The 126,807-nt window shown below is 44.6% G+C and overlaps 3 protein-coding genes across 5 annotated transcripts; 1 reads left to right on the top strand and 2 right to left on the bottom strand.

Annotated features, from left to right (window-relative positions):
- Positions 1-44,568: 44,568 nt before the first annotated feature.
- On the top strand, positions 44,569-64,240 carry LOC143787771 (uncharacterized). The gene is made up of 12 exons (XM_077276803.1): positions 44,569-44,902; positions 49,672-49,868; positions 50,627-50,805; positions 52,052-52,132; positions 53,983-54,161; positions 58,394-58,586; positions 59,329-59,420; positions 61,803-61,959; positions 62,067-62,189; positions 63,253-63,395; positions 63,854-63,935; positions 64,049-64,240. The coding sequence occupies exons 1-12, from the start codon at positions 44,706-44,708 to the stop codon at positions 64,130-64,132; spliced, it is 1,707 nt and encodes a 568-aa protein (XP_077132918.1). The 5' UTR covers positions 44,569-44,705; the 3' UTR covers positions 64,133-64,240.
- Positions 64,241-65,648: 1,408 nt separating this feature from the next.
- Positions 65,649-87,082, bottom strand: RPE65 (retinoid isomerohydrolase RPE65). The gene is made up of 14 exons (XM_077278365.1): positions 87,033-87,082; positions 86,043-86,125; positions 85,535-85,685; positions 83,365-83,472; positions 83,138-83,279; positions 82,303-82,450; positions 82,100-82,181; positions 81,549-81,681; positions 73,541-73,680; positions 72,650-72,779; positions 69,739-69,853; positions 67,041-67,135; positions 66,848-66,959; positions 65,649-66,016 (listed from the first exon to the last, which is right to left on the bottom strand). The coding sequence occupies exons 1-14, from the start codon at positions 87,041-87,043 to the stop codon at positions 65,865-65,867; spliced, it is 1,602 nt and encodes a 533-aa protein (XP_077134480.1). The 5' UTR covers positions 87,044-87,082; the 3' UTR covers positions 65,649-65,864.
- A 5,595-nt stretch (positions 87,083-92,677) lies between these two features.
- DEPDC1 (DEP domain containing 1) lies at positions 92,678-112,214 on the bottom strand. 3 transcript variants are annotated; one of them, XM_077277779.1, is made up of 12 exons: positions 112,057-112,214; positions 104,953-105,218; positions 104,606-104,762; positions 103,485-103,606; positions 102,728-102,858; positions 102,604-102,651; positions 102,303-102,443; positions 100,690-101,532; positions 98,682-98,854; positions 98,429-98,605; positions 97,790-97,957; positions 92,678-94,301 (listed from the first exon to the last, which is right to left on the bottom strand). In XM_077277779.1, the coding sequence occupies exons 1-12, from the start codon at positions 112,102-112,104 to the stop codon at positions 94,161-94,163; spliced, it is 2,415 nt and encodes an 804-aa protein (XP_077133894.1). In that variant the 5' UTR covers positions 112,105-112,214; the 3' UTR covers positions 92,678-94,160. The 3 variants fall into 3 exon arrangements, with proteins under 3 accessions (XP_077133894.1, XP_077133897.1, XP_077133896.1); XM_077277781.1 differs by having other exon boundaries at positions 94,017-94,301; positions 97,790-97,951; positions 112,057-112,208; XM_077277782.1 differs by lacking the exon at positions 100,690-101,532 and having other exon boundaries at positions 112,057-112,208.
- Between the last annotated feature and the right edge of the window lie 14,593 nt (positions 112,215-126,807).

The following is a 126,807-nucleotide window of genomic DNA, read 5'->3' as shown; positions in this document are numbered from 1 at the left end:
CTGCACCCACTCATCTGTGCTGCCCCTAATGCCCTGCACCCACTCATCTGTGTTGCCCCCTAATATCCTGCACCCACTCATCTGTGCTGCCCCTAATGCCCTGCACCCACTCATCTGTGCTGCCCCTAATGCCCTGCAGCCACTCATCTGTACTGCCCCTAATGCCCTGCACCCACTCATCTGTGCTGCCCCTAATGTCCTGCACCCACTCATCTGTACTGCCCCTAATGCCCTGCACCCACTCATCTGTGCTGCCCCTAATGTCCTGCAGCCACTCATCTGCGCTGCCCCTAATGCCCTGCACCCACTCATCTGTGCTGCCCCTAATGCCCTGCACCCACTCATCTGTGCTGCCCCTAATGTCCTGCAGCCACTCATCTGTGCTGCCCCAATGCCCTGCACCCACTCATCTGTGCTGCCCCTAATGTCCTGCAGCCACTCATCTGCGCTGCCCCTAATGCCCTGCACCCACTCATCTGTGCTGCCCCTAATGCCCTGCACCCACTCATCTGTGCTGCCCCTAATGCCCTGCACCCACTCATCTGTGCTGCCCCTAATGTCCTGCAGCCACTCATCTGTACTGCCCCTAATGCCCTGCACCCACTCATCTGTGCTGCCCCTAATGCCCTGCACCCACTCATCTGTGCTGCCCCTAATGCCCTGCACCCACTCATCTGTGCTGCCCCTAATGTCCTGCAGCCACTCATCTGTGCTGCCCCAATGCCCTGCACCCACTCATCTGTGCTGCCCCAATGCCCTGCACCCACTCATCTGTGCTGTCCCTAATGTCCTGCAGCCACTCATCTGTGCTGCCCCTAATGCCCTTCACTCACTCATCTGTGCTGCCCCCTAATATCCTGCACCCACTCATCTGTGCTGCCCCTAATGCCCTGAACCCAGTCATCTGTGCTGCCCTACATGTCCTGCTCCCTCTTATCTGTGCTGCCCCACTCATCTGTATTATACTCCAGAGCTGCACTCACTATTCTGCTGGTGCAGTCACTGTGTACATACATTACATTACTGATCCTGAGTTACATCATGTATTATACTCCAGAGCTGCACTCACTATTCTGCTGGTGCAGTCACTGTGTACATACATTACATTACAGATCCTGAGTTACATCTTGTATTATACCCCAGAGCTGCACTCACTATTCTGCTGGTGCAATCACTGTGTACATACAAAACATTAGATCTTGAGTTACATCCTGTATTATACTCCAGAGCTGCACTCACTATTCTGCTGGTGCAGTCACTGTGTACATACATTACATTACTGATCCTGAGTTACATCCCGTATTATACTCCAGAGCTGCACTCACTATTCTGCTGGTGCAGTCACTGTGTACATACATTACATTACAGATTCTGAGTAACATCCTGTATTATACCCCAGAGCTGCACTCACTATTCTGCTGGTGCAGTCACTGTGTACATACATTACATTACTGATCCTGAGTTACATCCTGTATTATACCCCAGAGCTGCACTCACTATTCTGCTGGTGCAGTCACTGTGTACCTACATTACATTACTGATCCTGAGTTACATCCTGTATTATACTCCAGAGCTGCACTCACTATTCTGCTGGTGCAATCACTGTGTATATACATTACATTACTGATCCTGAGTTACATCCTGTTTTATACCCCAGAGCTGCACTCACTATTCTGCTGGTGCAGTCACTGTGTACATACATTACTGATCCTGTGCTGGGCTATGTCCAATCCTTGCTGTGGAGTCCCCACTATAAATAATGTATAAATGATTCCTCTGCGATTGATCTACTCTTGTCGTGTTACTCGGGACATAGAAGGAAGTCTGAATAGTGACCAACACAAACTTTGTGGTTTTAATTAAGCACATCTTTATTAAATTAATAAATACAATGTATTTCATAGTATCATAGAATCTTTAGTTAGGGTTTATTTACCTTTTGGCAGTTTGTAAATAAACAATATTATATATTATATACCCTGCGTTGATTGTTCTGCCCAGTTGAGGTCTAGTACATTTTTCTTCTCCCTATCGTCTTAGATGTTTTTCATTTAAAATGATGGCATAAATCATGAAAGGAAGGGAGTGCTGGTATTTGTAGTACACGCTGACTGTCCAGGATGTCACCAGGGCACAAGTTATCCTGGAAGGTGTAGTGCACTGATAGATATATCTATATGATGGATACATACAGCTGATTTACACCGACTGCTGCAGGTTTTCATTCTTGCCATATAATGAGGCACGGCTCCAATTCCTGTGAGTTCAGAAAAGCTACTATCGCAATTATGACTTGAGATTCCCCAGATTCAATGAACTGATGAATGTTTCCTCACTACTGCAGTGACGTCATGTCTCGGATATGTAGCTCACTGTTGCACACTATAGGGATGAAATCTTGGTTGGACGCGCCTGCGAGATCTGCACAACAGTGAATCAAACACTAAGCCCCATTACACCACTGATAGAAAGCCGACATACAATGGCTCTGTAGAATTAGTAACATACAGGCTGAGATTACCTATTCATCTATCTGCCGGATTGGTGATAACTGTTGGGGGGTCCGAGCATTGGAGTCCCCCATTGACGTCACAAATAGGGCTCTATACTCTCCATGTAGCCCTATTACCCCGCATGCATGCCACCTTTCTATTCACTCTCTATGGGACTGCAGAAAATAGCTGAGCATTGCACTCGGCTATCTCCGTCCTATAGACAATAAGGAGGTGGAGGGAAAGCTCATCCAATGCTCAATTCTAATGAGACATTTCACAGAAATGAGACACTTCTTGGGATAATTTAAAAGGCTTAATCACTAAATTTCAAGTTATCCCCTATCTTGGTGACACCCGGAACCGACACTGATCCTGAGAACAGAATTCTGCAGAACCCAGTGATGAATGGGGCCGTGGTGCACAAGCTCAACCGCCGCTCTAGTCATTGACTATGGAACTGCCGGAGAAAGCAGAGTGCAGCGCTCCACTACTCCTCATAGCAAAAAATGGAGAATAGGATTAGCATGCGCATCTCGGCTTCATTCATGATGGTGCTCTGCAGAGATCTGTCCTCGAGTAATCGCGGTCGGACCCCTATCGATCAATAAATTATCCCCTATTTAGTGGATGTGGGTAACTTGCAATTTTGTGGAAAAAAACTTTAACCCGAGAGTTATCAGCTATCCTGCTGATGAAACAAAGCCTTTAATAGATGCTTGTATCAAATGTAATAAACAATTAGGGACTAAAAAAAAAGTTAAAGAGAACTTGTCAACAGCTGATTAGTGGGCACTTTTTATTCCCACTGCTCTCTTTATTAGTCATTTTTCTATTTTTTTAAATTCATCATACTGTTCCATAGATATCGGCCTTTTTATTTAGTGCTAATTTTTATGGTCTTACCAAGGGGGCTTGGCTCATAGGATTCTATGTGGGGGTGTCTTTAGGCTGCTCTGCATAATTATCCTATTAGTTTCGCCCCCTTGTAAAGACCATAAAAATGAAAAGGTCCATAGCTCTAGAATAAAAAAACCCCCAGTGAATACGATTAAATAAATTGTAATAAAAAGTTATTTTACTAAACGAATGATCGTTACAACTGGTACAATTAATATAAGGTGCAAGAATAATCTTTAATGACATGGTGCCACTTATTCCCCAGGTACTTTACAATCCAGAGAACACATGTACTGTACAAACCAAATCAGACGTTACTGAGTGATCAACAATCTAACAATTCACTGGTGAACACATACAGAAAAGGGCCCCTATGCAAGAACAATATATGGGCCCTTTACACCAAATTAATTTGGTGTAAAGTTCCAAATTAATATGCAAATTGGATTTAAGTGTCATAAAGATTTAATTGTTTTGTTTTTCAAATAAACTCGTGGATGGTATTGTGTCTCAGGTCTCAATGGATCACTGAAATCAATCTTAAACACATGTGATAATTAGTTTTCCAGGTGATTCTAATTAAAGGAAAACTACTTAAAAATGATGTTCCACATTATTAAGCAGGCCACAGGTTTCAAGTAATATGAGAAATAAAAAGGATCTCTCTGCTGCTGAAAAGCGTTAAATAGTGCAATGCCTTGGACAAGGTATGAAAACATTAGAAATTTCCCCAAAACTTAAGAGTGATCATCATACTGTGAAGAGATTTATGACTGAAACAGAGCATAGACAGAGTTTATGCAGATAAAGACAAATTAATTCATTAGATTAAGGGTATGTGCACACATTGCGGATTTCCTGCGGATCCGCAGCGTTTTTTTGCAGTGCAGAAATGCTGCAGATTCGCAATTGATTTACAGTACAATGTAAATCAATGAGAAAAAAAAATGCTGTGCAGATGGTGCGGAAAATTCCTTGCGGCAACGCTGCAGATTAAAAGAAGTAGCATGTCACTTCTTTTTTGCGGATCTGCAGCGTTTTTGTACCCATTCCATTATAGAAATCCGCAGGGCTAAAAAACGCTGAAAATCCGCAGCAAAACCGCACCAAAAACGGATCAACAAAAAACACGTCAAATCCGCAGCTGCGTTTTCTGCCAAGAGATGCAGAATCCGCACCAGAAATTCCTAAGGCTAATACGCAACGTGTCCACATAGCCTAAGAAAGCAGCTGCCAAAATACCATTACAAAGCAGCAAACAGTTATTTGAAGCTGCTGGTGCCTCTGGAGTCGCTCGAACCTCAAGGTGTAGGATCCTTCAAAGGCTTGCTGTGATGCATAAACCTACTATTCGGCCACCCCTAAACAGTGTTCACAAGCAGAAACGGTTGCAGTGGGCCCAGACATACAGTACAGACCAAAAGTTTGGACACACCTTCTCATTTAAAGATTTTTCTGTATTTTCATGACTATGAAAATTGTACATTCACACTGAAGGCATCAAAACTATGAATTAACACATGTGGAATTATATACTTAACAAAAAAGTGTGAAACAACTGAAATTATGTCTTATATTCTAGGTTCTTCAAAGTAGCCACCTTTTGCTTTGATGACTGCTTTTCACACTCTTGGCATTCTCTTGATGAGCTTCAAGAGGTAGTCACCGGGAATGGTCTTCCAACAGTCTTGAAGGAGTTCCCAGAGATGCTTAGCACTTGTTGGCCCTTTTGCCTTCACTCTGCGGTCCAGCTCACCCCAAACCATCTCGATTGGGTCCAGGTCTGGTGACTGTGGAGGCCAGGTCATGTGGTGTAGCACCCCATCACTCTCCTTCTTGGTCAAATAGCCCTTACACACAGGGCCGCATTTAAGAGGTGGTTAGCCCGGGGCCCATTTTGGAGGGAGGTCCATTTTTCAAGGTGTTGCAATATGTAATGCAAAAAACACAAAATGAAACGAACGCACGTTTATTTACAAAAATCAATTCCGCAGAGTAATTCAGGTAAAATCATTAATTTTTTACAATCCAGGCACTTTCCTTGATTTTCGTGCTGCAAAATCACTAATGATGTCACTAAAGTCCAATTCACGCAGTAGATCTGACTCGATGCTCATTATGGCCAAATTTACAAGTCGTTCCTGCTTCATGGATGTCCTTAATCGGTTTTCAACTAATTTGAGTTTTGGGAAGGAACGCTCACCACTGCAGTTTGATACCATCAAAATTAGATATATCCTTAGAGCTATCTCAATATTTGGGAAAGTGTCCTGCACACCCTTTTCCATGATCAGCTTGTACATGAAAAGTTCAGTGCTGATATCTTTTGGCTCCTCGTCTGTGAATAAATTGGCAAATGTTACAAACTGACACAGTTCATGGATTAATGTAATGTCCAAGTCATCTGAATAAAACCTGACGAGTTGCTCTGCTCTGGCCTTAAGTTCGTCTGAAGACAGTTCTTTCAGATGGCTAAAAAAACTAAATTAGCTTGATACATCTTTATATGCTTGAAGACGTTGGTCAAGAGAAGCGATAAACTGATCAATGATAGGCAAGAAAGTTTCTGTTCTGTATTTTTCAGAAGGGCTGAGTTGTACTTCTTCCGTATGGCCATAAACCAATGGATTGAGACACACGTTTCGGCGCCTGTGTCGAGTTATCATCTGAACATACTCAGATGAACCAGGCAGCTCTTCGCCTTGCTTCTCATAAATTTTGAAGGAGTCACGCTTTGATGCGACAGTTTTTTAAGCTGGTCAGTGACGCCACAGCATGACAATGCCCCATCTTATGCTGCAAAGAATACCTCTGAGTCATTGGCTGCTATGGGCATAAAAGGAGATAAACTCATGGTGTGGCCACCATCTTCCCCTGACCTCAACCCTATAGAGAACCTTTGGAGTATCATCAAGCAAAAGATCTATGAGGGTGGGAGGCAGTTTGCATCAAAACAGCAGCTCTGGGAGGGAAGAAATACAAGCAGAAACTCTACAAAAACTCACAAGTCCAATGGATGCAAGAATTGTGAAGGTGATATCAATGAAGGGCTCCTATGTTAACATGTAGCTTGGCCTGTTAGGAGGTTTTGGAGTTAAATAGCTTTTTTGTTCAGTGAATGTGACCTCCTAATGCTGCAAATTCCACAAATGAGCATTTTCAGTTCTTTAAAACATATCAAATGTTTAGAAATTCTACTGTGCCTAATAATTTGGAACAGTGCATTTTGAGTTTTTCTTCATTTTGGAGATTATACTGGTATCATTGGGAGGTTTCTTCCATTAAATTTGATGTATACTCTAACGGGTGATGACTTTTATTAGACTGACTGTCATTTGCACCGACCATTTAGGAAAATCCGAGAAAATATATAATTTGCATAATAATTTGGAACACGGTGTACAGCCCAACATCTCCTAAAAATTGCACCTGCCTTGGAGGTAGAAATGGGCCTCCTTACCTCTTGGGCCCCTGTGTGGCCGACACAGTTTGCACCAATGATATGTCTGCCCCTGTAACAATCTAGATATTTACAATGTATGAAAAATTACAGAATATTATCCAGAAAGCAGTCTAAAAAAATGGGTGAAATGGATTTTTTGTGTGCACTTGATTAAAAATAAATAAAGAAGTATTGTAGTGATTGGGACTTAGCTGCAATACCACACATAGCCAATAAACAGGTGTGGCACTGTTTTTTATTTATAGATTTTTTTCTAGAAAATCATGTTTTTCTAATCCTGGATAACTTTTTTTTACTGAACACAATAATGTATGTTTGCATGTTATACTAGATTGAGCAGCTTTGGAGAACCTGGCTTGTCCTCAGACATCACATATGGTATAAATGTCTGTAATTCTGTGGAAATAATGGAGCTATATAAATGAGTAAAATAAATACAAATAAATTGGATGAATTGATACTATGTAATGATAATAATAATCTTTATTTATATGCGCCAACATATTCCACAGCGCTTTACAATTCAACAGTTCATATACAAGTCATAAGTAACAACATTCAAACTAATACAATAATTAAAGCAAAATAATGATGTTCCTGCCTGTAAAGGCCCCGTCTCACATAGCGAGATCGCTAGCGAGATCGCTGCTGAGTCACAAGTTTTGTGACGCAACAGCGACCTCCATAGCGATCTCGCTATGTGTGACACGTACCAGCGATCAGGCCCCTGCTGCGAGATCGCTGGTCGTGTCGGAATGGCCTGGACCTTTTTTTGGTCGTTGAGGCCCCGCTGACATTGCTGAATCGGTGTGTGTGACACCGATCCAGCGATGTCTTCACTGGTAACCAGGGTAAACATCGGGTTACTAAGCGCAGGGCCGCGCTTAGTAACCCGATGTTTACCCTGGTTACCAGCGTAAATGTAAAAAAAAACAAACAGTACATACTCGCCTTTCAGTGTCCAGGTCCTTGCCGTCTGCTTCCTGCTCTCACTGACTGCCGGCCGTACAGTGAGAAGTGAGAGCACAGCAGTGACGTCACCGCTGCGCTCTGCTCTCACTGTACGGCGGCTCAGTCAGAGCAGGAAGCAGACGGCAAGGGACCTGGACACCGAAAGGCGAGTATGTACTGTTTGTTTTTTTTGGTAACCAGGGTAAACATCGGGTTACTAAGCGCGGCCCTGCGCTTAGTAACCCGATGTTTACCCTGGTTACCCGGGTGCTGCAGGGGGACTTTGGCATCGTTGAAGACAGTTTCAACGATGCCGAAGTCGTTCCCCTGATCGTTGGTCGCTGGGGAGAGCGGTCTGTGTGACAGCTCCCCAGCGACCACACAACGACTTACCAACGATCACGGCCAGGTCATATCGCTGGTCGTGATCGTTGGTAAATCGCTTAGTGAGACGGGGCCTTAAGAGCTTACAATCTACAATGAGGTGGGGGAGGACACAAGGTACAGGGGCTTATTTACATTGATGGTCCAGCCATCTTGAGGGAATGAGGATAGATGAAGGCTGCTTGAGGAAATGACCAGGTATTGTGGTGCTGTTGGGTGCGGTGGAGTTTGGTGGAGGGTTATTCTCCGATAGATAGTGAATGGGCGACACACACGGACTTTGATTAGGGAACATAATAGCGCTGCAATATGCGCTCGAGGACACCTACTCCCAGTTTATTGCTTACCCATAGCACCCAACCTGCATACAATTACTGCATGGGCCACACTGGATCTACAGCTAGCGTCGTTTGAAAAAGACCTATCAGAGGGTCGAAACGTCACGCACGCATGCTAATTGATTCTGTACCTTTTTGCACTTTTCAAATTATATGGTGTCAAGAAACTTTAAGCATAATATAATTCACTAGCATCACACATCGAGAGTGCAGCTGTTTGATTTTCCTTCTAGAGAACATGATAGGCCGCTCTGAATAGATGTGTTTTGAGGGAGCGCCTAAAACTGTGTAACTTGTGGATAGTCCTAATATCTTGGAGTAGGGCATTCCAGAGGATTGGTGCAGCGCGGGAGAAGTCTTGGAGCCGGAAGTGGGAGGTACGGATTATTGCAGAGGTTAGTCAAAAGTCGTTTGGAGAGCGTAACGAGCGGGTAGGCCGATAAACAGAAATTATGGAGAAGATGTAGGGGTGCCGCACTGTGGAGAGCTTTGTGGGTGAGAACAAGCAGTTTGAATTGGATCCTATAAAGAATGGGCAGCCAATGCAGTGACTGGCACAGAGCGGAGGCGTCCGAGTACCGATTAGCCAGATAGACAACCCTGGCTGCTGCATTAAGAACGGACTGAAGAAGGAAAAGTCGAGTAACGGGAAAGCCAATTAATAGAGTGTTGCACTAGTGCAAGTGAGAGAGGATCAGGGCAACAGTGAGGGTTTTTGTTGTTTCCATGGTGACAAGGGGCGGATTCTAGAGACGTTCTTAGGTGTAAGCGGCAAGAGTGGGCAAGATTCCTATTGATTCCTATTTACTGTAAAATAGATTACAGGTGATTAATGGGGGTCCCAGCAAGGTGATGGCAATACTTTAAAATAAGTTTATTTTAATGGGAACCTACCAACATGAAGGCTTTGTCCCCCTTTGTTCTATCCACACTCCTGACTGCAGTTAATTCTCCACTCTTGCTGTGACGCTCATATGTGGTTGAATGTGAGAATTGCATTGAAGTCATTATTGAGGGGAAAACTAAATGGTATAAAGGGCAAAGAAATCCACATTCTTAAACGTTTTTAATCAGTCCTTGATGTTTGTCTATGTCATATCACAGAGGAGGATGCACGGCCTGATGATACATTGTAGCACATACAAGTCCTTGGTGTTAGTCTATGTCACATCACAGAGCAGGATACACATCCCAATGATACATTGTAACACATAAGTCCTCGGTGTTAGTCTATGTCACATCACAGAGGAGGATGCACATCCCAATGATACATTGTAGCACATAAGTCCTTGGTGTTAGTCTATGTCACATCACAGAGCAGGATACACATCCCAATGATACATTGTAACACATAAGTCCTCGGTGTTAGTCTATGTCACATCACAGAGGAGGATGCACATCCCAATGATACATTGTAGCACATAAGTCCTTGGTGTTAGTCTATGTCACATCACAGAGCAGGATGCACATCCCAATGATACATTGTAGCACATAAGTCCTTGGTGTTAGTCTATGTCACATCACAGAGGAGGATGCACATCCCAATGATACATTGTAGCACATAAGTCCTTGGGGTTAGTCTATATCACATCTCAGGGGAGGATGCACGTGCCAATGATACGTTGTAGCACATAAGTCCTTGGTGTTAGTCTATGTCACATCACAGAGGAGGATGCACATCCCAATGATACATTGTAGCACATAAGTCCTTGGTGTTTGTCTATGTCACATCACAGAGGAGGATGCACATCCCAATGATACATTGTAGCACATAAGTCCTTGGTGTTTGTCTATGTCACATCACAGAGGAGGATGCACATCCCAATGATACATTGTAGCACATAAGTCCTTGGGGTTAGTCTATATCACATCACAGAGGAGGATGCATGTGCCAATGATACGTTGTAGCACATAAGTCCTTGGTGTTAGTCTATGTCACATCACAGAGGAGGATGCACATCCCAATGATACATTGTAGCACATAAGTCCTTGGGGTTAGTCTATATCACATCACAGAGGAGGATGCATGTGCCAATGATACGTTGTAGCACATAACTCCTTGGTGTTAGTCTATGTCACATCACAGGGGAGGATGCACATCCCAATGATACATTGTAGCACATAAGTCCTTGGTGTTAGTCTGTGTCACATCACAGGGGAGGATGCACGTGCCAATGATACGTTGTAGCACATACATGCACAGTGATGTTACATCAGGACTCACTGAGGCTGATGGTTGCTTTTTGCACTTTGCAGGGCTCCCTGTGACGGTGTTTTGCATGCTGCAGCCTCGCTAGTGACCTGTTTGCATTACACAACCCTCCAGTGTCTGTTAGCATTCCGGACCTGACTTTGCGGATGATGAGAGAATTCCACACAGTTGGACCCCGTCCAGTATTTCAGAGGACACTGTGTATATTCCTGCCAAACATTTGCCATCTAGCAAAATGACTCTTTTGTTAAATTAGGAGCTCCGGCGTTAACCCCCTGCTGGCCAGTAGATAATCATTTATGATCAAACAGGGCAGAGTTTTAATTTTTTTTTACATTTTTGGCTAATGAGCAGGAATTGGCAGCGCAGAGCTTGTTGTTGCAAACGCTACTGACAGCAACCAGACCAATTAGACGGGTATCTTTGTTATGCCTGGGTCCTGTCTCTACTCATTTTAATTAAGTCATGAATATTCCAAGTCAATAAGCTCGACGGGAATAATTACTGCTGAAAACACAGACTCACAAAGGGATTTATGGAAAAATATGTAGAAGCGATTACCCATCAAGTGGTCAATTTACAATTCTGATCACTTATGGGAAGACCGTTAATATTTATAGAGCATTTCCCCCTTAAAAAATGAAGCAATGCCGCTCAAATAATGCGTCTTTGTGTTGCTTTCTTCAGTTTGTACGAAAGTAAGGTGACATCCAATATGGCGGCCAATACGCCTCTCCATGGACCTTCTGGCAAAGTTTCTCATAAATTTTAGTGCAGTTTCAATAGGTTGTTATAGTAAATATTTTAGTCATAGTACAACCAAAATACCCCCAAAATTTCCTTTAGTTCTGCTAAACTGAATGTGTATCATCATAGGGTTATATTATGTAGTAAGTTCATACAGAACAAATGGAGGTCTATGTGCGATGCCTGTAATGTGACCCCTAAAATGTGGCCCACCCCTAAAATGTGGCCCCTGCCATAGGCTTGTCTTTATCCACATGTCACAGACTGGATGACGTTACTGTTAGGTGGGGATGTCAAATTTTTCCTTTTCTGATCAAGTTTTGGTTGCACTTCTGTAAAAAAAAGAAATTGTGGCCTTATCCTGGCAAGGTGATCCCGCTGCACATAACAGAATAGAGGTATTATAAGTTAGGTATGATAGTTGGGAGAAGCCCAATGTTTGTGCATCAAGGATCTAAAACACTGTATTCAAACATTTTTTACTTTTTAGTAAAAAAAAAACAGTTTACCTAAATATACACACTGTGCTCCCTGAAAATATAATATACACTGTGCCCCTGAATATATATATAATATACACTGTGCCCCCTGAATATATATATAATATACACTGTGCCCCCTGAATATATATATAATATACACTGTGCCCCCTGAATATATAAAATATACACACTGTGCCCCTGAATATATATATAATATAAACACTGTGCCCCCTGAATATATATAATATACACTGTGCCCCTTGTATATATATATAGTAGACACTGTGCCCCTGAATATACAGTATATAATATACACTGTGCCCCCTGAATATATATATAATATACACTGTGCCCCCTGAATATATAAAATATGCACACTGTGCCCCCTGAATATATATAATATACACTGTGCCCCCTGAATATATATATAATATACACTGTGCCCCTGAATATATATATAATATACACTGTGTCCCCTGAATATATATATAATACACACTGTGCCCCCTGAATATATATAATATACACTGTGCCCCCTGAATATATATAATATACACTGTGCCCCCTGAATATATAAAATATACACACTGTGCCCCTGAATATATATAATATAAACACTGGGCCCCTGAATATACAGTGGGGCAAAAAAGTATTTAGTCAGTCAGCAATAGTGCAAGTTCCACCACTTAAAAAGATGAGAGGCGTCTGTAATTTACATCATAGGTAGACCTCAACTATGGGAGACAAACTGCGAAAAAAAAAATCCAGAAAATCACATTGTCTGGTTTTTTTTATCATTTTATTTGCATATTATGGTGGAAAATAAGTATTTGGTCAGAAACAAAATTTCATCTCAATACTTTGTAATATATCCTTTGTTGGCAATGACAGAGGTCAAACGTTTTCTGTAAATCTTCACAAGGTTGCCACACACTGTTGTTGGTATGTTGGCCCATTCCTCCATGCAGATCTCCTCTAGAGCAGTGATGTTTTTGGCTTTTCGCTTGGCAACACGGACTTTCAACTCCCTCCAAAGGTTTTCTATAGGGTTGAGATCTGGAGACTGGCTAGGCCACTCCAGGACCTTGAAATGCTTCTTACGAAGCCACTCCTTCGTTGCCCTGGCGGTGTGCTTTGGATCATTGTCATATTGAAAGACCCAGCCACGTTTCATCTTCAATGCCCTTGCTGATGGAAGGAGGTTTGCACTCAAAATCTCACGATACATGGCCCCATTCATTCTTTCATGTACCCGGATCAGTCGTCCTGGCCCCTTTGCAGAGAAACAGCCCCAAAGCATGATGTTTCCACCACCATGCTTTACAGTAGGTATGGTGTTTGATGGATGCAACTCAGTATTCTTTTTCCTCCAAACACGACAAGTTGTGTTTCTACCAAACAGTTCCAGTTTGGTTTCACCAGACCATAGGACATTCTCCCAAAACTCCTCTGGATCATCAAAATGCTCTCTAGCGAACTCCAGACGGGCCCGGACATGTACTGGCTTAAGCAGTGGGACACGTCTGGCACTGCAGGATCTGAGTCCATGGTGGCGTAGTGTGTTACTTATGGTAGGCCTTGTTACATTGGTCCCAGCTCTCTGCAGTTCATTCACTAGGTCCCCCCGCGTGGTTCTGGGATTTTTGCTCACCGTTCTTGTGATCATTCTGACCCCACGGGGTGGGATTTTGCGTGGAGCCCCAGATCGAGGGAGATTATCAGTGGACTTGAATGTCTTCCATTTTCTAATTATTGCTCCCACTGTTGATTTCTTCACTCCAAGCTGGTTGGCTATTTCTGATTCAGTCTTCCCAGCCTGGTGCAGGGCTACAATTTTGTTTCTGGTGTCCTTTGACAGCTCTTTGGTCTTCACCATAGTGGAGTTTGGAGTCAGACTGTTTGAGGGTGTGCACAGGTGTCTTTTTATACTGATAACAAGTTTAAACAGGTGCCATTACTACAGGTAATGAGTGGAGGAAAGAGGAGACTCTAAAGAAGAAGTTACAGGTCTGTGAGAGCCAGAAATCTTGATTGTTTGTTTCTGACCAAATACTTATTTTCCACCATAATATGCAAATAAAATGATAAAAAAACAGACAATGTGATTTTCTGGATTTTTTTTTCTCAGTTTGTCTCCCATAGTTGAGGTCTACCTATGATGTAAATTACAGACGCCTCTCATCTTTTTAAGTGGTGGAACTTGCACTATTGCTGACTGACTAAATACTTTTTTGCCCCACTGTATATAATAGACACTGTGCCCCCTGAATATATAAAATAGACACTGTGTCCCCTGCTGAATATATAATATACACTGTGCCCCCTGAATATATATAATATACTCTGTGCCCCCTGAATATATATAATATACACTGTGCCCTCTGAATATATATAATATACACTATGCCCCCTGAATATATATAATATACACTGTGCCCCCTGAATATATATAATATACACTGTGCCCCCTGAATATATATAATATACACTGTGCCCTCTGAATATATATAATATACACTATGCCCCCTGAATATATATAATATACTCTGTGCCCCCTGAATATATATAATATACACTGTGCCCTCTGAATATATATAATATACACTATGCCCCCTGAATATATATAATATACACTGTGCCCCCTGAATATATATAATATACACTGTGCCCCTGAATATATATAATATACACTGTGCCCCTTGAATATATATAATATACACTGTGCCCCTGAATATATATAACAGACACTTTGCCCCTTGAATACATATAATATACACTGTGCCCCCTGAATATATATAATAGACACTGTGTCCCCTGAATATATCTAATAGACACCGTGCCCCCTGAATATATATAATAGACACTGTGCCCCCTGCAGATTATGGCTCTCTGCAGAACCTCTGCTTTATTAAATGGCATCCGTATTTTAAAGACACAGAGGCATCCGAATAAATCAGCGGAGCTGCAGGACCCATGGGAGGCTTCTGTGCTTTGGTCTAGGAGACAAAAATTTAACTTTTGTGGAGAAAACAGATGAGGCTGTGTATAGGTGGTGGGGGGTGGATGGAATAAAATGAAAAAGAAGCATTTTTTCTGTGTTACATCCCCAGCTGCTCTGGTGGTCCCGCTGTGTTTTTGTTGCAGCAGTGATGCCACATTGACACACATGGCCCATCACTGCTTTCTGGGGTCTCGCCCTCCTTACAAGCAGCATAGCTATAGATATAGAGAAGAAAGGTTGCAGCACTCACCCATAGATCTTCAATTCTTTATTGAATGAAACAATCCATAATAGGATGTGGCACAGAGTCGGCTTGGGCTTGTGAGGGGAGCAGGGATGTGCAGGAACGAGACAGACGACGGCCGTTTCCATGGACCCGTAGAAGCGCAAGTGCGCGAAACGGCCGTCGTCTGTCTCGTTCCTGCACATCCCTGCTCCCCTCACAAGCCCAAGCCAACTCTGTGCCACATCCTATTATCGATTGTTTCATTCAATAAAGAATTGAAGATCTATGGGTGAGTGCTGCAACCTTTCTTCTCTATGTATATTCGCTTGGATTGCTGCAAATTCATGCATAGCACCGCCTTGTTCTTCTACGAGTTGCTATATCCCCTTAGCTGAAGAAGGATCTCGCTGTTGAGACAATTTAAAAAGCCGTACGCCCCTTCAGTGCCAGTGTATCTTCTCTACTTTACACAGCTATAGATATTGCAGCGTGGGGCCCGATAGCCACTCTAGCACGTAAGAAAATATAAATACTGTAAATGGAACATTTAGGTGGAGTTGGACCCTGTTAGGCTATGTGCCCACGTTGTGGATTGGTGTGTGGATTTTTCCACACTGTTTTTGCAAAATCCGCAGGTAAACCGCACTACGGATTACCCCCGGATTTACCGCAGTTTTTGTGCAGATTCCACCTGCGGTTTTACACCTGCGGATTCCTATTATGGAGCAGGTGTAAACCGCTGCAGAATCCACACAAAGAATTGACATGCTGTGGAAAAAACACCGCTGCATTTCCGCGCGTTTTTTTCTGCAGCATGTGCACTGCGGATTTTGTTTTCCATACGCTTACATGGTACTGTAAACTCAGGGAAAACAGCTGCGCATCCGCAGCAAAATCCGCAACGTGTGCACATAGCCTTAAAGATTTTGCATTTGGCCTTCAAGTTACGTGAGTGGTTTCCATCTTGTATGGAGGAGACGGTTTTGAGGAATGTACCAGTTTTCGAATGTTTTGCAAGAAGCGTTCTTACATTTTGCACATTGAGTGGCGGCAGACTGACTCTTTGTCAGGAGTCGGGGGGCTCGGGGCATTTGTTCCCTGTGCTGAGGAGCAGTAAGAAGCGGCCGTGGACCATGCACGATTTCTATGGGACTGACAGGGACACTTTAACAAAACCTCTGAGGCTTGAAGTTCAACCCCAGCGAGTCGCCAACAGGTTTTTTCTTCTTCTTCTAAAACCTCATTGGTAAAACCATGGCGAGTTGGTGTCATAGTCAGGAGGGAGGTCTGTGCAGCGACGACCTTGTGTTCATCATTAAATGTGCAATCAATCCTGGCAGGTTTTATAAGGGCATTGTTGCAGCTGGCAGGATGCCGTCATCCCTCATTGATGTGATGTAAAGTTCCGCTGTCTGGCACACGGTTTTCGCTCTTCCTCAGCTATTACGGCTTCTCGCATCCTGGTGCGGTCATTTAAGGTAACACACTCCTGATTTCTAAGCCCAAGTTCATAGTAGGGGAAAAAAAGCAAGAAAAGAAGTTTAGAAAATTCCACTCACATGAAAATGGTAAATCCCACAGCATCAATATCAAGCATTGCTACTCAACCCATGAGTTGTGTAAAGTCTTAGGGTATGTGCACATGTTCAGGAATTTTCACTTTTTTTTTTGCGCGTTTTTTTTGCGATAAAAATGCTATAAAAACGCATACATATGCATCCTATCATTTAGAATGCATTCTGCATTTTTTGTGCACATGATGCGTTTTTTTCCGCAAAAAAAACGCATCGCTGGAAAAAAAGCCTCATGTTCATTAATTTTGCGGATTTTATGCGGATTTCCCATTATATTATGGCATTAGGAGTGTCTGGAAAAAAACGCTAAAAATCAGCAAAAAAAAAACGCGCAAAAAAAACGCCAAAAATATGCATGCAGAATTCCTGCGGGAAACCTCAGGTTTATCTCAGGAAAATTCTGCATGAATTCCAGACGTGTGCACATACCCTAAACATAATGCCCATAGAAGTGCACGGTGCTTTCCCCAAATGCCTCCTAGATACAGACAGGTCTGCAAAGTTTGTATTCGTTTTACCAAGTGCGTTGGTGCCCGCCTGCTTTACCACTTTCTACACATATGTATCACATTACATATATTTTTTTAGATAGGGTAATTTAGGGGTTACTGTTAGAATTCATGTAATTTCCCAGGGAATCTAGAGTGACTTAGCGGCTAATATTTAGTACTCCTGGTGGGCATGGGTGATGCTCAATGGTGGTTTGGTGGCTATGGGTTAGACTCTAAAATCCTGGAAGTCTAGAGTAGCTTAGTAGTTAATACTTAGTAGCCCTGATGGTCTTGTGTAATGAAGATGTTACAAATTATATCAATTCGCTATTATGGTCTAGACTCTAGAGTGATTGTGGGTTTAACTCTAAATCCGAAGGGAACTAGATTGACTTAGGCTACTTTCACACTTCCGTCTTATGACGTACGTCGCAATGCGTCGTTTTGGAGAAAAAACGCATCCAGCAAAGTTGCCCGCAGGATGCATTTTTTCTCCATAGACTTGCATTAGCGACGCATTGCGACGTATGGCCGTCGTGTTTTGGCGGCCGCGACGCACAAAAAAAGTTCAATGTAATGTTTTTTTTTGTGCGTCGGGTCCGCCATTTTCGACTGCGCATGCACGTCCGAAACCCCGCCCCCTCCTCCCCGGAACTCACAATGAGCAGCGGATGTGCAGCGCCCCAGGGTCCTGGTCGTTGCAGTACTGATGCTCGGCCGCTAAGGGGAGTGTTGGTACGTCTGATGGCACTGAAGGAGTTCACCTGACCAGGTATCACAGACACCAATACACTTCACAGTCTGGCCTCCAGGGGGAGCTAAGGGTACTATGTATTAGGCCACTTCTCACAATCTGGTAAAACTGGGGGTTAGAGAGGAAGTTAGGGAGAAGCTGACTGGGTTGGAACCAGGCAACATCCTGTGGCAGAGGGTGTTGCAGGGGAAGATTCAGGGGGGTCCCTGTCAGGGGTGGGATCCTGACAGAGGCCTAGCGAACAGAAGGAACGTTACGGGACCGCGCCTGCACTTCATTGCGGCGGTACCCCAAGAAAGGACAAGAAGCGAGGTTTATTGTGAAGAGTGAGAAACGAGATCAACGCAACAAGGAGATAACGCCAGTAGGAGTCGTGCTGTAAGACCGAGGCAACATCCTACTGAGGCGCGTAGCCGGTGGCCGGAACACCGAGGAAGTATTGAGCTCCAGGCATTACTTCAAACCAACGGCAGGACAGTCAGTTATAGGTGGGCTGTCTCACCTAAATCACCTAAGCAGACATAGGGGGCAACAGTGGGAGAGGGGCGACACTAGGGTCCCGGAAGAACTCCAGGCCTACCCGTCATACGGGTGCGTCCTAGCCATATCATCTGGGGGATGGAGAAGAACATCAGAATCAGTTGTGAGGGAACATCAGAAACATACACGACAGTTGTGAGGACTTTCCCGTGGTGCTCAGCAGGGAAGGACTACAACACACAAGCGCTAGAAGGAAGGCACAGATTTCCACCTGCAAAGGGAACTCTGGAGGTGCCATCGGACCGGCCGGTCTCAGACAGCCCTGTTAACAGTACTCTGGACTGAGGATCCTGAAGCCTTCAGTAAAGAGGTAAAGAGACTGCAACCCTGTGTCCTCGTTATTCATCGCACCCTGCACCACACCTCATCTCTCTCAACTTTTACTGGACGCCCCTTAGCAGGGTCACGGACCGGGTCTAGCCACCGTGACAATCCCAGAACCGAGACAGAGAGGCCCGGTACCGGGTACCCCTCGGCCCTGCGACTGTGGGGGCGCTCCAACTTGGCGTCACGAACAGGATCTACTTAAGCCTGAAGAATCAGGTCATGTGTGCCTTGGAACTGTGATTTATTGTGCTTGGACTGTGACTTATTGCAAAGACTGTGTATTGCCACTTCCCGCCAAAAACCGCTGCCATTGCTGCGCCGAAGAAGAAGGGCGTGCCATGGGCGGAGACTATCAAAACGGCGCCAAAAGTGGTGACCACTCCCTCCGACTTTTGCTGCGAGATGATGACCTGCCCTGAAACAGAGAGGAATCGCCCCCTGGCTTGCGACGGCAAGAGCCGAGACCAGAGTGGCCTCGGCCTCGAAGAAATGGCGGAGTCAGGTGCATGCACGGCTGCCGATCTCGAGACAGTGAAGGTGACCAGCGAGTACCTGAGCGGCGATGTAGCGATCCAGGATTGTCCCCACCAGCTGGAGGTGGGTCCGAACCCACAGCAGCTGAAGGACCCGAACTCCTTGGAGCCGCCGGTGGAGGAGCTGGGCCCACCCATCCCGACCACGGAGCCAGCCGATGCGAAGCAATGGGGAGCGGAGCCATGCCAGGAGGCCGCCTTGGAGGAGTCGCGGTCCGGGCTGCAGCCGATTCCAGTGTCCTTGTCAACGGAACAGATCGACATCGGTGGAATCACATCAGACGCAGGTATGAAAAGCGTCCCTGCTCCCCCGACCGATCCTGCTCTCCTGACCGATCCCTCTCCCGCGACCGCTCCTCACCCCGACAGTGACCGGCTCCTCTCAGCGGAGCTGGTGGTGCTAACCCCCGACACGATGGAGAAGTTGGTGCCTCCGCTACCGACCAAGATGGGGGAACCCTTAGATGTGAGATCAGAGGGGGTGATCTTCCAGTGGGACACTCCCCAGATTGGGCCAGATGGAGCCCAGGAGGAGGGCCTCACCCTTGCTGTGCTCACTTGGGAACAATACAAACAATGCTTAATTCTACATTGGAAAAACCGAAAAGAGTCAGAACAAATTAACCCACCAAAAGTGCAACACCCAAAGCCTGCGCACAGCAGGTAAGACGTGGTAAAGCGGGGAACTGTGCTGGCCTTTCACCCAAAGCGGGGTTGGGGCTCCATACAGGAACCGGGACTACCGACTGACGTCTTCGTTACCAGTTACAATGTGAAGACTCCCTTCCGCAACCGATATGGTGACCCATTATTGCAAAGGGGGGATCAGGTGACCTACACCCGCCACCGGAGTACACAAGGATGGTGCGCTCGGGACGTTCAACGTTGTGGGCCTGCAGAGGTGTCACCTGTTACCCCGAACATGACCGATCTGGACTTGACAGATCTTGCTACTATCACCACAGTGCGCCTTGTTGCTGCTACCGAGCTTGTAGCCAGGGTTAGCCTTCGAATCCAGACACCGGGTGACCTGACTGCACCCGAGAGACCAACCACTGACATTGACACCGCATCAGCCAGGGACTGAAGCCTCCACGGCTAGGAAACGTCCACTATCGGCTGATGTCTTGCAACTTACTATGAAGCCCTACAGCTTGACACAATGTATATAGTTAACTGTTTGTCTTTCCATGTGTTTTCTGCTGCTACAACCCGACTAGGGTTAACTCTTAAAGGGATCCCTTAGTTTACCCGGGATCCCTATTTTTGCCTTTTAGTCTTGTTTTTGTTTATCACTGTTGGAAAGAACTGCTGGATCATGAACACTGCATGATTACAAACTTATTGTAAATAGTTTGCACCTTCTTAAAGGTGCCCCCTACTGGTTTTACAACAAAGAGAACTCTTTGCGAAGAAACTGTTCCTGGAAACAGTACAGAAATTCCTGCTGCAAACGGACTTGCAGCCTGAGAGGTTGCGCTACCGCAGAGAGACTTGGTTCCCTCTTAAAGGGAACGTTCACCAATAGCACTTAAAGTATAATGATGCCTTAAAAGAAGTAATAATAATGCTTATATGTAAAAGTTATATGTAGTCAGTTAGTTGATTGTAGGAAATGTTTAATAATGTGTTAGAGAATGAGGACAGGAAGTGAACCCGTACGGGGTTAGTTGGTGAGTCCTCCTAGGAGCCATACAGAGATGGCTCAGTGATCTTGTGCTGAGGGAAGGTTGATAAGTCCTATACTGTGTATAGAAAGAGAAAGGCAGTAGGCCCAGACGAGGAATGAGGCGGTCCTGCAAAAGAGCGAGAGGCAGTAGGCCTGGGGCAGATAGACAGGCGGTCCTGCGAATGTAAAGTTGGAAAATGAAGAAAAGTTGATTAGCATTGTAGTGTTTTATAGTAAGCCTTTAGTGGATTCAGCTTATACGTCCTTAAAGGCAATGTTAAATTATTGTTCAGTGACCACACTAAGTAGAATACCCGGTTGGGTAATAGAAGTTATTTATAGAATGTTATTTAAAATATTTAACCATGTTTGTAACGTTCAAGCGTTCTCACCTCCCATAAAGGGAAGCTCTGTTGAAAGTTTACTTGTTTTTGCATTTCCAGAAATTGTATGTCTTTTTGCTGACATGTATTGTTGTTTTCTTCCTAGTCCGGGAGTACTGGATTTAACCGGGGGGGAGTGCAGCGCCCCAGAGTCCTGGTCATTGCAGTACTGATGTTCTGCCGCTAAGGGGAGTGTTGGTACGTCTGATGGCACTGAAGGAGTTCACCTGACCAGGTATCACAGACACCAGTACACTTCACAGTCTGGCCTCCAGGGGGAGCTAAGGGTGCTATGTATTAGGCCACTCCTCACAATCTGGTAAAACTGGGGGTTAGAGAGGAAGTTTGGGAGAAGCTGACTGGGTTGGAACCAGGCAACATCCTGTGGCAGAGGGTGTTGCAGGGGAAGATTCAGGGGGGTCCCTGTCAGGGGTGGGATCCTGACAGAGGCCTAGCGAATAGAAGGAACGTTACGGGACCGCGCCTGCATTTCATTGCGGCGGTACCGCAAGAAAGGACAAGAAGCGAGGTTTATTGTGAAGAGTGAGAAACGAGATCAACGCAACAAGGAGATAACGCCAGTAGGAGTCGTGCTGTAAGGCCGAGGCAACATCCTACTAAGGCGCGTAGCCGGTGGCCGGAACGCCGAGGAAGTACTGGCTCCAAGCCTTACTTCAAACCAACGGCAGGACAGTCAGTTATAGGCGGGCTGTCTCACCTAAATCACCTAAGCAGACATAGGGGGCAACAGTGGGAGAGGGGCGACTCTAGGGTCCCGGAAGAACTCCAGGCCTACCCGTCATACGGGTGCGTCCTAGCCATATCATCTGGGGGACGGAGAAGAACATCAGAATCAGTTGTGAGGGAACATCAGAAACATACACGACAGTTGTGAGGACTATCCCGTGGTGCTCAGCAGGGAAGGACTACAACACACAGGCGCTAGAAGGAAGGCACAGATTTCCACCTGCAAAGGGAACTCTGGAGGTGCCATCGGACCGGCCGGTCTCAGACAGCCCTGTTAACCATACTCTGGACTGAGGATCCTGAAGCCTTCAGTAAAGAGGTAAAGAGACTGCAACCCTGTGTCCTCGTTATTCATCGCACCCTGCACCACACCTCATCACTCTCAACTTTTACTGGACGCCCCTTAGCAGGGTCACGGACCGGGTCTAGCCACCGTGACAATCCCAGAACCAAGACAGAGAGGCCCGGTACCGGGTACCCCTCGGCCCTGCGACAGTGGGGGCGCTCCAGATGCATTGTAAAACTGCATCCGCTGCCCACGTTGTGCTAAAATTTAGCACAACGTCCGTCTGTACGTCGGGCCGACGGTTTGCGACGGCCCCGTACCGACGGAAGTGTGAAAGTAGCCTTACAGGTTAACACATAGTATCCCTTGTCGTCTTGGGCGATGAAGAGGTTAATATTGATATCTATTAGCCATGGTGGTCTAGAGTAGTTATGGGTTAAACTCTAAATGCCTGGGGGGATAGACTGTTGAGAAAGTTAATATTGATGCTAATTATTCAAATTATCCAAGGTGATCTAGGTTGATTATGGGTTAAAATCTAAATCCCTGGAGGTCTAGTGTAGTATAGCAGTTAACACTTACTATCACTGGTAATATGAGGTGATGAAGAGGTTTAGATGGATATTAATTATGCCTGGTGGGCTGGGGTGGTCATGGGTTAAAATCTAAATCTGAGGGTTTGGAGTGGCTTTACCTGTTACTGCATAGTATCCCTGGGGGTCTAGTAGGTGGAAAAGTTACATACCGATATTATTTAGCCATGGTGATCTATGTAGTGTGATAATGTGAGTATGGGTTATACGTTAAAAAAATAAAAAAAGAGTGAAGTAACACAGCACTGATGAAGAAAAATCAGTGTTATCCTTTTAAAGCATTTATTTGTGATTATATTAAACAGGGCTACATGTTTCGGCTTGAAACTATGCCTCCTTCCGTCATTTTTGTTTCCTTTTCTTGTCTAGTACTTTAAATCCTTCAGGGTCAAGAGTTTATACATGCCGCCGCTGGCAGTGGGGATGAAGAGGTTAACATTGAGATCAATAGTCCATGGTGGTCTAAGTTGGTTTTCTGTGGATAACTGAATACCTAGATGTCTACAGACATTTGGTGATTAATAGTTAATATTATCCACTCCTCAACACTGATTTTAACTCTAAGAAGGAAAAGCTGTAGAATAATGGAAATCACAATACGGTGACATGTTACTGATTTGTAAATTATTAAAAATTGGAAAGGAAAATGTTCAAAACATTTGGATTTATTCAGCACCAAGAATGACCACCACGTGCAGAAATCCTAACACTTCCAGCCACTGAGGTTATTAATGGTCGTCTGAGGAAGGTTCTGCCTCTGAAGGCATTTGGGAAAATCATCAAGATCCTCTGCTGGCAGCTCCTGTGTAATCACCGACCAGTCACTTCAGAGATGTGCTCGATGAGAGATGAGTCTAGAGATGCTGCAAGCCATGGTGGCACGTTTAGGTCATGCAGGCTGTTCACAGATGCTCCAGCAATATGCAGCCTCCTGGTGTTGTTGTGTTGCAAAACAACTCATGGGACAGTTTGGAGAAATGGCCTGTCATGATCCAGACCAGGTTTTGAGTCCTGTTTTCCCCTTTTTCTGGTCTGGTCATGCCAGGGGTTACCTTTCTCAGCCTCAGTCTGGTCTCAGGTTTGCTATTTATTTCCGCTGCGTCCCGCAGACCATGTCAGTTATAGTTTCTGCCTACGGCGTGTGTAGCTGTCCCTGTTTGCTCTGATTTATCCTGCTGCTTGTTTACTGAACCCATGTCTGTTTATCCCCGCTTCCTTTCCCGAATCAGTGTTCCCCTTTCGTGCATTGACTCTCTGGTTTTGACTTGGCTTGGACCCTGACGTGTTGTTTTGTCTCTTGTCTTTTTGGCATATCTGCTCTTGACCGGTAATGACCCATTTGGCTTGTTTTTGACTCTGTGTTTGCTTGCTCTTTTTGTACTGCGCTACAGTCTTATATTGACCCGGCTTGTTTGACTTTTCTGCTGCCACCTGGTGGTGGCCTCGCCGCTGCATTGCAGGTCTGGCCTTGCTGTGTGCAGTCCTTCCTCCACTCTATTGCCATCTAGTGGAGCTTGCATTTACCTGTGTTGCAGCGGCGTGACATGGCCATAACTTCATGGAGTCTAAGCGGTCTCCAAAGGGAGGCTAGAATGTAGGTCTGTTTTATTTAGCATTGAGTCATTTTCGTTTGACGCAACGATAGCCGGAAATTGGGCCAGAGACCATGTGGTCAACGCCATTTCCATAATTCCAAAACGTTTCCTTTGTGATGTTACAATTTCAATGTTGAGGAGTGTATATGTAACTCAATGTTTTCTCTGATGCTCATAGCCAGGTACTAGGAAATGCCCCTAAAGTTTGCCCCTGGGAAAAAAACACCTTTGCATGTGCAAGAACCACAGACTGATTATTCTTATCAGACTTTGAGCAGAGTTTGATCATAGTGTGGTCCGAGTGTCATCCATTTTTCTCATATGTGGAGAGAATAAAAGAAGAAAAAAAGAAAGCTTCTCCACCTTCTCATTGGTGACAGTCCGTGACAATCAGACCGAACGAGTATAACATCCGATTTTTTTCACCGACCCATAGAATTGCTTTGCCCATTTCCATCCAAACCTCGGGACATGCCTCCGATATATTCCGCTGACCATTTATGAAAACCACAGATCGCACTCGTATGAGAAAATGGGTAGTGTGCACAAGCAATTGGGGTGATTCTTTTCGACTTTAGGTTTGACATTAACCGAAACATTCCCCAGATTAGCATAGTGATAAATTCTGAGCTCAAAAAGCAGAACGTGAGGTTGGTGGGGAGAAGAAGGGTGATGTGTGTTTAGGAAGAGGGAGGAGGAGGGTAGAGAATAGTAAAGTGCAATTGACTCTGCAGGAATGCAGCAGTGCAAGTAATGATGGCAGATCTGAGGCGTCTGCTTTCATGTACTGTAGCTATATCCTCGCCACCCGCTGTGAAGCTGAACCAGAAGCTTTCTGTAAAATTCACAGCACTCACCCTGATTAATCCCCAGACTTCCTGCTGCGACTGAATACATTGAGCTAGGTATTCTGGGCTTTAATGTGACATATATTCTGATTTTCTTTCAAAACCCCTATCACAAAAACCCCTAAAGGAAACTGCTACAGACGGCGAGGTTCTGGCGCACAAACAGTTTTGAAGTGTTGGAATGAACTAGGGCACAGACGTCACTTTCTTAATCTGTCCCTGTTGCGGCATTTGTACCCCATTCATGGCAGTTTTACCTTCAGGCTGGCAAATCAAGGGCACGAAAAAGGTCCTCAATTAAAATTAGTTCTTAGGCTTCCTGGAGGAAAAGTAACATTAGATTTCCTTTTCTTTTTTTTTAGCATTTTCAATTCACTCTCCGTTACACTCTAAGGCCGGCGTCACACTGGCGAGTTTTATGGACGTAAGAGCGCAGAAATTACGTCCGTAAAACTCGCAAAATAAACGGCACAATTATTCTCAATGGGGCTGCTCCTATCAGCCGTATATTACGGTTCAGTATTATACGGCTTTCTACGGCCGTACAAAATCGCAGCATGCTGCGTATGTCAGCGTATTGCGCAAAAAAATTGCCAATGAAAGTCTATGGGGCGAGAAAAATACGGATTCCACACGGACCAGCAGTGTGACTTGCGAGAAATACGCAGCGGTGTTAGTGAAAAGTCGGTAATTCAATTGCCGGCTTTTCATTTCTCCTTCCCAAACCCGACATGATATGAGACATGGTTTACATACAGTAAACCATCTCATATCCCCTTTTTTTTTTGCATATTCCACACTACTAATGTTAGTACTGTGTATGTGCAAAATTTCAGCGCTGTAGCTGCTAAAATAAAGGGTTAAATGGCGGAAAAAATTGGCGTGGGCTCCCGCGCAATTTTCTCCGCCAGAATGGTAAAGCCAGTGACTGAGGGCAGATATTAATAGCCAGGAGAGGGTCCATGGTTATTGCCCCCCCCGTGGCTAAAAACATCTGCCCCCAGCCACCCCAGAAAAGGCACATCTGGAAGATGCGCCTATTCTGGCACTTGGCCACTCTCTTCCCACTCCCGTGTAGCGGTGGGATATGGGGTAATGAAGGGTTAATGCCACCTTGCTATTGTAAGGTGACATTAAGCCAGATTAATAATGGAGAGGCATCAATTATGACACCTATCCATTAATCCAATTGTCTGAAAGGGTTAAAACACACACACACACACACACACACACACGATTTAAAAGTATTTTAATGAAATAAACACAGCGGTTGTTGTAATAATTTATTGCTCTCTCAATCCATTTCCAGGCCCTCGCTTGGCAAAATAATAAACGCACAAGATACATACCCTCAGCTGAACCGTCACGTCCCACGAAGTAATCCATCTGAAGGGGTTAAAATAATTTACAAGCAAGAGCCCTGCTAATGCAGCTGTGCTCGTGCTTGTAATTCCCCGGAGAATGAATGAAATGTAGGTCATTGACCTACATTTCCTTCAGTCGCGGTGATGCGCCCCCTGGTGGATGTCCTCATATGACCTGGAGCGTGGGAAAAAGTTCCCAGGCTGCAGTTCATGAGAACATCCACCAGGGGCGCATCACCGCGACTCAATGTAAGTACAGATCCAGCTTTCCTTTCAGCACCCGGGGGATTACAGACACGAGCGAGTGGTTTATCGCAGCTCGTGCCTGTAATATTAGTTAACCCCTTTAGATGGATTACCTCGTTGGACGTGATCGGACATCAGAAGGTATGTATCTTGTGCGTTTATTATTTTGCCAAGCGAGGGCCTGGAAATGGATTGACAGAGCAATAAATTATTACAACAACCGCTGTGTTTATTTAATTAAAATACATTTAAATCATGTGTGTGTGTGTTTTTTAACCCTTTCAAACAATTGGATTAATAATGGATAGGTGTCATAATTGACGCCTCTCCATTATTAATCTGGCTTAATGTCACCTTACAATAGCAAGGTGGCATTAACCCTTCATTACCCCATATCCCACCACTACAGGGAGTGGGAAGAGAGTGGCCAAGTGCCAGAATAGGCGCATCTTCCAGATGTGCCTTTTCTGGGGTGGCCGGGGGCAGATGTTTGTAGCCACAGGGGTGCCAATAACCATGGACCCTCTCCTGGCTATTAATATCTGCCGTCAGTCACTGGCTTTACCATTCTGGCGGAGAAAATTGCGCGGGAGCCCACGCCAATTTTTTCCGCCATTTAACCCTTTATTTTAGCAGCTACAGCGCTGAAATTTTGCACATACACACTACTAACATTAATAATGTGGAATATGCAAAAAAAATGGGGATATGAGATGGTTTACTGTATGTAACCATGCCTCATAACCTGTCGGGTTTGTGCAGGAGAAATGAAAAGCCGGCAATTGAATTACCGGCTGTTCACAGATATCGCGCTGAATGAAATCTAAATACAGAATATATATATATATGTGTCTCAATGATATATATATATATATATATATATATATATATATATATATACTATATATATGTTTTCCCTAACATTTGAGCACATAAATCCATTAGATGTCGGTTTTGCAAGCCTGCGAGAAAATATCGCAGTACGGATGCCATACGGATTACATACGGAGGATGCCATGCGCAAAATACGCTGACACACCCTGACTACGGATCAATATTTTGGGAACATTTCTCCGTATTACGGCCGTAGTACGGACGTATAATACGTGGCGTATTGTCTTATGCTAAGTGTGACGCCGGCCTAAAGGGAACCTGATACCAGATGAAGTTTCCTTTAAATAATGGGATTGGGAAAAAATAATAATAATAGTGGGTTTTAGCAAAACTGGTGCACGCAGTTTGGGTGAAGTTGACCATAACATTATTTTAAAAAGTTACACATAGTTATATATTTTTTTACTTTTTATTTTATTTATTTATTTTTTAAATTTAACTGTTTTATTACTGTCTCGTCCTCCTGGAGTTAGGCGGTCACGTCAGGTAATGAATCGCAGGTCTTCTTTAGAGATGGGGTGATTTGTGTAACATATTAAATGGATTTAGTTTCTTCTGGTGCTGAAGAGATTAACAAATCTTTTCATGCTGGCCAGAAACATGCAGCTCCATTTCAGTTGCTTCTGTTCTGGTCATTACCTCTTCCTATATAAACTGGTCAGATCTTCTCATCCATGCTAGTGAAAGATTTGTCTTCCTGTGCTGAGTGCTAAAACTAAGTGGTTGGAATGCAGTTGTTGTAGAAGTGTTCTGTGATTTTCTGTAGTAGGTGTGTGTTTATCTCCTGGATCCTGTTCCCATTTAGTTTATTCCTCCCTGTCCCTATCCTCCTCCCTATTGTTGATTAGTGCTTTTGCATGATAGAGGTTTTCTGTTATCCCTGTTTTGCCTTTGTGTCTGGTTTACATTACATTTCTGTCCCATGTCTCATGGTGTGGGGGAGGGGACAGATCAGGGTTTAACAGGAGCATAGGAAGGTCAGATACTCAGGCCTCTCTACCTTTAAGAGTTCCCCCGCAGCAGGGATAGTTAGGGCTCCAGTTCCAGGGACAGTTTGAGGCTCCCCTTCCTTACCGAAGACCGTCACAGCGTGAAAATTACACTAGGCCTAACCCTAAACCTATCTCTAACACTAGCCCTAACCCAAAACTTAGTCCCAAGTCTAGTTAAGGTTGTAAAATGTGTTTAAAAATGTTACATTTTTCGTAATATTAGTGTCTAGTATACTATTATTTTTTTTTTTATGTTTGCTTTTTACAGAGGACAATTCTTTAAATGTAGGACCGCTGCTCCAGTCTCTGCCTCTCCTCTCACAATATTACGAGTGATCGCAGAGGCAGAGAGCTGAAACAGACTACAGTCAGGGTTGCCAACCTTACAGTCCATAAAATAAGGTTATTTTTTTGCCCTGTTAGTAAAAAAAAGTAAGACATCAGTGATTTTTTTGAAGCTGAAGAAAATTATTCAGATTATTTTGACTGTAATTATCATTTTACACTTCACAGCAAATACATCTGTCTTTATATCAGAATTATGGACTAAAAACATGTATCACTTAGACAACGTTCCCAGGATGAGCTTTTGGCGAGTTTTTGATGTTTCAGATTTTTGCCACTATTTCTGCACCTATTATGTTAATTAGGTTACTTACATTATTTCACTGCATTTTGAATGTGTTTTTTTACACTGCTTTTTTGTCGTAGAAAAATATTGAAAAATCCATAAAGACATTACCGGAGAGGTGACAAATCACCCTCAGATGGAACATATGGGTTTAATTATAATTGGGGAAGTGAAAAAGAGATGACACTTCAACCTCCACTGAAGTAGGACCTCTGTTGTGGACAGGTAATTGCCACAGGGATATTTGATGAGAACCAGCCAACAAGTCTAGGGGATTCTTGTACTCAGAGGCAGAGAAGTACAGGGGCTTCCTCTGTTCAAAGGAGTTCTCAGACGCTCTGGAGCTAGTGGTCAGTGATGAATATTGGGGTTTGCATTGATCCATTATTTATGGGAGATATATTTTTGGCATTGTAGCAAAGCAACAAACATAACACATTTGATCAGATCACCGTAAGGTCAGTCAAAAACCTCCAACTTAATTTGAGTCAGATGGATTATGCTATCCTTGCCATGTTTTATCCCTATAGACCAGTGGTCCCTAACCTTTCTGACCTTGAGAGCCGCATCCACCTCTGACAGAGGGTCGCGAGCCACATCCACCTCTGACAGAGGGTCACGAGCCACATCCAGCTCTGAGAGAGGGTCGCGAGCCATGTTCAGATTTGAGAGAGGGTCACGAGCCACATCCAGTTCTCACACTCTCTCACATTAGTGGCAACCAAAGCCAGTATTATGGGTATAATGACAGCCAAAGCTTTTCCACAGAAGCAGTACACCAAGATCCAAAGGTCCCCACAATCTCCCCTTCAGTATTGTCCCATCAAGCACTCCCACCACACTGTCGTATCCAGCTTTAAGCACCTCCTCTGACCAGTAGTATCATCCTGTCTCCAGCACATGTCCTTAAATTATCTCTAAACCCCTAAGACCAGTATATGTGCATCCAGATCTGATCTTCTGTGCCGGACTACTCACAAAATTCACCATTTTTTCATAGCTCTTTGCTAGAACTGGAGCTAATGCACCAAGCTAGCAGACAACCGCGAGCCACAATTCATGAGATCGCGAGCCACATGTGGCTCCTGAGCTACAGGTTGGGGATCCCTGCTATAGAAAGACAAAATCATGATAGGAAGCATGACAACAATATCTTCCACCTGGGACCTCCAGGGGTGAAGATATCCTGATATTTGGGGATCTCATGAACTTCTGAAAGACCTAGCACATCCCACGACCAGTCCCCGATATGAGCTCACCAACTCACCAAGGCATGTGGGCGAACCTTGATCCAATCATAGTTTGGGTTTTGGTCATTTGTCAGTCCTAGAAGGTGCAGCAGGCTGTAGTTCTGTCTGTTTTCTGAAGGAGTACCTCTCTTCGCTAATCTCTGAGCCATTTCTGTCACACAGGTTTAGTACTTCTTCTTTTGTTATCCCTTTTATTCTATGTGATTGTATATACCGTATTGTTTTGTTCCCATTTTGTATCATCTTGTATATTTTTATAAACACTGCCTACCTTTCTGGATTAAATATATAAAATTTAATAGCTCTGTTCTTATTGCTCTGTAAACCGCACTCGTGAAGCCATACGCTACCTGTAATGGGTGTCCAGTCAGCCAGTATAGACGATTGGTAGTGGCAGCAAGTTCCTTTTGCTATTGTTGAGTTGGCAGTGATCGTATTGGGGTATATATGTGTAGCGCCCCAGAGTCCTGGTCGTTGCAGTACTGTGGCTCCGCCACTAAGGGGAGCTATGGTACGTCTGATGGCACTGAAGGAGTTCATCTGAGCAGGTATCACAGACACCAATACATTTCACCGCCGGGCCTCCAGGGGGAGCTAAGGGTTCTATTTACTAGGCCACTCTCCACACACTGGTAAAACTGGGGGTCAGGCAGGAAGTTAGACAGAAAGCTGACTGGGTTGGAGCCAGGCAACACCTTGTGGCAGAGGGTGTTGCAGGGGAAGATTCGGTAGGGTCTCTGTCAGGGGTGGGATCCTGACAAAGGCTTGGCAAACTGAGAGAACGTAACGGGACCGTGCCTGCTCAGTATAGCGGCGGTGCCCAAGGAAGGACTAGAAGCGAGATAGATTGTGCTGAGTGAGAAACGAGATCAAAGCAACAAGGAGAATACCAGTAGGGGTCGTGCTGTAAGATCGAGGCAACATCCTACTGAGGCGCAAGCAACCGGTGGCCGGAACGCCGAAGGAAGTATTTCTATATACAGCTTCAGGCAATACTTCAAACCTACGGCAGGACAGTCAGTCTCAGGCGGGCTGTCTCACCTAAATCACCTATGCAGTCTTGGGGGGCAACTTGTGGAGAGGGGCGACTCTAGGGTCCCGGAAGAGCTCCGAGCCTACCCGTCAAACGGGTGCCGTCCTAACCGTAACATCAGGGAGGGACGGAGGATTAGCAGAACATCATCTAATCGAGTTGTGAGGGGACTTAAGAAACAGACACAACAGTTGTGGGGACTTTCCGTAAGCACAGCAGGGAAGGACCGCAACACATAGCGCAAGAAGGAAGGCACAGATTTCCACCTGTAGAGAGAGAGAACTCTGGAGGTGCCATCGGACCGGCCGGACTTGCGCAGCCTGGTGAACCGTATTCCGGACTGAGGACCCAGAGATCTTCAGTAAAGAGGTAAAGAGACTGCAACCTGGTGTCCTCGTTATTTATTGCACCGCACCACCACCACTACCATCACCCATCATATCTACCACTGACTGTGCGCCCCTCGGCAGGGTCACGGATCGGGCCTAGCCACCGTGACAACCCCAGAGCAGAGACTCAGAGGCCCGGTACCGGGTACCCCTCGGCCCTGCGGCAGTGGGGGCGCTACAAACTTGGCGTCACGAACAGGATCTACTTAAGCCTGAAGAATCAGGTCATGTGTGCCTAGGAACTGTGATTTACTGTGCTTGGACTGTGCTTTATTGAGAGACTGTGTATTGCCGTTTGCCGCCAGAAGTTCCCTCCAAAAATCGCCGCCATTGCTACACCAAAGAAGAAGGAGGGCGTGCCATGGGAGGAGACTACCAAAGTGGCGCCAGAAGCGGCGACCGTCCCCTGCGCCTCTTACTGCAAAGCGAGGACCTGCCTCAAAGCAGAGGACCACCCCTTGATTTGCAACGTCGGGAAGCGGGTGACGGAGAAGCTCGACCCCGGAGAAATGGCGGAGCTAGGTGCATGCACTGCCACCGACTATCAGACAGCGATGATGAACAGCAAGTGCCTGAACCAGGGAGGAGTGACCCCGGCTTGCCCTCATCCACCAGAGGCGGACCTACGTCCACCGCAGCGGAAGGATCTGAATTCCTCGGAACCGGCTGCGGAACTGAGTCTACCCATCCCGTCCTCAGAGCCAGCGGAGGAGGAACCATGGTGGGCGGAGCCGCATCCGGAGACCACATTGGAGGAGCCGCGGTCTGGGCTGCAGCCGACTCCAGCATCCTCGTTAATGGACCGGATCGACATCGGTGGAATCACATCAGGCGCAGGTATGGAAGACGCCCCTGCTCCCCCGCTCGGTTCCGCTCCCGCGACCGGCCCTCACTCCAGTAAAAGCCGTCTCCTCTCGGCAGAGCTAGTAGTGTTACCCCCCGATGCGATGGGGAAGCTGGTACCACCGCTGCCGACTAGGATGGGAGAACCCATCGACGTGGGCCCAGATGGGGTGATCCTCCAGTGGGACACCCCCCGGGCTGGGCCAGATGGAGTTCGGGAGGAAGGATTCACCCTTGCTGTGCTTACTTGGGAGCAATACAAACAATGCTTGATCCTACATTGGAAAAGGCAAAAAGAGGCAGAGCTGACCGACCCACCGAGGGTACAACCATCGCCTCTTGCATGTGATGACAGAGACATGGTAAAGCGGGGCACTGTGTTGGCCTTCCACCCGAAGAGGGGATGGGGCTCCATACAGGAACCGGGGCTACCAACTGACGTCTTCGTTGCCAGTTGCAACGTGAAGACTCCCTGCTGTGGCCGAAGTGGTGACCCATTGCAAAAGGGGGATCAGGTGACTTACACCTGTCATCAGAATGCATACGGGTGGTATGCCCGGAACGTGCGCCGCTGTGAGCTTGGGAGAGCGTCATCTGCTACGTCAACCATGATGGAACCAGACGTGACAGATCTTACCAATATTGCCGCCGTACGCCTCCTTGCAGCGACTGAGCTGGCGGCTAGAGTCCGCCTTCGGGTTCAGACATCAGGTGGTCTGACAGCACCAGGGAAATCTACCAGTGATACTGGTGCAGCATCAGCTGCTGACCTAGGATCAAAGCCTGCACAGTCGAAAGGTGCCCACTTTCGGCTGATGTCTTGTGATTTACTATGAAGATAAACCTCGATACCATGAGAATGTAAATAGTTCCTTGCTTAACTGTTTGTCTACTGTTTGCTGCTAAACCCGTCCTGGGTTAACTTTTAAAGGGATCCCTTTGTTGACCCGGGATCCCTATTGTTTTGTTTGTTTTTCTGAGTTTTGCACAAGTTTCCAGAACTGCCGCAATCATGAACAGTGCATGATACAAACTTTTTGTAAATAGTTTGCACCTTCTTAAAGGTGCTCCCTACTGGTTTTACTTAAAGAGAGACTCTTTGCGAAGATACCGCACCGGAGCCTTTGATGAGTATGGACTGGTAGCCTGAGAAGATATGCTACCTCATAAAGACTTGGTCCCCTCTTAAAGGGGATGTCCATCTGTGTACTTATGAGTAATACTGCCTTAAAACAGTAAAGTGATAATGATGCCTTGAAAGAAAATGATAATGTTTACATGTAAAAGTTATATGTATTGAACTAGTTAATTGTGAAAGAATGCTGATAATGTTTCCCGAAAGAAAGTGAAAGTTAGAAGAAAGATGCAGTGGGCCCGTAGGGGTAGACGTAGTGTCCTGCATAGTTGCTAGTAAGAAAGTAATGATGGAAGTTAATGCTTTAAGAAAATGTTGATAACGTTGATAGAAAATGAGGATAGAAGGTAAACCCTGAGTCCTCCTAGGAGCCATATAGAGATGGCTCAGTGCTCTTAAAATTGAAAGTAATGTTATGTCCTATACTGTGTATAGTAGTTGAAAAGACAGAAGGCTCGGGCTGAAAGGAGCGGTCCTGTAAGAAAGGAGAGGCAGTAGGTCTGGTGCCGTTAGGACAGGCGGTCCTGCAGATTTAAAGAAGGAGAATGAAAAAGTTAAATTGCCTTATAATGTGATTATAAGAGGGTCTTTAGCGGATATTGAGTGTACGTCCTTAAGGGCAATGTTAAATTATTGTTCAAGAATTTGTACTAAGTAGAATACCCGGTTGGGTAAGAAAAGTTACTTATAGCATGTTGCTATGATATTTAACCATGTTTGTAACGTTCAAGTGTCCTCACCTCCCATAAAGGGAAGCTCTGTTCAAGTATACGTATTGTTATTTGCACTCAACAAATTGTATGTCTTTTTGCTAATCTGTATTGTTGTTTTCTTCCCAGTCCCGGAGTACTGGATTTAACCGGGGGGGAGTGCAGCGCCCCAGAGTCCTCGTCGTTGCAGTACTGTGGCTCCGCCACTAAGGGGAGCTATGGTACGTCTGATGGCACTGAAGGAGTTCATCTGAGCAGGTATCACAGACACCAATACATTTCACCGCCGGGCCTCCAGGAGGAGCTATGGGTTCTATTTACTAGGCCACTCTCCACACACTGGTAAAACTGGGGGTCAGGCAGGAAGTTAGACAGAAAGCTGACTGGGTTGGAGCCAGGCAACACCTTGTGGCAGAGGGTGTTGCAGGGGAAGATTCGGTAGGGTCTGTCAGGGGTGGGATCCTGACAGAGGCTTGGCAAACTGAGAGAACGTAACGGGACCGTGCCTGCTCAGTATAGCGGCGGTGCCCAAGGAAGGACTAGAAGCGAGATAGATTGTGCTGAGTGAGAAACGAGATCAAAGCAACAAGGAGAATACCAGTAGGGGTCGTGCTGTAAGATCGAGGCAACATCCTACTGAGGCGCAAACAACCGGTGGCCGGAACGCCGAAGGAAGTATTTCTATATACAGCTTCAGGCAATACTTCGAACCTACGGCAGGACAGTCAGTCTCAGGCGGGCTGTCTCACCTAAATCACCTATGCAGTCTTGGGGGGCAACTTGTGGAGAGGGGCGACTCTAGGGTCCCGGAAGAGCTCCGAGCCTACCCGTCAAACGGGTGCCGTCCTAACCGTAACATCAGGGAGGGACGGAGGATTAGCAGAACATCATCTAATCGAGTTGTGAGGGAACTTAAGAAACAGACACAACAGTTGTGGGGACTTTCCGTAAGCACAGCAGAGAAGGACCGCAACACATAGCGCAAGAAGGAAGGCACAGATTTCCACCTGTAAAGAGAACTCTGGAGGTGCCATCGGACCGGCCGGACTTGCGCAGCCTGGTGAACCGTATTCCGGACTGAGGACCCAGAGATCTTCAGTAAAGAGGTAAAGAGACTGCAACCTGGTGTCCTCGTTATTTATTGCACCGCACCACCACCACTACCATCACCCATCATATCTACCACTGACTGTGCGCCCCTCGGCAGGGTCACGGATCGGGCCTAGCCACCGTGACAACCCCAGAGCAGAGACTCAGAGGCCCGGTACCGGGTACCCCTCGGCCCTGCAGCAGTGCGGGCACTACATATGTATATATATATATGGGCACGTTTCTTCTGCTGATTTAAGATACGGCATAAACCACTGCAGGTTCCACAAAACACGGCCTTTCTGGCATAACAGGAAAACCAAAGATAAAGTATAGCACAGTCCGTTTGTCTGTGGGGATCCTCCAGCTTTGGATACAACAACTAGGTCCAGTAAGGTCTACCACAAACCACTTCTATGGAGCTGCCGTCTCCAGACACACTGAACACCTAATAACTCGGAAGGCTGACAATTTACCTTCTAAACCCCACCCTGGGGAGGAGATATGGTGAACAGCCTCCCACAGTTCTTCAGCTATTCACTTAAAAGCCTAGCCCTTAAAATGGCCTATTAACCCCTCTCAGTACTTAGTGTAAACTTCCAGGTTTTAAATCACTGAAGCTAATGGCCTCAGTGAAACATATCTCCCTTCCAGTACTTTGCCAGTGACTTCGTCACAATATATAGTCCATGAGCTGGAACTGGAGGTGAACGTAGCATACACACGTTCAGTATTTGGTCAGTATTTTGCATCAGTATTTGGAAGCAAAAACCAGGAGAGGAACAATCAGAGGGGACGTATAATAGAAACATATGCACCACTTCTGCATTTATCACCCACTCCTGATTTTGGCTTATAAATACTGAGGCAAAAAACTCACAAAATACTCAACGTGTGCACGTGGCCTAATACCTCGTTATTTTTAATTCTGCCAACGGATTTACATATTTTTTTATAATAGTAGAGATGAGTGAATAAACACCTAACAAATGAATTCCTTGGGAATTTCTCACATTTTGATTTGCCAGAATGAGAGTTCAAGAAGATTATGGGACTGAATTCTTTAAAGGACTAGGAAGGGGTCACAATATAATAAAAGTTTACACTCCCTTGTCCTTGGCCTGTTACGCACTTGTCCTGCCGTTGTATCTCCCCCCGACCCTCCAGTCTCTGGGTCGATTCTCTGTCTTTTGCTGACCAGGCCTCACGTGGTCACAACATTGATGCCAATATCGCGCATGGGCCCAACATGACCTTGGGGAAGAGGTTGACATGCGATTGACGTGACCATGGGAGACCTGGTCGGCATCGGAAGATCCGGACTGATGACTGGTGCGTAGAGCAGGACACGGGTGGGGAGCTGCCCTGGCGCTACAGGTGAGGGCTGAATCTAAAATGGGTGTATAACTTTTTATTATTTTTAACCCCTTCCCGACCTTTGACGCATACGCTGCGTCATGAAAGTCTGTGCCTTCCCGACCTATGACGCAGCGTATGCGTCATGGAATGATCGCGTCCCTGCAGATCGGGTGAAGGGGTTAACTCCGATTTTACCCGATCTGCAGAGACAGGGGGAGTGGTGCTTCAGCCCAGGGGGGGTGGCTTCACCCCCCCGTGGCTACGATCGCTCTGATTGGCTGTTGAAAGTGAAACTGCCAATCAGAGCGATTTGTAATATTTCACCTAAAAAACTGGTGAAATATTACAATCCAGCCATGGCCGATGCTGCAATATCATCGGCCATGGCTGGAAATACTTAAGTGGACCCCCCCCACCCCACCGATCGCCCCCCCAGTCCTCCGTTAGTCCTCCGGTCCCCTCCGTCCGCCTGCCGGCTCCCCCATCCTCCTGTCCGCTCCCTCCTTGTGTGAATAAAGCCCCCCTGTGGTCCGATCACCCCCCCTGTGCTCCGACACCCCCCCCCACCACCCCTTCATACTTACCGATCCTCCCGGTGTCCGGCCGTCTCCTCGCTGGGCGCCGCCATCTTGGAAAATGGCCGGCGCATGCTCAGTGCGCCCGCCGAATCTGCCAGTCGGCAGATTCCTTACAGGTACATTTTGATCGCTGTGGTAGATTCTATCACAGCGATCAAAATAAAAAAAATAATAAATAACCCCCCCCTTTATCACCCCCATAGGGACAATAATAAAATAAAGAATTTTTTTTTTTTCTTTTTCCACTAGGGTTAGGGTTAGAACTAGGGTTAGAACTAGCGGTAGGGTTAGGGGTAGGGTTAGGGTTACGGGTAGGGTTAGGGGTAGGGTTATGGCATGTGCACACAGAGCGGATCGGCCGCGGATCGGCAGCGGATCGGCAGCGGATCCGCAGCGGATCCGCAGCGGATCGGCCGCGGATCCGCAGCGGATCGGCCGCGGATACGCAGCGGATCGGCCGCGGATACGCAGCGGATCGGCCGCGGATCCGCAGCGGATCGGCAGCGGATCCGCAGCGGATCGGCCGCGGATACGCAGCGGATCGGCCGCGGATCCGCAGCGGATCGGCAGCGGATACGCAGCGGATACGCAGCGGATCGGCAGCGGATCCGCAGCGGATCCGCAGCGGATCCGCAGCGGATACGCAGCGGATACGCAGCGGATCGGCCGCGGATACGCAGCGGATACGCAGCGGATTGGCCGCGGATTCGCAGCGGATTGGCCGCGGATCCGCATCGGATTGGCCGCTGCGAATTCGAAGCAGTTTTCCATCAGGTTTACAGTACCATGTACACCTAAGGAAAACCAAATCCGCTGTGCCCATGGTGCGGAAAATTCCATGCAGAAACGCTGCGTTGTATTTTCCGCAGCATGTCAATTCTTTGTGCGGATTCCGCAGCGTTTTACACCTGTTCCTCAATAGGAATCCGCAGGTGAAATCCGCACAAAAAAACACTGGAAATCCGCTGTAAATCTGTAGGTAAAACGCAGTGCCTTTTACCTGCGGATTTTTCAAAAATGGTGCGGAAAAATCTCACACGAATCCGCAAAGTGGGCACATAGCCTTAGGGTTAGGGTTGGAATTAGAGTTAGGGTACCGTCTCACAGTGGCACTTTGGTCGCTACGACGGTACGATCCATGACGTTGTGTCTGACACGCAGCAGCGATCAGGGACCCTGCTGAGAATCGTACGTCGTAGCAGATCGTTTGGAACTTTCTTTCGTCGCTGGATCTCCCGCTGTCATCGCTGGATCGGTGTGTGTGACAGCGATCCAGCGATGCGTTCACTTGTAACCAGGGTAAACATCGGGTTACTAAGCGCAGGGCCGCGCTTAGTAACCTGATGTTTACCGTGGTTACCAGCGTAAAAGTAAAAAAAAAAAAAAAACGTACATACTCACATTTCGGTGTCCTTCAGGTCCCTTGCCGTCTGCTTCCCGCTCTGACTGTCTGCCGGCCGGAAAGTGAGAGCACAGCACAGCAGTGACGTCACCGCTGCGCTCTGCTCTCACTGTATGGCGGCACTCAGTCAGAGCGGGAAGCAGACGGCAAGGGACCTGAAGGACACCGAAATGTGAGTATGTACGTTTTTTTTTTTTTACTTTTACGCTGGTAACCACGGTAAACATCGGGTTACTAAGCGCGGCCCTGTGCTTAGTAACCCGATGTTTACCCTGGTTACCTGGGACCTTGGCATCGTTGGTCGCTGGAGAGCGGTCTGTGTGACAGCTCCCCAGCGACCACACAATGACTTTCCAACGATCACGGCCAGGTCGTATCGCTGGTCGTGATCTTTGGTAAATCGTTATGTGAGACGGTACCCTTAGGGTTGGAATTAGGGCTAGGGTTGGAAATAGGGTTAAGATTAGGCTTGTGGTTAGGGTTAAGGATAGGGTTAGGGTTGTGTTGGGGTTACAGTTGTGGGTAGGGTTGGGATTAGGGTTAGGATTAGGGTTGGATTTAGGGTTACGGGTGTGTTGGGGTTAGGGTTGTGGTTAGGGGTGTGTTGGGGTTAGGGTTGTGATTATGGTTATGGCTACAGTTGGGATTAGGGTTAGGGGTGTGTTGGGGTTAGTGTTGAAGTTAGAATTGAGGGGTTTCCACTGTTTAGGCACATCAGGGGTCTCCAAATGCAACATGGCGCCACCATTGATTCCAGCCAATCTTGCGTTCAAAAAGTCAAATGGTGCGCCCTCCCTTCCAAGCCCCGACGTGCGCCCAAACAGTGGTTTACCCCCACATATGGGATACCAGCGTACTCAGGACAAACTGGGCAACAACTATTGGGGTCCAATTTCTCCTGTTACCCTTGCAAAAAAAAAAAATTACTTGCTAAAACATAATTTTGAGGAAAGAACAATTATTTTTTATTTTCACGGCTCTACGTTATAAACTTATGTGAAACACTTGGGGGTTGAAAGTGCTCACCACACATCTAGATAAGATCCTTTTGGGGTCTAGTTTCCAAAATGGGGTCACTTGTGGGGGGGTTTCTACTGTTTAGGCACATCAGGGGCTCTGCAAATGCAACGTGACGCCCGCAGACCATTCCATCAAAGTCTGCATTTCAAATGTCACTACTTCCCTTCCGATCCCTGACGTGCGCCCAAACAGTGGTTTACCCCCACATATGAGGTATCAGCGTACTCACAACAAACTGAGCAACAAATATTGGGGTCCAATTTCTCCTGTTACCCTTGTGAAAATAAACAATTGCTTGCTAAAACATCTTTTTTGAGGAAAGAAAAATTATTTTTTATTTTCACGGCTCTGCGTTGTAAACTTCTGTGAAGCACTTGGGGGTTGAACGTGCTCACCACACATCTAGATAAGTTCCTTGGGGGGTCTAGTTTCCAAAATGGGGTCACTTGTGGGGGGTTTCTACTGTTTAGGCACATCAGGGGCTCTGCAAACGTAACATGATTCCCGCAGACCATTCCATCAAAGTCTGCATTCCAAATCGTCACTACTTCCATTCCGAGCCCCGCCATGTGCCCAAACAGTGGTTTACCCCCACATATGGGGTATCAGCGTACTCAGGAGAAACTGGACAACAACTTTTGGGATCAAATTTTTCCTGTTACCCTTGGGAAAATTAAAAAATTCTGGGCTAAAAAAATATTTTTGAGGAAAGAAAACACATTTTTTATTTTCACGGCTCTGCGTTATAAACTTCTGTGAAGCACTTGAGGGATCAAAGTGCTCACCACACATCTAGATTAGTTCCCTTGTGGGTCTAGTTTCCAAAGTGGGGTCAATTGTGGGGAGTTCCTACTGTTTAGGCACATCAGGGGCTCTGCAAATGCAACGTGACGCCCGCAGAGCATTCCATTAAAGTCTGCATTTCAAAACGTCACTACTTCCCTTCCGCTCCCCGACGTGTGCCAAAACAGTGGTTTACCCCCACGTATGGGGTATCAGCGTACTCAGGAGAAACTGCACAACAACTTTTGGGGTCCAATTTCTCCTGTTACCCTTGGGAAAATAAAAAATTGTGGGTTAAAAAATCATTTTTGAGGAAAGAAAAATAATTTTTTATTTTCATGGCTCTGCGTTATAAACTTCTGTGAAGCACTTGAGGGATCAAAGTGCTCACCACACATCTAGATTAGTTCCTTGGGAGGTCTAGTTTCCAATATGGGGTCACTTGTGCGGGAGCTCCAATGTTTAGGCACACAGGGGCTCTCCAAACGCGACATGGTGTCCGCTAATGATTGAAGCTAATTTTCCATTCAAAAAGCCAAATGGCGTGCCTTCCCTTCCGAGCCCTGCCGTGCGCCCAAACAGTGGTTTACCCCCACATATCGGGTATCATCGTACTCAGGACAAACTGGACAACAACATTTGGGGTCCAATTTCTCCTATTATCCTTGGGAAAATAAAAAACTCCGGGCTAAAAATCATTTTTGAGGAAAGAAAAATATTTTTTTATTTTCATGGCTCTGCGTTATAAACTTCTGTGAAGCACCTGGGGGTTTTAAGTGCTCACTATACATCTAGATTAGTTCCTTGGGGGGTCTAGTTTCCAAAATGGGGTCACTTGTAGGGGAGCTCCAATGTTTAGGCACACAGGGGCTCTCCAAACGCGACATGGTGTCCGCTAATGATTGAAGCTAATTTTCCATTCAAAAAGCCAAATGGCGTGCCTTCCCTTCCGAGCCCTGCCGTGCGCCCAAACAGTGGTTTACCCCCACATATGGGGTATCATCGTAGTCAGGACAAACTGGACAACAACATTTGGGGTCCAATTTCTCCTATTATCCTTGGGAAAATAAAAAACTCCGGGCTAAAAATCATTTTTGAGGAAAGAAAAATATTTTTTTATTTTCATGGCTCTGCGTTATAAACTTCTGTGAAGCACCTGGGGGTTTTAAGTGCTCACTATACATCTAGATTAGTTCCTTGGGGGGTCTAGTTTCCAAAATGGGGTCACTTGTAGGGGAGCTCCAATGTTTAGGCACACAGGGGCTCTCCAAACGCAACATGGTGTCCACTAACGATTGGAGCTAATTTTCCATTGAAAAAGTCAAATGGCGCGCCTTCCCTTCCAAGCCTTGCCGTGCACCCAAACAGTGGTTTACCCCCACATATGAGGTATCGGCGTACTCAGGAGAAATTGCCCAACAAATTTTAGGATCCATTTTATCCTGTTGCCCATGTGAAAATGAAAAAAATGAGGCTAAAAAAAATTTTGTGTGAAAAAAAAGTACTTTTTCATTTTTACGGATCAATTTGTGAAGCACCTGAGGGTTTAAAGTGCTCACTATGCATCTAGATAAGTTCCTTGGGGGGTCTAGTTTCCAAAATGGGGTCACTTGTGGGGGAGCTCCAATGTTTAGGCACACAGGGGCTCTCCAAACCTGACATGGTGTCCGCTAACGATGGAGATAATTTTTCATTCAAAAAGTCAAATGGCGCTCCTTCCCTTCCGAGCCTTACCATGTGCCCAAACAGTAGTTTACCCCCACATATGAGGTATTGGCGTACTCAGGAGAAATTGCCCAACAAATTTTAGGATCCATTTTATTCTGTTGCCCATGTGAAAATGAAAAAATTGAGGCTAAAAGAAAATTTGTGTGAAAAAAAAAGTACTTTTTCATTTTTACGGATTAATTTGTGAAGCACCTGGGGGTTTAAAGTGCTCACTATGCTTCTAGATACGTTCCTTGGGGGGTCTAGTTTCCAAAATGGGGTCACTTGTGGGGGAGCTCCAATGTTTAGGCACACGGGGGCTCTCCAAACGCGACATGGTGTCCGCTAAAGATTGGAGCCAATTTTTAATTCAAAAAGTCAAATGGCGCTCCTTCCCTTCCGAGCCCTGCCGTGCGCCCAAACAGTGGTTTACCCCCACATATGAGGCATCAGCGTACTCAGGACAAATTGGACAACAACATCCGTGGTCCAGTTTCTCCTTTTACCCTTGGGAAAATAAAAAAATTGTTGCGAAAAGATCATTTTTGTGACTAAAAAGTTAAATGTTAATTTTTCCCCTATTTGTTGCTTCTGCTGCTCTGAAACACCTGAAGGGTTAATAAACTTCTTGAATGTGGTTTTGAGCACCTTGAGGGGTGCAGTTTTTAGAATGGTGTCACTTTTGGGTATTTTCAGCCATATAGACCCCTCAAACTGACTTCAAATGTGAGGTGGTCCCTAAAAAAAATGGTTTTGTAAATTTTGTTGTAAAAATGAGAAATCACTGGTCAAATTTTAACCCTTATAACTTCCTAGCAAAAAAAAAATTTGTTTCCAAAATTGTGCTGATGTAAAGTAGACATGTGGGAAATGTTATTTATTAACTATTTTGTGTCACATAACTCTCTGGTTTAACAGAATAAAAATTCAAAATGTGAAAATTGCAAAATTTTCAAAATTTTCACCAAATTTCTGTTTTTTTCACAAATAAACTCAGAAATTATCGACCTAAATTTACCACTAACATGAAGCCCAATATGTCACGAAAAAACAATCTCAGAACCGCAAGGATCCGTTGAAGCGTTCCTGAGTTATTACCTCATAAAGGGACACTGGTCAGAATTGCAAAAAATGGCAAGGTCATTAAGGCCAAAATAGGCTGGGTCATGAAGGGGTTAACCCCTTCCCGTTCCCCTGTTCATTAGTCTCCATTTATTCACCCCTCCCAAGATCTGTAATAAAAAGTGGTGCATAGATTTTTTTTTGTTGTATACTAAAATTACGACACAGAGAATGTCATTGACACTTGTTAGCAAAAAATGTGTGCAGCTTTCCATTTATCATGTGTGGTGCTGTGCACACTGCAATTTGGCAGCGTAACAGCTTTTCAGGAAAGCCGCCATAGTGGTTGCTATGGGCTTTTGTACAATTTCAGCAGTTGCCCAAAGCAACCAATCAGGACGCCGCTTTCATTTTCCAACCAGCCTTAGAAAAATGTAACTTTTGAGCTGATTGGTTGCTGAGAGCGAGCGCGTCACTTTCCCCACTGTAGTTTCACAGTTTGCTCAGCGCACCCTCTGGTGGTGGTAACGAGTATTACAACAACGTGTTGTATGGTGTCGAATCTGCCGGCGTGAAAGTGCAGCCGGCGCCGAATGTGCGTGTGTGAGCCGGCGCTCAGTGTTTGCCCTTCACTCCCAGACTTTGCACTGTTCCGCCCGCAGCCGGTGACGGCACTTTGTCCATGGCAGCTCTGGGCTTCCGTCGGTTCTGGCCACATGTGCTGGGACGGTGCCGACCTGCCCTCTGCAGCTCCCAGTGCTCCCGGCTCAGTGCCCCGGCTGCAGCACAGTCCTTCCCTGTCATAGCAGGGGCTATCCTGCCCATCCACAGGCATGTGTACGAGGCCAACAGCAGGAACAGTGCCAGGTGCAGCCACAGGTGAGACCTCGCAGGTCCCCAATAACACCTCCTGTCAACCACAACAATCAACTTCGGAAACTTTTTATTTAAATTTTGTGCATTTATTTATATGGAATATTTTTGTGCGTTTTTTTTGGCAAAGCAAAATAAAATCTATTTGAATAATTTCAATAATAATATGCAGATAGATTTATTATTTCAGCCTTCCCCTCAGCTCCGTCCTGGCCAATATTAATTTTTGCACTTTCATTTTTTCCCTCGCCTTATTCCAAGAGCCAGAACTTTTCTATTTTCCCGTCCACGTCGCTGTAGGGGGGTCTTGCTTTTTTTTTCGCAGGGCGAGTTGTAATTTTGAAATGCACCAATAATGTTTCCATATAATGTACTAAAGAAAGCAAAAAAAACAAGTGCGGTGAAATGGTGAAAAAATGCAATTCCATAATGTGGCGATATGAGTCTCCATGTCAGGATGATTACTGTGATGCAGGGTTTTTCAGTTTTTTTGTGTTGAATTTTTTTTCTTAGAAATACGTGAAACAAAAAAAAAAGTGGTTTTGTGTCTGTCTTTTTCTGTGAGCCGTAATTTTTTTTTTAATTTTTCCATCCACTGAGCTGCATGAAATGTCATTTTTATTTGTGGCGAAAATACATTTTTGTTGGGGCACGTAAGATATATTGATTTTTTTTTTTTTTTGGGGGGGGAAGAGCATCAACTAAAAATGGCAATTCTGTGGTTTACATCTTTTTTGCTTTTGTTTACTTTATGGGTTTTATATTCTGATAGATCAGACATTTACGGATTCGGCGGTGCTCAATATTTATTTATTTTCTAAATTAGATTTTTTTTAATATACATGTATTTTTTTTCTTTTTTTTAAGCTATTTTTTCTCCCTTCAGTTTTTAGTACCTCTAGTTAACTTGATTTGTGATAGTTTGATTGCTTTTTGTATAGTCAGAATGATACCAAGCTTGTGGGGATGAGGGTTTTAAGCAGGTCCCCGGCGCCCATTGCAGCTTGTTGGCACCTTGTAATTGTTTTGGGGGTGGAAGGCATTGGGCTCTATAACGGACATCTGCGCAGGATCACATCCTTTGAATGTCACTGCCAGAGACATTGGTATTTAAGTGGTTAAACAGCTCTGACTGGAGCTATTGCTGTTAGATTACGATCCCTCGATGAGCTTTTGACGTCCCATTAATTAACATAGGTTACTTGTGTTTTTTCATTAAATACGCAACGTGAAAATCTCACCAAAAACTCAGTGTGAACATAACCTTTAGGCTATGTGCCCACGTTGCAGAAATGCTGCGGAAATGTCAGCAGCATTTCTGCAACTCCCTGCCACGGGTAAAACGCATGCGGAATTCACATGCTTTTTCCCGCAAAACACAAGTGTTTTACAATTGTTTTTAGCTTGCAAAATACTTGCGCTTTTCCAAGCGATTTGAAGCATCACTTGGAAAAGTGATTGACAGGTTGGTCACACAAGCATAGTGCTTGACAAGTGTGACCAACTTTTTACTATTGATGCTGCCTATGCAGCATCAATAGTAAAAGATAAAATGTTAAAAATAATTTAAAAAAATATGGTTATTCTCACCTTCCGACTGCTCCTGATCTCCTCAGCAGCGCTCCTGGTACGTTCCGTTCCCAGGGATGCTTTGTGCGAAGGACCTTTGTGACGTCACGGTCGCGTGACCACGACATCATTCATGCAATGCATCTCTGGGAACGGAAGCCGCCGCGTGCACCGCTTAGAGGTGGGAGGAGTCCGGGGGCCATCAGGAGGTAAGTATATAAATATTTTTTATTTTAATTATTATTATTTTTTTTACAGGAACATTGTACCCAGGGCCTGGAGGAGAGTCTCCCTCCTCCAGACCCGGGTACCATCCGCACATGAGGCGCTCACTTTATGCACGGTGGGCATAGCCACATGTGTAAAGTGAGCATTTCAATGCAATCCTATGGCGGTGGAATCGCTGTGATTCCACAGAAATAATGAACATTCTGCGGCTTTTACCACTATGCAATTCCGCAGCTGGAAAATCCGCAGCATGGGCACAGCAACTGCGGAATAGGATTGCATGGGAGTGTGTTTTTTTAAGCTATTTTTAAGCGTTTCCGCTGCGGCAGAAACTCATAAAAAAGTAACGTGGGCACACAGCCTAAAGGGGGCGCTGCCTGCTCCATACACTTGCACCTGATAAAGCTATAGTGGATTGTACCATAAATGCAAGTTTCCCCGCCCTGTGGATAGGTAATAACTTTTGTGGTACAATGCCTTTACTTGTATATGTATGTAGCACCTTCCTTCTTGAAATCAATAATATCTGATCCTGGGAGAGTTCAGTGACCACTGACATGGCCTCCTTTCCTGTTCCATTAGCACTAGCAGCACCCACATTCCTAGGAACAAGGGATTTACCAATCAGGAGCCTGGGAGAGTTGTGTCACTTCATGTTTTTCATAGTCCTTCGTTCCCGTTTCCTCCGTGTGATGAAATCAGAACCTATGATTGTTTTATAGGAGACCATGTCCCTATGGAGTCAGATTTAATGTGGTGGAGATGATGTATCTGTCACCGATCCATCTCGGAGATAATCTTCCCAAACCTGCTGAACCGGCGAGTGATTGTCATAATGGACAATAATGTGCAAATCTAAGAGACAGATAGGAAACCTTAGGGAAAAAAGCAATTTACTGCGGTGTCAGGAATTAAACACTAATAATAATGTTGTTTGTTGCTCTAGTATACTTGTAAAGATACTAACTGGCAGGAAGAGATGGCTATATAGGGGATATGCTTTAAACAATCTGCATTCACCACTGATACAAAGATGGCTTTAATTCAAGTGTAACACAGAAACTCAATATATACTTATTTGTAATTACGGCAGGTATACAGTAGACCTTTCCAAGCTTGAATTTAGCAGATGATTAGATTATAAATCTTTGTACTGGCAGAAGATTACAACGTGAGTTCTAAAAAATCTAGACAGCAGGTAAGATATTCAATCAGTCCTATGAGGTATGTAACCCACCCTGCAGTTGCACCGTTCAGGCGTGATGCCGTGCAGCCTCTGGGAAAAGCTGACTTGTCAAAGCGGTGCAGCACGGCAAATGGGGCGTCTGGTGCAGATCGGAGGATGCACGTGTGGAGCCAGGGACGCTCCGGCCGGTAGTAGCAGGAAGAAGATGGCTGACCGTGCTGGAGACGGCGTGTAACATCACAAGATACCAAACAGCTCACGACGCATTTCGGGGAATACACGGTTCCCTTTCCTCAGAGATTCCCTGTTTGTTTAACCATTGGATTTATCACGCAGAATCCGAAGTTTGTCTGCAGATTTCTGCTTTCCTGTATCATTTCCCTAGTGTTTTCTGTTTTATTCCTTCAAGGAATTAAACACTGCATGAGACACACAGGCTCTCAGCTTTCCCAGACTTCTGAACGGCAGACCTCACTATTTCCTGTACTCTTCCAAAACCTTTTCCCCACATGCACATTTTATTGTAGGAAAAATAAACTGACGGTCTCCGTTGTTTAGCCGCAGTGGTAACAGCGCATTCTTATTGCTGCTGACAATCACTGATGTCAGTAACCCATGCCATCTACACAGGCAGTGCCGATGAGCTCAGTAATTGATTGGCTGCAGTGATGTTGATGTGCCGTCATGTGATACAGCCCAATAAAAGGGAAAAAAATGGAGAGAAAAAATTTCCAAAGTTTGTTTTAAAAAAAAAAGCGTAATTTTCCGAGACCGTAGCGTCTCCATTTTTCATGATCTCAGGTTGGGTGAGGGCTTATTCTTTGCGTGGCGAGTTGACATTTCTAATGATACCATCTTGATGTGGATACAATCAACGTAATTCTGGTGTTCTTACTTTTTTTTTTTGTTGCTACGCCGTCTACTGATCGGATTAATTATTTTTATAGCTTGAAAGATCAGGTGATTCTGAACACGGCGGAACCAAATATGTGTTGTTGTTTTTTGGTTATTTTTCTATTTTGAATGGGGGGGGCATTTGAACATATTATATATAATATAAGGGTTTTTTTTTACTTTTCACTTTCTTCAATAGTCTCCATGGGAGACTAGAAGCTGCCATAACCCGATCGCCTCTGCTACACACAGGCAATGGTCAGATCACCTGTATGTAGCAGAAATGCTCACTTGCTATGAGTGCCGACCACCGGGTCGGCAATCATGTGGCGGGGTCACCGATGGCTGGGCTTAGTGATGCACGATCACATTAAACGCTACTGTCAGAGATTGACAGCGACATTTAACGGATTAACAGCCCCGAGTGGATCGCGATTCCACCTGCGGCTGTTAGGGGCACGTTAGCTGTTCAAAACAGCTGACATATGGCGGGAAAGATGTGGGCTCAGCGCTGGAGCCCACATCAAACGGAGGGACACGACATGTACGGGGCATGTTGTGAAGGGGTTAAAGTGGGATTAGAATAAACTTGGATGTTTCTTATTAAATTGACAGAATTGAATTGATTTGTCAGGGGTTGTCTTGGAAAAGATTAATTTCTCTTAGGGATCCTCAGTGCTAAAAAAAAATTGGGAAAAACTCGACTCAAAGATTTATAGGGATTGGAAATCATTGTAACAAACTCTCAGCTCTGAGAAGAAGTCAGTCTTTTGTAGTTAGGGTTTCAGCGATAGAATGCAAGTTAGAAAGTTTCCATTCACTGACATCAAACAAAGATCAAATTCTATTAGAAGGTTTTTCCCACATAAGACTGGACTCTCGCCTTTTTTTTCTGCAGATACTTGGAATTACTTGCAAATGTGAAATTAGGAGGAGGCGAGAATGCGATTCTACGGCACACAAAGAGGAACAAAAAGCTGCTGGTGCGGGAAAGGCTGAAGAGGCTCCTGGACGACGAGAACTTCTTAGAACTGTCTCCATTCGCAGGGTTTGGTCTGCCGTATGGTGACGTCCCCTCTGCCGGGTGCCTTTCTGGTGAGACCCTGTGTGTAGTGACTTGTCTCATTGAATATGATGAATCCTCCCGTTTTTTGGGGATTATTTTTGGGTAGGTAGGATAGGAAGGATAACCAATGTGGCCGCTGTTATGGTTCCCATATATCTTAAAGGGTAGAAAAATGGATCCAGCACAGGTTGTGCCAGTTGGTTTTTACCGGATCCAAAAGTGATGATTGTGCACGTCACAGTTACAGGACCACTGATTAGCTGCAGCGGTCAGGTCACATGAATGTGTTTCATTAAAGAGAAGGCGGCAGTAATCAAGCAACCAATAGTCTAGGATAAGTTTCCAAAGTTTTGGGCTTTCAGGCCTTTGTCAATGATATCTGTGCATAAGGTATAACATATAGAACATGTGTTAGAATATATCTGACACAATAGCAATACAGATACTGAGAAAACATTAATAAATGTGCGAGTATGAGGTTTGTATAGATATCGGAGCTATATCGGATGAATAACCTTTTTTAACACTGTAAACCAATGTATCCACAACTTGGCTTTAAACCATGCATCATCGTATACAGGAAATTAATTTTCTTGATACCCTAGTTATACTAGAAACATGCAACAGTAAATAATGTTTGATGGCGAGGGTCTGGGTGGTGGGGACCACCCTGAGATAAGGGCAGCAACATGTTGTCCAAACCAGACACACCCTTTAAATTGTCGCTGCAATGTAATGTCCAGATATGATCTTATATCTTTTGTTATGGATTTTCTTTGTCTTGCAGGTATTGGGAAGATCTGTGGGATTTGGTGCGTATTTATGGCTAATGACGCCACCGTGAAGGGCGGCACGGCTTATCCCATATCGGTGAAGAAGCAGCTGCGAGCTCAGGAGATCGCCATACAGAACCGGCTGCCCATGCTGTACCTGGTGGACAGCGGAGGCGCCTTCCTGCCCCTTCAGGTGTCTGTCATTCTCCTAGAACATTCGAGACGTAAATCCGTCATAATCACAGTATAATGGAAAAGTTTTGCAAGTTTCTAATTTACTTTACGTTTCGATCTGAGAGTTTGCTACGGTTGTGTTTCGTCTAGACAATCCCCTGCAAGGATCCTGATTAGTGATGAGTGAACGTGCTCGGATAAGGTGTTATCTGAGCATGCTCAGCTGCTATCCGAGTGTCTTCGTCGTGCTCAAATAACATATTTGAGTCCCCGCGGCTGAATGTCTCACAGCTGTTAGACATCTGCAACACATGCAGTGATTGCAAAACAAACCTTCAATTCTTGCATGTGTTGTGGCTGAGACATGCAGCTGCGGGGACTCAAACATATTTTTCGAGCACACCAAAGACACTCGATTAGCACCCGAGCATGCTCAGATAACACCTTACCTCAGCACATTCGCTCATCACTAATCCTGATACGTTGTAGCAAACTATCAGAGAGACAGATACATGGCTTCCTACATGCATCCGGGGCTTCCTCGCCACTTGGAGTCAGAGTATGGAGCTAGGAGGAGAGGCCCGACTGTGCGCTGGCCGGGGAAAGCTGGGAGTTGTAGTACAAAGGGGGCAGAAGCTGGCAGCGGTAAGAAGTGACGCTTGTAAACAAATTAACACATGACAGGGGCATCAAGATTTGAATTATATGGAGGAGAACATAGAAAGAAATATGAAAACGCGCTTACAAGAACGGAAAGAACGTGTTTGAAAAATGGAGATCGGTGTTAGAAAACCCCTCTAGACTCAAATTAATTGTGTGGGGACCACAAACAAGAAAGTGTCCAACCGCTGACAGGAAGCAGTGATCTTTTTTTCACATTTTTCTCCTGTATTTATTTCATTGCATGTCTATTGTCTGGAAAGCACAATAATTCGGAATTCACCTGGTAAAGTAGTGTTAATCTTGTCTTAGGTGGTCCACAAAACATATGGTCGTCCACAAAATATGTGTGTAAATCTTAGCTAAAATGGCTGATAAAAGAGGACAATAGAGTACATTCAGATGGTCAGGAACTTACAGGATAGAGTATTATCGTGGCAGTATTTCTTTCGTGTAAGCTTCCGTTATGTACCATTGCCCAGTTGTTTGTTGCAGATGCCCGGGTAGATCTATTCCTAGGGGGGCACTGGTATGGAGGACGTCGCGGTGCTGCCTGGTAATTGCTTATAGTAATCTGAATTGTGCATGTCGCTCTCTGTCCACAGGCCGAGCTGTTTTGTGACAAAGAGCACGGCGGGAAGGCGTTTTGTAATGAAGCCATAATGTCAGCCATGAAAATACCTCAGGTACGAGCAGCCGATTGTGCACAGATAGACGTCTTATAGCGCTGGATGCAACACGGGGCTGGACGAACCCTATCTAACAGATGGGGTACAGTGGCATCACACTTTTTTTAACCACATGGGAGTTTGTCCGAGCTGCAATGCAAAGAAACATATATATGATGTTGATGTATGTGCATACAGTCATGGTCAAAAGTATTCACACCCCTGCAATTCTGTCAGATAATACTCCACGTTTCTTCCTGAAAATGATTGCAATCACAAATTCTTTGGTATTATCTTCATTTAATTTGTCTTAAATGAAAACACACAAAAGAGAATGAAGCAAAAAGCAAAACATTGATCATTTCACACAAAACTCCAAAAATGGGCCAGACAAAAGTATTGGCACCCTCAGCCTAATACTTGGTTGCACAACCTTTAGCCAAAATAACTGCGACCAACCGCTTCCGGTAACCATCAATGCGTTTCTTACAATGCTCTGCTGGAATTTTAGACCATTCTTCTTTGGCAAACTGCTCTAGGTCCTGATATTTGAATGGTGCCTTCTCCAAACTCCCATTTTTAGATCTCTCCACAGGTGTTCTATGGGATACAGGTCTGGACTCATTGCTGGCCACCTTAGAAGTCTCCAGTGCTTTCTCTCAAACCATTTTCTAGTGCTTTTTGAAGTGTGTTTTGGGTTATTGTCCTGCTGGAAGACCCATGACCTCTGAGGGAGACCCAGCTTTCTCACACTGAGCCATACATTATGCTGCAAAATTTGTTGGTAGTCTTCAGACTTCATAATGCCATGCACACGGTCAAGCAGTCCAGTGCCAGAGGCAGCAAAGCAACCCCAAAACATCAGGGAACCTCCGCCATGTTTGACTGTAGGGACCGTGTTCTTTTCTTTGAAGGCCTCTTTTTTTTCCTGTAAACTCTATGTTGATGCCTTTGCCCAAAAAGCTCTACTTTTGTCTCATCTGACCAGAGAACATTCTTCCAAAATGTTTTAGGCTTTTGCAGGTAAGTTTTTGGCAAACTCCAGCCTGGCTTTTTTATGTCTCGGGGTAAGAAGTGGGGTCTTCCTGGGCCTCCTACCATACAGTCCCTTTTCATTCAGACGCCGACGGATAGTACGGGTTGACACTGTTGTACCCTCGGACTGCAGGGCAGCTTGAACTTGTTTGGCTGTTAGTCGAGGTTCTTTATCCAACATCCGCACAATCTTGTGTTGAAATCTCTTGTCAATTTTTCTTTTCCGTCCACATCTAGGGAGGTTAGCCACAGTGCCATGGGCTTTAAACTTCTTGATGACACTGCGCACGGTAGACACAGGAACATTCAGGTCTCTGGAGATGGACTTGTAGCCTTGAGATTGCTCATGCTTCCTCACAATTTGGTTTCTCAAGTCCTCAGACAGTTCTTTGGTCTTCTTTCTTTTCTCCATGCTCAATGTGGTGCACACAAGGACACAGGACAGAGGTTGAGTCAACTTTAATCCATGTCAACTGGCTGCAAGTGTGATTTAGTTATTGCCAACACCTGTTAGGTGCCACAGGTAAGTTACAGGAGCTGTTAATTACACAAATTAGAGAAGCATCACATGATTTTTCAAACAGTGCCAATACTTTTGTCCACCCCCTTTTTTTATGTTTGGTGTGGAATTATATTCAATTTGGCTTTAGGACAATTCTTTTTGTGTTTTTTCATTTAAGACAAATTATATAAAGATAATAATACCAAAGAATTTGTGTTTGCAATCATTTTCAGTAAGAAACTGAGTATTATCTGACAGAATTGCAGGGGTGTGAATACTTTTGACCATGACTGTATGTTATATAATACCGCCATGATGTGATGTGCTGCAGGTGGCTGTAGTGTGCGGCTCATGTACAGCCGGAGGCGCTTACATCCCAGCAATGGCAGAGGAGTCGATCATCGTAGACCAGATCGGAACTATATTTTTAGGTGGACCCCCACTTGTTAAAGCAGCTACAGGTGAGGACGTCACTGCAGAGGACCTGGGAGGAGCGAAGCTGCATGCTAGGTAAAAACACAAACACTTTTAGACACTTTTTTTTTATTTTTTAGACAGTTTGGAATAAAAGTGAATCAAATTGCACCTTTCCTCCCCCAGGATGTAACAGTGTGGGTTGTATGGAGTGGGCTCAGGGTCTGTATAAAACAGCCTGCATCCGGCATTAACAGCAGTGATCAGAGCTTGCTCCGATCACTGATGTTTATAACTCCTTATAGACCACCGATACACATTAAACGGCGATCGCTAGGGGGCCTTACTCCCTGATTGCTATTTTAAAATGGCGATTGGTAATAAGGGAGTAGCGCCCCCCAGACTTGTAAACTCTCTGGGGTTTCCGCTACCGCATGTAGCGGAGACCCTGGAGAACACGATCAGAGCTGCTTTTTTTCCATGAAAAAACAACTGTGATCCGCTTAAAAAAAATAATTTCTCCCCTGACATGATAAAGCATGTCCGAGTATAGAGAATTGATGTCCTTAGCCTTTATATTGGATATGCGATTTCCCCCCCCCCCCCCGACCCAGCTCATTCTAATGCTGAAAGAAAATGGCTGGTGCATGAGCAGTGTGCCCGCCAAGCTCTACCTCCCCACAACCACTGGGATTTTTTTTTCATTGACTGATGGTTTTTGCTTACAGTCATAGACCATATCACAGTCATCGAAAGCCCCAATAGTAGTCAATAGGTTTAGGTCTAGTAGTAGTATTAGATTAGGTTTAGGTCCGGTAGTAGTATTAGATTAGGTTTAGGTCTGGTAGTAGTGTTAGATTAGGTTTAGGTCCGGTAGTAGTATTAGATTAGGTTTAGGTTTGGTAGTAGTATTAGATTAGGTTTAGGTCTGGTAGTAGTGTTAGATTAGGGTTAGGTCTGGTAGTAGTGTTAGATTAGGTTTAGGTCCGGTAGTAGTGTTAGATTAGGGTTAGGTCTGGTAGTAGTGTTAGATTAGGTTTAGGTCTGGTAGTAGTGTTAGATTAGGGTTAGGTCTAGTAGTAGTATTAGATTAGGTTTAGGTCCGGTAGTAGTGTTAGATTAGGTTTAGGTCCGGTAGTAGTGTTAGATTAGGTTTAGGTCCGGTAGTAGTGTTAGATTAGGTTTAGGTCCGGTAGTAGTATTAGATTAGGTTTAAGTCCGGTAGTAGTGTTAGATTAGGGTTAGGTCTGGTAGTAGTGTTAGATTAGGTTTAGGTCTGGTAGTAGTGTTAGATTAGGGTTAGGTCCGGTAGTAGTGTTAGATTAGGGTTAGGTCCGGTAGTAGTGTTAGATTAGGGTTAGGTCTGGTAGTAGTGTTAGATTAGGGTTAGGTCTGGTAGTAGTGTTAGATTAGGGTTAGGTCTGGTAGTGGTGTTAGATTAGGGTTAGGTCTGGTAGTAGTGTTAGATTAGGGTTAGGTCTAGTAGTAGTGTTAGATTAGGTTTAGGTCTGGTAGTAGTGTTAGATTAGGGTTAGGTCTAGTAGTAGTGTTAGATTAGGTTTAGGTCCGGTAGTAGTGTTAGATTAGGGTTAGGTCTGGTAGTAGTGTTAGATTAGGTTTAGGTCTGGTAGTAGTGTTAGATTAGGGTTAGGTCTAGTAGTAGTGTTAGATTAGGTTTAGGTCCGGTAGTAGTGTTAGATTAGGTTTAGGTCCGGTAGTAGTGTTAGATTAGGTTTAGGTCTGGTAGTAGTGTTAGATTAGGGTTAGGTCTGGTAGTAGTGTTAGATTAGGTTTAGGTCCGGTAGTAGTGTTAGATTAGGTTTAGGTCCGGTAGTAGTGTTAGATTAGGGTTAGGTCCGGTAGTAGTGTTAGATTAGGGTTAGGTCCGGTAGTAGTGTTAGATTAGGTTTAGGTCTAGTGGTAGTGTTAGATTAGGTTTAGGTCCGGTAGTAGTGTTAGATTAGGGTTAGGTCTGGTAGTAGTGTTAGATTAGGTTTAGGTCCGGTAGTAGTGTTAGATTAGGTTTAGGTCTAGTGGTAGTGTTAGATTAGGTTTAGGTCCGGTAGTAGTATTAGATTAGGTTTAGGTCTGGTAGTAGTGTTACATTAGGTTTAGGTCCGGTAGTAGTGTTACATTAGGTTTAGGTCCGGTAGTAGTGTTAGATTAGGGTTAGGTCCGGTAGTAGTGTTAGATTAGGGTTAGGTCTGGTAGTAGTGTTAGATTAGGTTTAGGTCTAGTAGTAGTGTTAGATTAGGTTTAGGTCCGGTAGTAGTGTTAGATTAGGGTTAGGTCTGGTAGTAGTGTTAGATTAGGTTTAGGTCCGGTAGTAGTGTTAGATTAGGTTTAGGTCCGGTAGTAGTGTTAGATTAGGTTTAGGTCCGGTAGTAGTGTTAGATTAGGGTTAGGTCCGGTAGTAGTGTTAGATTAGGGTTAGGTCCGGTAGTAGTGTTAGATTAGGTTTAGGTCCGGTAGTAGTGTTAGATTAGGGTTAGGTCCGGTAGTAGTGTTAGATTAGGGTTAGGTCCGGTAGTAGTGTTAGATTAGGTTTAGGTCCGGTAGTAGTGTTAGATTAGGGTTAGGTCCGGTAGTAGTGTTAGATTAGGGTTAGGTCCGGTAGTAGTGTTAGATTAGGTTTAGGTCCGGTAGTAGTGTTAGATTAGGGTTAGGTCCGGTAGTAGTGTTAGATTAGGGTTAGGTCCGGTAGTAGTGTTAGATTAGGTTTAGGTCTGGTAGTAGTGTTAGATTAGGTTTAGGTCTAGTAGTAGTATTAGATTAGGGTTAGGTCCGGTAGTAGTGTTAGATTAGGGTTAGGTCTAGTAGTAGTGTTAGATTAGGTTTAGGTCTAGTAGTAGTATTAGATTAGGTTTAGGTCTGGTAGTAGTGTTAGATTAGGGTTAGGTCCGGTAGTAGTGTTAGATTAGGGTTAGGTCCGGTAGTAGTGTTAGATTAGGGTTAGGTCCGGTAGTAGTGTTAGATTAGGGTTAGGTCAGGTAGTAGTGTTAGATTAGGGTTAGGTCCGGTAGTAGTGTTAGATTAGGGTTAGGTCCGGTAGTAGTGTTAGATTAGGGTTAGGTCCGGTAGTAGTGTTAGATTAGGGTTAGGTCCGGTAGTAGTGTTAGATTAGGGTTAGGTCCGGTAGTAGTCTTAGATTAGGGTTAGGTCCGGTAGTAGTCTTAGATTAGGGTTAGGTCCGGTTGTAGTGTTAGATTAGGGTTAGGTCCGGTAGTAGTGTGAGATTAGGTTTAGGTCCGGTAGTAGTGTTAGATTAGGGTTAGGTCCGGTAGTAGTGTTAGATTAGGGTCAGGTCCGGTAGTAGTGTTAGATTAGGTTTAGGTCCGGTAGTAGTGTTAGATTAGGGTTAGGTCCGGTAGTAGTGTTAGATTAGGGTTAGGTCCGGTAGTAGTGTTAGATTAGGTTTAGGTCCGGTAGTAGTGTTAGATTAGGTTTAGGTCCGGTAGTAGTGTTAGATTAGGGTTAGGTCCGGTAGTAGTGTTAGATTAGGGTCAGGTCCGGTAGTAGTGTTAGATTAGGGTTAGGTCCGGTAGTAGTGTTAGATTAGGGTTAGGTCCGGTAGTAGTGTTAGATTAGGTTTAGGTCCGGTAGTAGTGTTAGATTAGGTTTAGGTCCGGTAGTAGTGTTAGATTAGGTTTAGGTCTGACAAATTTAAAGCAAGATTTTAGAGGTACATTTTTTTTTTTTTAATTCCTCTGTTGTAACTGAAGGGTTAAATGTCCAACCATTTTGAAGTATTTGAGGGGCGCAGTTTTTAAAATGGTATCACTTTTGAGTTTCCAATATTTAGGCCCCTCAAAGTCCATTAAAATCCGAATAGGTCCCTAAAGTTTTGTAAACTTGTTGAAAAAATAAGAAATTGCTGCTAAAGATTTAACCCTTCTAACATCCTAACAAAAAAAAATCTTTCAAAAATGTTGCTGATGTGAAGTAGACATGTGGGAAATGTTATTCATTAATTATTTTATGTGGTATAACTATCTGATTTAAGGGCATAAAATTGTGAAGTTTGAAAATTGTTCAAAATTTTTTTGTCAAATTTTCATAAATATACGCAAATCATATTGACCAAAATGTATCACTTAATGTGAATTACAATATGTCATGAGAAAACATTCTCAGAATCGGTGGGATACGTTGAAGTGTTACAGAGTTATTACCCCAAAAAGTGACAGTGGTCAGATTTAAAAATGTGGCCCCGTCATGAAGGCTGCTGCGTGGTGTTACAAACCGGAGGGGGCGCTGTTGGAATATTTATCATAAATCATAAAGTATTTATATACTGACGGCCATTTGTTTCTCACCCCCCTGCGCAGAGTCAGCGGATGTGTCGATTATTTTGCAGCGACCGAGTCTGACGCGTACAGCTACGCCCGAATGATTATCTCCACCTTAAATTTAGACCCTGAGCCCGAGGGTCGAGTGCAATTTGAGGATCCCGTGTACAATACTGAGGAGCTGGCGGGACTGGCGCCTCGCGATTACGGTCACACTCTGGACGTTAAACTGGTGAGTTATACAATACAGAAGCAGCAGGTTTATGCCAAGGAGGACGAACCTGTCCATGTGTACTGGGAGAAGACCCCTCGGCACCCGCTCCATCTGTGCCCGCACCGTCCGCCTAGGGTGTCGGCTCTGTATACAGCTGACAAATCTGCTGCAACAGCCGGGATCAGAGATTACACCGATCACGGACGTTTAAGATGCTGTGGTTAGACAGAAGAAGGGGCTTCACCACTGGGCGTCAATGCAGTTGGGGTCCTAAACAAAGCTGTATCATAAGGTCAAGCCCCATAGTGAGACCTAAAAATATAACTTCCTTTAAATGTTTCAAATTACTAAAAATGAAAACTTAAAGGATTGTTTAGCAAGAATGAAGTTCTACCCATAACTTGCTGGTCACTGGGACCCTCTTGAGATCGCTAGGGGGTCCTAGCAGTCAGATCCCTAGAGATCAGCAAGTTATCCTTTATATTATTGATAGTTGATCTTTTTTTTATGTGGCTGAAAAACTAGAAGAATCAGTCTAATAAAGGATTTCTGCTCTGTAGGATCCAGCAGAATGAATGCAGCTCTGGATGTGCAATAGAGATCAGAGCAACTAAATACTGCAGAGCTGCTCAGTGATATCTCTAGTTCACCACTTTGGTCTTTCTCTCGGACGCAGGTTGCTGTGGTTAACAGTCTTTATTTGCTAGTGAGAAAGTGTCTATATAGTGTGTGACATCCATTAATACTGGGCTCTTTCCAGATACTCAGCCGACTGGTCGATGGCAGCAAGTTCCTGGAGTTCAAAGCCGAGTATGGGACTACACTAGTAACTGGATTCGCTTCAGTTGAAGGGTACGTGTAATCCCGAATATCTACTAATGTTGTTACACTAATGTATCAGAGAACAATTACAACCAGGCAGGAACTCGTATTCATTCACAGCCAAGTTCCCAATAGTTATATTCTTGTACATAGGAGCAGTATTATAGTAGTTATATTCTTGTATATAGAGGGCAGTATTATAGTAGTTATATTCTTGTACATAGGAGCAGTATTATAGTAGTTATATTCTTGTACATAGGGGCAGTATTATAGTAGTTATATTCTTGTACATAGGAGCAGTATTATAGTAGTTATATTCTTGTACATAGAGGGCAGTATTATAGTAGTTATATTCTTGTACATAGGAGCAGTATTATAGTAGTTATATTCTTGTACATAGGAGCAGTATTATAGTAGTTATATTCTTGTACATAGGAGCAGTATTATAGTAGTTATATTCTTGTACATAGGGGCAGTATTATAGTAGCTATATTCTTGTACACAGGGGTAGTATTATAGTAGTTATATTCTTGTACATAGGGTGCAGTATTATAGTAGTTATATTCTTGTACATAGGGGCAGTATTATAGTAGTTATATTCTTGTACATAGGGGCAGTATTATAGTAGTTATATTCTTGTACATAGGGGCAGTATTATAGTAGTTATATTCTTGTACATAGGGGGCAGTATTATAGTAGTTATATTCTTGTACATAGGGGCAGTATTATAGTAGTTATATTCTTGTACATAGGGGCAGTATTATAGTAGTTATATTCTTGTACATAGGGGCAGTATTATAGTAGTTATATTCTTGTACATAGGGGCAGTATTATAGTAGTTATATTCTTGTACATAGGGGCAGTATTATAGTAGTTATATTCTTGTACATAGGAGCAGTATTATAGTAGATATATTCTTGTACATAGGAGCAGTATTATAGTAGTTATATTCTTGTACATAGGGGCAGTATTATAGTAGTTATATTCTTGTACATAGGGGCAGTATTATAGTAGTTATATTCTTGTACATAGGGTGCAGTATTATAGTAGTTATATTCTTGTACATAGGGGCAGTATTATAGTAGTTATATTCTTGTACATAGGGGCAGTATTATAGTAGTTATATTCTTGTACATAGGGGCAGTATTATAGTAGTTATATTCTTGTACATAGGGGGCAGTATTATAGTAGTTATATTCTTGTACATAGGGGCAGTATTATAGTAGTTATATTCTTGTACATAGGGGCAGTATTATAGTAGTTATATTCTTGTACATAGGGGCAGTATTATAGTAGTTATATTCTTGTACATAGGGGCAGTATTATAGTAGTTATATTCTTGTACATAGGGGCAGTATTATAGTAGTTATATTCTTGTACATAGGAGCAGTATAATAGTAGTTATATTCTTGTACATAGGGGCAGTATTATAGTAGTTATATTCTTGTACATAGCAGTATTATAGTAGATATATTCTTGTACATAGGAGCAGTATTATAGTAGTTATATTCTTGTACATAGGGGCAGTATTATAGTAGTTATATTCTTGTACATAGGAGCAGTATTATAGTAGTTATATTCTTGTACATAGGAGCAGTATTATAGTAGTTATATTCTTGTACATAGGGGCAGTATTATAGTAGTTATAGTCTTGTACATAGGAGCAGTATTATAGTAGTTATATTCTTGTACATAGGGGCAGTATTATAGTAGTTATATTATTGTACAGAGGGGCAGTATTATTTTAGTTATATTCTTGTACATAGGAGGCAGTATTATAGTAGTTATATTCTTGTACATAGGAGCAGTATAATAGTAGTTATATTCTTGTACATAGGAGCAGTATTATAGCAGTTATATTCTTGTACATAGGGGCAGTATTATAGTAGTTATATTCTTGTACAGAGGAGCAGTATTATAGTAGTTATATTCTTGTGCATAGGGGCAGTATTATAGTAGTTATATTCTTGTACATAGGGGGCAGTATTATAGTAGTTATATTCTTGTACATAGGAGCAGTATAATAGTAGTTATATTCTTGTACATAGGAGCAGTATTATAGCAGTTATATTCTTGTACATAGGGGCAGTATTATAGTAGTTATATTCTTGTACATAGGAGCAGTATTATAGTAGTTATATTCTTGTGCATAGGGGCAGTATTATAGTAGTTATATTCTTGTACATAGGGGGCAGTATTATAGTAGTTATATTCTTGTACATAGGGGCAGTATTATAGTAGTTATATTCTTGTACATAGGGGCAGTATTATTTTAGTTATATTCTTGTACATAGGAGCAGTATAATAGTAGTTATATTCTTGTACATAGGAGCAGTATTATAGTAGTTATATTCTTGTACATAGTGGGCAGGTTTATAATATATAGGTTTTGAATCTTTCTCTTTATTTCAGTAATTTGGTTGGAATTGTGGCTAGTAACGGAGAACTGACCCATGACGCCTCTCTAAAAGGAAGCCACTTTGTACAGATCTGTAACCAGCGGTTTATTCCTTTGCTGTTTCTTCAGAACACAACTTCTCAGGATCTCTTACCTCCTAGTGTGTATAAGGTAAGTTCTTGAGGCAACATGCAGAAGAAAACAGCTCCTTATACTGATCTGAGCATTTCTGGGAGAATCTCCATATTACATTGCTATCCCTTTTTTTTTTTCCCCAGGCAGAACAGCTGACAAACAGATTAAAAGCTCAGGCCTCAATGATCGCTGCTGTATCTTGTGCCACGGTGCCCAAAATAACAGTGGTGATCGGCGGCTGCCACGGGGGAGAGAGCTTTGCCATGGTAGGTATATGCTTCTTTGGGGATTACAGTAAAGTGGGAAGTCTGCTGCCATCTGGAGGATGAGAACAAAAATGCATCTTAAGAGGAAAATTGATTTCTCCCCATCAGTCTACACTTGGCCTGCTGACAACCAACTATTCACTGTAGCTTATTGTCGCATAGGAGGCAGACACATTTTGCCTAAGTTTTTTTTCTGCCAGAGCTCCTACCTTGACAGAAGGGTACTGGAAGCTGCAGGCGCTTGATTGCTATTACTCCTTTTGCAATATTGTTACCTGTTTTCCCACCCCAGGGACGGAATGTAGATGTCCCAAGGTTTCCTTTGTCCCCTAATAGTTTAAGAAAAGAGGATTTTTGGTACTCACTGTAAAATCTTTCTCATAGCCTTCCTTGGAGGACACAGCTCCCACCCTTGTTTTGGTCGTCTTAGCTGGGTGTCGTCAGGTCAGACTTTTTTGTTAAAATGATTTTTTTAGTGTAAGCCTCAAGGTTGCAGCAGACATCCCATGATTTCCAATGTCCTGCCGATAAAGGCAACAAGAGAGCGAATTTTACTATGAGTAACAAAAATCCCTGTTTTTTTTTTTTTACCACCTCCCAAATTAATAACTAAGAGTCCTATGTAGCCCTAAATATTCAGTTCATCCTGCTAATAACATAGCGCCGTTGATGGAAAAATGATAGTTTTTGGCTTTCCAAATGCAGCAACAAAAAGAAAAAAAAAAGTTTTCTTTCATTTTGCAAAAAGCAGAAAAAGACATGTAAATTTTGTGTCGGCGTTATCCTATCTGTCCTAAGAATAATTTTAACATGGCACTTTTACCAAAACAGCAATGACAGATTACGGTAACTGTTTTTCTTTTGTTTTTTTCTCATTTTACTTGTTAAAAAAGTTAAGAAACTTTTTTTTAATAAATTGTGTGCCAATAAAAATACAACTAATAGTAGAAAACGGCTACATCAATAGAAAATGTCTAAACTGATGGCTTTGTAACAGAGATGATTAAAGAAAAAGAAAAAATTGCCGTCTGTGGTTATTGTTGCGTTTTCAATTTTGTTTTAGTGCGGGAGATCTTATGAGCCAAATTTCTTGTTCCTGTGGCCAAATGCAAGAATTGGTCTTGTGGACGCCGGGAGGTTGTCGTGGAGCGAACAGAACGATAAAGGCTGGACGGATGAGACCGAATTCAAGTCTCAGCTGGACAGGTATGAAGGTTGGGGTCCTCGTGTAAAATCGCAGGTGGCAACCAATCACGTCAGATCTTATTCCATAAATTATTACAAAAAAAAGTAAAAATTGGATCATATCAGTAATATGTTAATTGGCAATTCTGTTTATTCTTCAAGTTTTGTATTATGGAATTTACTCTGCAGGTTAAATAATTTAATATTTTGATAGATTGGACTTTGAGAGTCGGCAAAACTAGATTTGCTGCTTTTTTATATAAACTTTCATGTTTAATTTTTTTAATATTACTTTTCAGATTTTTACAACATTGCGCCTCTTAAATGCCCAGGTTAGAGATTGATCAAAGCGATCTCTGTAACATGCTGGGGACCGGGTCATTATTTACAGGGATACTATACTACCCTAGCAATGTCGGTGGTTTTTGATATGTGAGTGGTGCAGGCTCCGGACCGACACTTTATTTTTTGTTTCTTAGACTAAAGGAGGAAAGTTCAGCGTTTTATTCATCTGCCAGACTCTGGGATGATGGAGTCATCTTACCTCAAGACACCAGACCGGTGAGTAGAAAGAAAAATCCCAATATGATCTCGAGGGCTTGTCCGTCTCGTCCAGGACACGTATTTAATGTTCACTAAAGGACCGTTTTCTTTTTTTGTTTTGTTTTTTGCAGGTTCTTGGCAAATGCTTGAAAATCATTAGACAAAAAAAATATGAAAAGGTCACTTCTCATAATTCTCCGCTGCTGAGGATGTAACAAACGGATGTGACGACGCACAGAAAAGATGTTTTATCATGTAAATAGTCTATACAGTAATCGTACAGTGCCTTATAGTGTAATATATTAAAGCGCAACTCACTCAGATATAGCGGGTGTCTGTTATCTAATAACTACTGTACATTATACAGAGAAAAGTATTGGGCCGCACGTCTTAAAGGACTTGTACATTATATATCATTCCCTGTATTAATATCTAGTCTAAAGCTCAAACAACTTTTGTAATTTACTAAAAAAATGCTCAACCTTCTTCGTAAACAGCTGTCACCTAGATTTACCCGGGGGGCTGCCGTCCCTTTTCCCCCGGGGGGCTGCCGTCCCTTTTCCCCCGGGGGGCTGCCGTCCCTTTTCCCCCGGGGGGCTGCCGTCCCTTTTCCCCCGGGGGGCTGCCGTCCCTCTTCCCCGGGGGGCTGCCGTCACATCCCCCGGGGGCTGCCGTCCCTCACAATTGCTATTACCCCTCATGTACAGGACGTCCTCATGGAGCTGTGTTGCTGTCATTACCACGGCTTTGTTACTGCCATCCCCGATAACATCCCAGGAGGTGGTGGAGGCAGCGAAAAGTGACCATATCTTCTATCACCGCCGTCAGTCACATCTGTCCCTGCCGCCTCCTTCCCTGTAACGAATCGTCCTCCGGGCGCGACCCTCGTGGCTTTCACCCTTCTTTTATCACCCGTCTTTTATCACCCCTCCAGTTCGTTTCCGTGAAGGAGTTGGAGTGATTGAAGCTGCGGTCTCTTCTCCATCATCGCTTCTAAAACCTTCACTTCTTGCTGCAGTTTACAAAAGTTAGTTACTGCTATTTTAGAAATGAAACCGTTTCTTGGAGAAACTGTTGTGATTTTTCGAGAACATTCACAATGGACAGATTATGTGAAGTCTCCACAGCAGGAGAAGTTTCACCACTCATGCCGCTGCTGCTGCGGTGGATTTCACCCTCTTCTTTTCAGTGATCATTCACAGCATAACATGACTTGTCCTGAATTTGATAAAATCTCATCCTCTTTACTGGTTTTGTAATAAGTAGCAGATTTTCTGCATCCAATTTTCACATTGGAAAAACTGCTGAGTATCAGTCAGTCCTGTACTGATTCTTGACTTTACCCTGATATGATTTATTAAACCTGCAATTTGGCCATTGAAGTCAGTGGAGGCCATGGCAGCTTGCAAAACCTGCAAGAAAACCTATTTTGTACTATCTATACATCTGTTATACTGTATATGCACACATTGTATTGAGCCAATGAGATCTCGCCATGTGATGCTTTACTGGAACGCTGCGCTGAGAAATCTGCAGCTTCATCCCCCTCCTCCCTCTTTTCTAGTTATTGTTTTACTGTAGATGGATTTTCTGGTGACTGAGGAGGTTTTAGACCATTTACAGCTTCTGGCAGGTTTGGAAGATGACACTTTACAACTTTACACTAATAATATAATAGAATTTTATATCTTGTTACATTTTGTTTGATACAAAGGGGACATGACCGTTCATCAGTAAAACAATGCAAAAGATATTTATTAAGGCAAGAGGATGCTGCTAAATTCCTCCTAGGATCAAGGTAAAGCAATAGATACAGAAATATACAAAGGGATGAATATGTGCAGCCTCCGGACACGGTCCGCCTGGACACTGTCGTCTCTCGTCTTCGGACTGGACACATTTTGAGGACTGGATCCAGTTGTGTCGCTGTCACGTGATAGGTTTCGTTTAGGCATCTTTGAACATGCCGTGAAATGTGACGGGGATGATGGTGTCGACCTCAGCTCTGGCGATTTCACTCATGTCCTTCGCATCCAGGATCAGTAGGAAGGAGGGCTTGTGCCCCACCGCTGGAGCGATGGCCACACTCAGTATCACCCCTGTGGTAGTAATACACGGAAAAGTAATGTTATAGTCTGACTTTTAGCGGCGCATCCTGAGCAGGGAGCCCTCTCTGAGGTTCATATGGGTTGTTGCATCCCCCTGTGAGAGTAAAATCCGTCACAGATGAGTCCTGCATAACCTTCTGGGGCTCGGGTGTACTGACCGGTCACCAGTCTCCTTCCGCAACTACCAAGATCGGAGGTAACACCGATCCCGACTGTTAATCCCTAAGATGCTAAAACTAAGGAACTAGAAAAAGATTCTCAGGACACTGGTCCGTAGTCCATGACCACTGTACTAGAGCCCAGCACTCCGGGCGCCTCTTCTGATTTTTCGGCCTTGCAGAATGTCATCATTATGACGCTAATCACGCATGACATCTCACTGGGCCTATTAATCAGAAGAAGTGCCAGGATTGCCGGCAGATAGGAGGTTCCCAAGGCTCTACCAATATGGCTGCTGGACCAGGGACCTGCACATCATAAAAGTGATCAGACGATCGCTGCTTTAGATTTTTTTAATGTGACAGTAAAAGGGGTAAAATAAGTTTTAATAAGGTTCTATGGAAAAAAAAACTCTTCCTCAAAACTTATACATCCGTGTATCCGAGCTCCACCGTAATGATAACGATCCGTACAATGATTCTTTAAAGGGGAAATCAAGATGGTACCTATAAAAACTACTGCTCACTCTACGAAAAAAAAAACAAGACTTCATATGAAAACACTGCAGTATGGTTTTACCATAAATGACACATGATGAAAAATTTCGGAAAAGTAATGAACCGATTAACCCCTTAGCTGAACAAAGCCTTAAAATATTGTTACCATCATCTTCCTCCAGGGCGTCGGGGGTCGGGACAAATATGGGCTCAGACGGGTAGGTGTTGGGCTCCTGCCATACCCACGTCTCTTTGCTCTTGACATTCAGTTTCACAAGCTGGAATATAGTATATACAACCACGTTATATATCCCCCCATCTCCAGACAAGTGCAAAATGGTAAATATGTATATACTCACCCTGTCAGGAATGAAGTGATTCAGCCCCAGCCCGTACGCATACTTGTAATCTTTACCGCAATACGCTTTGTAGTTGATTTGCGGGAATTCGAAAGCTGCGGAATATTAGTCAGGATGAGAGAATTTATCCTTTGCTATAATTGAGTCCATTTAGGGGAAACTTTTGCAAATACTTTGTGGATATGCCCGTGCCTGTGTGTGTGTTCAGGTCCTATGAGCTATTAAAACCTGTATACAGGGCTGAGGAATAAATTGGCACTATAGACGTACTACAGTGCTACGGTGGCATGCAAACGTTTTTGCACCCTTTGAGATTTGTGTACTCAGATAACTTTGACCAAAGTTTCAGACCTTTATCAGCCAGTTAGGGTTATGGTTTGTTCACTATCATCAATAGGAAAGGCCAGATGATGAAAAATTCCCATTTTTATAAAACCCAGCCTCCCCTAACCTTGTGTCAAAAAACAGCAGCCATGGGTTCTTCTAACAGCTGTCTAGCACTCTGAAAATGGTGGAGGCTCACAAAGCAGGAGAGGGTATAAGAAGATAGCAAAGCGTTATCAAGTTGCCCTTTCCTCAGAATGAAATGTAATTAAGAAATGGCCGTTACCAGGAACGGTAGAGGTCAAGATAAGGTCTGGTAGACCAAGCAAAATTTCAGTGAGAGCTGCTTGTAGGATTGCTAGAGAGGCAAATCAGAATCCCCTGCTTGACTGCAAAATACCTTTAGATAGATTTAGCAGACTCTGGAGTTGTGGTACATTGTTCTACTGTTCAGAGACACCAGCACAAATATGGCCTTCACGGAAGTGTCATCAGAAGAAAACCTCTCCTGCTTCCTCACCATAAAATTCAGCATCAGAAGTATGCAAAAGAACATCTAAACAAGCAATTTGGAAACATATCCTGTGGACCGATGAGGATAAAATAGATCTCTTTGGCCACAATGATCAACGGTATGTATGGAAAAAAAAGGGCAGAGAATTTCAGGAAAAAAAAATCTCGCCACCCATTAAGCATGGTACTAAAAAACACGTCAAAATTTACCATAGACGACCTCAAAAAGGTGCAAGCTGAAGGTTGTACAATGGTCGGCTCAGTCCCCTGATATACCCTGAGATGAACATAACTGAAAATCTGTGACTAGACCTCGAAATAGCAGAGGATGCAAGACGGCCCGGGAATGTCATAGAACGGGAGGAATGGATGAAAATCCCTCAAACAAGAATTAAAAGATTCTTGGCTACAAAAAGCATCTACAAGCTGTGATACTTTCAAAAGGGGGTGCTACTAGGTACTAACAATGCAGGGTGCCAAAACTTTTGCATCGGCCTATTTTCCTTTTTGTAATTTAAAAAAGACACTTTTTTGCCTAAAATACAAAGGGATTGTGTCCTCTGTAAATGTAGGCGTCTTAGAGAAATATTTAGAATTGAGAATCCTCAGTGGTTGATACCTTTTAATGGCTAACTGAAAAGATGGTATCAACCACTGAGGACTCGCAAATCTAAATATTTTTCTATCTACTGCCTAACACGGTACAAAGATAAAGGCCTTTTAGAGATAATTTCATCTTCAACTTCACAATAACAGAAAATTTGACTGGGGGTTCCCAAACTTTTACATGCCACTGTATGTCTGCCTGATAAGATCACAGCAATCACTGCCACCCGGCGGTCAGATGGATATTAGCAGCCTTTTCAAACTTTTAATGAGTTGTGCAAACTTATATGTGCCAAAGTAAAGCAATATGTAGTAAAATCCACTTCTAATTAGGAGTTGACAAAAGGATAACCGTCCCTTTAGGCAAACAATTAAATTAGAAAGAAAGATGACTCATGCTGCAGCAGATGAATCAATTAGGAGTTTGCTTGAGTCTTACAAAAAAAAAAAATAAAGAATTGCCCCCACCCTAAGAAAGATAGCTTAGCCTTCTGTGAAGCCACAACGTGTAACATAAAAAAGTTCATAATAATAATTTTTATTTCTATAGTGCCAACATATTCCGCAGCGCTTAATAAGTTCAATATAATTCTACTAATAAAATCTCTACTGAATATTCAACGATCTGTCAAGGCATTAAATGCCCAATACGTAGTGTGCAGCCACATATACAACAAGCTGCGATGTTCTGTGTGCCCTGACACCTTTCTATCATAGCCAGTGGTACATTTATCAGCAAATTTTGGGATCGGACCAGATGTGCACCTTTACTACCCACGTACATTAATGACCCATAGATGCCCATGACTCTGTCGCTAGATCACAAGTTCTACTTCCTTGTACCACTTTTAGTAGATAACAATTTACCAGGATCACTTCACAAGACCCGGCGTGTACCGGAAACACTCCGCGAGACCCCGCGTGTATCGAGAACAGCCCAAGAGACTCGGCGTGTACTGAGAACACCCCCCCGAGACCCAGCTAGGACCGGGGACACCACGAGACCCGGCGAGTACTGGGAACACCCCACGAGAGCCGGTGTATACCGGTAACACCTCAGAAGAACTCACAATTTATTCCTTTGTCCGTCGATCTGACATCACAATTTGTCAATTATCAGTCTCGCTGATCTTTCCGCTCGCCCATTTATGCTGTTTCCAACTCCTCAACTTCAAGAACTGGTTGTTCCCTACTGTATCCCACCCCAGACATGCGCTAATATCGGGGCACCAGTTTTATTTTCCATGACACAAACCTTGCCGAGGTCCGGAGAAGAGAACCTCCGGTTCCAGCCAGATCGTGCCATCGCTGCGCAGCGTGGCGGTAGCTGTGGTGTACGGCAGATTCACCAAGTTCTTTCCCGAGTCGTGCTGGTATAAGAGCATAAAATCAGAATTAAACTGGACTTTATTATTATTATAATACATTTTTATAGCATTTATTCCATGGCGCTTTACATGTGAAAGGGGCAAATACTTGTTTATACAAGTACAATAAACATGAGCAAAACAAGGTACACGAGGAGGGAGGACCGTGCCCGCGAGGGCTCACAGTCTACAAGGGATGGGTGAGGATAAACTATGAGAGGGTAGAGCTGGTTGTGCGGTGGTTCAGTAGGTTGAGGATCACTGCAGGCTGTAGGCTTGTCAGAAGAGGTGAGTCTTCAGGTTCTTAGTTTCTGAGGTAGGCGAGAGTCTGATGTGTTGGGGTAGAGAGTTCCAGAGTATGGGGGAAGCACGGGAGAAGTCTTGGATGCGGTTGTGGGAAGAAGAGATAAGAGGGGAGAAGAGAAGGAGATCTTGTGAGGATCGGAGGTTGCGTGTAGGTAAGTACCGGGAGACGAGGTCACAGATGTATGGAGGAGACAGGTTGTGGATGGCTTTGTATGTCATTGTAAGGGTTTTGAACTGGAGTCTCTGGACAATAGGAAGCCAGTGAAGGGCTTGGCATAGGGGAGAGGCTGGGGAATGGAGACAAGTGGATTAGTCGGGCAGCAGAGTGTAGGATGGATTCGATTGGTGCCAGAGGGGAGACCAGAGAGTAGGAGGTTGCAGTAGTCGAGTTGGGAGATAAGGGCATGCACTAGTGTTTTTGTGGTTTCATGGTCAAAGAATGCGCGGATCTGGGAAATATTTTTGGGGTATGAGTCGGCAGGAGGAGGCAAGGGCTTGGATATGAGGACAGAGTCGAGGATCACCCCGAGGCACCGAGCATGCATGAGTTGAAAAGTGAGCAGCCATTGACATTGATGGATAGGTCTGGTGGAGGGGTAGGGTGAGATGGGGGAAAGGTGATGAATTCTGTTTTGTCCATGTTCAGTTTTAGAAAGCGAGCAGAAAAGAAAGAGACAGACAATGTGGGATTTTGGTGAGTAAGGAGGTGAGGTGAGGTCAGGTCCGGATAGGTAGATCTGCGTGTCATCAGCGTAGAGATGGTACTGCAAACCGTGGGTTTCTATGAGCTGTCCCAGGCTGAAGGTGTAGATGGAGAAGAGCAGGGGCCCTAGGACTGAGCCTTGGGGAACACCGACAGACAAGGGGCGGAGTGAGGAGGTGGCGTGGGGGAGGGAGACACTGAATGTTCGGTCTGTCAGATATGACGAGATCCAGGATAGGGGCAAGTCTGTGATGCCAAGAGATGAGGATTTGTAGCAGAAGGGAGTGGTCCACAGTGTCAAAGGCAGAAGACAGGTCCAGGAGGAGGAGGACAGAGTAGTGTCGCTTGCTCTTGACGGTTAATAGGTCATTGGTGACTTTAGTTAGGGCAGTTTCAGTGGAGTGATGCGGTCGGAAGCCAGATTGTAACCTTTCAAAGAGGGAGCTGGAGGAGAGGTGGGTGGACAGTTTAAGATGGACATGCTGTTCCAATAGTTTTGAGGGAAAAGTGATATCGGGTGATAGCTAGACACAGGATGGGTCGAGGGAGGGCTTTTTGAGGATGGGTGTGATCTTGGCATGTGTGAAGGCTGAGGGGAAGACACCTGTTGTGATTGAGAGGTTGAAAAGGTGTGTTAGAGCTGGGATGAAGACTGGCGAGGTTAAGGATGAGGTGGGACGGGAGCGGGTCAAGCGTGCAAGTGGTGAGATGTGATCTTGACGGGAGGGTGGAGAGCTGATCTTCTGTCATGGTGGAGAAGCTGGTTTTGGAGGAACAGGGCTGAGCAGCTAAGAGGGGCATTGGGGGCTGCGGGCCAAAGCTTTCTCTGATCGTATTGATCTTCTGCTTAATGAAGGAGGCAAAGTCTTCGGCAGAAATGAGAGGAGAGGGAGGAGGTGCTGGGGGACGGAGTAGAGAATTGAAAGTGTTGAAAAGCTGTTTAGGGTTGTGAGTCAGGGAGGATATGAGAGATGAGAAGTAAGTTTGTTTTGCAGCAGTGAGCGTGGACTTGAATCTGGTGAGGGGCTGCTTGTATGCGATGAAATGGTCGGTAGAGCGGGATCGCTTCCATCTCCGCTAAGCAACCCTGGAAGCCCGTCTCAGTTCTTTGGTCAGGTTGGTCAGCCAGGGCTGCCTGTTGATTGTACGAGTTTTGCTATGCGTGAGCGGGGCGGCCGAATTAAGTGTAGCTGTTATTGTGGTGTTATAAAAAGAGGCAGCAGCATCTGTGTCATGTAAGGAAGCGATGTCTGTAAGAGGGAGAAGGGACTCAGAGAGAGATTGTAAATTGAGGTGTTTGAGATTTCTGCGAGGGTGAGTGAGTTTGTGGAGTGGGGATTGCGGAGAGGGAAGAGAATGTCAGTAGGTTGTGGTCAGACAGGGGGAGGGGTGAGCTAGTGAGATTAGTAAGGGAGCAGAGGCGGGTGAAGATGAGGTCCAGCGTGTGGCCATCTTTGAGTGGCCCCAGAGGACCATTGAGTGAGACCGTAGGAGGCACTGAGCGATAAAAGTTTAGAGACAGCTGATGTGGAAGTGTCAATGGGGATGTTGAAGTCAACCATGATGATAGTGGGGATGTCAGCAGAGAGGAAATGAAGTAGCCAGGTGGTGAGGTGGTCGAGAAAGGTGGAGATGGCATAATTTCATCCTTCACTTCCACTCTGATCCATATTTTCTCCAATACGTACACCAACTACAGTGTGTGCAAGTAGAGCTGCAGTGTAAAGCATAGAGGACGCCATAATGTATCAGAGCTAATCAGAAGTGCCCATGGTGGGGATGCACCTTACCTTCTGGATATCGAGGGGCAGGACGTATCTCCGGACTTCAGGTTGAGGAGCTTTCTGTGCCAGTCTCTTCACTTCCTCCCAGTTCTCACGTAAGTTGGCCAGATACAGATAATTGTAGATAAATTCAAAGCTGCAACAATAAAAGATTGGTGTGACGTCCAGAAGTAGATAGAAGTCACCAAAGCAATGGCTAAAGAGAGGAGAGCTTCTATCTCTGGAGGACCAATGTGTCTATGGACTTCACTGTGACCTATGTAATGCTCCTTCTTCCCTGCGGGGGTGCTGTGGGTCAATTAAACACTTGATTCTAAATTTCTTCACAGTTTTAGGGGCCCTTCTATGAAAAAGGATTGTCTTAATTGGAAAACCTCTTAAAGGGAACCTGTCACCAGAAAAAACGCTATTAACCTGCAGATATAGGGTTAATCTACATGATAATAGCGTTATTATGCTGCCTGGCGCCTGCACGTAGCCGGACGCTGCAGGGAGAAAAATAATTTTATTCTCCCCAGCAGTTCCCGTTTCAGTCATAATGGCGGCACCGGCGCTGGTTCAGTCACCACTCTGAGAATAAAGAGCGCCCCCGGTCCTGACTGACAGCCGGCCCCAATGCAGAGCGAGTGTCAGTCAGCGCCAGGGGCGCGGGTACAGAGGCCTAGACCTGCTGGGGAGAATAAAGTTCATTTTCTCCCAGCAGCGTTAGGCCATGTGCAGTCGCCGACCAACATAATAACACTATTAACCTGCAAGATTAACCCCATATCTGCAGATTAATAGCGTTTTTATTGGTGACACTTCCCCTTTAAATAATCCCTATCCTCCACTTTCGTATCTTTTTGGGTTTATTAGACCGTCTGAGTTCCTGTGGTTCAGTTCCATTGATGACATTACCCCTTCCAGCAGCAAAGATCCACAATGATAAATCCATTGTCTTCATATGTGTTAATGTGATGGAAAATGTTGAAGGCCGACGTCCTGTACTTTATATTGAGATATTCTCCTGTGTGCTTCTCACCAACGTGCATCCACACCTATAGCACAGCGGGTCAGAGAAAGGGTTAATACTAGTGGGGCTCAAGAGTAAAAGTGAAAACAAGCCCCCAACCGCGCCCCGAAAAATACAGTATTATAGTGGTTATATTATTGTACATAGGGGCAGTATTATAGTAGTTATATTCTTGTATATAGGGGCAGTATTATAGTAGTTATATTATTGTACATAGGGGCAGTATTATAGTAGTTATATTCTTGTACATAGGAGCAGTATTATAGTAGTTATATTCTTGTACATAGAGGCAGTATTATAGTAGTTATATTCTTGTACATAGAGGCAGTATTATAGTAGTTGTATTCTTGTACATAGGAGCAGTATTATAGTAGTTATATTCTTGTATATAGGGGCAGTATTATAGTAGTTATATTGTACATAGGGGCAGTATTATAGTAGTTATATTCTTGTATATAGGGGCAGTATTATAGTAGTTATATTCTTGTACATAGGAGCAGTATTATAGTAGTTATATTCTTGTACATAGGAGCAGTATTATAGTAGTTATATTCTTGTACATAGAGGCAGTATTATAGTAGTTGTATTCTTGTACATAGGAGCAGTATTATAGTAGTTATATTCTTGTATATAGGGGCAGTATTATAGTAGTTATATTGTACATAGGGGCAGTATTATAGTAGTTATATTCTTGTATATAGGGGCAGTATTATAGTAGTTATATTCTTGTACATAGGGGCAGTATTATAGTAGTTATATTCTTGTACATAAGAGCAGTATTATAGTAGTTATATTCTTGTACATAGGAGCAGTATTATAGTAGTTATATTCTTGTACATAGGGGCAGTATTATAGTAGTTATATTCTTGTACATAGGAGCAGTATAAGGCTACGTTCACACGTTCAGTTTTTTCATCAGTTTTTTTTCCTGTCCTGTTTTGAAAAACCGCAGCTAAAATTCAGCGCTGATTTTAGCTGCGGATTTTGATCCTTTTTCTTCTGCGGATTCCACTGCGGGTTTCCAAATGCAGTTTCCTATTGGTGCTGCTGGAAACCCGCAGCGGAATCCGGAGAAAGAATTGACATGGTACTTCTTTTTTCCGCAGGCAAATCCGCGCGGATTTTCCTGGGGAAAAAAGGATCGTCGGCACAGCGGATTTTGTTTTCCATTGGGTTACATTGTACTGTAACCTACATGGAAAACGGATGCGGATCCGCAGCTGAAATTCCGCTCCGGATCCGCACCAAAAAACGCACCGTGTGAACATAGCCTTATAGTAGTTATATTCTAGTACATAGGAGCAGTATTATAGTAGTTATATTCTTGTACATAAGAGCAGTATTATAGTAGTTATATTCTTGTACATAAGAGCAGTATTATAGTAGTTATATTCTTGTACATAGGAGCAGTATTATAGTAGTTATATTCTAGTACATAGGAGCAGTATTATAGTAGTTATATTCTTAAAGCAAAAAAACAAGACCTGCACCCACTACCAAGTAAGGAACGGTGCAATAAATAAGAGGTAAGTGCCAAATAACTGAAAATCATATAGAAAGAAAGCACCAACAAATACCAATTATAATAAAAGTTACAAAATTTTATTAAGTATATTAAAAAGTAAAAAACCAAGATGAACAAAGAGGGATGTAACAAGGTAAGCCAGATCCCCCGGAAGAAGGCTTAAGCGCCGAAACGCGCATTGGGGACGGTGGCACCTCAAAGCTCCAGTGTCCATTCAGGTAATTTACCTCCATCACTTGGTCATTTCATCTGACCCACTTTTTTGCTCGTATTTCAAGGGTGGTATACAGCCTCCTTGGTGCACTTGGTGTTTGTGTTTTTCTGCACAAACATAGGTTAAATTTAGTTTTGAGCAAGCATACTGTATTTTTTAGTATATACCTGAATGTACCTGTCTCTGGTTATGGTGCCACCTATTTCTGGCTTACCTTGTCACATCCCTCTTTGTTCATCTTAGTTATATTCTTGTACATAGCAGCAGTATTATAGTAGTTATATTCTTGTACATAGGGAGCAGTATTATAGTAGTTATATTCTTGTACATAGGGGCAGTATTATAGTAGTTATATTCTTGTACATAGGAGCAGTATTATAGTAGTTATATTCTTGTACATAGGGGCAGTATTATAGTAGTTATATTCTTGTACATAGGAGCAGTATTATAGTAGTTATATTCTTGTACATAGGGAGCAGTATTATAGTAGTTATATTCTTGTACATAGGGGCAGTATTATAGTAGTTATATTCTTGTACATAGGAGCAGTATTATAGTAGTTATATTCTTGTACATAGGGGCAGTATTATAGTAGTTATATTCTTGTACATAGGGGCAGTATTATAGTAGTTATATTCTTGTACATAGGAGCAGTATTATAGTAGTTATATTCTTTTACATAGGGGCAGTATTATAGTAGTTATATTCTTGTACATAGGAGCAGTATTATAGTAGTTATATTCTTGTACATAGGAGCAGTATTATAGTAGTTATATTCTTTTACATAGGGGCAGTATTAGAGTAAAAAATTCTATCAATTGGTCCTCATTGGCCCCTATCTCCTCCATCTCGTGTCCTGACTCTGCACTGAAGCATTACAATGAAACCCTGCAAAGTGCCCTGGATGAAGCGGCACCTCCTATACATAGAACAACTCAGCACAGACAGCGCCAACCGTGGCACACGCTGCAAACACGTTTCCTGCAGCGGTGCTCCAGGTGCGACGAACGTCTGTGGAGAAAATCTAGTCTACCCGAAGATTTCATCCATTATAAGTTTATGCTTAAGACATACAACTCTGCCCTTCACCTCTCCAAACAAACCTATTTTAACACCCTCATCACCTCACTGTCCAGTAACCCTAAACGTCTCTTCGACACTTTCCAGTCCCTACTCAACCCAAGAGAGCAGGCCCCAACCACAGATCTCCGCACTGACGATCTGGTTAATTATTTCAAAGAAAAAATTGACCACATTCGACAGGAAATCATCTCCCAATCTCTTCATACCAGGCACTGTCCTCCCTCCCCCACTGCATCTAGTTCACTCTCTGAGTTTGAACCAGTTACAGAAGAAGAAGTAAGCAGGCTCCTTGCATCTTCTCGCCCGACCACTTGCACCAGTGACCCCATTCCACCACATCTCCTCCAGTCCCTTTCCCCGGCTGTCACCTCTCACCTAACAAAAATATTCAACCTTTCCCTCACTTCTGGTATTTTTCCCTCCTCATTTAAGCATGTCATCATACATCCATTACTTAAAAAACCCTCCCTCGACCAACATTGTGCCGCTAATTATAGACCTGTCTCTAATTTTCCCTTCATCTCCAAACTCCTCAAACGCCTGGTCCACTCCCGTCTTACCCGCTATCTCTCAGATAACTCTCTTCTCGACCCTCTTCAATCTGGTTTCCGCTCTTTACACTCTACAGAAACTGCCCTCACTAAAGTCTCTAATGACCTACTAACAGCTAAATCTAATGGTCACTACTCCATGCTAATTCTCTTGGATCTCTCCGCAGCATTCGACACTGTGGATCATCAGCTCCTCCTCACTATGCTCCGCTCCATCGGCCTCAAGGACACCGTTCTCTCCTGGTTCTCCTCCTTTCTCTTTGACCGATCCTTCACTGTATGTTTTGCTGGTTCCTCCTCCTCTCCTCTTCCCCTTACTGTTGGGGTTCCTCAAGGATCAGTCCTAGGCCCCCTCCTCTTCTCTTTGTATACTGCCCCTATTGGACAAACAATCAGTAGATTTGGGTTCCAGTACCATCTCTATGCTGATGACACCCAATTATACACCTCTTCTCCTGCTTTCACGCCGACCTTCTTAGAAAACACCAGTGATTGTCTTACCGCTGTCTCTAACATCATGTCCTCCCTCTATCTGAAACTGAACCTGTCAAAAACTGAACTCCTCGTGTTCTCTCCCTCTACTAACCTACCTTTGCCTGACATTGCCATCTCCGTGTGTGGTTCCACCATTACTCCAAAGCAACATGCCCGCTGCCTTGGGGTCATCCTTGATTCCGAGCTTTCATTCACCCCCACATCCGATCACTGGCTCGCTCTTATCTGCATCTCAAAAACATTTCTAGAATTCGCCCTTTTCTTACTTTCGACTCTGCAAAAACTCTTACTGTCTCACTTATTCATTCTCGTCTGGACTATTGTAACTCTCTACTAATCGGCCTCCCTCTTACCAAACTCTCCCCGCTCCAATCTGTCCTGAATGCTGCAGCCAGGATCATATTCCTCACCAACCGTTACACCGATGCCTCTACCTTGTGCCAGTCATTACACTGGCTACCCATCCACTCCAGAATCCAGTACAAAACTATTACCCTCATCCACAAAGCACTCCATGGCTCAGCACCACCGTACATCTCCTCTCTGGTCTCAGTCTACCACCCTACCCGTGCCCTCCGCTCCGCTAATGACCTCAGGTTAGCATCCTCAATAATCAGAACCTACCACTCCCATCTCCAAGACTTTTCATGTGGTTCGCCAATTCTGTGGAATGCACTACCCGGGTTAATACGATTAAACCCCACAGTTTTAAGCGTGCCCTAAAAATGCATTTGTTCAGACTGGCCTACTGCCTCAACGCATTAACCTAACCATCCCTGTGTGGCCCATTCAAAAAACTTAAACCATTATCAGGTTCCTCGCATCATGTTCTCATATATTTCATGCAGTTAATAGCCTCTGTGTCTGTACTGTTACATATTTAGGCTGATAACCGGTTCATGCAGCTTTACATGAACACCCGAGCCTTACACTATGGCTGGTCCCAATAACTAAAGCAATTGTTACCATCCACCTCTCGTGTCTCCCCTTTTCCTCATAGTTTGTAAGCTTGCGAGCAGCAGGGCCCTCATTCCTCCTGGTATCTATTTTGAACTGATTTTTGTTATGCTGTAATGTCTATTGTCTGTACAAGTCCCCTTTATAATTTGCAAAGCGCTACGGAATATGTTGGCGCTATATAAATAAAATTATTATCTACTATATAATTGTCTAAGGGTACTTCCGTCTGTCTGTCCTTCTGTCTGTCTGTCGTGGTTATTCGTTCGCTGATTGGTCTCGCCAGCTGCCTGTCATGGCTGCCGCGACCAATCAGCAATGCGCACAGTCCGGAAAAAAATGGCCGCTCCTTACTCCCCGCACTCACTGCCCGGCGCCCGCATACACCCCTCCGGTCACCGCTCACACAGGGTTAATGCCGGAGGTAACGGACCGCGTTATGCCGTGGGTAACGCACTCTGTTACAGCCGCTATTAACCCTGTGTGTCCCCAACTTTGTACTATTGACGCTGCCTATGCGGCATCAATAGTACAAAATGTAATGTTAAAAATAATACATTTAAAAAAAAACCTGCTATACTCACCCTCTGTAGTCCGCTGAGCCGCTCGCGCCGCCCGCCATCTTCCGTTGCAGGTTGCGGTGGCAAAGATGGTATGGCAGAAGGACCTGCCATGACGTCACGGTCATGTGACCGCGACGTCATCACAAGTCCTGCGCTCAGACTAACCCTGGGACCGGAAGCTGCCGTGGACTACAAGGGGCCCTCGGAAGGTGAGTATATGTTTATTTTTTAACCTGCAATATACTACGTAACTGGGCAATATACTACGTCGCTGAACAATACAGGTCCTTCTCAAAAAATTAGCATATAGTGTTAAATGTCATTATTTACCATAATGTAATGATTACAATTAAACTTTCATATATTATAGATTTATTATCCACCAACTGAAATTTGTCAGGTCTTTTATTGTTTTAATACTGATGATTTTGGCCTACAACTCCTGATAACCCAAAAAACCTGTCTCAATAAATTAGCATATTTCAACCGTCCAATCAAATAAAAGTGTTTTTTAATAACAAACCAAAAAACCATCAAATAATAATGTTCAGTTATGCACTCAATACTTGGTCGGGAATCCTTTGGCAGAAATGACTGCTTCAATGCGGCGTGGCATGGAGGCAATCAGCCTGTGACACTGCTGAGATGTTATGGAGGCCCAGGATGCTTCAATAGCGGCCTTAAGCTCATCCAGAGTGTTGGGTCTTGCGTCTCTCAACTTTCTCTTCACAATATCCCACAGATTCTCTATGGGGTTCAGGTCAGGAGAGTTGGCAGGCCAATTGAGCACAGTAATACCATGGTCAGTAAACCATTTACCAGTGGTTTTGGCACTGTGAGCAGGTGCCAGGAAGCATGAAGTGCTCCAAAATCTCCTGATAGCTAGCTGCATTGACCCTGCCCTTGATGAAACACAGTGGACCAACACCAGCAGCTGACATGGCACCCCACACCATCACTGACTGGGTACTTGACACTGGACTTCAGGCATTTTGGCATTTCCTTCTCCCCAGTCTTCCTCCAGACTCTGGCACCTTGATTTCCGAATGACATGCAAAATTTGCTTTCATCAGAAAAAAGTACCTGGGACCACTTAGCAACAGTCCAGTGCTGCTTCTCTGTAGCCCAGGTCAGGCGCTTCTGCCGCTGTTTATGGTTCAAAAGTGGCTTTACCTGGGGAATGCGGCACCTGTAGCCCATTTCCTGCACACGCCTGTGCACGGTGGCTCTGGATGTTTCCACACCAGACTCAGTCCACTGCTTCCTCAGGTTCCCCAAGGTCTGGAATCGGTCCTTCTCCACAATCTTCCTCAGGGTCCGGTCACCTCTTCTCGTTGTACAGCGTTTTCTGCCACATTGTTTCCTTCCAACAGACTTACCATTGAGGTGCCTTGATACAGCACTCTGGGAACAGCCTATTTGTTGAGAAATTTCTTTCTGGGTCTTACCCTCTTGCTTGAGGGTGTCAATGATGGCCTTCTTGACATCTGTCAGGTCGCTAGTCTTACCCATGATGGGGGTTTTGAGTAATGAACCAGGCAGGGAGTTTTTAAAAGCCTCAGGTATCTTTTGCATGTGTTTAGAGTTAATTAGTTGATTCAGAAGATTAGGGTAATAGGTCGTTTAGAGAACCTTTTCTTGATATGCTAATTTATTGAGACAGGTTTTTTGGGTTATCAGGAGTTGTAGGCCAAAATCATCAGTATTAAAACAATAAAAGACCTGACAAATTTCAGTTGGTGGATAATGAATCTATAATATATGAAAGTTTAATTGTAATCATTACATTATGGTAAATAATGAAATGTAACACTATATGCTAATTTTTTGAGAAGGACCTGTATACTACATAATTGGACAATATACTACGTCGCTGGGCAATATACTACGTCGCTGGGCAATATACTACGTGCCTGGACAATATACTACGTGGCTGGACAATATACTACGTGGCTGGACAATATACTACGTGACTGGGCAATAGACTACGTGGCTGGGCAATATACTACGTGGCTGGGCAATATACTACGTGGCTGGGCAATATACTACGTGGCTGGGCAATATACTACCTGGCTGGGCAATATACTACCTGGCTGGGCAATATACTACCTGGCTGGGCAATATACTACGTGACTGGGCAATATACTACGTGGCTGGGCAATATACTACCTGGCTGGGCAATATACTACCTGGCTGGGCAATATACTACGTGACTGGGCAATATACTACGTGACTGGGCAATGTACTACGTGACTGGGCAATATACTACGTGGACATGCATATTCTAGAATACCCGATGCGTTAGAATCGGGCCACCATCTAGTTATAATTATAATTGGTAAACTTTGAATATTGAGCAGTTTCTTTAATCCTTTGTGAACCAGGGCTCCACCACATGGGACATATAAGCATGCAAAAGCAAAGAATGGAACTTCTAAGAAAGCAGATGTTATAAAGACATTCTAATGGAGAATGTAAGTGACAAGCAGCAGTGTTCTTACTCACACCCATAGTTTCATGAGACTCAAAACAATCCATGTAATTGGCTCCCCAGATGCTCCAGGCAGACAGGAACTTGAACAGATTTATCTTCACTGGTTGTTCTACAAAAACTAGATAATTTGGAGTCATTCCAAAACTGAAAGAAAAAAGACAAGTTACCAACCAGAGTCCTACAGAACAGATAAATCATCTTGTATATACAAATCGCTGACTAAACGAGGATAAGATGCACAAAGATCAGATCATGAAAGTCACAGCTGTCTGGAAAATCAATTAAGTTTATTATAGCAAATAACAATCAGTGATTAGATTTCCTAGCAGTGAAAAGTTGGTCAAATGGTACAATATTACAGTAGTTATATTCTTGTACATAGGGGCAGTATTATAGTAGTTATATTCTTGTACATAGGGGCAGTATTATAGTAGTTATATTCTTGTACATAGGGGCAGTATTATAGTAGTTATATTCTTGTATACAGGCGGTAATATAGTTGTTATATTGCTGTGAGTTCTTTCGTTCATCCATGATTACAGATGTGAAATGTTCTTGTTACCTGTGGACATAGGACGGGGTAAATCTGTCACTACAAGGGAACTGGACAACCACTTTGCTCTTTGTTATGGGATCTTCTTTGTCTGTAACAGTAAATTATCAGAATTACCAGAAAGTTCCTTATTACAGCATCCAATTTTTGTGCGTTTCTGTGATCTGTGCCCTTTTATAAAGCCCATATTACACCCGTTCTCAGTCACTCACCTGCCTGCAGAGGAGGAATCATGACCACATTGTATGCAAGTGAAAAGTTCTTCCCGAAGCAGTTTCCTATGTTGTAGACGGTGCCGTCGTTCTCGATGTGCGGGTGCGCGGTGACACCATTGATGGAGATGTATTTACAGAGATCCACCTGAAAGTCAGAAAAACAGGAGCCATGACTCCTAGAGAAATATGTCCTGCATTTTGTGATCCCGCTCCTGATATATTTTTGTCTCCGGTCATTTTCTGCACCATGTGTGATACAAAATGAAGCTACTTTGTATATGACATTGATAAAAAAAAAACAAAAACGTTCTACATAGGAGCTGTAGACAAAAAAATGATAGATCTACAGTATGTGTCTCCATAGTTACAGACTACAAACAAACCTTGTGTAGTCAGATCCCGCAGTCGGGTGTCCTTTACCTTTATCCGGCGCGTATTCTTTTGGTTTGAGTTTGGACACTATATGAATGCGGGAACCGACCACATAGGGAATATAGTCTGTAACCATGCAGCCACATTGGTCTGTATAGGAACTGTATACTCAAAACGGTAGATTTTTAACCATAACTTTTTGTAACGATACTTAAATGTATTCTTTTCGAGCAGTAGCCTCTTTACGATGTCTACATGTCCTAAGAGGATACATGGAGAACCTCCACCGAAAAGTGAAGTGGTCCATATACATTCATTCTTTTATCACCAATTCCTCCAATAATCTTCTGCTTATACAGAAAACCTGACTGAGAACTCATTTGATATTGTCATATTTTCCCATAAAGATAAGCGGCTAAATATCCAGTAATTGGCCATTTCCCACTTCATCACTAAGTACCTTCTTCACCGTTTCCAGCGTCTCAGGATCGACCTTTGTTATGTAATTGGTTTCTGTGCAGGCGTAAAAATCCTCCCCCACGGGGTATATATTCACAAGGGCGTTGTCTGTGACTTCTAAACCTTTAAAGTATGAAAAAAACCTATGGAGATTCAAAGAAATAATAATGATATGTTTAAAATTATTTAACACCACAAAACTCTGAATTTTCAATGTTCCTGACTTACCTGGAGAATATATTTTTACATGGATCTGGATAAGCAAAGGTACCGAACTCTGTTATTACAATCCTCTTCTCTGTCATTGCTCGGACGTAAGCATCAGTCTTTATAAATCTGTGGTCAAAAGCACCGCACTGTTACATATCCTGTACATAGGGGGCAGTATTATAGTAGTTATATTCTTGTACATAGGGGCAGTATTATAGTAGTTATATTCTTGTACATAGGGGCAGTATTATAGTAGTTATATTCTTGTACATAGGAGCAGTATTATAGTAGTTATATTCTTGTACATAGGAACAGTATTATAGTAGTTATATTCCTGTACATAGGGGCAGTATTATAGTAGTTATATTCTTGTACATAGGAGCAGTATTATAGTAGGTATATTCTTGTACATAGGGGCAGTATTATAGTAGTTATATTCTTGTACATAGGGGCAGTATTATAGTAGTTATATTCTTGTACATAGGAGCAGTATTATAGTAGTTATATTCTTGTACATAGGAGCAGTATTATAGTAGTTATATTCCTGTACATAGGGGCAGTATTATAGTAGTTATATTCTTGTACATAGGAGCAGTATTATAGTAGGTATATTCTTGTACATAGGGGCAGTATTATAGTAGTTATATTCTTGTACATAGGAGCAGTATTATAGTAGTTATATTCTTGTACATAGGGGCAGTATTATAGTAGTTATATTCTTGTACATAGGAGCAGTATTATAGTAGTTATATTCTTGTACATAGGGGGCAGTATTATAGTAGTTATATTCTTGTACATAGGAGCAGTATTATAGTAGTTATATTCTTGTACATAGGGGCAGTATTATAGTAGTTATTCTTGTACATAGGAGCAGTATTATAGTAGTTATATTCTTGTACATAGGGGCAGTATTATAGTAGTTATATTCTTGTACATAGGGGGCAGTATTATAGTAGGTATATTCTTGTACATAGGAGCAGTATTATAGTAGTTATATTCTTGTACATAGGAGCAGTATTATAGTAGGTATATTCTTGTACATAGGGGCAGTATTATAGTAGTTATATTCTTGTACATAGGAGCAGTATTATAGTAGTTATATTCTTGTACATAGGAGCAGTATTATAGTAGGTATATTCTTGTACATAGGAGCAGTATTATAGTAGTTATATTCTTGTACATAGGAGCAGTATTATAGTAGGTATATTCTTGTACATAGGGGCAGTATTATAGTAGTTATATTCTTGTACATAGGGGGCAGTATTATAGTAGTTATATTCTTGTACATAGGAGCAGTATTATAGTAGTTATATTCTTGTACATAGGGGCAGTATTATAGTAGTTATTCTTGTACATAGGAGCAGTATTATAGTAGTTATATTCTTGTACATAGGGGCAGTATTATAGTAGTTATATTCTTGTACATAGGGGGCAGTATTATAGTAGTTATATTCTTGTACATAGGAGCAGTATTATAGTAGGTATATTCTTGTACATAGGAGCAGTGTTATAGTAGTTATATTCCTGTACATAGGGGTAGTATTATAGTAGTTATATTCTTGTACATAGGAGCAGTATTATAGTAGTTATATTCTTCTACATAGGAGCAGTATTATAGTAGTTATATTCTTGTACATAGGAGCAGTATTATAGTAGTTATATTCTTGTACATAGGGAGCAGTATTATAGTAGTTATATTTTTGTACATAGGAGCAGTATTATAGTAGTTATATTCTTGTACATAGGGGCAGTATTATAGTAGTTATATTCTTGTACATAGGAGCAGTATTATAGTAGTTATATTCCTGTACATAGGGGCAGTATTATAGTAGTTATATTCCTGTACACGGGGGGCAGTATTATAGCAGTTATATTCCTGTAAACGGGGGGGCAGTATTATAGCAGTTATATTATTGCACATATTCCAATTTGCACGCAATTGTCTCCAAAACAGGACCACTTAGTCAATTGGAAAAATTCCTTCTGACTTTTGCATTAATAGTACATTTTTGGTGTATTCTATTTTTGGTAGATTTTTCCCATATTTGATAAATGTCACGTACATAAAGATTTATTTTGTAGTAGTCCTATAAATGGGGGAGATAGCAGAGTACTAATCTCCAATGCCGTGGAACCAGCAGAAGTAATGGGATAGGACCTGGTCCACGTGGCTGGTGATGGTACATACCTGCGATGATACGTCACATGTCCCTCCTTGAACTCAAACTTATGTAGCAGAGCTTGTCCATCAAACAGGTGATAGAATTGTTCCGCACCCACCTCAAACAGTCCGGGTCCACACCGCAGCAAACTGCCAGACAGCCATAAGGGTAGCCGACCTGTCCGAGAAGGGATGGAGAGGTGAAAACCAATTGTCACTATGCCCCTGAAGGGTAACATTCCCAAATATACCGACATTAATGCACTTATGTGTTAGGATGTTTTCATTTATAAGTTTATAACAGATGCATCTATGTGCTATTCGCCAGCTTATGTTCCTGCTGTGCGGTATACGGGTTTTGCAGAATGCTCCTGTATGGTATATGTCACTTTAAGCAGGACCAGAGTGTGTCCCATGATTTGCCGGCCCGGCAGAGGCCAAACGGACACTTTTGGAATATGAATAGAAGCTTTAAGGCCTGTTTGACACGTACGCCAGAAGATTGGCAGACGCATAGTGAAAACGGCGCACTTACCTGTGATGTGGACGCTCATTGGGGTGGCCAGTTCCTCCACCGTCTCAAACAGTTTCTTGTAGCCGCCAGCAGGGTGCTCCACGCTGCAAAAAGGCAAGAAGTGACCAACTCCTGAAAGCACCCAGCCCCATTCACCACAATGAGACTGAAGGAATCCAAGATGGCAGGGGACTTAAAGGGATTGTAGCGGGAGTTATTGCTGAAATGCCCAAAAGTGCCTGAATAATTAAAATGAATGCCACCCTTCCTGATCTTCTGCAGGTCCCGTTCCAGTGATCCCACGGTCCCTGCTGGTCCCTTTTCAGCGGACGCATGATCTTCACTGGTTTGTGCTTCCAGGTCCTATCTCCTCACATGGCAGGAAATGTCTGTTCAGCCAATCAGAGGCTGAGGCGTGTCCCTGCGGTGGCCAGTGATTGGCTGAGTGGCATTACCTAACGTTTCTTGTAGAGACCAGCGGGAATCGTGAGAGTTGGAATGGGACCTGTGCGGCATCACTGAGCCCCCTGAAAAATAATGTTTATGCTTTGGACTGCCCCTTTTAATAAAGCAGTATCAAATCTCTGATTAAAGCAGAAGTCTTTGCTGCATCGATTTTTAATAATCTCTTACAAAATCGATTCTGTAAAGATGCAAATCCTTGTTTATCTCATGCTCCATCCCACAGCCGGAGCTGCATTCATAATTCTGCATAGCGGGAGCTCAGAAGAGTCGCTCAGTTAGTAGGCCTAACGTGCAGGATGAAGGAAAGATAAAAATGAGGCTCCATTCAGCAGCAAAGCCAGAATTTTATAAAAAGAAAGTATTACGGAATTGCTACCCGCCATTTCCCCTTAATCTATAAAACATTCCTAAAAACTGAGAAGTAGAAACTTTGTAACAAAAAAGCTTCCTTTGACTCGTGGTAAAAGTTTCTCGCCTCTTATAAGGCGACTCGTTGGGTTTTGAAGCCGTGACCTGATTGCTAATGGCGTCCATCCCGCTACTTACCGACTGACCATGGTGCCTCGTGCTAGGGGACGAGCCGCTGCCAGACTGGGTTTGGGGGTCTGAAGTCTTTATTTATAGGGACTTTGATTTGTTTCATGAGAATAATCTTCTTAACGAGCGAGCGCAGCCAATGAGCGAGCGGACGAGGAACAGAAGATTCTTTCAGGACCGGGATTCTCTCTCCCTTCAGTCTTCGGCGTCTTTGCTCTCTGCACAAGGAGGCTCTTTGAAAAATGTTTAGTTCTAAATCCTTTCAAACCAGCGGTGGATTATAGGAAATAATTCAGTCACACGCAGCAAGACGAGAGATTATCTCAGTCCAATAACTATACGGAAAAACGCTCGGATACGTCTCACATTGGAGCCCGGTGCATGGACGTCTGGTGACGAGACTGTGATCCCTCTGGAGGTGTCCGGGACGCTTCCTGTAGGACCGAGATCCTCTATAAGGGACACTTACCCGAAATCACTCATTGCCTTCCTTCAAATTGTAAAACGCTCGGATACGTCTCACATTGGAGCCCGGTGCATGGACGTCTGGTCACGAGACTGTGATCCCTCTGGAGGTGTCCGGGACCCTTCCTGTAGGACCGAGATCCTCTATAAGGGACATTTACCCAAAATCACTCATTGCCTTCCTTCAAACTGTAAAACGCTCTGATGCGTCTCACATTGGAGCCCGGTGCATGGACGTCTGGTGACGAGACTGTGATCCCTCTGGAGGTGTCCGGGACGCTTCCTGTAGGACCGAGATCCTCTATAAGGGACACTTACCCGAAATCACTCATTGCCTTCCTTCAAATTGTAAAACGCTCGGATACGTCTCACATTGGAGCCCGGTGCATGGACGTCTGGTCACGAGACTGTGATCCCTCTGGAGGTGTCCGGGACGCTTCCTGTAGGACCGAGATCCTCTATAAGGGACATTTACCCGAAATCACTCATTGCCTTCCTTCAAATTGTAAAACACCCGGCATTTCCAATCCTTAGACTTGTAGAGGGGGATATCCACATGGGATGGAAAAAAACAGGCAACGTGGATTTTTCTGTGGATTTGTGGTCGATTTCTCCCCTCCACAAAAAAGGGATACATTTGTGCTAGAAATGTTAAGATCTATGCTAAGGGTTAATATCTGCAGAATGTGGAGGAGATTCGATCACTGTATTGTTTCAGATTTTCCATATCCAAATCCATACAGAAATTCTGTCCCACGTGGACGGACCCCAAATCTGCCAAGATATGAAACTATTCCTTCTAGGAATGTGAGTGTTAGAGGAAGATGAATAAAAAACAGAGCGGAGGATTCTTTACAGTAAAAGCATTGAGGTCACTTATGTCTGAGTAATGGCACCGGCACATAGGCTGACCGAGACAGAAAAGACCCCCTGTGAAGAAGCCGTGTGCTGAATCACAACAGGTTCGCTTGGAGTTTTTAGCCTTTGAGACACATAACTCTGCATAGGAGCTGTATACACAAATCGAAAGAAACATTTTACTTAAAAGGGATTGTACCACGTTTTTCAGTTATCCGCCATGGATAGAATAATGGATAATTTACTGATTGCTGGTGGTCTGACTGCTGTTTTTACTTTCCATTGGCGCTGTCCAAGACTTGAGAATGAGTGGAGTGGAGGTGCGCATGCCCGAGAGTCGCTCCATTCAGAGACCCCTTCTCGGGACTGTCTGGTTCCTCGTTGTTGCACCCCTAGCAATGAGTTAAAAAACTTGGTAAAAGCCTTTTAAGACTATGTACAAAACATTGCTGCATAAGTATCCAATATCCATACCCTTAAAGACCCCTGTGCTTCCCATGAGCAGGTGCAATTTTCTGACACGTGAACTCTGTATATTAGGCAATTGTTAGTTATGCAATTTCCTTTCTATAGCTGCACTTATTACTGGTTTAACCCCCCGTGTGCTGCTGACAATAGTCCAGGGATCTATGGACCGAGAATCATCGGTGGCTTTCTCACACATTCTTTGTCGCGGACTTGTATAACGGGATTACAGCCTCTTATTATTTTGGTTCTGTCCTCGGCTGCTGGGAACTGAGGACCTTTGTCCTAGAACATTTGATAATGAGATTACGGCCGTCACATCAGCTGCATTTTTAGGGGAATTTATCCGAGAACTTTCCGGACTATTATACAAGTGACTTATGTGCAATATTCTCCACTGCCCCGAACACGGGGAGCACCATAGAAATGCTGCAGAATCGGCAGCACATTCTGCTCCACCTGCGGAAACATATGGGAGACCACAGATGTCCACCACCTATGAGCTGCGCCATCTCATGAAATTAACATTTTTGTATTCCTATTATCCCATTGTAGATGCATCAATTTTTATTTTTTGCTTATTTTTTTATTTTCTCGTTGACTTCTAACAGATTAGTTTTCGGCAGGTTGCGTCACATTCTCAATGACAATTTTGGGCCACATATTGTATAACTTTTATTGCATTGTTTTTATGGTCGGAGTGAAACAAGTTTATTCTGCAGGTCATTGGGTTACGACAATTCCACATTTATGTTGTAACTTTTTGTGTTTCATTAATAAAAGCACTTTTGAAAATAATTTACATCGTTTCATACAAAGGTCCATAACATTTCTTGCTTTCCTCTGAATGCGTGGGGTTTAGGATTAGCACTTCTGCACGTCGCTGCAGTTTGAATTACATAATTTTTTTAATCATGATATATTGCATTTATTTTTTCCATGAGATGAAAAAAAAAAAAGCCAAAATGGCAATGTACCGGTAATAATTTTATTGCAGGGGCCATTATGATTATGATACCATTTATGTATATTTGTAATAACAGGTTTTATGAAAATATACACTGCTCAAAAAAATAAAGGGAACACTAAAATACCACATCCTAGATATCACTGAATGAAATATTCCAGCTGTAAATCTTTATTCATTGCATAGTGGAATGTGTTCAGAACAATAAAACCTTACAATTATCAACGTAAATCACAACTAATATCCCATGGAGGTCTGGATTTGGAATGATACTCAAAATCAAAGTGGAAAATGAAGTTACAGGCTGATCCAACTTCAGTGGAAATGCCTCATGACAAGGAAAAGATGCTCAGTAGTGTGTGTGGGCTCCACGTGCATGTATGACCTCCCTACTGTACAACGCCTGGGCATGCTCCTGATGAGGCGGCGGATGGTCTCCTGAGGGATCTCCTCCCAGACCTGGACTAAAGCATCTGCCAACTCCTGGACAGTCTGTGGTGCAACATGACGTTGGTGGATGGTGCGAGACATGATGTCCCAGATGTGTTCAATCGCATTTAGGTCTGGGGAGCGGGCGGGCCAGTCCATAGCTTCAATGCCTTCATCTTGCAGGAACTGCTGACACACTCCAGCCACATGAGGTCTGGCATTGTCCTGCATTAGGAGGAACCCAGGGCCAACCGCACCAGCATATGGTCTCACAAGGGGTCTGAGGATCTCCTCTCGGTACCTAATGGCAGTCAGGCTACCTCTGGTGAGTACATGGAGGGCTGTGCGGCCCTCCAAAGAAATGCCACCCCACACCATTACTGACTCACTGCCAAACCGGTCATGCTGAAGGATGTTGCAGGCAGCAGATCGCTCTCCATGGCGTCTCCAGACTCTGTCACGTCTGTCACATGTGCTCAGGGTGAACCTGCTTTCATCTGTGAAGAGCACAGGGCGCCAGTGGCGAATTTGCCAATCCTGGTGTTCTGTGGCAAATGCCAAGCATCCTGCACAGTGTTGGGCTGTGAGCACAACCCCCATCTGTGGACGTCGGGCACTCAGACCATCCTCATGGAGTTTCTAACCGTTTGTGCAGACACATACACATTTGTGGCCTGCTGGAGGTCATTTTGCAGGGCTCTGGCAGTGCTCCTCCTGTTCCTCCTTGCATAAAGGCCGAGGTAGCGGTCCTGCTGCTGGGTTGTTGCCCTCCTACGGCCCCCTCCACATCTCCTCGTGTACTGTCCTGTCTCCTGGTAGCGCCTCCAGCCTCTGGACACTACGCTGACAGACACAGTAAACCTTCTTGCCACAGCTCGCATTGATGTGCCATCCTGGATGAGCTGCACTACCTGAGCCACTTGTGTGGGTTGTAGAGTCCATCTCATGCTACCACGAGTGTGAAAACACAACCAACATTCAAAAGTGACCAAAACATCAGCCAGAAAGCATTGGTACCGAGATGGTCTGTGGTCCCCACCTGCAGAACCACTCCTTTAATGAGGGTGTCTTGATAATTGCCAATAATTTCCATCTGTTGTCTATTCCATTTACACAACAGCATGTGAAATTGATTGTCAATCAGTGTTGCTTACTAAGTGGACAGTTTGATTTCACAGAAGTTTGATTTACTTGGAGTTAGATTCTGTTGTTTAAGTGTTCCCTTTATTTTTTTGAGCAGTATATATATATAAATATATATATATATATATATATATATATATATATATATATATATATATTTGTTATTTCACGCTATGACCATATTATGAGTACATATAATGGTGACTTAATAATGCTCCCATATATATATACTGAATATAATTGAGCCCAATATTACCACTGTATACATGATAAATACCGCCATAAAATGACTACATATTATAATGAACAGAACACTGACCGGAGGCCAATATTACACCCGTCCAGTGACCATATGGTGGGAGATACGGCCCAGCAGGTAAATCCATTGAATCACAAGTGAAGTCGTCTCCATTAGGAGTCATTCATTTTTTTTCTCCTCCGTCCACCCCAGACCATCATGAAGGTTTCTACAATCCTCTCTGCAGAATGTAACACACGGACATCTTTGAGTGATTGCCTATAGCACTATACAGAGCCAGAAAAAGCATTAGTGGCACGAGACAGTAAGAATTCTCACAGATGCCTCCACAATCTTGTAGAGATCCTTCCCAGAAGAGCGAGAGCCGTTATATATGCAGACGGGCGACTCCATATTAATGTCTGTGGATATAGGATGGGGGGTGATGAAAGCTCCTGTAGGGGGATGGGGCACATACATTATACACTATATGGCAAAAAGTAGCTGTCCCATCAGATCACTATGTCTGCAGAGGCTGCAGCGTCGGCTCCTCGGGGGCAGAGACATCCGGCACAGGATGACAGGAGTGAATCCAACGAGCTGCAGCGACAAGTGACCATAGAAACGTCTCGGGTTATAGCCCCTAAATTATAATACTTCTGTCTGCAAATGTTAACACATATGGGACAGGCTTATAAATGACTGGTTAACCCCCCCTTCCCTTCCTGAAAAAAAAAAAGGCTTAAAGGGGTTTCCTAGGTATAACAGGGCTGTGGGACGGCAGATGATCTCCAGGTGCAGCGCTCACAGATGTGACCATAGGCAGAAGACATTTGCGCTGCTCCAGTTATAATCAGTGGAGGCTCAGAGCCAGAACCCCAGAGATTGGGCAACTTAGAGCAGTTTAATATTGCAGGGAAGCCGCGGTGTCACATTAGAAGCCACAAGACCATTACTGGAGGCCGCGAGGTCTCGGACGAGTGAAGCGATTTACCGTCTCCGTGCACAAAGACCGCGGCAGCACAGCAGGTGTGAACGTGAACGCAGCCTTAGGAATCAGGAGGAACGTCACATCCCGAAAATGTATTTAACAAAAAGAAAACATAATTTATTATATTTCCATGAATATAAAGTTTTTGCATTTTAGATACAAAAAGTATAAAACTTATTTCTTCATACAGGAAGTGTAATAATAAATTTGCAGCAAAATGAAAGCAGAAAACACAAATATATACACAAAGGAGGAGAGTGCAACATGCAGCGAGCCCGGAGACAAGCAACGAAATATGTCAGTTCTGTGAGGAGGCACCGGGGGGCTCGGGGGCTTTTTTATAAACAGCACAGATCTCCTGAAGCTTGCATGGGCGGCCATTGCTCGTCCTTAAAGGGAAACTCCAGCGTCATTCTCTACAGGAGGATAAGGAATGACGTTAGAATCTGATTGGTCCAAAGGCCCCTGTGTACATAAAGTGTTACTGAGCATGTGCGACCACCTCTCCTATAGACATTAATGGAGCAGCGGTCGCACATGCTCACACTGAACTGCCGAGGGTCCCAGCGGATGGATTCCACAGGGTAGATGAGAAATGTGGACCATGGAACAACCCCTTTAACCGCCTGCAAAATGATGCTGTGCAGCCATTTGGACACTACAACTCCCAGCATTGCAGACGACTGCTTTCTAGATAGATTGTTCTGAATGCTCGATGGCCAGTGCAGGAGACATGTGCCATTTAATGTGCAAATAGGCAATGTTAGAAATGTCAGTATAAAAAAAAAAAAATCTCCAAAAAATAAAAAAGACACACAAATAGGAACCAGGTCCTGATAAGTCAGCGCTGCCACCAATCATCCCGTAATCATGCGCTGGGTGAAGTTTGGCTTCTCCGGCAGTAAATCATCTTTGGTAAGGTTTTCAGGTTCATTTCACAGACGTCAGTTCCAGAGTCTCAGCACATAGCTTCGCTGTCCGTCACTTTAACCAACGCCAGGAGGAAATGAGCAGGAGGGCGAGAAGTCTCAGGTAACAGGTGAATAGTGACCATGCCGGACTCTATAAAAGGGTCATTATGGGCACTAAAGCGATCGTGGCCCAACTTATTAAAGACATAGATTTGAGTACACATCTGGTAGTGTAGAAATGGGCCAAGATAGAAATGCTACAAATGGATTACAGGTTAAATAGAGCATTGCTATTTAAACCATTCTGTAGTACACGACTTTCACTTGCAGTACCATTTTTCACCACATCTCTTGCAATTTTTAACATAGATGGCAATGCAACAGCGCCACCAATTGTAAAAGTAACATTTATCATGTAAACATGCTGACGCTGTGCACTGGTAACCCAGTGTCATTAACGGGTGAAGATTTTAGGCATCATTTATTTTGATCAGGGAACTTCTTAATAAATTGCTCCTTCTGTAAACGTGGATTTTGCGTTTTTTTTTTTTTAATCTAAATTTTAAGATGCAATTAGCAGTGTCCCTGAAGTTTAGTAAAAAGAATGAGAAAGTCTCATTTGTGGAGAAGGCGGGGGAGGGAGACACTTCTACAGGGGTGACCGCTCTAGTCAGTATCTTAGGTTGCGAAACTTTGGTCTTTTCAGGACCAGCATCGGCTGCTTGATGGTAGGCTTGTCTCCGAAGAGTCGGGCTTCGCTCTCGGTGGTCGGGAAGCGGCTGCGGTAGATCTCAGGATATTCTTTCTGAAACTGAAGAAGGAAATGACAATCGATTTGCTCTTCTCTAGTTGAGTCTTTATGTAGGACCCTGATCAAGAGGCCACGTCCGTAGCCCACGGCCAGGGCCGGTTTTAGGCAAAGTGGGGCCCTAGGCAAAGTTTAAAATGGGGCCCCAAATGGTAACATATCGCACATCATACAGAAGCATTTCGGTTGTATTTACATGCACTGATCTCAGGCCGCTAAATGAGTGTGATCGACAATACTGAAGTTGTTCAACGCTTGTTTCCCAGCCTCTTTCCACCATCTGAGGAATAATGATGGGACAGAACGATCACTAATAGATCCCCATACAGTATCATGTTATCAGCAGCACATCTACAGTTTACACCGGTGATGTGCTGCTGAGAACAAGGATCTCTGTTTCGGCATAAACAATCCAATCACTCGATGAATAGGCAGCATTTTGCTTGTTTAGTAAAATACACCCCATAGTCCTCCATATATTATAATGTGCTCCACAGTCCTCCATATAGTATAATACACTCCTCATAGTGCTCCATATAGTATAATGCACCGCCATAGTCATCCATGTAGTACAATTCACTTCCCATAGTATAATGCACCCCATAGTTCTTCATATAGTATAACGTATTCCCCATAGTCCTCAATACAGTATAATGCAGCCCACATATAGTATAATGCAGCCCACATATAGTATAATGCAGCCACCACCCCACAGAGTATAATGCAGCCACCCCAGAGTATAATTCAGCCACCCCATAGAATATAATGAAGCCCCCCTCATAGTTTAATGCAGCACCCTCATAGAGTATAATGCAATCAACCCTCAAAGAATATAAATATAATACAGCCCCCCATAGAATATAATGTAGCCCCGAAAAGAATATAATGCAGCCCCATCAAAGAGTATGATGCAATCATCCCTCATAAAATCTAATACAGACCCCCATAGAATATAATACAGCCCACCTCCCCATAATATATAATGTAGCCCCCATAGAATAGAATGCAGCCCCCCATAGAATATAATATACCCCGCATAGTATGTAGCGCAGCCCGCATAGTATATAGCGCAGCCCGCATAGTATATAGCGCAGCCCGCATAGTATATAGCGCAGCCCGCATAGTATATAGCGCAGCCCGCATAGTATATAGCGCAGCCCGCATAGTATATAGCGCAGCCCGCATAGTATATAGCGCAGCCCGCATAGTATATAGCGCAGCCCGCATAGTATATAGCGCAGCCCGCATAGTATATAGCGCAGCCCGCATAGTATATAGCGCAGCCCGCATAGTATATAGCGCAGCCCGCATAGTATATAGCGCAGCCCGCATAGTATATAGCGCAGCCCGCATAGTATATAGCGCAGCCCGCATAGTATATAGCGCAGCCCGCATAGTATATAGCGCAGCCCGCATAGTATATAGCGCAGCCCGCATAGTATATAGCGCAGCCCGCATAGTATATAGCGCAGCCCGCATAGTATATAGCGCAGCCCGCATAGTATATAGCGCAGCCCGCATAGTATATAGCGCAGCCCGCATAGTATATAGCGCAGCCCGCATAGTATATAGCGCAGCCCGCATAGTATATAGCGCAGCCCGCATAGTATATAGCGCAGCCCGCATAGTAGTATACAGCGCAGCCCGCATAGTAGTATACAGCACAGCCCGCATAGTAGTATACAGCACAGCCCGCATAGTAGTATACAGCACAGCCCGCATAGTAGTATACAGCACAGCCCGCATAGTAGTATACAGCACAGCCCGCATAGTAGTATACAGCACAGCCCGCATAGTAGTATACAGCACAGCCCGCATAGTAGTATACAGCACAGCCCGCATAGTAGTATACAGCACAGCCCGCATAGTAGTATACAGCACAGCCCGCATAGTAGTATACAGCACAGCCCGCATAGTAGTATACAGCACAGCCCGCATAGTAGTATACAGCACAGCCCGCATAGTAGTATACAGCACAGCCCGCATAGTAGTATACAGCACAGCCCGCATAGTAGTATACAGCACAGCCCGCATAGTAGTATACAGCACAGCCCGCATAGTAGTATACAGCACAGCCCGCATAGTAGTATACAGCACAGCCCGCATAGTAGTATACAGCACAGCCCGCATAGTAGTATACAGCACAGCCCGCATAGTAGTATACAGCACAGCCCGCATAGTAGTATACAGCACAGCCCGCATAGTAGTATACAGCACAGCCCGCATAGTAGTATACAGCACAGCCCGCATAGTAGTATACAGCACAGCCCGCATAGTAGTATACAGCACAGCCCGCATAGTAGTATACAGCACAGCCCGCATAGTAGTATACAGCACAGCCCGCATAGTAGTATACAGCACAGCCCGCATAGTAGTATACAGCACAGCCCGCATAGTAGTATACAGCACAGCCCGCATAGTAGTATACAGCACAGCCCGCATAGTAGTATACAGCACAGCCCGCATAGTAGTATACAGCACAGCCCGCATAGTAGTATACAGCACAGCCCGCATAGTAGTATACAGCACAGCCCACATAGTAGTATACAGCACAGCCCACATAGTAGTATACAGCACAGCCCACATAGTAGTATACAGCACAGCCCGGACATCTTTTTGAGCATTTTTTTCTTCAAAAACCATTAGCAGTTTCTTTACTCCTGAAAAACCCCAGTACAAAAGACACACAAAATGCTAAAGAAACAAAAAAATGAGGTGGTGTGGCCAGTGTGTGACTGGTGTGGTAGTGCAGTTGAAAAAAAACTCACCAGTAAGCAGTGAAGTGTCTATATGGGAACACTTCTCCTGGGTGGCAGCACAGCTCCTGTACTGTATCCTGACAGGGGCTGCTGTGCAGCGTCAGGACAACGTCAGTGGTCAGGTGTCACATACAGCACAGCACAGAACAGCAGCTGCCAGCCCAGGACACAGTATAAATTATAACCCTGAAGCCTGCTGCAGAGTGAGGATGGACGGCCATAGCAGAAGAACAGGAGAACATGCAGAGCGCAGGTCAGGTCAGTATAACACGCCTGACTGCTTCTGCCTTGGGGATTGCAGCCGACGTTACAATAGATAACACAAGGCAGTGCAGCGCCGTCAGGAAACGCTCACATTGCAGAACAGATAAGACAGATGCACTTATGTCTGCCTTTTCTGCAAAGCCAAGCACTGCCTTGTGCTATTTTAATTTTAAGCAAGCTCCATTGTGGAACCAGCACGGGGCCCTTGGAGGAGCGGGGGGCCTCAGGCAGCTGTCTGGTCTGCCTGTGCTTAACGCCGGCCCTGCCCACAGGATTGAAATGCGTCAAACCTTCCCCCTGCCGATTAGTAGGACCGATGCGGTCATGTCCTAATGAGGACACCAGGCCTACAGATCAGAAGACGTGGGAGGAGGCTCATGTCTGGCGGTCATAGACTACAGACATGGCAGCCACTGGATCCCTCCATTGTGTATACAGCCCCCATGCAGAGCCATGTGTCTGACCGACCTGTTTGAGTTTCTTCTTCTTGTCCTTCATTGATAGATTCTTGTCCTTCACGATGCTCTCCAGAAGCTCCATGATGGCAGCCTGTGAGGTCACCACCTTCTGCTCTTCGAACTCCTGTGCACTGATCTGCTTACAGAAGTAGAAGGCCGGGGCGGACGGGTCCTTCACCTAAAAAAAAAAAAAAAAAAAAAAAAAGAAACTTTAGTTATCGCCGTTCAAAGAAACCATGAAATGGACTCATCCAGTCTGAGAGATCATTTCTATCAGGTCAGTAATGGCGGCCAATCTTACCTGGGTGGGAGAGGGCGGTGATGGACAAGTCTACACAAAGCTCATTTATATGGAAACCTCATAGTACAAAACCGTCGGGAGGCGGTAAATATATAATATATACACCCATTGTACAGTTGGGTCGGCATTTCCCGATGCCGGAATGTATGTAATTTGCCCACCTATATTCCTGTCTTTTTGTGTTTGGAACATTTTGGGGTACATACAATGTTTTGCTGACTTTTTATTCTGTTTTTCTTGGATGGAGGGGGATGCAAGATGATCTAAACCCCCAACTGCCCCATTATAAGCCGCACTGGTCGGGTCCTTCGTCAGGAGCGGTTACACAAGCAGCAATGGATTCGATACCTGGGCTCTCGGCAGATACTGGATGTGATCCTGGACCGCCGTCTGCAGGTAACAGGGCACTTGGAGGATCTCCTGGTGATGGTCCATGAGGAAAGACACCAACCTCGTTGCCAACAGCTCGTCCAGATCCACCTCTTCAGCGCAGCACAGGACGCAGCGGGAGAAAGTCTGGATCATCTGATGGGAAGAACATTAGAAGGCAAACACTTCCGAAAACATCATGGCGCCGCCTGTTCACACACAGACTACTTACCAGAGATCTGGTGCCCATGGCGTCGTGCAGGCGCGGCATATCCACGTTCTGGCTCATGCGCGAGATCATCCTCATCAGCAGCTGCAGCTTCCGGCGGTTGGGGGGTGGGAGAAGCAGACAGCAGAGCTGGAGGGCGTCAATGGCCACCCGCTCCAGATGAGGCTGCAGCAGACCTGAGAGCGGAAGTGAGGAGCGACAGAGGGAGAAGAAAAGCGCCATGAACTCTAAACATCACACAAAATGACTAAAAGGTTGAGTAAATTTACTGATCAAATGCAAATTATCTACTCTAGTCGCTCCCAAAGCTGCATTCAAATTCCCGCTGGTTCCACCCCACTGATGATCACAGGGGGCAGCCGAGCCCCACTGACTTGTAACGGAGCAGCGCTCCAATACCAGGCACGACCTATTGACGAGCAGCCTCTCTAAGCTCCTGGAGATCCCATAAACTGTCAGTGCAGCTTTGGGTGTGAGTAGAGAACCACAAAACAATAAAAACTAAAAATAAAGCCAATGTAAGAAAAAAGCAGGTACTCAGCTAATGAGGAAGATGAAAATCTGAGCAGAATAAGGATTTCCAGAATTAGCCATAGGATTATACGAGGACGGACAGGAGGTGCGAGACCCGTGCAGCCACCACAGGGGGTCCGATAAAGCAAAGCACACGAGCATCCGCATGCAGCAGCAGCTTGGCGCCGTTCACACCCGACAGTTATATTCCAGCATGGAAACAGTGTGCAGATTAACCCCCGCCGTACAGGGGGACCGGCCGTCTGCCACTATGCCCTGCTGGCTGGGAACAACTCAGGAACCAGAAGAGCAAAGTCACTTTCATATGGTGAAGCAGAAGGTGCGACGGCCGGACAGGACTTCAGTCACCGTGGAGGAACGTGAGGAGATTGTATTGAGAACTAGAAAAAGGAGCGCTCCTCCGACTACGGTGCCAAAACAATAGGTAGAGGGAGCGGAGTAACCCGCGAAATCAGGATCAGACTTCAGGGTTTATTTGTAGCCTGTAACCACAAAGTCACGTCGGTCTGCATAGGAGCTGTATACACAAAACGGAAGGATTTTTTTTTTGTAAGGCTTTCCAGAGCAAAGGGGTTGTTGAAAAAAAAAGAAAAAAAAAAAAAGTGTCATTTGCCTCAAAAACTGCCGATATCTGATCTATCCAGTCTCCCGACCACTGCACGGCTCCAGGACGCGATAATTACTGGTGGGATTCCATCCCGGTCTCTAGTTAATGGACCCCGCAATTAGCCAATCAACAGCTTCAGTGGTCAGATGAGTAGAAAAAGGGTCACGATGGCGACCACAGGAGCGGCACGGCAGCCTTAGGTCTCATCGCTATTCTAGAACAATCACTTCGCTTTGGAAAGTTTTATAAAGTTTGTGGAAAATCCTTTTAATCCGGACGATTCATTATACGGCTTCATTTCTACCCTAGATTCACTGGAGGAATGCGAAAACCAGAAACGTACATGGGATATTAATGGAGGCAAGAAATGCAGGCGCAGGAGGCAGCGTGAGAAAGAGACAGAATATAGAAGGGGGAATGTAGAGGTAGTGCACGGAGGGTAGGCATCATTAGGACCACATGCCGGATTACTAGGACCACATGCCAGATTACTAGGACCACATGCCAGATTACTAGGACACACATGCCAGATTACTAGGACACACATGCCAGATTACTAGGACACACATGCCAGATTACTAGGACCACATGCCAGATTACTAGGACACACATGCCAGATTACTAGGACACACATGCCAGATTACTAGGACACACATGCCAGATTACTAGGACACACATGCCAGATTACTAGGACACACATGCCAGATTACTAGGACACACATGCCAGATTACTAGGACACACATGCCAGATTACTAGGACACACATGCCAGATTACTAGGACACACATGCCAGATTACTAGGACACACATGCCAGATTACTAGGACACACAGACATGCAGGAAACATGCAGTAAATAGCATTAACCTTACTTTGGGTGCCAGTGCAGGGCTGTGCAGCGTGCAGTGCAGGAGAGATTGTGGGGACAGGACTGGAGAGCTCCATATTGCTCTGGCACAACCGTTTGGTGACGGCGGTACCTGGCTCCGTCACATCACTTCCCTCGATAGAGCTCAGGCGTTTCTGCAGTCTACCCTGACCCGTCTTCCCCGGCATCATGGTGATCTCGGCCACTGGAGTGTTTATACTAGAGCACGACCCGAGACAGTCGCCCATGCTGTGTGATCTGGACAGCGTCCTGCAGTCGGGTCTGTGAGCGCCCCCTGCCGCAGGGTTGCGCCGGAGCAGTGTTCGGGCGCTGCATACCGCAGCGTGCACAGACGTACAGCTCCCACCATGCTCGTCAGATGGAGGTAGATTTGGGGACTGGGTTAGAGAAACCTGAGAACAAGGTCCTGGAGAATCGCTCTCATGACTCGGTTCAGAATAGGACACATCTGCGATTCCCTCCAACGAGCAACTGCGCAGCCGGACTTTAAAAGGCGCCGCCGAGTCCGTCCTGCCGGCGGAGAGGTTCTGGCAGCTGCCACTTACGATCCGGCTGGGCCGCCTGGCGAGGGAGTTGTAAAGCTTCTCCCTGTTATTGTGCAGAGCAGAGTCCTTGTGCTCCCGGCCCAGCTCCCCGAAGCTTTGGTCGTCGTCTTCCTCGTCTTCGTTGGGCACCTTCCGCACCAAGCTGAGGAGCAGGCATTCTGTGGACTTAAAGTTTGTGTTGCTCAATTTTGGGTGCTGGGAGGAGCGTGAAGCAGCCGCGTCCTTCTTCGCTTTGTGCTTCCGGTTGCGCCTGTGGATTACCGTAATGTAGCCACATACAACTAACCGGGAACGAAATAGAAGTTAGAATGTGCAGCGAGCGGGAGAGAAATGTGCACAACGTTAGTGAGCGGGTTAGTGCATGATGGAGGCCGAGCATGGGGACATAAACAGGCAGCAAGACGCATCACGCCAGGCGGGTGCAACAATCACTGTAGAAAGGAGCAGCCTGCTAAAATCCTGTCCGCGCATCATTACAGACACCCGTCAGGTAACACTGTGCCGCTGAGAACCCCCCGCTACTATCCACTCTGCCCCCATGACTTACAGCCCCTTCTCAAATACTCTGTGCCCCATTGTGTGACTTTTCCTACCCATTCTGCATTCTCCTCCCTAGTCCTGCGCCGCCCCTTGCCGCCTCGTCCCAGCGCCGCTGCAGGTGACTGACATAGAAACCCTCCGGTCAATTGCAAGATTCCGGGGTCTCCTATAGGAATGGGGTCTCCTCTCTATTAGGGTGGACTCCGCTCTGCTTTCACTTGCATTTCAAGGGGAGTAATGAACCTTAGTGGCCACTTTCCTTTGATCACCAGGGTTCCTACGTGTCACTACAAAGCCCCTTCATTGTGCCTAAACTATCACGACTATACAGCAAGGACCCCGAGGTACCACCAGCACAGCGTCCGCTGCCATGCTGGACACAGGGGAGGACCCCTTACATGCTATAGTTTGCGCTGGAAGCATAAGGGGAGAGTAAAAGCTACAGCCGCGGGGTCTCAGGCCACCAGACAGCGAGCGCCGGGAACGCGAGTGGTTACCGGCCAAGACTTACCCAAGATATTCACAAAAAGCTCATAGTACTCGTATGTGAGCAGAGGCTCCGGGAGATTCAGGAAGTGGTCAGCGACCGTCCTGAAGACATCGCGCTCAAAGCCGGGATAGCTGGGCTGGCCCATGTCGTTATTTCTCGGCCCTGTACAAGAACGACATCGGGGGACGCGGTCACTACAGGCAACGATTGCAAGAAAGAAGATGTTGCATCGGTGTAGGACCGGACGAGCGCGTCAACATTAGCGGAAGGGATCGCAAGCGACTGAACCGTGGACCAAGCGGCACCGCTCTCCTATACTCACAGTTTGCGAGGCATTTCATGGCAGACAGGACCCAGTGAGGAAGATCATCTAGAAGAACACAAGACACGTTAGCAAGACCTAGGAAGCCTGACGGGTCGTCCGCATTAGTCCCAGGCGGCCCCACCTGTCTTGTCTTGCAGGAAGACGACGCCGTGTTTGCTGGTGTGCGTCATGTTGTACATGATATGTCCAGGGTTCATCTGCGCAGGATTCAGCACTTCGTCCAAGGACGGCAAAGCAAGGATTTTCTGAAGACTGAGCGACAAGAGCAAATGAGAAAAGCAGATCTACAACCTGCAACTACTCAGCTGCTGAAGAACTACAACTCCTAGCAGTCTGAACACGCTGGGCCGTGTAGTCAGAAAGAATGAAGGGGCTGCAGAGCTGAGGCAGAACCACATCCCGTTCAGTTTATGGACATCCAGCGCTGCAAAAGATTCAGCCATGTCCATTCACTTGTAAGGAGCCAGGCTGCAAGTGGCAACTAGTGGTCAGGATCAATGGGGGTCTGCAAAGATCGACCCCCTACCAGTCATCACAGCTGTAAGATGATGGCGGAGTCACACGAACACTGCTGGCAAAGATGAGTGCGCGGCAACGACAGGGAGCCGACATCGGACGCCTAAAGTCATAAGAGACCATTGTTTCCAGTGTAGATGAGGATTTTATCTGCTGCATTTAAAAGATTCAGCAAGTAGATTCGATTTCCTCAAACCTCTGCCCCCGACATGTATGGAGATTTTTTTTTTTTTTTAAACATTTTGCAGTTTTACAAACCTAAGAAGATGACAATCCCCTGCATCAATACAAGCCAGCAGGAAATCAGGAGCAGACGATGGAAATATACGGACCCGTATGGCAGCAAGGGGCCGTATACTTACTGGATCAGGGCGATGTTTCCCCAGACTTCTTCTAGATCCTTTTTGGTGATCTCCTTTGCACCAGGGTTACCATGCTCCATATCCACCTCCATTGCTTCAGCCGCATCATTTTCTTGTTCCCCCTACACAGAACAATAGGAGGTGACAAATGCAGAAAAACAACGCAGCGCTGCAGCCACCCGACAGGCAGAGAAACGAAGCAGCGCTGCGGCCACCCGACAGGCAGAGAAATGCTGCAGCCACCCGACAGGCAGAGAAATGCTGCAGCCACCCGACAGGCAGAGAAACGACGCAGCCACCTGACAGGCAGAGAAATGACGCAGCCACCTGACAGGCAGAGAAACGACACAGAACTGCAGCCACCCGACAGGCAGAGAAACGCTGCAGAGCTGCAGCCTCCCGACAGGCAGAGAAACGACGCAGCCACCCGACAGGCAGAGAAATGACGCAGCCACCCGACAGGCAGAGAAATGACGCAGCGCGGCAGCCACCCGACAGGCAGAGAATGACGCAGCGCGGCAGCCACCCGACAGGCAGAGAATGACGCAGCGCGGCAGCCACCCGACAGGCAGAGAATGACGCAGCGCGGCAGCCACCCGACAGGCAGAGAATGACGCAGCGCGGCAGCCACCCGACAGGCAGAGAATGACGCAGCGCGGCAGCCACCCGACAGGCAGAGAATGACGCAGCGCGGCAGCCACCCGACAGGCAGAGAATGAATCTTTCATTAGAATAAAGGGTGCTCGTAGCTGGTGTAGGACAGCAGCACCTTACGGTTTTCCTTCTGCATAGCGGCCCCTGATCACTCAGCCGTGCAGGATCTGCAGCCCCTTATAGTTATAGGGGCCCTACACCCACATTCTGGGTCACTGGGGCATACACTAGTAACAGGTCATCACTGTATAAAGTGGAAAACCCCTTTAAATCACAACATCCATTGTCACCCAACTTGCCGTGTCAGGGTCCAAATACCCAAAAGCTACCATTAAACAATGAACCTGGCGGATCTGCTCCTTAATAAAGCAACTAATCTGAGCAAGTGAAGCTGCAGTGTAAAGCTTAGGGGATGACTAGCGCAGCAGTTTAAGCCACTGATGCACAGAGCTGAGCAGATTTGCTACCTTGCCATCCAGAGATCTGTGCCTCCTTGGGGTCCTCTTGGAGAATTGCGGCATTTTGAAGGGATTCTCCCTCTCCTTGAAGACGTTCTCCAAGCTGCTTCTCTTCCACAGAGGCGGACGGCCGGGGAGGGTCTTTATTGGGGAGGTGGAGGGAAACCTGCTCCAAAGAAGGTATTAATTATAATGTAGAGTTACGAAGCCCCCCCCAATCCTTGCCAACACCTTGGAAGACAGTGAACGTCAACCGGTGGCCATCCTGCAGCTGTAAAACTACAACTCCCAGCATGCCCTGACCGCCGCAGGCTGGGAGCCGTACAAGTACAGGCGCAGGTGGGGGATCACAATACCGGAATAGCTGGTGGGTGTCCTCCAGGTCCTCGCTGCCCCATCTCCCCTTCAGGTCCTCGATGACGTGATTCTTCAGGAACTTCCTGAGCAGTTGGATCGTCTGCTGCCGCGTCACGTCGCTCCCGAAGTTACTGTTATTTCTCAGGTGGTGATGCAGCCAGTCTATGGCCTCCGAGGCCGTGAAGCAATTTCCATACGTCTTAAAGTTCTGCCGATGTTTCTTCAGGGGCATCCCAGCGCGAAAATACTTGGTGACTTCATTCCACTGGGGAAAAAAAAACAGTTATAATAATGTCAATTCTATATATTTTCTGTGCTGCACAAATTGCGCCATTCAGCATCTTCTCATTTACATCAATCCTGATGTCAGTGGTGACCGAACACGTAAACTCCAAGTTTCTGTAGCAAAGGCCTCAGCAAATCTGGAAGATTTTAATGGGGATTTGCTACAGTGGATTCCAAAAGGAAAACCAAGTATTGTTATATTATAAACCTGGACAATAAAGAAACAAGACAGAAGAAGAATCAACACCTAAATGTGGAGCTGGAGAAGGAGGTTATCAATACCGAGGATGGAACAAATGAAGCTGTGTCACTGGAAGCAAGGATCACCAAGCTACGACTTACCTACTTTGGATGCCCAGCAGCCAACGACAAGGCGACCTTCATTGCTGGGGACCTAATATGAATCATCTCCTAGGTTGAAGCCTACATTTATATGGGCAGTAGTAGGAAAGTAGGATCCTGCTGTTATTAATAACACCACAGGCTGATGGGTGGAGCGCTCGGTCACGGAGCCTATATGCTCAGCCTCGGAGAGGATTCACATTAGGATAGGTCCTCACCAAAAGAAGATCACCTTGTCGTTGGGTGCTGGGTTTGCATGAACTGGCCAAATTATGTGCCAAGTATCTTTATTTGTTCCCATCATCTAGAGCAGTAATGATACTTCACATTATACATGTATTTGTTATCACACTACAGACTGTAACTGTGTTAGTTCTATAGAAACGGACACTCTTAGTTCGCCCCTGTTCACACCAGTTTTCTGTTTGGAAGTGACAGTCAGTCTTGTTATTTATATAGTTACCCACTTAGGACACATCATACTAAGATCAATCACACAAGTCAATATCCTACAAAAAGTCGTGCAGCGCGTGGATGAAATCCGTTCTAGAATCTGCAGCTTTTCCGTCCCGTGTGAAGTAATGAAACTTTATTAACTTTTTTCCTCATATTTGTGAAACTATCATTCGTCTGCAGAGCGGCGGTTTATTATTATTTCTATCGGATCCGTACTTGCTCAGACAGGAGCCGGGCACTATTCAGTGTGGGGGGCTCAGGACCTGGACCCTCAGCAATCTGCAAGATATGACGGCGCCTCACAAGTAGGAAAACAAAAACACTTTCCGAAGATTAGTAACAAGATGACCTCCTGTGTGCAGGAAAACACGTCCGGTCATTATCTCAGTCACGGAATGATCCGGACAGATGGCATCGTATGGAATATAACCCGCGTGTTTATACCACGGGCGTCATCTGTCCGGGGAAACCGCACACCAGGAGGTGGAGGGGACGGGAGACGGGGACAACAGCAACGACGGCGGAAAACTGACGCCAAGAAACCCTGCGCTCACGCCCGATCATCACTCCCATCAGTATCTGCAGCCGGACGCTGGGAGTATTGGGAGGAGGATACAGGAGAGAAGAGATCACCAGAGGGAGCGCGGGGGCGAAACACAGAGAAGGAAGAAAACACTGGCGGAAATCATCAACACAACACATTCTAATGTAAAGAGCACGAGTGTCATATATACACACACACCGTCCTATGCCACCCCCCGATATATACACACACACACTGTCCTATGCCACCCCCCGATATATACACACACACACACACACACACACACACCGTCCTATGCCACCCCCCGATATATACACACACACACCGTCCTATGCCACCCCCCGATATACACACACACACACTGTCCTATGCCACCCCCCGATATATACATGTAGCGCCCCCACCGCCGCAGGGCCGTTGGGACTACCCGGTACCGGGCCTCTGAGTCTCTGCTCTGGGGTTGTCACGGTGGCTAGGCCCGGTCCGTGACCCTGCCGAGGGGCGTACAGTGATAGGTATGATGTAGATGGTGGTGATGAGGCTGTAGTGGTGCAGTGCAGTAAATAACGAGGACACCAGGTTGCAGTCTCTTTACCTCTTTACTGAAGATCTCTGGGTCCTCAGTCCAGAATATGGTTCACCAGGCTGCGCAAGTCCGGCCGGTCTGATGGCACCTTCAGAGTTCTCTTCACAGGTGGAAATCTGTGCCTTCCTTCTTAGCGCTATGTGTTGTGGTCCTCCCCTGCTGTGCTTACGGAAAGTCCCCACAACTGTTGTGTCTGTTTCTTAAGTTCCCTCACAACTCGATTAGATGATGTTCTGCTAATCCTCCGTCCCTCCCTGATGTTCTGGTTGGGACGGCACCCGTTTGACGGGTAGGCTCGGAGCTCTTCCGGGACCCTAGAGTCGCCCCTCTCCACAAGTTGCCCCCCAAAACTTCATAGGTGATATGTGTTAGACAGCCCGCCTTAGACTGACTGTCCTGCCGCTGTTTAGAGTATTGCTTGAAGCTGAATGTTATGATACTCCCTCGGCGTTCCGGCCACCGGTAGTGCGCCTCAGTAGGATGTTGCTTCGGTCTTACAGCATGACTCCTACTGGTATTCTCCTTTGCGTGATCTCGTTTCTCACTCAGCACAATCTCTCTCTCTTCTAATCCTTCCTTGGGCACCGCCGCTACCCGGAGCAGGCGCGGTCCCGTTACGTTCGTTCAAGTTGCCAAGCCTCTGTCAGGATCCCACCCCTGACAGAGACCCTACTGTATTTCCCCCCACAACACCCTCTGCCACAAGGTGTTGCCTGGTTCCAACCCAGTCAGCTTCTCTTCTAACTTCCTGCCTGACCCCCAGTTTACCCACTATGGTGGGGAGTGGCCTAGTGAATAGAACCCTTAGCTCCCCCTGGAGGCCCGACTGTGAAATGTATTGGTGTCTGTGATACCTGGTCAGATGAACTCCTTCAGTGCCATCAGACGTACCATAGCTCCCCTTAGTGGCGGAGCCATAGTACTGCAACGACCAGGACTCTGGGGCGCTGCACTCCCCCCTGGTTAAACACAGTACTCCGGGACTGAGAAGAAAACAACAATACAAGTCAGCAAAAAGACATACAGTTTTGTTGAGTGCAATAACAATAAGTATACTTAAACAGAGCTTCCCTTTATGGCAGGTGAGGACACTTGAACGTTACAAACATGGTTATATATCATAGCAACATGCTATAAATGACTTTTCTTACCCAACCGGGTATTCTACTAAGTGCAAAATTGTTGAACAATAATTTAACCTTGCCTTTAAGGACATACACTCTGAATCCACTAAAGACCTTCCTATAATCACATTATAAGGTATTTTAACTTTTCCATTCTCCTTCTTTAAATCTGCAGGACCGCCTGTCCTAACGGCACCAGACCTTCTGCCTCTCCTTTCTTACAGGACCGCTCCTTTCAGCCCGGGCCTACTGCCTTTTCAACTACTATACACAGTATAGAACATAACACTACTTTCAGTTTAAGAGCACTGAGCCATCTCTATATGGCTCCTAGGAGGACTCAGGGTTCACCTTCTATCCTAATTATCTATCAACGTTATCAACCATTTTCTTTATATAACATCAAACCTTCTCATTATCTTTCTCACTAATATGCATGCTGGACACCACGTCTACCCCTACGGGCCCACTGCATCCTTCTGCTATCTTTCACTTTTTCTTTTCAGAGAACATCATCAGCATTTCTTCACAATTAACTAGTTGAATACATATAACTTACTCATGTAAACATTATCATCACTTTCTTTCGTCAAAACATTATTGCTACCTGTCTTAAAGCAATATCATCGTTTAAGTGCAACAAATGAACATCCCCTTTAAGAGGGGACCAAGTCTCTATGAGGTAGCACGTCTTCTCAAGCTACCAGTCCATACTCAGCAAAGGTTCCAGTGTGGTATCTTCACAAAGAGTCCTTCTTTAAGTAAAACCAGTAGGGAGCACCTTTAATAAGGTGCAAACTATGTACAAAAAGTTCGTATCATGCACTGTTCATGATTTCAGCAGTTCTAGAAACTTTGTGCAAACTTTAGAAAAATCAAACAAAACAATAGGGATCCCGGGTCAACAAGGGGATCCCTTTAAGAGTTACCCTGGACGGGTTTAGCAAAACAGGAAACGAACAAACAGTCAAAGAACTATTTACATATTTAAAGCAGTCATGCTTACTCATTTTTCGGGGAAGAAGGTGGTTTCCTTCCGGGCCTCACCAGACCAACGGGTCGTCCTGCTGGTTCAAGGAGCGGGTCCCGCCCCAACAACGACAGGATCCCTCGCCGGGATGTTCTTTTCACCGATGAACCAGCACGCCCCCAAGGTACATGGTGGGTCCGGGCTCCTTGCCGCTCCGCAGGGACAGGTTCGGTGGCTCCTGCAGCAGGAGGTTCATCCTCTGATGCTCCGGCAGTGGCCTGGAGTGCGACGCATCGCTGGACGCCCCGCGCCATCCAGCCAGCCTCGCCTGTTGCCCTCCTCCACCTGGTGTAAGTTACGGCATCACCGGGCTCCAGGTCGCGAGCAAACCTTCCTCCGCAGGGCTCGACCTCCTCAAGGTCCACGTGGACTTGTAGCGGCTCCCCGATCTCCTGTATAACCCCTCTGCCATGTCGGGGGTTGAAGGAGACCACTACACCCAGTGGGACGATGGGACCTCCGCAACGGTGGTCAGATCAACCTGGGTTGTCGGTTGTGGTCGGTTCCGCCAGGCAGCCACCAAGCGCCGCAGGTGTTCGGCCTCTGGCACAATCTTCAGGCCTTGTGTCTGCAGCGCACCTTCAGCCGCGGCCGGGGAGAGCAGGGGACACCGGAGTCAAACGGACCTCCGTGGGCTGGCCAGCCGAGCGAGCACGCGGGCATCAGCCTCCAAGCGGCGTGCGATCTGGCGGGCCTCGGCTGCAGCTACACACTCCTCAGACGGTGGCAAGGGGGATCGGCCCATTGGTAGCTCCGTAAGGGTCAGTCCCCGCAACGTTGGCGCATCTGGGGCTGTGTCGGGCGGTGCAGCCTCCGGCTGAATCGGGTCAGTCCCATGCGGTGTTCTCGGTGTCGCCATCTTTTCTCCTTCTCCAGTGTCCTCTTCCCGCGGTCTCTTTCATGGGCGGCCCCGTCTCCATGGTCTCCACCCTCCAAACAGGATCAGGAGGCGGACCTCGGCTGTTGACGGACACGTCCGCAGGACACAGAAATATTTAGACTGGGCGGCCATTGTTGTTCGCGCTCTCCAGTTTGCCTACGCCTACTCCACGCCCCTTTTCTTCTCCTGCGCTCTCCTCAGCGCTATAATGGCGGCGGATTTTGGCGGTAAATGGCACAGCACAGTCTTTGTAATAAAGTACAGTTCCAAGGCACACATGACCTAATTCTTCAGGCTTAAGTAGATCCTGTTCGTGACGCCAAGTTGTAGCGCCCCCACCGCCGCAGGGCCGAGGGGTACCCGGTACCGGGCCTCTGAGTCTCTGCTCTGGGGTTGTCACGGTGGCTAGACCCGGTCCGTGACCCTGCCGAGGGGCGCACAGTGATAGGTATGATGTAGATGGTGGTGATGAGGCTGTAGTGGTGCGGTGCAGTAAATAACGAGGACACCAGGTTGCAGTCTCTTTACCTCTTTACTGAAGATCTCTGGGTCCTCAATCCGGAATACGGTTAACCAGGCTGCGTGAGTCCGGCAGGTCCAATGGCACCTCCAGAGTTCTCTTCACAGGTGGAAATCTGTGCCTTCCCCCTAGCGCTATGTGTTGCGGTCCTTCCCTGCTGTGCTTACGGAAAGTCCCCACAACTGTTGTGTCTGTTTCTTAAGTTCCCTCACAACTCGATTAGATGATGTTCTGCTAATCCTCCGTCCCTCCCTGGTGTTCTGGTTGGGACGGCACCCGTTTGACGGGTAGGCTCGGAGCTCTTCCGGGACCCTAGAGTCGCCCCCCTCCACAAGTTGCCCCCCAAGACTGCATAGGTGATTAAAGTTAGACAGCCTGCCTTAGACTGACTGTCCTGCCGCTGTTTGGAGTATTGCTTGAAGCTGAATGTTATGATACTTCCTCGGCGTTCCGGCCACCGGTAGTGCGCCTCAGTAGGATGTTGCTTCGGTCTTACAGCACGACTCCTACTGGTATTTCTCCTTTTGCTTGATCTCGTTTCTCACTCAGCACAATCTATCTCTCTTCTGATCCTTCCTTGGGCACCGCCGCTACCCGGAGCAGGCACGGTCCCGTTACGTTCGCTCAAGTTGCCAAGCCCCTGTCAGGATCCCACCCCTGACAGGGGCCCTACCGAATCTTCCCCCACAACACCCTCTGCCACAAGGTGTTGCCTGGTTCCAACCCAGTCAGCTTTCTGATCTAACTTCCTGCCTGACCCCCAGTTTACCCACTATGGTGGGGAGTGACCTAATGAATAGAACCCTTAGCTCCCCCCGGAGGCCCGGCTGTGAAATGTATTGGTGTCTGTGATACCTGATCAGATGAACTCCTTCAGTGCCATCGAACGCACCATGGCCCCCCTTAGTGGCGGAGCCACAGTACTGCAACGACCAGGACTCTGGGGCGCTGCATACACACACACACACACACCGTCCTATGCCACCCCCCGATATACACACACCGTCCTATGCCACCCCCCGATATATATACACACACACACACACCGTCCTATGCCACCCCTGAGATATATATATATATACACACACACACACCGTCCTATGCTACACACAGTATACACGTCATATACAATATTATATACACACTGTACACACCACACGTGACATACAGAGGTATACAATATGCAGACACCACAGTACACACAGATCACACCGGTCTCTGTGCTGTATATCACACACTGTATATATAGAAATGTCGCACACACAGCAGTGTATATGACACATCACGTATATATCAGTCATCCCTGGGTGACACGGAGCTCCGCAGACGTCGTTACCAGTTTGGTGGCCCGGTACGGCCCCGGGGTGATGATGCCACTCTCCATTGCCCGGTTCAGGTGACCGGAGCCGCCCGCGGCCCTTTAATCCGCCCGAGACACGTGACCTCCGGACCCGCAACTGTCCAGCACGGAGGTTTGAAAAACGAGCACAAAACAAATCGAGCTGTGATTGGCTCAACGGTAACGACATGTGATACACATTCAACCAATCAGCGTTAAGGACGCGATATAGACGCGGCGCTCGTCACACTTCTCTTGGAGCGACGGCAGAGGGCGCTGTGCTGCTCATGTGCCGAAGAACGGGAGGCGGCAAGCGCTACATCTGCCCGGGGACTACAGCTCCCAGCGTGTCCTGGTGGGCATTTCACGTGCGGACCATTAAACTGCTGTTCTCAGAATGTATTCATAATCTGTGGCTGCTGTCTCTGTTTGCTGGGAGTTGTAGTTCCACGGATGGGGCCGGTTGGAAGTTCTCTTCCTGTACATAGAATCACACACAACCAGTGGTCTACGTAGAAATCACCGGGTCTCAGAGCAGAAGTTGTAATTCACGTCCCCTCCTCCTGCAAACACACAAAAATATTCCTTGTGGTCACAGAAGAACAAGTCTCACAACTCTGCAACATTTACAAAGTAATTGTCCTGGTACTGAAGCTCTAGATTCCCCAACAAAAGTGCCCCCAAACCCTGTATGATACCCCCATAGTGACTTCCTCCACACACACAGTATGATGACCCTACTGTACCCCTCTCTGGAAAAGTATGGTGACCCCAACACAGTAAGATTCCCTTCATCCCTTGATGCAGTATAACGGCCCCACACAGTATGATGGACCCCACACAAACATTCACGCTGTATAATTGCTTTCATATAGTATAATGGCCCCCGCATAGCCCTCCATAAAGTATAAAGGCTTCCACATAGCCCTCCAAATATAATGGAACCCAAATAGGCCTCCATGTTTTACAATAACCCCATGTAGCCAGCCATATAGTATGATACCCTCCCCATAGTCCTCCATAGAGTTTAATGCACTCCCCATGGTCTTCTATACAGTGTAATGCACTCCCCATAGTCTTCCATACAGTATAATGAGCCTCATAGTCCTGCATGCAGTATAATACACTCCCCATAGTCCTCCTTATAGTATAATGCACACCTCATAGACCTCCATACAGTGTAATGCACTCCCCATAGTCCTCCATACAGTATAATGAGCCTCATAGTCCTCCATACAGTATAATACACTCCCCATAGTCCTCCTTATAGTATAATGCCCACCTCATAGTCCTCCATACAGTATAATGCACTCCCCATAGTCCTCCACATAGTATAATGCACTCCCCATAGTCCTCTATACAGTATAATGCACTTCCCATAATTCTCCACATAGTATAATGCACTCCCCATAGTCCTCCATACAGTATAATACACTCCAAATAGTACTCCATACAGTATAATACACTCCCCATAGTCCTCCACATCGTAAAATGCTCTCCCCATAGTCCTCTATATAGTATAATGCACTCCCCATAGTCCTCTATATAGTATAATGCACTCCCCATAGTCCTCTATATAGTATAATGCACTCCCCATAGACCTCCACATAGTATAATGCACTCCTTATAGTCCTCTATATTGTATAATGCACTCCCCATAGTCCTCCATACAGTATAATACACTCCAAATAGTACTCCATACAGTATAATACACTCCCCATAGTCCTCCACATAGTATAATGCACTCCCCATAGTCCTCTACATAGTACAATGCACTCCCCATAGTCCTCCACATAGTAAAATGCACTCCCCATAGTCCTCCATACAGTATAATGCACTCCCCATAGTCCTCCATACAGTATAATACACTCCAAATAGTACTCCATAATGTATAATACACTCCCCATAGTCCTCCACATAGTATAATGCATTTCCCATAGTCCTCTATATAGTATAATGCACTCCCCATAGTCCTCCACATAGTATAATGCACTCCCCATAGTATAATGCACTCCCCATAGTCCTCCACATAGTATAATGCACTCCCCATAGTCCTCTATATTGTATAATGCACTCCCCATAGTCCTCCACATAGTATAATGCACTCCCCATAGTCCTCCATACAGTATAATGCACTCCCCATAGTCCTCCATACAGTATAATGCACTGCAAATAGTACTCCATACAGTATAATGCACTCCCCATAGTCCTCCATACAGTATAATACACTCCCCATAGTCCTCCATATAGAATAATACACTCCCCATAGTCCTCCATATAGAATAATACACTACACATAGTCCTCCATATAGGATAATACACTCCCCATAGTCCTCCGTACAGTATAATGCACTCCCCATAGTCCTCCATATAGGATAATGCACTCCCCATAGTCCTTACAGTATAATGCACACCTCATAGTCCTCCATACAGTGTACCTTCATACAGTGTAATGCACTCCCCATAGTCCCCTATATAGTATAATGCACTCCCCATAGTCCTCCACATAGTATAATGCACTCCCCATAGTCCTCTATACAGTATAATGCACTTCCCATAATTCTCCACATAGTATAATGCACTCCCCATAGTCCTCCATACAGTATAATACACTCCAAATAGTACTCCATACAGTATAATACACTCCCCATAGTCCTCCACATATTAAAATGCTCTCCCCATAGTCCTCTATATAGTATAATGCACTCCCCATAGTCCTCTATATAGTATAATGCACTCCCCATAGTCCTCTATATAGTATAATGCACTCCCCATAGACCTCCACATAGTATAATGCACTCCCCATAGTCCTCTATATTGTATAATGCACTCCCCATAGTCCTCCATACAGTATAATACACTCCAAATAGTACTCCATACAGTATAATACACTCCCCATAGTCCTCCACATAGTATAATGCACTCCCCATAGTCCTCTACATAGTACAATGCACTCCCCATAGTCCTCCACATAGTAAAATGCACTCCCCGTAGTCCTCCATACAGTATAATGCACTCCCCATAGTCCTCCATACAGTATAATACACTCCAAATAGTACTCCATACTGTATAATACACTCCCCATAGTCCTCCACATAGTATAATGCCTTTCCCATAGTCCTCTATATAGTATAATGCACTCCCCATAGTCCTCCACATAGTATAATGCACTCCCCATAGTATAATGCACTCCCCATAGTCCTCCACATAGTATAATGCACTCCCCATAGTCCTCTATATTGTATAATGCACTCCCCATAGTCCTCCACATAGTATAATGCACTCCCCATAGTCCTCCATACAGTATAATGCACTCCCCATAGTCCTCCATACAGTATAATGCACTCCAAATAGTACTCCATACAGTATAATGCACTCCCCATAGTCCTCCATACAGTATAATACACTCCCCATAGTCCTCCATATAGAATAATACACTCCCCATAGTCCTCCATATAGAATAATACACTACACATAGTCCTCCATATAGGATAATACACTCCCCATAGTCCTCCGTACAGTATAATGCACTCCCCATAGTCCTCCATATAGGATAATGCACTCCCCATAGTCCTTACAGTATAATGCACACCTCATAGTCCTCCATACAGTGTACCTTCATACAGTGTAATGCACTCCCCATAGTCCCCTATATAGTATAATGCACTCCCCATAGTCCTCCACATAGTGTAATGCACTCTCCATAGTCCTCCACATAGTGTAATGCACTCCATAGTCCTCCATATATGATAATTCACTCCCCATAGTCTTCCTTATTTATAATGTCATCTGCATAGTCCTCCATATAGTATAATACACTCCCCATAGTCCTCTATATAGTATAATGCACTCCCCATAGTCCTTCACATAGTATAATGCACTCCCCCCATAGTCCCCCATAACAAACACTTGGTAGGCTCTTCATCGTGTGTCCCCTGACTCCTGACTGCTACCCAGGTATAAACTCACTTGAATACTTACATCATTATTATTATTGTTACATTGTTTTACCGGGTTCCTTCAGATCCTATATACATTCCAGAAGATCTTCCTTATTCTGTGCCATTTTGTGGTATTCATGCACTTATGCACTACGGAACTTTATTCAAGATCTTATACCTATTTTGTCATATCTTGGATTGATTTTTTTATCTGACACATATTTATAACATTGGTCATGTGTAGTTACATATGGGTACACATCTTTGACATTCTGGTTGTCCTTCCTCCTACATGTCATTTTAATCTGTCTTGATCTAGTAAAGTTTGATGTCTTGACAACAATTGGCCTTTTTTTGGTTGTTTTCCTTGTTGGTTTTTGTGTTTCAATTACAGTCCTCTTTTAGACATGTGCCTGATTGGGGAGATTTACATTTATTTATGTATTTATTTATTTATATTCATACTCTATACTAGTCTTTCTATAAGGTTTTTGATTACTTTTACCTGCACATGTGTATGTGTATATACATTTTCTATGTTTTTGAGCTTTAACCCCATATAGTATAATGCACTCCCCATAGTCCCCCATATAGTATAATGCACTCCCATAGTATTCAGTACAGTATAATGCACTTCCCATAGTCCTCCATACAGTATAATGCAGTTTGCATAGTCCTCCATACAGTATGATACACTCCCCATAGTCCTCGGTACAGTATAATGCACTCCCCATAGTCCTCCATACAGTACAATGCACCCCATAGTCCTCCTTACAGTATAATGCACTCCCCATAATCCTCCATATAGAAAAATGCACAACCCATACTCCTTCATACAGTATAATACACTCCCCATAGTCCTCGGTACAGTATAATACACTGCCCATAGTCCTCCATACAGTACAATGCACCCCATAGTCCTCCATACAGTATAGTGCACTTCCCATAGTGCACTCCCCAGAGTACTCAGTACAGAAAAAAGCACTCCCCATAATCCTCCATATAGAAAAATGCACTCTCCATACTCCTTCATACAGTATAGTGCACTTCCCATAGTCCTCCATACAGTATAATTCACAGTATAATGTACTACTCCATACAGTATAATGCACTCACCATAGTCCTCCATACAATATAGTGCACTCTCCATAGTCCTCCGTACAGTATAATGTACAGTATAATGTACTCCCCATAGTCCTCCATACAGTATAATGCACTCACCATAGTCCTCCATACAGTATACTGCACTCCCCATAGTCCTCCAAACAGTATACTGCACCCCATAGGCCTACATATAGCATAATGCACTCCCATAGTCATTCACAGATCCCCATAACAGTGCATCATCCACAGATCCCCCATAACAGTGCATCATCCACAGATCCCCATAACAGTGCGCCATCCACAGATCCCCCATTACGGTGTGTCATCCACAGATCCCCCATAACAGTGTGTAATCCACAGATCCCCCATAACGTGCCTCATCCACAGATCACCCATAACGTGTGTCATCCACAGATCCCCCATAACAGTGCATCATCTACAGATCCCCCATAACAGTGTGTCATCCACAGATCCCCCATAACAGTGCGTCATCCACAGACCCCCATAACAGTGTGTCATCCACAGATCCCCCATAACAGTGTGTAATCCACAGATCCCCCATAACGTGCCTCATCCACAGATCACCCATAACGTGTGTCATCCACAGATCCCTCATAACAGTGCGTCATCCACAGATCCGCCATAACAGTACGCCATCCACAGATCCCCCATAACAGTGTGTAATCCACAGATCCCCCATAACAGTGTGTAATCCACAGATCCCCCATAACGTGCCTCATCCACAGATCACCCATAACGTGTGTCATCCACAGATCCCCCATAACAGCACATCATCCACAGATCCCCCATAACAGTACGCCATCCACAGATCCCCCATTACGGTGTGTCATCCACAGATCCCCTATAACAGTGTGTCATCTACAGATCCCCCATAACAGAACGTCATCCACAGATCCCCCCAAAGCGACTGTGCATTTGGTCGTGGCCTTCGGGGGACGGTCAGTGAAGTTTTGCAACTTGGAACTGTTCCTTTGTAAACATTTATTTTCTCCATTCTCAGAATGTAAATCACCTCCTGAAATGTAATTTACTTCTGTGATTGTTTTTAGTTACTTATTTGCCAGCAGGGTCCTTCATCAGCCTCACAATGTGCAGCGAGTGATACGTTATCTCCTCGTTACCGCACAACGAGCCTCCAAGCAAACGACAATGAAACAATTAGAGATGATTAACGTGTGATCTGTGGGAACCGACACTGGGGTCGTCATTCACTGAGGCCGGGGCCATTATATACTGACACTGGGGCTGTTATATACTGAGGCCGGAGCTGTTATGTACTGACACTGGGGCCGTCATACACTGAGGCCGGGGCTGTTATACACAGATGCCAGTGCTGTTATACACTGAGGCCGGGGCCGTTATACACAGATGCCAGTGCTGTTATACACTGAGGCCGGGGCTGTTATACACTGAGGCCGGGGCCGTTATACACTGAGGCCGGGGCTGTTATACACAGATGCCAGTGCTGTTATACACTGAGGCCGGGGCCGTTATACACAGACGCCAGGGCTGTTATACAGAGACGCCGGGGTCGTTATACACAGATGCCAAGGCTGTTATACACAGATGCCAGTGCTGTTATACACTGAGGCCAGGGCCGTTATACACAGACGCAGGGGCCGTTATACACAGTTGTCGAGGCCGTTATACACAGATGCCGGTGATGTTATAAACAGACGCCGGGGTTGTTATACACAGATGCTGGGGCCATTATACAAGGATGCTGGGGCCGTCATACACAGAGGCCAGGGCCATTATACACGGAGGCCGGGGCCGTCATACACGGAGGCCGGGGCCATTATACACTGAGACCGGGGCCATTATACACGGAGGCCGGGGCCGTCATACACATATGCTGGGGTCGTTATACACAGATGCCGGGGCTGTTATACACTGAGACCGGGGCCATTTTACACAGTTGCCGGGGCCGTTATATACAGACGCCGGGGCCATTATATACTGACGCCGGGGCAGTTATACACTGAGACCGAGGCCGTTATATACAGACACCGGGGCCATTTTATACTGACACCGGGGCCGTTATACACAGACTCCAGGGCTGTTATACAGAGACGCCGGGGCTGTTATACACTGAGGCCGGGGCCGTTATACACAGACTCCAGGGCTGTTATACAGAGACGCCGGGGCTGTTATACACTGAGGCCGGGGCCGTTATACACAGATGCCAGTGCTGTTATACACTGAGGCCAGGGCCGTTATACACAGATGCCAGTGCTGTTATACACTGAGGCCAGGGCCGTTATACACAGATGCCAGTGCTGTTATACACAGAGGCCAGGGCCGTTATACACAGATGCCAGTGCTGTTATACACTGAGGCCGGGGCTGTTATACACTGAGGCCGGGGCCGTTATACACAGATGCCAGTGCTGTTATACAGAGACGCCGGGGCTGTTATACACTGAGGCCGGGGCCGTTATACACAGATGCCAGTGCTGTTATACACTGAGGCCGGGGCCGTTATACACAGACGCCGGGGTCGTTATACACTGAGACCGGGGCCATTTTACACAGTTGCCCGGGGCCGTTATATACAGACACCGGGGCCGTTATACACTGAGACCGGGGTCGTCATACACAGACATGCCCGCTCTCCTCTTATGAGTAAAATCATCTGCAGTTATCCGGGAATAATTTTTCCGACTGATGTAAGGATAAAAGTCACCAGTCCAATCTCAGTAGATCACCGGTCCACTGATCGATGTCACGCTTATGGCGCAGCTATGAGCCATCCGGTTGTATGTGATGTAGATCATGGCCGCATGTCGCTGGCAATCGCCACAATCGCCGTCCGTCTTCTCCCATCCCCCAGATTTTCCCTGACGTGTTCCGTAGAATCCTGTGAATAAAATATGACATTTTGCTTCCTATACAAACTCCCCGGCAGTGCAACCACTCATACACGGTGGGGGGAACGGCGTAAAGCTGCAATCCGTATTCTAAATGTCACCGCTGATTGTTGCCCACAGCAAATTTTTCTAAAAAACACTCTCGCTGCTATTAAACTCCCACCTCTGCCAGCAGTCGAGGGCTCCGCTTCCCACGCCGCGACGGAAGTCTTTATTTTATGTGCTAATGATTGTCCGGAAAACCTCGGTCTATGAGAAATGTCTCCATGTTACCGGGATGACGGTGATTTCTAAAGTTCCCCACGGGGTTGGATACATGTCATTCTTCATTTTTGCCATTAGTTTAGAATGACACGGTGATTCCTGAGCGAGGATTTAACCTGGATCCATTAATCTTTTTTTTTGTTTGTTTCCATTGACACCTATAAGGGATAATCTCGGCCCCCACATTACATCTGATGGAGAATGAACGGCGCCATTATCGCCAGACTGAAAACAAAGAGATCTCGGTGAAAAACAGATATTGTCAAAAAGACGCAATTTGGGCAAAACTTTCATTTTTGGGGCAGCACATTGGCAAAAGATGAAAGAAATGCTTGTGATCTATCTACAGGAGTCATGGAGCAAATTCTGGGGGGATTTATGAAGGCGGGGGCTTCCAATGCCAGTCCTGAACCTATATCTGGCAGGAGGAGCAAAGTGCGGCAAGTTTATGAAGAGGCGCATCTTTCGGGGCCGTCCATGCACCAGAGAATGAAACTCCATCCATGACTTGGCGGCGTAGATCTAATTTCCAATGAATTCCAGATTTTTTTTGTTTACATTATACTAACTTTTATTGCAAATTTTTCATGCCCCAAAAAGCCATTTTAATAAACTCTTACCACTTTTTTATTTAGTGAAGTGTACGGCCTCATTCAGACATCAGTTTTTTTCACGTACGAGAAAAATATGATTCTCACTTGTAAGTAAAAAAAACACATCTGAATGAGGCCTTAGGAAAAGAGGACAAAAACTTTTTTTTTAACTTTTGGACATAGCGTAGAGGAAATTCTTCATTTCCCCCTTTGACTTTTTGGGCAAAATAAAGCAAATTTATGATATTGATATTATTATTATTATATAATTATAAATTATATTATAATATTATTATTATAAATCTGACCATATATTTAGACTCCTATATGAAAGACCAGTCTTAATAAATCTACCCCATAGTATCAAATATTTATTGTTTACAGCTGCTTTTTATTACACTTTTGTGTACACTTAAATGAACGCTAAACCTAGAAATTAATATTAAGAGAAAGCAATAAATATTCAGACGCTGCATGATCCTGAAAACATCAGTCTTGTTGAAATCCTGCAGCAAAAACTAAGGGTTAATGTGCTGATTAATCATGGTTGATAGTAATGTTCCCACAATAGAAAGGATCTATTATATGAAACATATCTATAAAACTAAAACTGATGGAAATATTTGGGTTAATGGATCCTTTGTGCTATGGGAACAATACTATAAATCATGATGATGGTGCAGGTGTATTCTGCTCTTTGTCCACCAGGTGGCGATATCAGATTTCTTTTTCCTTAAAAGTTTTTATATTAATCAAACATTTGGAGGTTTGTTTTTTTTTGCCGCCGGCAGAAGATGGAAATTTCCCTATTAAGAGCAATGCAATTTTTATCCGCGATATTATGCCGTAAACTGTAAAACAATATAGTCTTCACATAAAACACAGATTTGTTTCATGACGATACGGAGGAATAAAACCATGAAATAGATAAAAAGAAGATTTGTATCATCTGGAAGGAGAAATAGCAAAGCTTAGAAATACTGCGCGCTTTATAAGGTCCCTGAGCTGCAGCACTTCCCGTCACACCAATTTTACCACGAGCAAATAACCTGAGGTTACACCGGGTCATATCATCGCAATTTTCTGTAAATCTGTAATTTTACTCTACTTTTCTGTGTTACAGTTTTAAAACTGTCACTTATAATAATCTCTGACACCCCAAACGATAAACGCTCACACCAGACCTCACTTTCTTTACCCAATTTCCGCCAAGACTAATTTTTATTTAATTTTTTATTCCTCTCTTTCTTACCAGAGTTATAACATTTTTACTTTTATTTTTTACATGTTTCTATCATCATAGCCGTATGGGAATTATTATTATTATTTTTTTTTTGCGATGAGTTGCAGTTTTGAATTACGTAATTTATTTTACCATATAATGTACTGAAAAAAATGGGAATTTCCAAACAGGGCGATAGAAAAGGTGAAAAAATGCAATTCAGAAATCGTGTTTTGCTTTTATTTTTACGGCGCTCATTGTATATTAAAAATGACCATGTTTTTATTAAAAAAAATAATAATAATTTTAATAGGAAGAAGAGAATAAAAGTTCTGTATTAGAATCCCATTAAAATGAGTGCATCCATACAAAAATGTGAAAAACGGACGCGTTTCTGGAGCAGCAAACGCCATTTCCAGGGCCAGAAACGCGTCAGTTTTTATCATTTTTGTATGGATCCACTCTAATACAGAACTTTTATTCTACCAAATGTATTTGCCGAATTTCTCCTCTTCCTATTGGTATTTTGCTGTGCCACTCCAGCAGGATCCAGCACCCATCGGTTTGACACTCAGCTGTATATTCAGTGAGTAAGTCTAGTGAGCTCTATTCCTCCTTTTCCTTTAAAAAAATAATTTGGTTGGAGTCAAAAATTTTTGGAAACCTGTAACTTTTTAGTTTTTTGTTGCTGCACTTGTATGCTGGTGTACTTTTGCGAGGCCAACTGTAGTTTTCATTGGTGCCGTTTTGGGTACATGCACCGCTTTCAGGGCTCCGTATTGCATCTTTAGGGAAAGTGCGGTGACCAGAAAACACCGTTTCTGATTTTATTTATTTATTTTGGAAAGTGGATGAAAATTAGATTTTTTTTTTCCATTTTATTTTGTGGCCCCATCAAGGGACTTGAACCTGCATTTGTTTGATTCCAGTATGAAACCATATGAGACTCAGTAAGAAGCAGAACAATCAGTTAAACCAAAACTGAATTGAATCCCAAAAATGTGTGATACTCTTACAGGGCAGTCGAGGGGCAAGCAAACGACAGGTGAGGGACAAGCAAACGACAAGTGAAGTGCAAGAAAATGAAAGGCGAGGGGCAAGAAAATTACAAGCAACAGGCAAGCAAACGAAAGGTGAGGGGCAAGCAAACAACAGGTGAAGGGCAAGCAAATGACAGGTGGGAGCAAGCAAATAACATGTGAAGGGAAAGCAAACAACAGGCAAGGGGCAAGCAAGCAAAAGGTGGGGGCAAGCAAACGACAGATGAGGGGCAAGTAAACGACAGGTGATGGAAAGCAAATGAAAGGTGAGGGGGCAAGCAAATAACAGGTGAAGAGAAAGCAAATGACAGGCAAATGGCAAGCAAATTACTGGCGAGGTGCAAGCAAATGGCAGGTGAGGGGCAAGCAAATGACAGGTGAGGGGCAAGCAAATGACAGGTGAGGGGCAAGCAAATGACAGGCGAGGGAAAGCAAATAACAGGTGTTGGGCAAGCAAACGGCAGGTGAAGGGCAAGCAAACAACAGGTGAAGGGCAAGCAAACGACAGGTGAAGGGCAAGCAAACGACAGGTGAGGGGCAAGCAAATGACAGGTAAAAGCAATCAAATAACAAGTGAGGGGCAAGCAAACGGCAGGTGATGGGCAAGTAAACGACAGGTGAGCATAGTCTTATTTTTTAACTCCTTCCCTCCCCTCCATTTATTATTCAACATCAAATCATAATAAATAAATAATAATTTTTTATTTGAATTTATTTTTATATGCAATTTGCCTGAAATTATTTTATAAAGATTTGCTCATCTCGACCCAGAAATCATAAAGTGACGACCTATATAGTATGTTATCCCTCTATAAGACTGGATTGCCCCTTTAAGCACTGAGCAGTGCCCTCGGAGTGCTGTGGAGGTGGGCGTCTCTAGTGGGTGCACTCTGCCAAGTCCTCTCCGTCCCCTGTGGAACGCTCCGTGCCCTGACTGCGGTATTTTTGGATCTTGTCCTGTAAAACACTTCCACTTGGTGATTTCATTAGCTAATTTGGCTTCTGCTGCCAGAAATTTACAGATGACAAACAGATATATTTGGCCTCACATAATAGATCCCGGTGGTCCAGAGTTGCGCAGCCCTGATTAACCTTCTACAGAGGAGGAGATATTTGTAGCCTCGATGCACTGGACAAGGCAGATAAAAATCAGGAAAAACTCCCCTTGTACCAGCCAATCAGATACCACCGTTCATTATTATAACATTTACAATTGAAGCGGATTGGTCCTGATTCAGATATTTAACACTAATTAATCATGTGCAACTTTTTGAAATATCACGACATTTTTTCGCAGTTGTACTCCAGTACCCGAAGGGAGAACAATCTGTCTAATTTTTATTTTTTGCACAGTTGAAAATTAAAGTGCAACATTTTGCAGGGTCATGCAAATTTTGGCGCAAAAAGTATAATAAAAAAGAGCAAAATTCAGAAAAAAAAGCACACTTAAAAAGCACGTAAAAAATGCACACAAAACGTGTCAAAAACGTACGTCATGTACGCAGCGATTTTCCTACCAACGGTCTTTCGCTGTAGAAAAACCTGCTACAAATATTCAGAACATTAAATGTTAAAATAAATGGTGTCACGTAATACAACAAGACATGCCACAAATAAACACGCCCTGAAAAATGGGCAGAGAAATACAAAAGTTATGGCTCATGGAATAAAAGGAGGAAGGAAAGAAAGAGCAGAAAAGAAAATTCTCCTGGACGGGAAGTGGTTAAGAAGCTCCGGACCTCAATTATCTCCATAGAAAGTTCCAGCCCTAAAAGTTTACAAGTGCATTTTCTTGGGAGGATAAAACACAAAACCTCACAATTTGTTTCCGATCATTTAATGATGCGCCGTATATTAATTTTTATTTTACGGGCAGAACCTCCAGATTGTAACGTTTAATAAGGCTTTATCTGATTAAAATAAACACCGCCAAACATCGGAGCAGAAATTGATTTGTCTTGCAAAATATTCTTCAAATGACTTTGGCTTGATTAGTATTTGCTTCTGGCTGAATAGAAAAATAAAATAGCAATCTATTGTGCGCACAGATGGCTGGTTTTATTACACACAAAGAATTAGACCACTGTTTTTGGTATTATGCAAAATGCGTTTAGGTGAATACTAATATTAGCAATTTCATCTGTTGCTACGAGGGTTTGTGTTCTCGTCATAAGTATTCACTGGCAGATAAGTGATAAGAGCTTCCATGCAGTATTATAGCAGTTATATACTTGTACATACGGGCAGTATTATAGTAGTTATATTCTTGTACATAGGGGCAGTATTATAGTAGTTATATTCTTGTACATAGGGGCAGTATTATAGTAGTTATATTCTTGTACATAGGGGCAGTATTATAGCAGATATACTTGTACATAGGGGCAGTATTATAGTAGTTATATTCTTGTACATAGGGGCAGTAATATAGTAGTTATATTCTTGTACATAGGGGCAGTATTATAGTAGTTATATTCTTGTACATAGGAGCAGTATTATAGTAGTTATATTCTTGTACATAGGGGCAGTATTATAGTAGTTATATTCTTGTACATAGGAGCAGTATTATAGTAGTTATATTCTTACATATAGGGGCCGTAGTATAGTAGTTATATTCTTGTACATAGGGGCAGTATTATAGTAGTTATATTCTTGTACATAGGGGCAGTATTATAGTAGTTATATTCTTGTACATAGGAGCAGTATTATAGTAGTTATATTCTTGTACATAGGGGCAGTATTATAGCAGATATACTTGTACATAGGGGCAGTATTATAGTAGTTATATTCTTGTACATAGGGGCAGTAATATAGTAGTTATATTCTTGTACATAGGGGCAGTATTATAGTAGTTATATTCTTGTACATAGGAGCAGTATTATAGTAGTTATATTCTTGTACATAGGGGCAGTATTATAGTAGTTATATTCTTGTACATAGGAGCAGTATTATAGTAGTTATATTCTTACATATAGGGGCCGTAGTATAGTAGTTATACTCTTGTACATAGGGGCAGTATTATAGTAGTTATATTCTTGTACATAGGGGCAGTATTATAGTAGTTATATTCTTGTACATAGGAGCAGTATTATAGTAGTTATATTCCTGTACATAGGGGCAGTATTATAGTAGTTATATTCTTGTACATAGGGGCAGTATTATAGTAGTTATATTCTTGTACATAGGGGCAGTATTATAGTAGTTATATTCTTGTACATAGGGGCAGTATTATAGCAGATATACTTGTACATAGGGGCAGTATTATAGTAGTTATATTCTTGTACATAGGGGCAGTAATATAGTAGTTATATTCTTGTACATAGGGGCAGTATTATAGTAGTTATATTCTTGTACATAGGAGCAGTATTATAGTAGTTATATTCTTGTACATAGGAGCAGTATTATAGTAGTTATATTCTTGTACATAGGGGCAGTATTATAGTAGTTATATTCTTGTACATAGGAGCAGTATTATAGTAGTTATATTCTTGTACATAGGGAGCAGTATTATAGTAGTTATATTGTTGTATATAGGGGCAGTATTATAGCAGTTATATTCTTGTACATAGGAGCAGTATTATAGTAGTTATATTCTTGTACATATGGGCAGTATTATAGTAGTTATATTCTTGTACATAGGGGGTAGCATTATAGTAGTTATATTTTTGTACAGAGAAGCAGTATTATAGTAGCTATA

The sequence above is a fragment of the Ranitomeya variabilis genome, chromosome 8, assembly GCF_051348905.1.
Source record: "Ranitomeya variabilis isolate aRanVar5 chromosome 8, aRanVar5.hap1, whole genome shotgun sequence".
NCBI classification, from domain to species: Eukaryota; Metazoa; Chordata; class Amphibia; order Anura; family Dendrobatidae; genus Ranitomeya; species Ranitomeya variabilis.
Note: the sequence above shows the minus strand (reverse complement) of the source record. Positions and strands in the feature narration are given on the sequence as shown.

Coding starts and splice junctions, on each gene's coding strand:
- DEPDC1 (XM_077277779.1), bottom strand. CDS start 112,104: ATGGAGAGTGGCATCATCACCCCGGGGCCGTACCGGGCCACCAAACTG. Junction 102,859..103,484: donor GGAAACATCGCCCTGATCCA/GTAAGTATACGG, acceptor CTTGTCGCTCAG/TCTTCAGAAAATCCTTGCTT. Junction 94,302..97,789: donor AGAAGAAGAAACTCAAACAG/GTCGGTCAGACA, acceptor TTCCTTCTTCAG/TTTCAGAAAGAATATCCTGA.
- LOC143787771 (XM_077276803.1), top strand. CDS start 44,706: ATGGCAGCTCTGGGCTTCCGTCGGTTCTGGCCACATGTGCTGGGACGG. Junction 54,162..58,393: donor GGAGCGAAGCTGCATGCTAG/GTAAAAACACAA, acceptor CCCCCTGCGCAG/AGTCAGCGGATGTGTCGATT. Junction 63,396..63,853: donor TTCAAGTCTCAGCTGGACAG/GTATGAAGGTTG, acceptor TTTGTTTCTTAG/ACTAAAGGAGGAAAGTTCAG.
- RPE65 (XM_077278365.1), bottom strand. Junction 83,280..83,364: donor TGTAAAAATATATTCTCCAG/GTAAGTCAGGAA, acceptor GAATCTCCATAG/GTTTTTTTCATACTTTAAAG. Junction 69,854..72,649: donor TGCCCCTCGATATCCAGAAG/GTAAGGTGCATC, acceptor CTCTTATACCAG/CACGACTCGGGAAAGAACTT.